General features: G+C 54.0%; 8 protein-coding genes, 1 long non-coding RNA gene and 2 pseudogenes across 21 annotated transcripts in view; 6 read left to right on the top strand and 5 right to left on the bottom strand.

The window, feature by feature from the left end:
* The first annotated feature begins 1,770 nt into the window (after positions 1-1,770).
* On the top strand, positions 1,771-9,654 carry LOC110128943 (olfactory receptor 226-like). The gene is made up of 5 exons (XM_020880012.2): positions 1,771-1,904; positions 5,407-5,550; positions 5,592-5,766; positions 6,064-6,391; positions 8,681-9,654. Exons 1-5 carry the CDS (start codon positions 1,771-1,773, stop codon positions 9,652-9,654), a joined length of 1,755 nt encoding a protein of 584 aa, XP_020735671.2.
* Positions 9,655-19,839: 10,185 nt separating this feature from the next.
* On the bottom strand, positions 19,840-23,916 carry LOC110128960 (uncharacterized). Of its 5 annotated transcripts, none has more exons than XR_002311324.2 (5): positions 23,394-23,632; positions 22,946-23,088; positions 22,021-22,156; positions 20,193-20,414; positions 19,840-19,966 (listed from the first exon to the last, which is right to left on the bottom strand). It is a non-coding gene; the product is annotated as an uncharacterized lncRNA (long non-coding RNA). The 5 variants fall into 5 exon arrangements; XR_002311326.2 differs by having other exon boundaries at positions 20,197-20,414; XR_011488566.1 differs by lacking the exon at positions 19,840-19,966 and adding an exon at positions 23,723-23,916 and having other exon boundaries at positions 19,976-20,414; positions 23,394-23,599.
* Positions 23,917-28,809: 4,893 nt separating this feature from the next.
* Positions 28,810-29,782, bottom strand: LOC110128934 (olfactory receptor 287-like; annotated as a pseudogene).
* A 15,238-nt stretch (positions 29,783-45,020) lies between these two features.
* On the top strand, positions 45,021-46,420 carry LOC110128942 (olfactory receptor 6B1-like; annotated as a pseudogene).
* Positions 46,421-52,816: 6,396 nt separating this feature from the next.
* On the top strand, positions 52,817-56,340 carry SPRN (shadow of prion protein). The gene is made up of 2 exons (XM_070470545.1): positions 52,817-53,081; positions 53,834-56,340. The coding sequence occupies exon 2, from the start codon at positions 53,850-53,852 to the stop codon at positions 54,279-54,281; it is 432 nt and encodes a 143-aa protein (XP_070326646.1). The 5' UTR covers positions 52,817-53,081; positions 53,834-53,849; the 3' UTR covers positions 54,282-56,340.
* A 344-nt stretch (positions 56,341-56,684) lies between these two features.
* Positions 56,685-71,149, bottom strand: MTG1 (mitochondrial ribosome associated GTPase 1). Of its 2 annotated transcripts, none has more exons than XM_070470544.1 (11): positions 70,959-71,149; positions 70,024-70,088; positions 67,239-67,343; positions 65,127-65,207; positions 64,595-64,906; positions 64,302-64,392; positions 63,084-63,145; positions 62,732-62,828; positions 62,435-62,516; positions 57,349-57,461; positions 56,685-57,147 (listed from the first exon to the last, which is right to left on the bottom strand). In XM_070470544.1, exons 1-11 carry the CDS (start codon positions 71,068-71,070, stop codon positions 57,014-57,016), a joined length of 1,254 nt encoding a protein of 417 aa, XP_070326645.1. In that variant the 5' UTR covers positions 71,071-71,149; the 3' UTR covers positions 56,685-57,013. The 2 variants fall into 2 exon arrangements, with proteins under 2 accessions (XP_070326645.1, XP_020735677.2); XM_020880018.2 differs by having other exon boundaries at positions 64,595-64,651; positions 70,959-71,141.
* A 2,175-nt stretch (positions 71,150-73,324) lies between these two features.
* Positions 73,325-81,273, bottom strand: PAOX (polyamine oxidase). 6 transcript variants are annotated; one of them, XM_070470543.1, is made up of 8 exons: positions 80,988-81,273; positions 79,975-80,461; positions 79,134-79,333; positions 77,161-77,413; positions 76,401-76,516; positions 75,816-75,973; positions 75,401-75,440; positions 73,639-73,700 (listed from the first exon to the last, which is right to left on the bottom strand). In XM_070470543.1, exons 1-7 carry the CDS (start codon positions 81,169-81,171, stop codon positions 75,420-75,422), a joined length of 1,419 nt encoding a protein of 472 aa, XP_070326644.1. In that variant the 5' UTR covers positions 81,172-81,273; the 3' UTR covers positions 73,639-73,700; positions 75,401-75,419. The 6 variants fall into 6 exon arrangements, with proteins under 6 accessions (XP_020735674.1, XP_020735675.1, XP_070326644.1 ...); XM_070470542.1 differs by lacking the exon at positions 73,639-73,700 and adding an exon at positions 73,945-74,678; XM_020880015.2 differs by lacking the exon at positions 75,401-75,440 and having other exon boundaries at positions 73,325-73,700; positions 80,988-81,272.
* A 13,542-nt stretch (positions 81,274-94,815) lies between these two features.
* ECHS1 (enoyl-CoA hydratase, short chain 1) lies at positions 94,816-103,112 on the top strand. Its single transcript, XM_070470540.1, has 8 exons — positions 94,816-94,941; positions 96,024-96,221; positions 96,686-96,813; positions 97,635-97,734; positions 98,875-98,979; positions 99,425-99,544; positions 100,586-100,653; positions 102,161-103,112. The coding sequence occupies exons 1-8, from the start codon at positions 94,854-94,856 to the stop codon at positions 102,224-102,226; spliced, it is 873 nt and encodes a 290-aa protein (XP_070326641.1). The 5' UTR covers positions 94,816-94,853; the 3' UTR covers positions 102,227-103,112.
* Positions 103,113-109,401: 6,289 nt separating this feature from the next.
* FUOM (fucose mutarotase) lies at positions 109,402-112,485 on the top strand. The gene is made up of 6 exons (XM_020880027.2): positions 109,402-109,532; positions 110,017-110,085; positions 111,018-111,088; positions 111,256-111,354; positions 111,877-111,950; positions 112,164-112,485. The coding sequence occupies exons 1-6, from the start codon at positions 109,448-109,450 to the stop codon at positions 112,237-112,239; spliced, it is 474 nt and encodes a 157-aa protein (XP_020735686.1). The 5' UTR covers positions 109,402-109,447; the 3' UTR covers positions 112,240-112,485.
* Positions 112,486-118,940: 6,455 nt separating this feature from the next.
* Positions 118,941-122,696, bottom strand: PRAP1 (proline rich acidic protein 1). 2 transcript variants are annotated; one of them, XM_070470538.1, is made up of 5 exons: positions 122,441-122,696; positions 120,552-120,618; positions 119,866-119,915; positions 119,295-119,392; positions 118,941-119,191 (listed from the first exon to the last, which is right to left on the bottom strand). In XM_070470538.1, exons 1-5 carry the CDS (start codon positions 122,446-122,448, stop codon positions 118,980-118,982), a joined length of 435 nt encoding a protein of 144 aa, XP_070326639.1. In that variant the 5' UTR covers positions 122,449-122,696; the 3' UTR covers positions 118,941-118,979. The 2 variants fall into 2 exon arrangements, with proteins under 2 accessions (XP_070326639.1, XP_070326640.1); XM_070470539.1 differs by lacking the exons at positions 120,552-120,618; positions 122,441-122,696 and adding an exon at positions 121,538-121,877.
* A 7,057-nt stretch (positions 122,697-129,753) lies between these two features.
* CALY (calcyon neuron specific vesicular protein) overlaps positions 129,754-137,596 on the top strand; it is a 10,723-nt gene continuing 2,880 nt past the window's right edge. The window contains exons 1-2 of one of the 2 annotated variants that reach the window (XM_070470534.1): positions 129,754-129,863; positions 137,170-137,312. In XM_070470534.1, coding sequence (XP_070326635.1) covers positions 137,190-137,312 — 123 coding nt within the window. In that variant the 5' untranslated portion in view covers positions 129,754-129,863; positions 137,170-137,189. Of the gene's footprint in view, positions 129,864-129,934; positions 129,954-137,169; positions 137,313-137,596 lie in introns of those variants that run through there. The other variant, XM_070470535.1, reaches the window with a different exon arrangement.

Below are 137,596 nucleotides of genomic sequence, written 5' to 3'. Positions count from 1 at the left end.
TAAGAGATACAAAATACTATGTAGATATAAAATAGATAAGCGACAAGCAGAGCTTTATAGCAGAGGGAATCACTATCTTATAACATCTTTTAATTTAGTGTAATCTGTGAAAGTCCTGAATCTCTGTACACCTGAAGCTAATAAAGAAGTGATCAAAACAATAATAAAAAAACTGAAGGAAGTACGCCAGAGGCACACAGGGGCGAACTGAAAGGACTCCCAGAGGCCAAATGCAGAACAGTGTGAGCAACTACATAAATACAGCAACATCAGATCACAACCCAAAGTTGCCGTTGTTCAGTTGCTAAATCCTGTCCGACTCTGCAGCCCCGTGGACACGAGGCTTCCCTGTCCTTCGCCAGCTCCCGGAGTTTACTCAAACTTATGTCCATTGAGTCAGTGATGCCATGCAACCATCTCACCCTCTGTCATCCCCTTCTCCTCCTGCCCTCAATCTTTCCCAGCATCAGGGTCTTTTCCAATGAGTCGGCTCTTCAAATCATGGGGCCAAAGTATTGGAGTTTCAGCCTCAGCATCAGTCCTTCCAATGAATGTTCAGGGTGGATTTCCTTTAGGACTGACTGGTTGGATCTCCTTGCAGTCCAAGGGACTCTCAAGAGTCTTATCCAACACCAGAGTTTGAGAGATCAAGTCTTCAGAGCTCATTCTGCTTTATGGTCCAACTCTCATAACTACTGGAAAAACCATACCTTGGACTTCAGTCAGCAAAGTGATGTCTCTGTTCTTTAGTATGCTGTCTAGGTTTGTCATAGCTTTCCTTCCAAGGAGCAAGCATTTTTTAATTTCATGTCTGCAGTCATCATCTGCAGTGATTTTGGAGCCCAAAAAAAGAAAATCTGTCACTGTTTCCATTTTTTCCCCACCTATTTACCAAGAAGTGATGGGACCAGATGCCATGATCTTAGTTTTTGAACGTTGAGTTTTAAGCCAGTTTTTTCACTCTCCTCTCTCACCATCATCAAGAGTCTCTTTAGTTCCTTGTCACTTTCTGCCATTTGAGTCATATCATCTGCATATCTGAGGTTGTTGATATTTCTCCTGGCAATCTTGAGTTCCAACCTGTGATTCATCCAGCCCAGCATTTTACATGATGCACTCTGCATAGCAGTTAAATAAACAGGGTAACAATATATATAGCCTTGTCTTACTCCTTTCATAATTTTGAACCACTCAGTTGTTCCACTTCCACTTCTAACTGTTGCTTCTGGACCTGCATACAGGTTCCTCAAGAGACATGTAAGGTCGTCTGGTAGTCACATCTCTTTAAGAATTTTCCACAGTTTGTTTTGATCCATACAGTCAAAAGCTTTAATGTAGTCAATGAAGCTGAAGTAGATGTTTTTCTGGAATTCCATTGCTTTCTCTATGATCCAATGGATGTTTGACCTCATACCATAGGCAAAAATTAACACAAAATATATCATAAACTTTAATGTAAAAATCTAACATTATCAAGAAAACATAGGAGAAAATCTTTTTGACCTGAGATTATGCCAATATTTCTTAGATATGACCCAAAAATACAAAATATAAAATAACCATAGATAAATGGACTACATCAAAATTAAAAACCTTTCTTTGAAATAGGATGAAAAGACAAACTACAGATGAGAAGGAAATATTTGAAAATTACACATCTAATAAAGGACTTCTATTCAGAAGATAATAAATTCTCATACTCAAAGATAAGAAAACCACCCAATGGTATAATCAGCAAACTATTTGAACTTCACCAAAGAAGAAACGTAGATGTCAGATGGCTCTCTGGGGAACTGCAGCTTACAGCGGCTCAGCTGCCGCACGGGCCTGTCAGGAGACCGAAGCGCCGCGAGGCCGCCGGAGCTCACAGTCCGCAGCCGCCGGGGAAGGCGGGGCACCCCGCAGTGAGCTACACACACCCCGAGCCGTGATCCCGCCACCCAACTCCTAGATGGCCACCCAGGAGAAATCAGAGCCTGTGCGTACGCAAAGTCTTACGGGGGGGTGTTCACAACTGCACTATTCACAGTGGACAAAACTCAAGCGACCAGAATGGCTGCCAACAGGCAAACATGGCAACTCCATGTGTGTTAGCCACTCAGTCAAGTCTGACTCTTTGTGACCCCGTGGACTGTAGCCCACCAGGCTCCTCCATCCATGGGATTCTCCAGGCAAGAACACTGGAGTGGGTTGCCATTTCCTTCTCCAGGGGATCTTCCCAACCCAGGGATCCAACCCAGGTCTCCTGCGTTGGCAGGCAGACTCTTTATGGCCTGAACCACCGGGGAGGCCCCATAAATACGGTAAGTCTTTGCAAACAAGAAGTAGGAGGGAGTTTTCTCAATGTGACGAGAACTGTCACCAGAACAGAGCTCGCAGCCAGCGTCCTACTTTCTGAGACCAGAAACAGGCTTCTCTCGCTTCTCTGTCTGACTTTGCCCTGGAGTCTTGACCAGTGTGGTGAGTTACGGGAAGAAAACTTGTAAGGGCTGGAAATGAGTGTGAAGCTGTCATTCTCCCAGACAAGGTCCCTGAGAATATAAAAATCCAGAAGAAGCTATGGATAGGTTAGTAGAATTCAGAAGTTTAGCAAGATAACTGGATAACTTGTGTTGACTAAAAAAAGATACACCGTGTGAGAGTTGCAAGTTAAGTTTTATTGGGGGCAAAAGGAGAACTGCAGCCTGGAGACAGCAGCTCAGACAGCATTGAGATTGCTCCAAAGAGGCGGTGGGGGAACGTCAATATATGAGACTTTGGTGAAGTGGGGGAGTTCAAGGCCATCAAGTGCTTGTACTTTATAAAAGTTCCTCTGCTAGTCACGAGGAGTTGATGTCACCATTAAGGAATTTAGTGATTTTCTAGATACGAAGAGATGGAAGGATTGGGACCATAAAATCAGTTCCTGAGAATATCTGACTATCTAAAGACCTGTCCCACCAGAGTCCCTGGAACACAGAGGGCCTCACTCTCCACGCCGAATCCCCCCGGCGGGTACTGAAGTCCGGCACTCAGCGCGGGGCTCCATCCCCCCGAGGCAGACGGCAAACAGCCTCGTTGTTTTTGTTCAGCTGCTGGCAAATGCTCTTGGCGAGTGCCAATTTGTAGTTGACACTTGTCAATAAACAAGTCACTTGATTTTCTACATGTAAGAATAAACAGAAAATTAATTCTTTTAAATGGCTACGGTTTATAAAAGCAACAAAAGTATTAACTATTTAGGAGTAACTACTGAATGAAAAGCTAGCTTAAAACTCCACATTCAAAAAACTAAGATCAAGGCATCTGGTCCCATCACTTCATGGCAAATAGATGGGGAAACAATGGAAACACCGACAGACTTTATTTTCTTGGACTCCAAAATCACTGCAGACAGTGACTGCAGCCATGAAATTAAAAGACGCTTGCCCCTTGGAAGAAAAGCTATGACAAACCTAGATAGCATATTAAAAGGCAGAGACATTAACTTTGCAGACAAAGGAAGGGGACTAAACTTGGCAAAATGATTCTAAATTTTACATGGACCTCCCAGGAGGCACTCATGGTAAAGAACCCGCCTGCTTATCCTGGGGACCTAAGAGAGGCAGGCTCGATTCCTGGGTCAGGAAGATCCCCTGAAGAAAGGAATGGTTACTCACTCCAGTATTCCTACCTGGAGAAGCCCACGGACAGAGGGGCCTGGCAGGCTATAATCCATGGGGTCACATAGAGTCAGACACCACTGAAGCGACTTAGCATGCAGGCACCAAAAAAGCAGAAACAGCTATCCCAGGCAACACAAGCAGCACCGAGCGGCCCCCTTTGGGTGAGTGGTCCGTGTGACTGAGGGTGTCCCACACGGGTTGGCTAGGCAGCGTGGGGCCGAAGAGCAGAGCAGGGGCAGAGAGCGGGGTACAAGAGTGGGTTCCCTCCTCCTGCAGACACGGCAGTCACAGGCCTCCCTGCCCGGCTGGCACTAGCGGGGTATGGAGGGGAGGGTCTGACGACCAAGGGCAGAGGTGGGGGAGACCGGGGGACTGGGAGTTTCCACACTGAGGCTGGAAGTCAGAAGAGAAAGCAGGTGGAGACCCAGGAGTGAAGCCGGGGAGGGTTCTCGGGGTGTGGGGGTTGGGGTGCAGAGCTCAGCACGGTGGGGGAGGCCAGCCCCACTTGCGGGCAGGAGGCCTGGGAAGTCCTGGGGACAGACGAGTTCTCTGTGCGGAGGCAGAAGTCCAGCCCCTACCCTGTGGCTCGTTTTCTGAGCGGGTGGGGGTGTGGAGCTTAGGAAGCTCCAGGGGAGGCAGTTCCTGTGGCAGAGACAGAGAAGGGGCCTCGCAGGGGTGGGAGACTGCACCCTGGAGGCTGCATGTGGGGCGGGGGAGGGTGCTGTGGGAGTGACCCAGGAAACAGGCAAAGCAAGAGGTGTCGGACACGGCGTGACGTGAAGTCGGGGTGTCGGTGGGGGGTCTGACGGCATGGGGCGCAGGGCCCTGGGAAGTGGAGGTTGGGGAACCCTCGACCATGAGCCAAGAGGCTGTCCACAGATGCCGGGGTTCCCAAGAAGAGAATCCCCAACCACACACCAAGGTCTTCAACAGATGGCACGACGTCCCAGGCGCTCTGCAGCCTGAGATACTGCGAGATACTGCGTGCTCACCAAGGCTCCAGGAGAGACACCCGACCTTGACTCAGGGAGGGGGGGTTGGTGCCAGGCCCCGGAGGCTTGAGAGCAAGCCCTGAGCATGTGGGAGTGGGTGCTGCTCAAAAGGCCAGAGCCATGCCCCACGAAGGTTCCAGGGGCCTCTACGCAGGCAGAGCCACAGGGCGCAGCAGACAGGGCCCCGCCAGGCAGGGCAGCCCAGCCCAGAGCCCGCAGCTGCGCCTCTGTGGCCCGCCCAGCAGGAAAGGAGGGTGTCGGATGGAAAGACATGCCACCCACCCCATCAGCAACGTCTCAGTGTCCTCCAGTGTCGTCAGGGTTGGCCACACTCTCCATCACTTAAATTACCCCCTGCATAGGTCGGCTTTAACAGCCTCAGGGCGGTCAGGCCCTCGCCCACGGCAAAGGAAAACCAGCCTCATGGCCAACATCTCCCTCCCCCATCTGCCTGCCCCAGGCTCCGCTCCTGGGCCCTGCCCCCCTCTGAGGGTTGGCTGGCTGTCCCTGTCGCCTGTGGGGCCCCTTCTCTGATCCAGCACAGACACCGACATGCCGGGGTGCCAAGGCCCACTGTGGGGTCCCAGCCCCTCCCCTCACCTCCCCCGGGCTGAGGGTCTCAGTGCCAGCTCCCCTTCCTGCCTCACGGAGAAGTCTCCGTGCACCTCGTGTGACCCCCACAGTGGACCACCGGCGGGGGTGGGGGGGGGCAGGTGGCAGGTGACTGTGAGTCCAGCAGGGGCCCCAACTCCGGCCCCTCTGGGGGGCAGCACGGAGCTCGCCCAGGACAGCAGGTCTGGGCCGTGGCCTGGGCCCTTCCTGCAGCCCCAGCTCTGGCCAATGCTGGGCAGCGGCTCCCGCCCGAGGCCCCTCTGCTGCACCAAGCACCTGCTGGGCAAAGAGAATGTCCACTGGTCCGCACACCCTGCGCCCGTCTCAGCAGCTCTGGCCCCAGGAGGAGCGCGGGGGAGGAAGGTTTCCCTCTGAGGTCTGTTCCCAGCCCCGCGGCTGACAAAGCGGATCACACAGGCGGAGGCCTGGCCTCCCTGGGGGAGTTGCGGCCGCACGGGTCCAGCGCTGGCCCCTGGGAGGAGGGCGGAGAGCCCAGCCCTGTCCCCTCCTCCTCCTGTGTGAGAAGGCGGGGAGTGGGGACCCAGCTCAGCCTCCCACTTAAGGCTCGGCTAGCTCGGCTGTGCCCGGGGAGGGGGCGGTGTGGGCTCCGGGAGCCTGCCCTCAGCCACTCTCCCCACACAGAGAGGACCAGGGCCCCTGAGCTCCCCGAAAGGCCCAGCTCCTACTCCTGTGACGTGGGGACCCTGAGGCGGCACCTGCTTCTGTCTTGGGCATCACCTGCCGTTTCTGACTAGAGGGGCCTCTATACTGCGAAGGGGGTCTCTGCCGCCAGGCTCATCCTTCTGCCTCCTCAGAGCTCTGTCCTGGTAGGGACGCACCCGGATGGGCGTGGGGAACCGGACTGCCCTGGGGGAAGCGGGGTACATCCGCGGGCCAGGCGCCCAGAGCTGAGCCTGGGCACCCGGGACCAGGCAGGGAGCCTCACCGGCAGGGTCCCTACCCCAGAGATCTTCAGGCCCCCCAACAGGCAAACGGGGCCCCGGCAGGGCTGGAGCGCGCCCGGCTCCACCCCGGGGCCCTGCCGTCTCAGCGTGGCTGAGACCACACCGCACATCTGTGCCCACAGCGACCCGGGCTGCCAGCAGCCGGGTCTGTGCCCCGACTGCGCTGGCGTGAAGGGCGGTGTGTCTGTGGCTGGGGGATTACTCGTGTGTCAGAACCAGGTCTGAGCAGGCGGTGTGGGGCAGAGGACGTCTGTCTGTGTGTCCTTGTCTGCCTGGCGGCGTGGGGTCCGCGTGAACGGTGCTCTGCTGGGGCCTGTGGGCTCAGCAATCGTGTCAGGTTTGGGGAGCACTTGTGTTCACTGGTGCATCCTGGTGCAGGACAGGGACCGCAGGTGTCTGTGATGTGTCGTGTGTCTGTGTGACATGTTGTGTGTCTGTGATGTGTCGTGTGTGTGACGTGCTGTGTGTCTGTGACATGACGTGTGTCTATGTGATGTGTGTGTCTGTGTGATGTGCTGTGTGTCTGTGTGATGTGTTTTGTGTGTGACGTGTGTCTGTGTGATGTGTGTGATGTGTGTCTGTGATGTGTTGTGTGTGACGTGTTGTGTGTGTGATGTGTTGTATGTGTGATGTGTTGTGTGTCTATGTGATGTGTGTGTCTGTGTGATGTGTTGTGTGTGATGTGTTGTGTGTCTGTGTGATGTGTTGTGTGTGTGACGTGTTGTGTGTGACGTGTTGTGTGTGACATGTTGTGTGTGTGATGTGCTGTGTGTCTGTGACATGTCGGGTGGCGAGCACCGGGGCTCCCCCTCCCACACCCCCAGGAAGCAGCCTCTTGCTCCATCTTTCAGAGAAATGGGTGCCGGGTGAGGATAGACTTTGTTCCAAGCCCCACAGCCAGTCAGCGGCCTGTCTGAGCAGACGAGGCTGTCAGACCACTAGGGGCCACAGCGGGGCGGGGGCACCAGGGGCAGTCCTGCCCAGGCCCAGCCACAGCAGGCCCAGCACCACCCCCGTGGTCTAGCCAGGCACCTTCCTCCGCCTGCAGTCACTGCCGCCCCCAAGGGCCTCAAGCCACCCCAGGGTCGGTAGCAAGTGCAGGTCCTCAGAGCTCATCCCCACCCCTGGGAGCCCAGCCAGGGTCCTGCCATGACCCCGCAGGACAGTTGAGTGGCCGGAGGCGAGGGGACAGCAGGTGACCCGAGGAGGGCGAAATCTGAACCCAAGCAGACAGTCCTGGAGCCACACCAGGAAGCCTGGGGCTCCACTGGCCCCTGAAATCTCTGTGGAATGAAAACTGGGAGCTCCTGCCGCCTGGAGCACCTGGACACGGGGCAGAGATGAGAGGCTGGGGCTTCTGTTCCCCAGACACTCTCCAGAGGTGACCAGCCTGCAACCGACAGGGTGTGAGTCCAGCATCAAGCCTGGGCCCGCTCGGGGCCATGTTCGAGGCTCTTACAGTGGACACAAAGCTAAAGTCAGCCACGTCACCAATGAGCGGCTGGTCTGTAAATGGGTTTTGGAGGCCTGGAAGCTCACGGGGATATCCAGAGGGCCCAGGACAGAGGAACAGGCTAGCAGGGCGGGTGGGAGCAGCAGGAGAAGAGAGACCCGGCTGCCCAGTCAGGTGGGGTGGGGGCTGACTCCCGCCTGAGGATCCAGCCCTTCCGAGCCCGTGAGAACAATTTCCTGTAACAGGAAGGAAGCCACCGCCAGCCCTGGCAGCCCCTTGACTGTCCCCTGGGTTGGAGGGGCGCAGACCCACACAGAATGGTCCTGCCCCAGAGCACGCCTGCAGGGCCAGGCTCAGACAGAACTGGCAGAACTGGCAGAACTGGCAGAACTGGCAGAACTGGCATGGAATCCCACGGCTGAGGGCTGGAGTCACAGATCACATGTCCAGGGCTATGAGGGGACCCAGGGTGGGGGGACTTGGTCCCTGGGTGCTGCTAACCCTCTGGAGCCTGCTTCTCCTTGGGAACATGTGCCAGCCTTCCTGGGGCCTGCCAAGCGCTGCAGTGTAACCGTGGGTAAACTTGGCAGGGCTGTCGTAGCACGCACAGGGTGCCCTCACCTGGGGAGACAGTGAGCCTGGCTCCAGGCCTGGCCCCACCCAGATGCCCCACTCACTTGCCCACTGTCCCTGACCAGAGGCCCTGGGCCATGGTCCCCCACCCATCCCCGTGAAGCCTGCCGGCTGGTCCCCAGATCAAGCTCTGAGGTGTCCTACAGGCGACCCGTTCCCCCTCCCCACAATAACCGCATCTGTCTGCCGGCGGCCAGGCAGGCTAGCGGCCCCAGGGCAGACATCTGCCCAGCACCCACCAAGCACCCGTAGGAAACTCATGGTGCCGTGGACCAGGCGTGGGCAGCAGTGAGGATGCAGATGAGGGTCAGGACCCCTCCTCACGGGGAGCTGGGCACCACATGGGAGGCGCGACGCCTAATCCGCCACCTCTGCCCCCAGGAAGGGCCATGCGGGCCCCATCTGCGGGGGCCAACCACTCGGAGGTGACCGAGTTCATCCTGGTGGGCTTCCCGGGCTCGCTGGGGCTCCACGTGTGCCTGCTGGTGCTGTTCCTGCTGGTCTACCTGCTGACCATCACCGAGAACCTGCTCATCATTGCCGTGGTCCATGCCAGCCCCGCACTGCACAAGCCCATGTACGTCTTCCTCAGCAACCTGTCCTTCCTGGAGGTGTGGTACGTCTCCGTCACGGTGCCCAGAATGCTGCTCAGCCTGGTGGTGCCCGGGTCCCGCCACATCTCCTTTGCGGGCTGCATGGCTCAGCTGTACTTCTTCCTGGCACTGGCCTGCACCGAGTGCGCCCTCCTGGGCGTCATGGCCTACGACCGCTACGTGGCCATCTGCCACCCCCTGCGCTACCAAGCCATCATGAGTCCCAGCCTCTGCAGCCTCCTGGCCGCCGGCTCCTGGCTCTCAGGCTTCACCATCTCTGTGGGGAAGGTCTTCTTCATCGCGCGGCTGGGCTACTGCGGCCCCAACATCATGAACCACTTCTTCTGCGACGTGTCGCCCCTGCTGAACCTGGCGTGCTCTGACGTGGCCCTGGCCGAGCTGGTGGACTTCCTCCTGGCGCTGCTCATCCTGCTTGGGCCCCTGCTGCTCACTGTCTCCTCCTACACGGCCATCATCAGTGCCGTGCTACGCGTCCCCTCCGCCGCCGGCCGGCACAAGGCCTTCTCCACCTGCGCCGCGCACCTGGCAGTGGTGGTCATCTTCTACTCCGCCTCCCTCTTCATCTACGCCCGGCCTCGTGCCATCTACTCCTTTGACCTCCACAAGCTGGTGTCCGTGGTCTACACGGTGCTCACGCCCCTGCTCAACCCCATCATCTACTGCTTGCGGAACCGGGAGGTCAAGGCGGCCCTGCACAAGGTGGTGCGGAGGGCAGCCCAGGCCCGGGGCGCCGCCTCCTAGGACACGCTCCCCACGCGCCCCGGGACCCCTCTCAGACAGACAGGACTGCCTGCCGGGCCGGGGGACAACGCTGGGCAGCCCGAGGCTCTGCGAGGGAGGCACTCTGCACCATCTACAGCAAAGATGAGGGGAACAGAGCCCCAGCACTGCGGGTGGGGGACCCAGTCCATGCTTTGCCCCCTCACTGAGGCTAGAGCCCACCACGGGGCCTCGCCCTGGGAGAGCTGGCACTGACCACACTATCGCTGCGGCAGGTCCAGGTTCTGAAAGTCCAGCCACTCAGCCGTCATGGCAGATGTCCCCCAAGAGGTGCATAACATCAGAAATTATGGGTATGTCCCTCTTTCAAAATGGGTGTACTTTCAAATCAAATGTCTGTAAAGTCATCATTTCAAAAAGCAGAGTGAAAATACTGGGTCACTGATTTGTTATTTAACTAATAAAGTGAGTATTGCATGCCAGCCTGTTGCCAGGTGCTATGAGGTGCTGCTGAGACCAGGGGGTCAGGGAATCATGCCTGGCTGACACAGTGGAACAGCAGGTGCAATTGGTCAGAGCCACACAGCAGGGCCTCTAAGGTGCTGGGGCCATAGGCCCCGTCCTGAGCCAGCCAGCAGGGCCTGGAGGCTCCAAGGAGGGAGGGCGGGGTCAGTCCCTGCAGGACAGCAGCAGTGACAGTGACAGGAGGCAGAGGGGAGGGCAGACCCCAGGCTAGGCTGAGCTCACATCTGCAAATGCCCAGCAGGCAGTGCACGGCCTGGATCTGGGGCTCCAGATGGAAGGCGCCAGAATAAAAGCCTCAGTGTCACCAGGTACAGTGGGCGCCGAAGTCAGGACCATGCCCGAGGGCAGGATGCAGACCTAGGAGGGAAGAGGCCAGATACCACCCTCACCCTCGGAGAAAGACTGAAGGATGCAGGCGGCGACCTGGACAACAGGACCAGGCGAAACAAGGTGTTTCCACTGGATTCATCGCAGCAGGTCAGACACCAGCGGGGGAGAGCAGGGTCCGGGGCTTGGGGAAGGGGGACGGAGGGACGGCACAGACGTGCTCAGCGCAGGAGGAGCACAGGGGACAGGCGGGTGGCCTCGGCTGGGATGGAGGGCGCCTCCGGGTCAGTGGTCTCAGCCCTCAGCAGGTCCTTTTTTTTAATTGGAGGCTAATTACTTTACAATACTGTAGTGTTTTTTGCCATACATTGACATGAATCAGCCATGGGTGTACAGTGTCCCCACCCTGGACCCCCCTCCCACCTCCCTCCCCATCCCATCCCTCAGGGTCGTCCCAGTGCGCCGGCCCTGAGCGCCCTGGCTCAGGCATCGAACCCGGACTGGCGATTTATTTCACATGTGATACTATACATGTTTCAATGCTATTCTCGCAAATCATCCCACCCTTGCCTTTTCCCACAGAGTCCAAAAGTCTGTTCTTTACATCTGTGTCTCTTTCACTATCTCGCATACAGGGTCATCGTTATCATCTTTCTAAATTCCATATATATGCATTAATATCCTGCATTGGTGTTTTTCTTTCTGACTTACTTCACTCTGTATAATAGGCTCCAGTTTCATCCACCTCATTAGAGCTGATTCAAATGTGTTCTTTTTAACAGCTGAGTAATATTCCATTGTGTACATGTACCACAGCTTTCTTATCATTCGTCTGCCAGTGGACATCCAGGTTGCTTTCGCATCCTGGCTCTTGTCCACAGTGCTCAGCTGCCTCTTATTGAGGCCACGACACCACACAGTTCCAAGCCCCAAGACCCTGGTGGGGCGCCCCCTCCCAGGCTCTGCAGACCTCCTTGTGTGGGCCCCTCGGCTCCAGGCCACACCCTGGGCCCTGGACACTGCCCAGGACCATTCTCAGCCACCCCCAGAGGAGGGTCCCCCAGGCTCAGGCCCACAGCCACCCTCATGCCCTCACTCCACCGCTACTGGCCTCCTCCTCCAGAGGGTGGGCCCAGCCCCAGCACCCTCCTCTGTTCCTCCCACACCACCAGCCTGCAGGGCTCTGCGCCCGCCCTCCTGCACCTTCCCCACGGGGACCTGTGCAGGCCCATCCCGGCTCCCGCCTCCCCCCACCGTCCTCCTCAAACCCCCATTACCCATCAGACAAAGTCCCAAATCCGTACCAGGACGTTGAGATCCAGCGCTCACCAGCCTCCCAGCCTGGTCCCCCAGGGCACCCCGCCTCTCCCCCACCCCTCTTTCTTAGAGACCAGCAGGACTTGCACACAGATGCGCCTAAAACCACCCCAGCGAGTGTCCACACGTGTGTGTCCACCCACTGCGGTCATTTGTTCCACACACACCCCCAACTGAAGGGCAAAGGAAGGCGCCCTGAGGGGTCCACTGTGAGCAGAAAAGCCCAGGGCAGGGCCCAGGGCCAGGCGGGCGGACCTAGGGCAGCAGGGCAGAGGGCGGGCAGGGGGCGGGAAATGCGGGCTGGGGGGCGGACACGAATGAGCCTGCGCCGCCCCACCCTCCACCTCGGCTGGCACCCATTCCAGTTCCCTCGGCCTCTGGAAACTTGTGTCTTCCCAGTGGCTGTGCCTTTCTTTCCACACCATGAAGATGCGGCCACTGCAGCAAAGGAGGCCTGCGCGCCGGGCTTTCCCACTTGCTTGTCGGAACAGCGGCCAGAAACCAGGGGGACTGCCCAGTTCACCCCGCTCCGCCAGGCAACACACCCCATCAGCGGTGGGGAGGCAAGCTGCCCCGGGCCGGCGCTCCGCCAGGATGCCTCCAACTCATGCCGGGACCGCACCCCTCCCCACCCCACCTGCAGGTCTCCTCTGTCCTCTTTCCTCCTCCCAGGACCCCCAGTGGAGACCGGCCTTCAGGCAGAGTGGACTGGGCACCACGTGCTCTCACCTCTGATTCCCCCTGAACGGTGGTAGAGGAACCCTCTCCACCAAGAGGACAACAGCGTCGTTTCAGAAACGGGACAGAGGGTGCTGGCTCAGAGGAGCAGGGACCAAAGAGAAGCCTCCCTGGGGAAGCAGGGAGCAAGGTGTCCACTAGCTCCAGGCTCACATCTTGTTGTTCAGTCGCTCAGTCGTGTCCAACTCTTCGTGGTCCCACAGACTACAGTACGCCAGGCTTCCCTGTCCTTACCGTCTCCCAGAGCTTGCTCAAATTCATGTCCCTTGAGTCAGTGATGCCATCCAGCCATCACATCCTCTGTCGCCCCCTTCTTCTCCTGTTTTCAATCTTTCCCAGCATCAGGGTCTTTTCTAATAAGTCAGTTCTTTGCACCATGTGGCCAAAGAATTGGAGTTTCAGCTTCAGCATCGGTCCTTCCAATGAATAGTCAGAACTGACTTCCTTTAGGATGGACTGGTTGGATCTCTGAAGTCCAAGGGACTCTCAAGAACCCTCTGACACCAGAGTTCGAAAGCAACAATTTTTCAGCACTCAGCCTTTTTTATGGTCCAACTCTCACATCCATGACTACCGGAAAAACCATAGTTTGACCAAACAGACCTTTGTCTGTAAAGTTAATGTCTCTGCCTTTTAATACACTATCTAGGTTTGTTATAGCTTTTCTTCCAAGGAGCAAGCACCTTTTAATTTCATGGCTACAATCACCATCCAGAATGATTTTGGAGCCTTAGAAAATAAAGTCTGTCACTGTTTCCATTGTTTCCCCATCTATTTGCCATTAAGTGATGGGACCAGATGCCATGATCTTAGTTTTTGAATGTTGAGCTTTAAGCAAACTTTTTCACTCTCCTCTTTCACCTTCATCAAGACATTCTTTAGTTCCTCTTTGCTTTCTGCCATAAGGGTGGTGTCATCTGTATATCTGAGGTTACTGACATTTCTCCCAACAATACTGATTCCAGCTTGTGCTTCATCCAGACCAGGCATTTCACATTATATTCTCTGCATATGTTAATAAGCAGAGTGACAATATATAGCTTTGACGTACTCCTTTCCCAATTTGGAACAAGTCCGTTGTTCCATGTCCTATTCTGACTATTGCTTCTTGACCTGCATACAGGTTTCTCAGGAGGCAGGTAAGGTGGTCTGGTATTCCCATCTCTTTATGAATTTTCCATGGTTTGTTATGATCTACACAGTTGAAGGCTTTAGTGTAGCTCACTAGGGGCTGAAAATGGGGGGGTTAGGGAAGGCTGCAAAGCCCAGTGTGACCCTTCAGAACTCCAGAGACAGAGGCCCAGGGAAGACACATCCAGACGTCTGAGGGAAAGAGAGGCCCCAGCTCTGGCCCTGGTCCCTCCAGACAGGAGCTTGGGCAGAACTTCTCTGAGGAGCTATCCTACACATGCCCAGAACCAAGGACACTCACGTGGGGCACAGCAGCCCAAAGACACTTCCCAGAACATGGATCGAGGACTTGGCCGGGAGATCTGATGTCTAAACAAGAGTACCAGAGATTCGGAGGAGACCCAGGCTGGAGAACTGAGCACTTCAAATTACTGCTTTCCTGGAGGACAAGCAGATACGGGGAGTGAACGACGTTTTCATCTCAAAAGCACCAAAGGGACAAGGCTCAGTGAGGAACTGCCAGGCTGGGGGGTTGCAGACCACTGGAGTCTGGCAGGGGAGCCCTGACTCAGCCCTCAGGAACTGAGGCCCCGCAGACCCCACTGACACGGTGACCCTGCAAACCCACAGCCTGCCTGGGAAGGGGCAGCACGCAGGGTATGAGGGTGATTCACACAAGACCCAGCTCCCTGGGGTCCAGGACAATCAGAGCACGAAGCGCAGACTTTGACCTTGGCAGCACGGGACCGTAGACAACCAGCGCCACCATGGGTCGGGAAGAAGTGAAAACCAGCAAAAATCCATCCTGGAGGAAGACAACATCAGAGTGCCAAGCATTCCTTCAAATTTTGCTTCAGCTGTGATCTTCAGCACAAAACCAAAGACGCTACGGGGCGTGAAGAGGTGAAAGGCCACAAGCAACAGCCAGCGCCGGACGTAGGGGAGCCTGGAAACCGCACTCACGAGACATATTCTAGACCATACAATGAGTCTGCACTCAAGAGAATTAAAGGCAATACAAAGTATGTTTCTGATCACAATAGAATTAAAATGAAATTAATAAAAGAGTAAGATATCTGGGAAATCTCCAGCTATTTGGAAACAGCACATTTCTAAATAACCCATTAAACAAGAAATCAGAAGAGTAATAAGAAAATGTTTTAAAATCAATATAAAAACACAACATATCAAAAATTGTGGGATTTCCCTAAAGCAATACTTAGAGAGAAATTCATAGCATCAAACACCTATGTTAGGAAAGAAGAAAGGCCTTAAATCAATGAAATCAGCTTCCATACGAAGAAACCAGAAATATAATAATAAACTAAGCACAAAATAAACAGAATAAAGGAAATGATAAAGATCAGAACAGAAAACAGTGAAAAAAAAAATGGGTTTGGTGGGGGGAAAGAGAAAGAAAGTCAGTGAAACCAAAAACTGCTTCTTTGAGGGCATCAATAAAATTGATATATCTCTACTCAAGCTGATCAGGAAAAATAAGATAAGACACAAATTAAAAATATCAAGAATGAGAGTGGTGACATCACTACATATTCTACAGAGCTTCAAAGTGTAAGAAAATATTACAAACAACTTTGTGCCAATAAACTTAACAGCTTACATTAAATAAACAAACAGCTTGAAAAACACAAGGTACCAAAGCTCACTTAAGAAGAAACAGGGAACCTAAATAGCCCTATATCAGTTAAATTTGCAAATAAAAACTTCGCCATACTCACAAAAAAAACTTCAGGAGAGATGGCTTCACTGGTGAATTACCCAAAGCATTTAAAGAAAATATAATGCATAAAATTCTCCAGAAAATTGACAAGAAGGGAATACTTCCCAGCTCATTGTATAAGGCCAATGTTACCTTGATTCAGAGGCAAAAGAGATATTACCAAAAAAAAGGAAGGCTACAGGCCATATTTCTCATGAATACACACACAGCCTTTCTAAACAAATTTTAACCCATAGAATCCAACCATGTACACAAGGCATAATACATCAGGCCCAAGTGTGGTTGGTCTTAACATTTGAAAATCAATTAATGTGACTTATTACAGATCTTAAAATAACAAAAGACTTTAAAACATCAACAACATAAGAACAGATTTTAAAGGACAAACCATATAATCACCTCAACAGATGCAGAAAGACATATGACAAAATTCATTCCTGAAAACCTTCATCCCTGGAAAAAACTCTCAGCAAACTACTGATAGCTTATCATGAGTGTGATCAGTGCTGCCAGATTCATGGTCTCCGAAGGAGAAGATTTAACTCTGGGACCAAAGACAGTCTCAGTCACTCAGAACTTTGTGTAGATTTTATTTAAAGTGGAAATGACAGAAAAAGCTTCTGACACAGACATCAGAAGGGCACAGTAGAGTACCCACCTCACTAGCTTAAGCAGGGTTCTGTATACTTCTCAACCAGCTGCTGAGACTAGATAAAACATACCTCAAGCCTGTGAGAATTTTGCCCAGACCCTTTCCCATAGCATACATCCTGAGATGATATCAGCACAAGATTAGTCAGAAGGAAGGTTAACCCAGAGCTCAAGGCTGTGAAAGTTTTACCCAGGCCTTCTTCCATAACATTCATCCAAAGTTCAAAAAAGAGGCATGTCCTTCAGCAAGAGATACTGGTGCCTACAAGGCCTACTTGTCTCAGGTGAAAGAACGAAAAAGAATGTTTACCTCCTCCTGAAAGGGGCCTTAGGCTTGGACTCCTTATCAACCTGCCTAAATAGCTCTCTCACCACCAACACGAGAACCCCTCCAGTCTGACAAAGCGAATCTGCAGAGCACCTGCCCAGCGTCAAGAACAAGACGGGGTCTGCCCTCACTGCCCCCAGTCCACGCTATTGCAGCATCAAGAACAAGGCGGGGTCTGCCCTCACTGCCCCCAGTCCAGGCTACTGCAGCATCAAGAACAAGACGGGGTCTGCCCTCACTGCCCCCAGTCCATGCTATTGCAGCATCAAGAACAAGGCGGGGTCTGCCCTCACTGCCCCCAGTCCAGGCTACTGCAGCATCAAGAACAAGGCGGGGTCTGCCCTCACTGCCCCCAGTCCAGGCTACTGCAGCATCAAGAAAAAGGCGGGGTCTGCCCTCACTGCCCCGTCCACAGCTATTGCAGCATCATACACAAGACGGGGTCTGCCCTCACTGCCCCCAGTCCAGGCTACTGCAGCATCAAGAACAAGGCGGGGTCTGCCCTCACTGCCCCCAGTCCACGCTATTGCAGCATCAAGAACAAGGCGGGGTCTGCCCTCACTGCCCCCAGTCCAGGCTACTGCAGCATCAAGAACAAGGCGGGGTCTGCCCTCACTGCCCCCAGTCCAGGCTACTGCAGCATCAAGAAAAAGGCGGGGTCTGCCCTCACTGCCCCGTCCACACTATTGCAGCATCATACACAAGACGGGGTCTGCCCTCACTGCCCCCAGTCCAGGCTACTGCAGCATCAAGAACAAGGCGGGGTCTGCCCTCACTGCCCCCAGTCCACGCTATTGCAGCATCAAGAACAAGGCGGGGTCTGCCCTCACTGCCCCCAGTCCACACTATTGCAGCGTCAAGAACAAGGCGGGGTCTGCCCTCACTGCCCCCAGTCCAGGCTATTGTAGCATCATACACAAGACGGGGTCTGCCCTCACTGCCCCCAGTCCACACTACTGCAGCATCAAGAACAAGGCGGGGTCTGCCCTCACTGCCCCCAGTCCACACTATTGCAGCGTCAAGAACAAGGCGGGGTCTGCCCTCACTGCCCCCAGTCCAGGCTATTGTAGCATCATACACAAGACGGGGTCTGCCCTCACTGCCCCCAGTCCACACTACTGCAGCATCAAGAACAAGGCGGGGTCTGCCCTCACTGCCCCCAGTCCAGGCTATTGTAGCATCATACACAAGACGGGGTCTGCCCTCACTGCCCCCAGTCCAGGCTATTGCAGCATCAAGAACAAGGCGGGGTCTGCCCTCACTGCCCCCAGTCCACGCTACTGCAGCATCAAGAACAAGGCGGGGTCTGCCCTCACTGCCCCCAGTCCACGCTGTTGCAGCATCAAGAACAAGGCGGGGTCTGCCCTCACTGCCCCCAGTCCAGGCTATTGCAGCATCAAGAACAAGGCGGGGTCTGCCCTCACTGCCCCCAGTCCAGGCTATTGCAGCATCAAGAACAAGGCGGGGTCTGCCCTCACTGCCCCCAGTCCAGGCTATTGTAGGGTCTCGCCAACCCAGCACTGTGGGAGAGACATTCAAGGAATCCAGACAGGAAAGGAACAAGTCTTTGTTTCCAGCTAACACATCCAGCAGGAGGGGCAAGGTAATGGAATCCATAAAAAAGTGAGTAATAAGGTTACAGATATAAGATCAATATTCAAAATCAACTCTATTTCTATATACTAGTAATAAGCAATAGGAAACTGAAATATTTTTCAAATATTTCAAAATAGGCCAGTGTAAATCTTACCAAAGATGTGCAAGAGCCATGCACTGAAAACCACAAGATGACGTGGAGAAAATTGAAACCCACTTGATGGAGATCCAAACCACACTGTCTCTCTGAAAGATTCAATAGTGTTAAGATGCCAATCCCCCAGACTCATCTGTGGATTCAGTATTATTGCAGCCAAAATCTAAGCAGGCTTCTCTAGACAGTGCCAAGCTGATTCTAAAATTTATATCAAAAGCAAAGGCCCTAGGATATTCAAAACAACTTTGCAAAAGAGCAACAAAGTTGGAAAAATACAGCCAGATTTCAGGTCTTATTATAAGGCCACAGAGAGCAAGACAGTGAGGTGTCAGCATCAAGACAGACCCAGATTGTGGAGCTGAGCAGAGAGAGGGGGCGGGTGTGGGACCCCATGAGCTGCAGCCGCCAGGCTCCTCTGTCCACGGGATTCTCCAGGCAAGAACCTGGAGCAGGTTGCCATTTCCTACCCCAGAGGATCTTCCTGACCCAGGGATCAAACCCACTGCCTTGGCAGGTGGATTCTTTACCACTGCCCTACCTGGGAAGCCTGTTTGTTACAGGAGAGAGAGGCTAGAAATAGACAAATGATTTTTGGCAAAGATGCAAAGGAGAAAGAAGAGTCTTTAGAATAAACATTGCTGGAAAAATTGGAAATCTGGATTCCTCAAAATGGGCTTTGATCAATAACTCACACAATATAAAAATAAACCGAAAATAGATCATAGACTTAAATATAAAATCTGAAACTCCTAGAAAAAAAAACCTTAACAAAAATCTTGTTTACTTTGGGTTAAGCAAAAATGTCTTTGCTAAGAAAGTAAAACCAAAATCCATTTTAAAAAATGTATCATTGGATTTCATCAAAATTAAAATCTTCTCTTCAAGAGGCACAGGTAAAAGCCAGCCTGACAGAGAAAATGGTGTAAAACCTCAGCAACTTGTATCTGAAGCCCAAGAAAAACACAGAGACCTCAGATGTTTCAACAGGCAAACGGTCCAAACAGACTCAGGGAGAGCACACAGACAAGAAGGCGCAGGGGACATCGGCGGCCGCGGCACCCAGCGGAACTCGTCTCCGCTCAGCCAGGGGCTGAGGCCCGGCTCCCTTCCGGCTGCTCTCCGCTCCAGCAGGCCCCCGACACGAGCCCCTCAGATGGCAGCAGGCTGGCCCAGAAGGCCTCACGTGGCGGGGCTGAGGGTGGGACGGCCCTCGCCGCTGCTCTCAGGGCCTCTGTGATCCTCCGCCTGCAGCTCCTCTGCGCAGACAGCTCTGGCCAACTGCGTACCTAACCCGTCCACTACTTAACCTTGCAAAATCTGCTTTTCAAAATATCTTTATTCATATTACAGAAGGGAATGTAAGGTGAATTCTAACAAAAGTAAACCTTGTGTATTGGTAATGATGAAATTGGTGTTACCAGGAAGAAATTTCATACCATATAAGTGCAAGTTGTAATGTTTTTCTTTAAAATGTTGTCTTTACAAGTGCTCAGGGCTGGTACACTGGGATGACCCAGAGGGATGGGATGTGGAGGGAGGTGGGGGGGGGGGGTGGTGGTTCAGGATGGGAAACATATGTAAATCCATGGCTGATTCATGTCAATGTATGGCAAAAACCACTACAATATTGTAAAGTAATTAGCCTCCAACTAATAAAAGGGAAAAAAAAATGTCTGTAAAGCGTGTTTCTTGCAATACTGGCAACTAAGTCCAGGTTTTATTTTTAACCATGGATCAACTCCTGAGAAACGCTTGGCCTGTGTGCTTCAAGTGGACAGGGTCTGTGTCTCCCACTCCTGTGTGCACACCCAGTACCGTGCGCCTAGGACAGAGCCAGATACACTTGCCCATTAGCTGGACAAGGACCTGGCTCTGGGTGGGCGGGGCAGGGGGGAGGTTCCTGCCCTCTCTCAGGAACCGTGCAGTTTGGGAGCGGGGGCCAGCCCAGGCCACATCACCACCTCGTTCTCCCCTTGTTGGAAATGCAGGTGCAAATACAGTGTTGCTGACTACGAGCACCTTGTGTCCAGCAGGGCTCCAGCACTCACTCACTCGCGCGACAGAGACTTTACAGCCGTCGACACAGACGCCTCTTCCCTCCCGAGCTCCTGGCACCTCCATTCCGCTCTGCTGCTGTGAGTCAGGCTGCTGCTGATGCCTCGAGTGAATGGGACCATGCAGGCTCTGCCCTCTGTGCCCAGCTGACTTCACTAAGCATGATGTCGTCCAGGCTCATCCATGTCGTCACATACAGCAGGTTTATTTCTCTTCTAAGGATGAATAATAGTCCATTGTATGCATAGCAAAGAAAACCATCAAGTAAATGAAAAGACAACCTAGAAAAATATTTTGCAAATGATAGCCACTGTTGGAAAATGTATTGCATTTCCTCAAAAAATTAAAAATAAAACTACCATATGATCCAGAAATTCCACTCCTGAGTATATATCTGAAACAAAAACAGACAATTACACCCTAGTGTTCACAGCAGCACTATTCACAGTAGCCAAGACATGGAAACCCAAACACCCACTGACAGATGACTGGATGAAGAAGATATGGTTCATGTATACAATGGAATACTGCTTGGGCATAAAGACAAAATAATGTCATCTGCAGCAACATGGATAGACCTAGGGATCACCACACTAAGTGAAATAAGTCAGACAGAGAAAAGACAAATATCATATGATATCACTTATATGTGGAGTCTAAAAAATGATACAAATGAACATATTTATAAAACAGAAATAGACCCACAGACATGGAAAATAAATTCATGGTTACCGAAGGGGAAGCAAGGCTGAGGGATAAATTAAGTTTGGGATTAACATACACCCACTACTATAAATAAAACAAATAACAAGGACCTACTGTATGGCACAGGGAACTATATCCAATGTCTTGTAATAACCTGTAATGGGAAACGACCTGAAAAAGAATGTATATACGCATACATATGTATAACTGAATCCCTTTGTTGTACACTTGAAGTGTAAATCAACTATACTTCAACTAAAAATTAACTAACTTTCAAAGAGGAAAAAATAACACGTGTCTACCCGTTGCACTACCTCCTTCCCCACAGGGACCGTGCCTCCCGCCCGGCCGCCTCCCTGCGGCCGGGCCGCGTCCTTTCATTCCTGTGCGAGGAGGCGGTGGACCGAGGCTTAGGCCAGGGTTGCTGCTGTGCCGGTGGTGCAGCCGTGAGGCTCCCCTGCAAGGAGGCTCTACCCCTGCCTCATCCTGCCAGGAGGCCAGCACGCCAAGCGCACGGTGCTTCGGGGGTGGCCTGGTCACACCCACACGGGGACTGAGCACGGTCGCGGAGCCACTGGGAGGGGGAGCAAGACCCCACCCCAGCTCCTGGCAATGGCGGTGTTGCCTCACGTGGTCCCACGAGCAGAGACTGCTGGCGTAAGGCATCACCTGCTCACAGCAATACTATGGCCGTACAGACACATCTGCTTTGAAAGGAGCTTGTTAGCCGAGCACATGTGTTTCAAATGGAGAGGCTGGGGGAGCGTACTGAGGACATGACTGGTCCACCGTCTCCAAGGCGACCCTCAGACCAGGTCAATGCTGAAATGAACATCAGTAGGACTGCCCCAGTGCCATCCTTTGGGCCACTGGGAATGAACAGAAAGCTGTGTTCTGCTCTCCTGAACCCAAGATCAAGGGAGGTCTGACTTATATCCATGGTGAACAAGCAAGCAGACAGACCCACTTCCTTAGTCATCAGGAAGATGCAAAATGAAACCGCAGTATGATACACTCCCTCCACGTTGGTCAAAATGAAGACAGACAGTACTGCTTGTCAGCGAGGATGCAGGACATGCCTGCACCCCTGAAGGGACTGAACACTGAGGCACTCACCGGGGAAGATGGTGCTCTGTGAAGGCAGACACACACTGATCTGGGACCCGGCAGGTTCACTCCCGCATACACGCCCAACAGAACTGCATGAGTCTTCTTCCCAAAGACATTATAAGAATTATCAGAGCAGCATAATCTATAAGAACCGAAAGACGGAGACAACCTCAATGACTGAGTGGATGAACCGTGGTCTGTCTGTGCAGTGGAGGACAACCAGCAGTGAGGACTAGCGAACAACAACCACACATCACTGCGGGAGAGTCTCACACACGTTACCTCAAGGGGAAAAGCCAGGCACAAAAGACCACATTCTGTGTGATCCCACTTATATAAAAATGGAAAGAAAAAAAAGGCAAAATGAATCTGCTAGGTGGTGGACATTGTGGTTGCCCTGGGGGACCCCCAGGGGAATGAGGCGTCGGGATCTGGGGCTCCAGCCTCATCAGGTCCTTGGTCCGGTGTGTACAGGTGGAAGAAGTGTGACCTGCACACACTGAGGTCAGCTGGCTTCCTCCTGGGTGTGCCCTGGGGCCGCCAGCAGACCCGCCAGAAGGACTCCGCAGTGGGATTCCATGGGGACCGGGAGAGCAGGTGGCCGCCAAGGCCTGGACACTCTCCATGCCTCAGTCCCGTGGCCTTGGAGGCGGGAGGAGGAGACAGTCCTTTCCCTCAACCTTCCCCTCCCGCGGCCCTGCCTCCCAGCAGACACCCTCTCTCTCAGGAGGGACATTGCCCGCCTGGGAGGCAATTGCTTGTTTGAAATTAATTGTCTCCTCCGAGCTGAACCCTGGAAGGATGACCTGTCACTGTTAACTGGGAAGATCCTCACCGTCCTCAGCGTGACATACTGGCGTGTCGCCTAGGGCTAATGAGCCAGAAGGCCCCCCACCTGCTAACCCCGGGCCTTCAGCCCCCAGAGTCCCACCTGCCTTCTTTTTAATGACACCCCAGGGCAGGCAGCCCCTTAGCGCGCAGCTCCAAAAACTTCTCCCGTTATTCTGGACCGGAATGCTCATCAGCTGTGAGTTGATTGGGCACCAAGGGGATTCCGAAGGATTCCCCAGCTGTCTGAGGAACACAAACTTTTCTCAGAAACAGAACTCAGAAGAAAAACATTCCCTCGGGTGCAGCAGGTCAGAGAAGAGGCAATTGATAAGCAGCCGCCCCAGGCTGCACAGGCTGCCGAGCTGGGCGGGGGGACCACCTGCCCTCAGCTCTTGGCCCTTGAGCAGGACACCGCTGCTCAGAGAAGCCTGTGGGGACACACACTTTGGACACACATCTACAGGAAGCTGGGGAAACAAGGCTTGAAAATCCAACACAGGCAAAAACCCAGACATGGTCAGAGCCTGCTGCCAGCAAGGAGCTGGTACCTCCTAGCCCAGCAGCTGTCCCCTCAGCAGCTTTCCCCTCTGGAGCTGCCCCCTCGGCAGGCATCCCCTCGGCAGGCATCCCCTCGGCAGCTGTCCCCTCGGCAGGCGTCCCCTCGGCAGCTGTCCCCTCGGCAGGCGTCCCCTCGGCAGCTGTCCCCTCGGCAGGTGTCTCCTGGCCCAGCAGGTGTGTCCTGGTCAGCACCTAGCTGGGGAGAAAGCTGCAGCTGAGTTCTAGTGTGTGGGCTTGAAGCCGCTCGTTCCAAATCCCTCTGAAGGTGGGCACAGGAATCCCATGTCTGTAGGTGTTTCCTGGGGCCCGGGGGAATTACTGCAATTGTCCAGAAGTTTCAGACATCTCTCTCTCAACCTGGTGCAGGGCCTCCACTCTCCTCACAAGCCCCAGCCCCAGCACTTCACCAAACCACTCTGTCTCAGCCATGCGTGCCCCACCGCCTCAGCCAGGCTGAGCGGAGGCAGCGCTGTTGCAGGAAGCACCTCCTCTCTCAGCCCTGTCCATCCCCTCCCTGGGACCACCTCTCCCCACCTCCCAAGCTGCTATTGCCTCACAATCCCAGTCTCTTAGCAACAGGGGCCCAGGCCACTCATCCAAGGTCTCTTTTCTCCGTACCTTTCTGCGGGGTCTCAGTCAGTCCGGTGGTTCTCTCTATGACATTCTCCAATACCCCTGAAGTCCAGAATCATGTCCAGCTGCTCCATCACCATCTCCACTTGGAATATTCAGACATCTGCTGACCTCGTGGACTTGATGTGTCCACATGTATGCTCAGTTATGTCCAACTCTTGTGACCCCATAGACTGTAGCCCACCAGGCTCCTCTGTCCATGGGCTTCTCCAGGAAAGAATACTGCAGTGGGTTGCTATTCCCTTCTGCAGGGGATCTTTCCCCAGGGATCAAACCCTGGTCTCCTGAATTGCAGGCAGATTCTTCACTGTCTAAGAAACTAGGGAAGCCCATCTTAGGAGGAGGTATGCCTCAAGAGTCAGTGGAGCCCTTCAGTCACAGGCTGCCCCCTGGGGAGGCAGTGGGCAGGTCATAAGTATGAGCGACCCTGAGGCTCTGTGGGGGCTTCAGTTGCTCCAAGAATGGATGTGGGGCTCCTGGGAGCACAGGGTGGAGGAGGTCAGCCAAGAGCTGAGGTTTAAAAAAGTAGTGGAGGGAAGGATGTTCCTAAGAGTGGGGCCAGACTGCAAGCAGCTGCATCGTGATACCAGTGTGCGCTGATGTGGCCAAGGTGATGAGAGATACTCATGGCTCCACCGTCCCCTAGACAGTAACCAGAGAGTGTCCCCAGCTCCTCTCTCCACTCCACATCTGGCTGTCATCTGCCCTCAGGTCTCCTCCCCACCTTTGCAGCCACCATCTCATCATGGCCCTGCCTCTTCATACCTCATTCTACAAGGGCAGCATCACCCTAATACCACAATAAGACAAAGATGTCACAAGAAAGGAAAACTATAGATCAATCTCTCTCATGAAGATAGATGCAAAAATCATAAACAATATTAGCAAATCAAACCCAACAATGTCTTTTAAAAAATTATATACCACAACCAAGTGGAATTTATTCCAGGTTGGACATCTGAAAATCAACTAATGTAATCTATCATATAAAGTCTAAAGATGAAAAATCATCTGATTATATTACTAGATGGAATAAAAGAGCATTTGACAAAATCCAACAACCATTCAAATTTTTTTCTAAAAATGCTCAGCAAACTAGGAATGGAAAAGAACCTCCTCAACTTGATAAACAACATCTGCAAAAAAAAAAAAACCTACAGCTAATGTCATACTTCACTATGAAAACCTAAATACCCTCCACCCTGAGACTGGAAAAAAGGCAAAAATGTGCCACTTCATCAATTATAGTCAGTATATATGGGAAGTCCTAGCTAATGTAATAAGACAAGAAAAGGAAATATAAGTATATCGATTGAAAAGAAATAAAATTCTTTTGCAAATAAAATTTAGAAAAATAATTTTAAAGATGTATGTAACTAATAATAACAGCAAGGTTTCAGGATACAAGGTTAATATAATAAGATCAATTGCTTTTATATATGCCTATATAACAGCAATAAACAATTAAAATGTGAAACTAAAAATAATACCATTTACATAAACATAAAAAACTGAAATACTTAAGTATAAATCTAACATAATGTGTGCAAGATGTTTATGAGAGGAAAGTAGAAAGCTCTGATGAATAAAATCAAAGAGAATCTAAATAAATGGAGAGATAGTCTATGTTCATGGATAGAAAGACTCAAGTTGTTAAGATGCCAGTTCTTCTCAGTCTTATTTATAAATTCTGTGTAGTTCTAATCAGAAATCTAGCAAGTTAATTTGTAGATATCAACAAACTGATTCTAAAGTTTAGCATCACAAGAGTAAAGGCAGCAAAGTTGGAGGACTGACACTAGCCAACTTCAAGATTTACTATAAGGCTTCAGAAATCACGATGGTGTGGTATTACTGGTAAAGAAGAGACAAGCAGATTGATGGAACAGAATAGAGAGCCTAGAAATAGGTCCACATAAATGTAGTCAACTGCTCTTTGATACAGGGGCAAAGGAAAGACAGTGAAGCAAAGACAATATCTTCAACAAATGGGCCTGGAACAACAGGGCATCCACATGCAAAAAGTTAAAAAAAAAGAAAAAGGAAAGAATCTAGACAGTGGCCTTACACATTTCAACCAAACAATTAATTCAGAACAGATCTCAGAATTAAATTTAAAATGCAAAACTATGAAACTTCCAGATGGTAACAAGAGAAAATCAAGATGACCTTGAGTTTGGTGGTAACTTTCTAAGATACATCAAAACCACAAGCCATGAAATAAAAAGTTGATATGTCAAACATTATTAAAAATAAAAATTTCTTCCCTGCAAAATACACAGCCAAGAGAGTGGAAAAGACAAGCTACAGACTAGCAAATGTTTTCAAAAGATATCTGACAAAAAAGAAAAGAAAAGAAAAAAACGATAATAAAAAAAGAAAAAAATAGTAAAAAAAAGAAAAGATATCTGACAAAGGGCTTGTATCCAAAATATACAAACTTCAACAATAGGAAAACAACTCAGTTTTTAAATGTGCAAGAGATTTGGACACCCCACCAAAGATGTTATGTAGAAGGCAAATAAACATGCCAAAAGATGCTTATTAAGGACTACCGATTAGAACAACCAGGAGGTACCACTAAACACCTCGCAGAACGTCTAAAACCCAAAACATTGCCCATGTGGTGTGGCCACCACCTCACATGCGGGCAGGATGGGGCTGGGGAGGGAGGCGGCTCCCAGAGAGGCCGGCCCAGGGCCCCCATCCCTGATCCCCAGACCTCATTCCCCGGGAGGGGTATCTCTAAAGCGTTTCCCACTTGCAGACTCTGCGAGAGCAAAGGCATGGTTCTCAGCATCCCTTTCGGCTTTCAAATACCACCTAATTCCCAAACCTGAGAAGATGCCTAGGACGGTGCCTCCAGGACATGCGGGCCCCCCCAGGGACTCCTGGGCCTTCGGGACAAAAGGAGCCAAGCGCTGGGCCTGGCCCCTCCGCTCCTCCACCCAGGAACGTCCTCAGGGGCTGGGAGCATCTGGAGGCTGGGTCAGATCGGGCCCTCCCCAGGCGGGAAGACAGGGGCAGCAGTTGCGTCCTGACCTGCACCAGAAGGGCCGGAGCCCACAGCCCTGAGCAGAGAAATCCTCCAGGACTGGCTGAGAATGAAGGCAAAAGGACAGGGATGGGGCAGAGGGCGGGGCCGTGGGCTGGAGAAGGGGAGGGCAGGAGAAGAACAGACCTTGCTGGGAAGGGTGCCACGCTAACTTGGGGGTGTTCCGGACTTACCTCATCAGCTTAACAAACACCGAAACCAATTACATTGGGACACTTTAACTCATTATTTGGAAAATAACTTCACAAAGCACAAAAACTACAGAAGCATCATTACCCATAGATGACAGACAAATGTGTCCTTCTGCTCTGGCCTCCGGGGAAGGGCCCTCCAGGAACCTTGACTTCTCTTCTGCAGTGGGAGAGCCTCTTCAGCTGGGCAGACGCCACCCACCCCTGCAGGGACCCTCCTGTCGCGGGCCTGGGTCACAGCAAGGGGAAACCATCGGAGCCCGCCACCTGCGCCTTCTTGTCGGGAGAGACCAGGTGAGGGGCAGGGGTGCCTATCGGCGCCCTGAGGCCGGGATGAGTGGCCAGGGGCAGTTTTCAGTTGGTGGAGGGTCTTCAGTGCGCTCCAGAGGTCATGCTCCAGCCAAGACTGAGGGGTCAGAAGACCCACCAGAAAGCCTAGGCCTGGTGCACTCCAGCTGCGGGGGCTCCAGCACCCCAGAGGCCCCTGAGCACGCCAGCGGCACCAGGCAGGCCTGGAGCGCCCTGCACGGGGGCCCTGGGCCCACGCCCGTCCCCGAGGGACCGCTGTGCAGCCCGTGGCCCTGGGCAGCTCAGGGCTGGGGCTCCCTCTCTCCGCCCAGCTGGCAGGAATCCAGCCCTCTCGGGGGGCCCTGCGGCTGGACGGTCAGGGTGGACACTGGTGGGGGGCACCAGTCCGTCATGTGTGTGTGAGTGTGTGTGTGTGTAGTCACTTCAGACGTGTCCGGCTCTGCAACCCCGTGGGTTGCAGCCCACCAGGGTCCTCTTCCCATAGGACTCCCCAGGCGAGAACACTGGAGTGGGTTGCCATTTTCTTCTCCAGGGGATCTTCCCAACCCAGGGATCTAACCCGTCTCTTATGTCTCCCGCATTGGCAGCCAGGCTCTTTACCACCAGAGCCACCGGGGGAGCCCAGTCCATCCGGCTGCCTGAATGAAAAGAAACAACAGCCTCCCTGTCAGGCCCTATTTTCAGCACTGGAGACACACCAACTCCTTCAGTACTCAAAGGGCTCCGTGGGATCACATTCTCACAATCCCCACATAGCGATGAAGACACAGAGGTTCAGAGTGGCCATGTGACCTGCATAAGTCACACTGACAGACAGCTGCATCCAGACTCCCAGCTTCAGAGCCAGCTTTAATTCCACGCATGCTCCCAGGATAAGTCCTGATGAGCTGCAGGGCCAGACCAGTCCCCTCACTGAGCCTCTGGGTGCCTGAGGATCTTCTGTGGCTTATCCACTCAGAGACCTCAGCAAGTCCCCTGCGTCCGAGGCCTGCAGGTTCCATCACCAGGCCCCCAGGAGGATGTGAGACCTGGTGGTGTGCTCTGAGGCTCCCCAAAGTGAGGCACACCCGCACACAGACCCAAACAGACCCCACAGGCTGCCAGGCTTCCCCAGGGAAGCTCCTGAGGCCGGAGTGGGCGCTGCTTCCACGGCCTGCCCAAGGGCTCTGCACACGGTGAGATCGGGTGCCATTTCCAGGGCAGAGAGGCCCCAGGGCCTCAAGTCCCCCGCACCCCGCCCCGCACAGCCTCCTTGACATCCTCGTTCCTCAAGGTGTAGATGAAGGGCTTCAGCACCGGGGTGATGATGGCGTTGAGCACAGTGACGGCCTTGGTCAGGTCCAGCGAGCTCTCCACCGAGGTCCCCACGTGCAGGAAGATGATGGAGCCATACCAGATGAGGACCACCGTGAGGTGTGATGAGCAGGTGGAGAAGGCCCGGAGCCGGGCCTACGCCAAGGGCGTCCTGACGATGGCGACCACGATGTGGGCGTAAGAGACCGGTGTGATGACGCCCAGTGTGATGGCGTAGCAGACCAGCGTGATGACACAGCAGCCCAGCGTGATGACGCAGGAGCCCAGGATGACACAGAAGGCGATGCCGAAAGACGCTAGCACTGCCTACATGTCGCTACAGGACAGCACGATCCAGGGCGCGATGTCACAGAAGAAATGGTTGATGACCCGCGAACTACAGAAGGAGAGGCGGCCGATGAGGGTCGCGGGCACGGCGATGGCCGAGAAGCCGCAGCCAGGGGCCCAGGGCCAGGTGGCCAGAGAGCTCAGGCATCATGATGCTGCCGTAGCGCCACAGCAGGCAGATGGCCAGGTAGCGGTCGTAGGCCATGGCCACCAGCAGGAAGTACTCGATGCAGCCCAGAGAGAAGACGAAGTGCATCTGCACAGCGCAGTCTGAGAAGGAGATGGCTCCGCTGCACAAGGCGAAGACGGCCAGAATCTTGGGCATACAGGCCGTGGTGAAGCAGATCTGCAGGAAAGAGGGGTTGCAGAGGAAAAAGTACACGGGCGTCTGCAGCGCCGGCGTGCTCCAACCAGCAAGAGGATGGCCAGACTCCCGCCACCGTGAACATGCAGGTGCCTGGGAAGAGCCCCACGTGCAGGCCCCACCCGGGAAACCCAGCCGGATGAACGGGCCCCCAGTGGACAGGCTCTGGCTGCAGCCCCAGGCCATGACACCCATCCGGACACAGGTCCCTTGAAGCCAGCAAGAGGGACCGCCAGCCAGAAGCCCTCCGGGGGGCTCAGGAGAAGAGGCCCCCTCCCCACTCTCTGGATCTACTCACCTTGCCCTCTAACCCCAGGGCCCCAGGCCGGCCTGCGACGGTGCGGCGGAAGCACCCACTGCAGTGGAGCGGCCCAGAGAGCTGCGTGGACTCGGATCTGGCCGTTTGTCACCTGGAGTTCTTGTTCTAGACTCCTTGTCACCTGCTGGTGGGGGAGGATCCTTGGTCTAGATTCCTTCCTTGGGGCTGTCCTTATTCTAGACTCCTCATGAGGGTGGGGGGCATTTCCTTATTCTAGACTCAGGAAGCTGCAAAAGGACAGTGTCAACTTTTCACAAATGAAATTATGTATGGCCCAATTTAGGGCATTTTTATCCAACAAAGCGGATTGATTCCTAGTAAAGCATCCCTATCATGGTGTGCCATGAAACCGCCCCCGTCCCCGAGGATGACCACCTCGGAGGCAGCCCAGGGGAGCCATTCTACTCGCCAGGGCAGGGAAGCCAGGATGCAGACAGCTGTCACCAGTGCCCCTCCAGCCGCAGCTGAAGGTCGCCAGGTGGGGCAGGAGGCCCAGTGAAAAGCTCTCAGTCCCTCAGTGCCACCCAGTGCTTCTTGGAACCCTCAGTGGGCCTTGACCCCACCAACAAGAGCCCAGAGTCCAGAACCAGCGGCCGCAGCACAGCAGACAGGGCCAATCAGGTCGAGGTCTACGCGTCCACGTGCTGGACTGCTGAGCACGGGGGCTCCCGAGGTGGTGCCCACCATCCCTGCCCTCTGCCCCCACCCGCCCCCTGCACATCACACATTCGCCCCGCACACACGTGGGCACCGCTTACTCTCCCTGCCTGGACCAGCCTTCTGCCTCTGGAGCACTGGCTCCATTCCTGATGGATTTGGGGTCCCTTGGTGTTTCACAGTGACCGCCCTGCTCACACCGGAGTCTGAGCATAGATCAGGAACTGGTGTAGGAGTCCTGCCCAAGTCCCACTTTAAAATAACCACTAGGAGTTGAGCAGGGGAAGAGTGTCCACACCAGCCACCTTATAAATAGCAGGTTCCGGCTCCCTGCTCTCTACTACTGCTGGTGACCTGGGCAGGAAGACGCTCACGGCCTCTATTCTGGGGTCTGAGAGCAAGAAACCCTGTGCCATGGCCCTGACACGCTTGGCTGCGACCTCCTCCCAGCCCCACAGTGAAGCCAGGGCAGCTGACCTTAATCAGAGCCCAGCAAGATGGCCCACATTCCAGACATGTCCACAGACACGCCCTAGAGACCTGCGGTGATGTCCAGACAAAGGCAAACCTCAGAGGATCTGCATCTGTGTGGACGAGGCCGGCACACCCACCAGGTCCCAGGAGGGGACCCCTTGGGCCATGTCCTGGCAAGACAGTATCCCCGTCCCGGACGCCGACTCCTTAGGGCCAGAGTGCTCCTTGCGGCTGTCCGCTGGACCCCTGGGTGGGCAGGGACCCCCTGTGAGCTGCACCAGGGCCTGGACCCCCTGCACTGTTTGTGAGCCCGGGCCCCACAACACGCAGGAGCACAGAACCGCACAGAGTTGGCAAGCCTGCCCTGTCTGGAGCTCTAAGAATCCTCCAGCCTGAATTTCCGAATGTCCCAGGATTTGTGGGTGGCTACTGCTGTGCCCTGGAGGTGAAGACAGTGGGGCTGCTCTCCGGTGTGTGTGTGTGTGTGTGCACGTGTGCATGCCTGGGAGTGTGCGTGCACACAGTGAGGACGCCCAGAGCCTTCAGAGTCCTCCTCATCTCAAGGATCCCCTGAAGCTGAGAAGATGGGTCTAAATGAGAGTCCCATTCTGAGTCCACCACAGGGGAGGGGGACTAAATGGGGGCCCCACTGTGAGCCCACCATGGGGAGGGGGGACATCTCCCTGCAGGTCAGCTTGTGGGGACACAGCATGCTGAGGGGTCACTCACCTGGGGTCTGAGCAGGCTACAGGACACATCACCCTGAGGCCCCCTGGAGACCAGAGGCTGAGCCCGGGACCCCCCGAGGACCCTGCAGGCGGGCTGCGCCTGGGGGCTACGCCTGCGCCGCTGATGAGGGCCGCGTGTTGGGTGAGCCGCCTGCCTCTGCAGATGTGGCCAGAGGAGTGGCATCACAGGCTGCTCTGGGCACCCAGGGAGCAGCCAAACCATTTATGCTGCCCCAGCAGGTTCATGGCAGTGGCCAGAAGGCGATCTCAGGTGCCAGGGAAGGTGCCCTAACCTGCCACCCACACTGGACCCTCACACCACTGACTCTGGTCACTCAGGTTGGTCAGCACCGGCTCAGCCTCGGGGGAAGGAAGCAGAGGCGCCCCCGCCGTTGTCCTGCTCCTCGGGCTGCCGGACTCGACTCATCGTGGCTGCAGGCACCTGCCGCCCCAGCTCTTCCAGGGCAGCGTCTGCCCTGTGCCCTGCTGGGCATCAGCGGGGCCGCTAGCGCTCCGGCTCACAGCCCGGGCAGCGGAGGCACCTGATTCAAGGCGATAGGAAGGGTGTCCTCCTGGCGCCCTGGCTGCCACCACCAGCAGGAAGAGCCAAGCCAAGAGGCAGCCCTCTTGCTCTCAGATGCTTCTGCCCTCCCTCTGGCCTCCCTGGGGCTCAGGCCGGCAAGGACTCTCTAGCCAATTACGCAGGAGCAAGATCCCCTGGGCGCTGGGGAGGGGCCTGGGGGTGGTCCGCAGCGGCGCCCAGCGTCCTGAGGGGCCTCCTTCCCTTGGGCTCTCCTGGGAGCTGCTTCTTGCCCAGAGCCCCGCTGTGTGTGCTGCAGGGCCCAGCGCCTTGAGGGGCACAGTGGACCCTGGGTGCTCTTGGAAGATACTCCGTATCTCAGTTTCCTCTCTGGAAATGGGTGATGATTCCCCAGAGTTTGATAGGCAACCCACAGATAGCCCCACCTCCACCACTGCCCAAGCCTTCCAGGAATAGCCGCTCCAGCAAGACCCCAGCTGGCGAATATTTGAAGCTCCCCGAGGCGGAGACCCCAGCCCAGCGAGGGCAGGAGGAAACGGTGGCTGGAAGGAGGAGCCGCCGTGGACCAAGTGGGAGAGCCCACCCTGGGGCTCTGCGAGCACGAGTGTTGGGCGCACGTGGGATGTGTGGGGTCGGCTACAGACAGGCTGTGTGCTGTTGGTCACCAGGGGCCTGAGTCCTGGAGGCAGGGACACCACTTCCAGGGGCAGGGGTCTGGGAGGTGGCAGGAATGTGCGCCCACCCCCAGCCTGCCGCCCCCCGCCCTGCCCGTTGGCACTTGGCAGGTGGGCACCAGCCAGAGGGGCTCTGATGGGACCACTGACCTTGGCCACCCATGCTCAGCCTCAAGTGTCATCCGCCCTGGGGACTGCAGCACCACCACCACAGGTGTGCACCTGTCCCTAAGCTCATTCTGGAAGCTCATTGAAAGTTGGTGGCAGGCTCCCCGGGGTGGGAGCCTGGCCTCGTCAACCGGCTCCATGGAGGGCTGCCACTTGTCTGGGGGAACAAGGGGGCCACTTTCTGTTTGCTTCAAAAAACGGATTTTCCCAAATCTAACCACGCTCGAGGAGCTTGAAAGGTGCAGAAGAAAGGCTTTTCAAAGCACAGATGGGTGTGAAGATGTGGTGTGTCACACGTGCCCACTCTTGTGTCTTTGTTCTCCCCCGTCCACTTTCAGGGCTCGTGTTAGAGAAAACTGCTGAGTTCTCGTTTTTTCTTTTTCTTTTTAAATTGAGGTATATGGTTGACAAACAAACAGCTGTACATGTGTAATGGACACATCTTGATGAGTCTGGAGATAACCAGCCATCTGTGAAACATTCTCCATTGCCTCTAAAAGTCCCTGCGCCGTTTTGTTTTATGGGATGAAACATTCGACATATGATGCACCTCCTGCTTCATACCTTACACCACACATGGCCCAGTTTCTCAAGCTCACTGCCCCCTCTTCCCCCAACTACTCCAGGTCTGCAGATTGGACTTCCCATTCTTATTATTATAACTAAAGCCCTTGGAGAGACACGTCGACCAGAAGTATTTGCCTATATTTCTGAATAATTTCCTTATAATAAAGAAGTGCACTTCAAATCCATAATCTCCACTGACAAGACCACTCAAGACGCGACAAGGCCCAGCAGGATTATCTCCAGAAAGGCCGACCCTGATGCCGGGCTGGGTGCCCCCAGGTCCTCTGCAGGTCTGGTCCCCGCTGCCGTCTGATGACCAGTGCCTTCTTCTCCATGATGGGGCCCTGGTCTCTCTCAGCTGCCCCTGCACTGGGGGTGAATGTGAGGAGGTGTGGAAGAAGATGAGGGCCCATGAACGTATCTCATTCTAGTGACCTGTAATAATGCAGAAAAATGCTCCTGCAGAAACGTGTTTAAAAGAAGAGTGAAGACACTGACTTAGTGTTAGAATAGGGCTCATCCTGACCGCATTCCAGCTGTGTCGCTGATGTGATGGAAATCAGACACCACACGAGGCACCAGAAGACACGCGGGTCTTTCACGATGTCAGAACAGGGTCTGGGGTCTGGACCTCACCCAGTGGGGGCTGAGGGGGTGGTAATGGTTAGTAAAGAGCCGAGAGAGGAGGAGTTTGTGCAGACACTCTTCTTTGATGGGAGGAGGGATCTGCCAGTATGGTTGGAACCCTGGAGTGGGGGGCAGGGAGGGTCCTGGAGCAGGGAGCGGGGGGGAGGGGTGGTCTTCTCGAGTTCAGTTGGGAAGGGAGGTGGCAGCTCCTCTGGGCTGATGTAGCCCTTGGGGGCACCAGAACTCCCAAGAAGACACCCCAGGACATCCTGGGGATGTATCGGGGTCCATAGAGGAGCCTGGGAAGACCAGGAAGGGGCCCAAGGGCCTTGTCCCACTGTCTTGTCCCACTGCCAGAACCAAAAGCAGCACACAGCTGGCTCCCAAGAACAGCCCCCCCACATGTCCCTACCCCTCACTGCATCCTGAGTTGAGTAAGAAAAAATCGGATCATGCATAAGTTTCCTATGGCTGCTGCAAAAAACTACAAGTAGCGGTCTAGAGGTAGAGCAGTAGCAAAAAGCTGCCTGCCACAGCAGGAGATGCAAGAGACGCGGGTTCCATCCCTGGGTCGGGAAGATCCCTGCAGGAGGGCATGGCAACCCACTCCAGTATTCCTGCCTGGAGAGTCCCAGGGACAGAGGAGGCTGGTGGGTTACAGTCCACAGGGTCATAAAGAGTCAGACATAACTGAAGTGACTTAGCACATATATACACACAAGTGGCCTAGAACAACACAAATTTGTTATCTTATGCTCTATACCTTAGAAGTTCCAGGCAGGTCTCTCTGGGCCAAATTCCAGGGACCAGAATGTCTGGTTCCCTCTGGAGGCTCTGGGGGAGACCGCTTTCCTCACCTCTTCCCTGAAGGCCGCTGCATTCCTGGGCTTGTGGCCCCTCCTCCCTTTCCAAAGCCAGTCCCTCAGCATCTCTCTGACACTGTTCTAAAGTCATGTGTCCTCCAGCCCCCTCCTCCACCTTTAAGGACCCTGTGATGACACTGGGCTCCCTCAGGCTGTCCAGGGACTCCCAGCTCTAACTGCCCTGTCCAGGTGCTGCAGCACTCTCAGTTTCCAGGAGGACGATGTGGACGCTGTTGGGGAGGGGGTGCACTTCTGTGCTGATCACAGACAGGACATGGGCGGAACGCCCCGCGTGGCTGTCCTGTCCAGACAGTCTGCCTCCCAGGACAGTCTACTCTGCAGCTCAAAGTGATAGGAGGCCTCTCCTTATCTGACAGTCATCAGCAAAGTCAACGATTTGGAAATGTTTCCATCTGAATGCATTTTAAGGAACAGTTGGAAATAAAGGAGAGCCATGTTTTACTTGTGACAGGCAACTGTAATGAAACTCTTTATTTTTAAGCAGTCATCCAAAAAATAATTCTGCTTATAATTGCTATTACATGTTTCCATAATACTGTATGATCATTGGTTTTATTTTTCAAAGTTATACTTAAGTTTGTGCTTTTTAGGGAATTTTAACTGCACAGAAGTATATACAAAGTCTAAGTCCCACTGTACTCCCCAGAAGTCACTGCTTAGAATAGTCTCATGAGGAACTTGCCCAACATTTTCATGGGTGTGTTTTGTTTTATCACGATGTACTCACACCATCTAGGACACGTTTCCAGGCCCTGTTCATAACTTGCCTCTGTCTGCACTCCTGCCCAGGCAAGCGCCCTCCACCTGAATCCCATCAGCGGGTGTGTGGGCTGCTTCCAATTTGTCTGATTGCAAACATGAAGTCCTGTGTGTGTCTCCTTGTAAAGTCATGTAAGACATGGACTCCTGGGTCAAAAATAATGATGCCACCACCTGCCCTTTGAAAGATTCTGCAGAACAGCATTTCTTTCCAATGCTGACATCCTGATAAAGTTGCTGAATAAACCACATTTCAATCAAGCCTGCCTGTTCTGTCAGATTCGCTCTCCTTCTCTAAAAGGAATCACTGCTGAGTGTGCAGTATGACGGCAAAGCCAGACACAGCAGGAAGGGTGATGGGAGAGGCTGACAGTTAGCTGTGACGGCTGTGCCCACTCCCCAGAGATGCGGAACAGTAGATAAAACTGGAAAGTGGCTGTTAAAAAGCTGCCAGAAATAATGTCAGTGCCTAGTGAGTGTACTCACCAGACACATGAACTTTAGCTAGAACTTCCTCCATGGACATGGAAAGTCCCTGAATATGCCCTGAGGTAGGCAAAATGTGAAAACACACAATAGAAGTTTTAAACTCAAAGGTGCTGAAACCATATGTAGCTTGTGACAATATTGCTTTTAACTGTGGCTTTTAGGTTATTAATCATTGGGAATATTGATCACTAGAGTAATTGGTATGAATCTAGTGTGGGCAGATATCATCCACTTGAGTATGTTTGTGTATGTATGCGCTTCAGCTTTAGTTTTAGGGAAATTCATTTTAAGTGAAGTCATTTATGGTGCATTGGGGCAGACCTGCACATGTTGTGTAAGACGGTCCATCCATAACTGCGTCTGGTCCAGCCCGCCCCGACTGCAGGCGGTGTGCATGCATCATGACTGTCTCCACGTGGTACTGGAGTCAGCCGTGTGCGTGTCTGTGTGTGACAGTGCGTGTGCACACCTCGCAGCCTCAGTCGTCTGGGAACCTACCCTTCCCCTGGCTACTCAGGGCCCCGCCAGGAAAGCCCTCTAGTCGGCAGGGTGACACTGTCCATGGTGCTGGCGGCTCTGATGACCAGCGCCAACCGAGCACCTCCCAGCCACCTTCGAGGCCCCACGAGCCCCGCAGGTGCCAGGACGACAAGGCTTCCGTCTCGCCTCTGGGTACAGCTGGGCTCCTGTGGCTCAGCTCACACCTGGGAGCCCACACCACGGTTGTCCCACACCCGATTCCTCCTCGGTTTCTGAGCCTGGTTCTGACAGAGCCAAACTCTGGTCCAGCCCACCTTACTCTGCTGATCTTCTGCCTGAGAACGTCAAATAATTTGAACCTCACTCTATGACCTCCAGCTGCCTAAAGCCAGACATCTCCCTCAAAATGCCGTGTGGCTTAAGCAATGGCCAAGGGTGAGGAGGCCGGGTTTCTTCCAGGCTGGGGGGTCTGGGCCTCCCCTCCCTGAGCCAGCCTCTCCCCTGGGACTTCCAGGCAGGGGTGGGGAGGAAGGGACAGAGGGAGAAGGACAGGAGGGAGGCCCATTGCCTTTGTGGACAGCAGCGTATTAAAGACAAAATCTGGGGTCAGGCAGGCTCCAGCTGGTGAAGATGGAGCCTGGAAACCGCAAGTTTTACAAAGAAGTGAAAGACTCAAAACAGAAACCGATTAGAGCCGGTACTAAGTATACGCCTGGACATAAAGGGCATCCACACCTTAACTACCTATTCACAAGTATGACTTAAACACGGAACCTGGGAAACACAGTCAATCGTTCAGAGAATGCTACATAGAACAGAGGAGCTGCACAGATAATGGAGAACAGAAAGCACTCTTCAAATACTGGAAAACTGGTGTGGGATGACTGCCTACCTCAAACCATGCTCAACGATAAAGTCCAGGTATAAAGTTTTGTGAAAGATGGAAGTTTTGAAAATGAAAACACAGCATATCAGTTTATGGGACGTACAAGAAGCAGTGTGCCTAAAGGGAAATACGTAGGAGTAAACATCTACATTTTTAAAAGAAGAAAAATCTCTAACCAATAAAATTAAAGCAGTAAGGAACCAGAAAAAAAAGAGTAAACCTAACTCAAAGTCAGTGGAAAGGAGAAAATAATGAAACTCAAGCTGATAAGTGAAACAGAGAACAGAAAACAACAGAGAGAATCAATAAAACCAGAAGTCAGTTCTTCAAGAAGATCAACAAACCTTTAAACCTTTCCCTAAAGGGAAAACAGATGCAACCAACTCAATAAGAAATGAGAGTGGGGACATCACTATTGACCCCACAGAAATAAACAGGAAACAAGGGGGTGCTTTGAACAGTGCTGTGCCAGGGGATTAGAGGACCTAGAAGAGAGGGACAAATTCCTGGACACACAAATGCCAACATCAACTCAAAAAGAAATATAAAAAATAAACAGACCTACAACAGGTAAAGAAATGTAATCAGTAATTCAACTCCTCCTAACGGAGAAAAGCGCAGGACTAGACAGATGGCTTCACTAATTCTACCAGACAGCTAACAAATAACCAACACCAATCCTTCTCAAAATTCTCCAAAAATCAGAAAGAGGGACACTTCCTAATATGTTCTGTGAGGCCAGCATGACCATAAGGCAGTCAGACAAAAACACCACAAGAAAACTCCACACCAATACCTACAAATACAGATGCAAAATCCTCAACACAATACAAGAAAACCAAATCCAATGGCATGTTGAAAGGTTACACACTGTGACCAGCGGGATTTATCTCAGGAATGCAAGGGTGATTCAATATAAAAATCAATATTTATACCACATTAATAGAATGAAGGGGTAAGGACACATAACTCAATGCAGGAAAATACTTGACAAAATTCAACATCTTTTCATGATAAAAATACTCAGAAGACTAGGGATAGAAAGGAACTTCCTCAATATGATAAAGTATGAAAAACGCACAGTTGACGTCATCACTGATGGTGAAACACTGCTGGGGGCAGGACCACGTGAGACAGCAGCCTTCTCGATGCAGTTCAGCACCGTGCCGCAAGCTCCAGCCAGAGCAACGAGGCAAGTCAACAGAGAAAGGTGCCCGACCCGGGAGGGAGAACCAACAGTGCCCTTGTTTCCAGACAGCAAGACTCAATATTAGAAAACCCCAGAGTCTATACCCCAAAACTTACTGGAATTAATAACTAAATTCAGCAAAGTTTCGGAGTAAAAAAATCAACATACAGAATCAACTGTGTTCCTGAAATAGCAATGAACAATTCAAAGTGGAAATTAAGAAAACAATTCCATTTATAATAGCATCCAAAAGAATAAACTATCTAGAAATAAATTTAACCAAGGAGGGAAAGGCTTACTGAAGACTACATTGTGAAGAAATATTGTGGAAAAATTAACAAAAATCTAAATAAATGGAAAAACATCCCATGTTCATGGATTAAATGACTTAATATTGTTAACATGGCAACACTACATCAAATGATCTATAGACTCAGTGAAACACCTATCAAAATCTAATGGCCTTTCTCTCAAAATTGGAAAAACTGATTCTAAATTAATATGGAATAGCAATGGGCTCCAAAAGCCAAAACAATCTTGAAAAAGAACAAAATTATATGACTCACACTTCCTGATTTCAAAACTTACAAAGCTATTACCCAAAACTGTGGGATTCACATAAGGACAGACTATAGACCAACAGAATAGACTTGACAGTTGAGAAGTAAACCCACACACCTATGGTCAATTGACTTTTGACAAGGGTATCAAGACCACTTAATGAGAAAAGAGTAGCCTCTCAACAAATCTCCATCTGCAGAAGAACGCAGTCCAACCCCCACCTCTCACAAGATACAAAAATGAATTCAAAATGGATCAAGAATGAAAACAGGAGAGTTAAAACTATAAAACCCTCAAAATAAAACATGAGTAAATCTTTAGGACCTTGGATTTGGCAAACGATTCTTAGATAAAACACCAAAAGCAAGAACAAAAAAAGAAAAAAATAGATGAATTGGAAATAAAAATCAAGAACTCTGTGCATCAAAGAACACTATCAAGAAAGCGAAACATACAAAATGGGATAAATATTGCAAATCATATCCCTAATAAGGGTCTTGTATGTAAACTACATAAAAAGCTGATACAATTCAAAAACTAAAAGACAAACAATCCAATTGAAAATGAGCCAGGACTTGAATAGACATTTCTCCAAAGAAGATGTACAGATGGCCAATGTGGAAAGATGTTTTGTGTCATCAGTCACCAAGGAAATGCAAATCAAAACCACAATGAGATACCACTTCACACCCACTAGGGTGGCTATATATTTTTTAAAAACAGAAAATATCAAGTGTTGGTGAGAATGTAGAGAGTTGGAATGCTTGTACTTTTCCGATAAGAATATAAAATGGTGCAGCCTCTATGGAAAATAATTCCTCATTTCCTCAAAAAGTTAAACATAAAATTCTCACATGACCCAGCAATCGCAGTTATAGATATATATCCAAGAGAACTGAAAACTGTACTCAAGCAAGTATTTGTACACAAATGTCCATAGTAGCACTGCTCACAGTAGCCAAAAGGCACAAACCACCCTAAGAGATGGGCAGAGCACGAGAAGGTGGTACACACTTACAACAGCACACGATTCAGTCATGAAAAGGAGCGAAGCACTGATTCAGGCCGCAACACGGACGACCCTGGAGAGCATCAGGCTGAACGGAAGAATCCAGACACAAAATGCTACATGCCATATTTCAAGCAACAAATAGTCAGAATAGTATCAGATTATAAACCAAAATATGAAATAAATGCCCATGAGTCTATACTGATATAAATGAATGACTGGATAAAGAAAGAAATGAGTAGGAAAGACAAATTTTCCATGCAGAAGAACTGCAAGTAACTTAACTCTATATGTCTCTCAAGGAGGGAGAGTATGGCCCTTAATTGTGGGCTGATGTAATGACCTCCTTCCAGAGAGGACAGTGTGGATGAGGAGGGTGATGTGACAGGAGCGGACTCCTGGCCTCAGCCCCGTGGTCAAGGTCAGCAGCAGTGGCGGTCCTGCTGACGGTGTGGATCTAGACACACGTGATGAGAAGGCACTTTATCTCTGCAGTCTTCCTCCCAAATACCCATAACCTCAGTGTAATCGTGAGAAAAACATGAGACAAGCCCTAATTTGGGGACATCCTATCAAATAGATTGCCAAACTCCTCAAAGTTGTCCAAAAAAGGGGGACATCCTATCAAATAGATTGCCAAACTCCTCAAAGTTGTCCAAAAAGGGGGGACATCCTATCAAATAGATTGCCAAACTCCTCAAAGTTGTCCAAAAAAGTATGAGAAACCCACAGCCAAGTGGAACCTAAGGAAACATGACAACTAAATGTAATGTGATTCTGAATGGGACCCTGGTACAGAAAAAAAGACATTGGGTACAAACTAAGGAAATCCAAATAAAGTATGGACTTTGGTTGATAATAATGTATTATACTGGTTCATAAATTGTAACAAATGTACCCCCACACTAATACAAGATATTAGTATTAGGAGAAACTCTGTATGGAATGTATGGGAACTGTCTTACTATCTTTGCAACTTTTCTATAAATCTAAAACTGTTCTAAAATAATTTTGAAAAATTAAGGACTTCTGTTCATCAAAAGTCATCTTAAAAAAACTGAGAAAAGCTATAAACTGGAAAAAATATATTTGCAAAGCATTATAAAAATAATAACATACTGATGAAAGGAATCAAAGATGAACCAAAGAATAAAGAGATAGATCATGTTCATGGATTGGAAGACTCAATATTGTAAAGGTGTTAATTCTCCCCAAACTGATCTAGATTACATTCAATTCCAATAGAAATTACAACAGGATACTTCATAAAATCAACGAGCTGAATCTAAAATTTATGGAAAGGCTAAGGAACTAAAAGAGCCAAAACTATATTGAAAAACAAGAATAGTCAGAACATTCACACCAGCTGGTTTCAAACCTATAAAGCTGTTGTAATCAAGGCAGTGCAGAATCAGAGAGATGACAAACTTAGAGACAAACGGAACAGAACAGAACCCAGAAATAGACCTGTGAACACAGATAATTCACCAACACAAGCCCATATTCTCAAGCATAAAATGAATCTCACAGGGTTCAGATTTATGCCAAGTGTGCTCTCTGATTACAATGAAGTTAAAGTAAATCAATAACAAAAATATCTCCAGAAAATCTCCAAACATTTTAAAATTTTAAAACACTTCCAGATAACCATGGTCTACCCATATAATAGAACACACATTCTCAAAAACATGCTGACAGAAGTCAGACAAAGAGGGGATATTGGGTGGCTTCATTCTGTTACAGTCTAGAAAATAAGTAATCTGCGAAGGAAAGACTCAGAACAGTGTTGACTCGAAGTGGGGGGTGAAGGGTTGGCTGGGAAGGAGCATGCAGGGTGCTTCTACAGTGAAGGAAGTTTGTATCTTATGAGGTGCATGTTCACACATCTGTGCATTCATCAAAACTCATCAAACTTAGCATCTAAGGTCTGTGCACTTCACTGTGTAAATTACACCTCAATAAAGAAATTTAGAAGAGTGTATAAAGAACGCCTGCAAGTCAATAAGTAAAATGTGGAGGGAAATGGGCAAAAGACACACACACACACACTCATAGGCATCTCACAGAAGCAGAAACGCTCATTGATACTAACCATACCAAGAGCAGCAGAGAAAGACAATTCATAGTGCAACACTATTTTTACCCTCTCCACTGGCAGAGATTAGGAAATCCACCACACCATCTGTTGGAAAGAATGTAGTTCGATTGTAGGAGGGTAAGCCATACAGCCACTCTGAGGAGAGAACTTGGCATTTTCTTGTAAAGTTGCAAGTGAAGTTCACCCCCAGCGCTCCCATTCGTAGGTGTAGCTCCAAGAGAAATTCTGGTGCGTGGCGCTCAGGAGCTGTGCACAAAGGACAAAGCCACCAATTGTGATGCAGAGGCAGACGTGATAGAATATTATTGCTCAGGTGTCAGAATGAATGCAGAACAGCTACCAAGAAGAGAAAGAATCTTAGTACAAAAAAGCAAGACCCTAAAGACCATTACAGTATACTAACACATATATATGGAATTTAGAAAGATGGTAACGATAACCTTATATGCAAAAAAAGAAAAAGAGACTCAGATGTATAGAACAGACTTATGGACTCTGTGGGAGAAGGCGAGGGCGGGATGTTTCAAGAGAACAGCATCGAAACATGTATATCTAGGGTGAAACAGATCACCAGCCCAGGTTGGATGCATGAGACAAGTGCTCAGGCCTGGTGCACTGGGAAGACCCAGAGGGATGGGGTGGAGAGGGAGGTGGGAGGGGGGACCGGGATGGGGAATACATGTAAATCCATGGCTAATTCATTTCAATGTATGACAAAAACCACAAAAAAAAAAAAAAAAGCAAGACCCAGAAGACAGCATGTAGCATAATACCCTTTGTCATAACATTTGAATACAAGAAAAACTAAGCAATATCTATAATTAAAATGCTTTAGGCAGCAGGGGAATCCCATGAATGGTCCCTGGAGAGGGAGGGGGAAGCTGGGGTCACTTAGTAGCCACTGTCTAGGTCTCGAGTTGAGAGTAGGTTTACCATAGTTCCATTATTTTACAACTAAATGAATAAATAAATGCCGTGCATGGGAAGAAAATAAAATGAATGCTATTGTGTAGCATCCACTCCCCTTTGAACCTCAGCTGAGGGCCTTAAGGCTGAGAGCCGGCTCAGGATGGGCCTCACCAGGGCCAGGGCACCTGGAGGGCAGGCAGCAGGCCAGACTCTGCTTGTCCCGAGGGGAAGGCGGGAAGCCCCCACACCTTACCTCATATTCCCTTCTTACATTCCCTCTGGGGACCCTGCAGATTGCTTTGAGAGTCCCACAGGAGTGAGAATTCTCAATGAAAGTCCTCCAGAAAGCCAGGGGGTGGCAAGGCTACTAATGAGCACCATAAAAGCCACCTGGCCATGAGGCAGGGGGACCCAGGGAGACCCGGAGTGCTTCTCCAGGCCCTGGCTGGGGAACTGCAGAGACGTGGAGGAGGCTGGAGGTAATAGCCTGGTCTTGAGGCAAAGGGCCTGGGGGTGCTAGGCAGGCAGATTTTCTGAGTGCCCCCAACACACACCGCCAAGCTGCTCAGCCCAGATAGCAGGGCTCCTGGGGCCCCAGCCCTGATGCCCTGGGTCCAGGCTGGCACCAACCCAGGTTCTGCAGACCCTTTGCAGGCCCAGCCTCTTCTGCCACATCACTGATGGTCTCATGTCCCCAGAGACTGGGGCACAGCCCTCCACCTGCTCTGTTCCCCCCTGCACCCCCGCTAGCCCTGAGCCCTCCTGCAGCCCCCCCCCACAGGGCTCTGTGCAGCACAGGTAAACGTAGGAGGAACAGGCTGAGAGTTTCCCAAGAATTCCACCTGCCTGCAGGAATCCCCTCCACCTCCAGAGGGGTTCTCTGGTCCTGCCAGTGAGGCGAGGGACTAAGGAGGCGTGGAAGCCCCGGAGGCCGGGCCTGCTGCTGGGAACTGGCTCTGCCCCAGCCTGCCACCTCCGGCTGCCCACCTGTCCTTCAGACACCCAGCTCCTGTGTGTCCTGGCCCAAAAGTCCCAAACCACCCGCCCCCTTAAAGGCTCTGAGTGGACTGCTTCCACCATCTCCCAAAGGCCACTTTCAAGCTCAGAAAACACAGGATACAGACCTCAGGGTAGCTCAAGACAGGTCCACGTGGGGAAACCAAAAGTGGGGATGAACCTTCCCCGCAACCCCCAGCCCCAGGCCAACAAATCCGAGGCCCAGATTTCACTCACCCCTGGAGATCCAGCTAACCTTCTGATGGAAGTGGTGTCCTTCCTGAGGATGAGGGGCCCACATGGAGAAGGCCAGGGAAGTGCCTGGACACACAGCTAAGACAGCACACCAAGCATGCAGAACAGGCTTCTCCCCTGAGGTGTGCACACATGGACCTGTGTGTGAGTGTGCATGTACATGGGTGTGTGTGTCCCTGAACGTGTGCACAGGTCCATGCACCTAGGTGTGTGTGTGCGTGTGCATGCACCTGGCGGGGGGTGTGCAGGAGTGCACCTGGGTGTGTGCATGTGCCTGTGCCTGGGTGTGTGTGCACGGGCATGCACACTCCCGCATGTGGCTGTGTGTGCGGTGCTGGGGCAGGGAGCAGTGCACACCTGAGAGCTTCTATGTGAGAGTGGACGTGAGCGGTGTGCTTGTGCTCACTGGTGTGCAGGCAGGCCCCCCGCCAGGGCTTTGTTCAGGGCGAGGTGTGTGCTGGGTTAAGGATATGGGTGTCAGTGCTGCAGCAACTTTGAGAAGGGGTTATGGTCCTCCCACCCAGCTCTCAGGACCCAGTCTCCCGCCCAGCACACATCACACTTGCCTCTCTCCACTGTTCCAAGGAGCTCAGAAGTGACCCCCCTGCCAAGAGGGCTATGAGCAACTCCACGAAGACATCGGTGACAGAGTTCATCCTGCTGGGCTTCCCAGAGCTGTGCCACATGCAGGGGCTGCTGTTCGGGTCATTCCTCACCATCTACATGGTGACCACCCTGGAGAACCTGGTCATTGTGGCGACCATCAGAGCCAGCCGTCAACTGCACACGCCCATGTACTTCTTCCTGGCCAACCTGTCAGTGCTGGAGACCCTCTACACCTCAGTCACCATCCCCAAGCTGCTGGCTGGCCTCTTGGCCTCAGCAAGGACGATCTCCTTCTCAGGCTGCCTCACCCAACTCTTTGTCTTCCTCTCCCTTGGCTCCTCCGAGTGCTGCCTCCTGGCCACCATGGCCTATGACCGGTACCTGGCCATCTGTCGCCCCCTGCACTACCCAGCCATCATGGACTCGAGGCTCTGCCTGCGCCTGGCCCTCGGCGCCTGGCTGGGTGGCTTCCTGGCCTCCTGCGTGTCCACAGCTCTCATCTCCCGCCTCAGGTTCTGCGGCCCCAACGTCCTCAACCACTTTTTCTGTGACATCTCACCCCTGCTGCAGCTCTCCTGCTCTGACACCACCACCATCGAAGTGCTGGACTTCGTGGCAGCCCTAGCTGTGCTCGCCACCTCCCTGCTGGTGATCGTGATCTCCTACACCCACATCGTGGCCACGGTGCTGAGGATCCCAGGAAGGGCTGGCCGCCAGAAGGCCTTCTCCACCTGTGCTTCCCACCTGACCGTGGTGGCCCTCTTCTACAGCACCACCACCTTCATGTACGCCCGGCCTCAGGCCATCCGCTCCTTTGACCTCAACAAACTGGTGTCTGTAGTCTATTCCGTTGTGACCCCACTGCTCAACCCCATCATCTACTGCCTCCGGAACCGTGACATCCACGAGGCCCTGGGCAAACTCCACCGGGCTCCTGGCCTCTCCTAGCACCAGCAGCAGGAGAAGGAACTTCAAACCCTCCCCACCCTGTCATCTGCTCGCCGCCACCAGCCCACGCATCAGGTGGGCCCCGGCCCTCTCCCACAAGCACAGCCAGCGAGCTCCTCTCCTCCCCCCTCCCCCTGAGACACAGTAGCAGCCGCCAAACGCCAAAGGCGCCAGCTGCGGCTCTCAGGGAACTTCAGCACCAGAGTCGGGGACAGCTCCTCAGCCCAGGGTGAGCTGGGCTCGGCTCTCTGACGCATTTTAAAATTGCTCTCTGGTTCTCCTCGCAATTTCCCTCTTCTCCATCACATTCCCGGTCTTGTTTCTCTCCTTGCACGTGTACAGGTCCCTGCATTCTGTCCGTGACCTGCTTTCTACACTGGGCTGTCTTCTGTCTAGACTGCTTTGTCACCATGGTGTCCGCGAGCTTTTATCTGGCACGGTGAATCCCTCTTCTTTGAACTCCTTTTTCAAAATTTGTTTAAATTTGACTTTTATCCTTTTGTATGAGCCCCTGAGTTCCTTAGCTTGCTTGGGCTGCCATAACAAAGCACCACAGGGACGTCTCTGGCAGTCCAATGGTAGGCTCTGTGCTTCAATCCTTGGTTGGGGATCTAAGATTCCACAAGCTATAAGGCACAGGGAAAAAACTACCATGGACAGGCTGGCTTAGACACCAGAAATTCATTTTCTCACAATTCTGGAGCCTGGAATCTGAGATAAGGTGTCAGCAGGGTTGGTTTCCTCTGAGGCCCATGTCCATGGCTCATACCCAGCCATCCTCATGTTGTCATCCCCGGGTGCATGTCTGTGACCCAATCTCCTCTTATCTCCGCTTATAAAGACACAAGTTATGTTGGGTCAGGACCACCCTGATGACTTCATTTAACCTTTTCTCACCTTTATAAAGATCCATCTCCAAATATAATCACATTCTTAGGTGCTGGGGACAGGACTTCAAAATATGAACAGTGGGGCCACAGTTCAGTCAACAGTAGGTTCCTTTAAGAACAGCTAGATTCTTACTGGAATTGCACGGAGTTTAGGGGTGAGAGTGCAGGAGGCCTCTCTCTCTCCCTTGTTCATGCAGGTCTTCCTTTATGTTCCTTAATGATCTGCTTATTTTCGCCATAAAGATCCTTTGCGTTCTGGGAGGTTTTTTATAGAGTGCTTTGTTACTGTGGATGGCATTTTATTTTCTACTATTTCTTGTTTTGGTAGAGACTTTCTGTTTTATCTGCCATCAGACACTCATGCAGCTGCAGTCATAAAATATGAAGGTAGCAATCTCTTGAACCAACGGGGCTAAGGATCCTGGACCCAGAACGCCCCTCCCCACCTTCCACCTACCCTCTGGCCTGCGTGTCCAGCCTGCAGTCCTCAGAGGGCAGCAGCAGCTCCCAGCAGCTCCCAGCACCAAGGCCACAGTCCCGAGTGGGGGAAGGGGAGGGGAGACGCGCAGGCTCTGCTGGCCCCTCCTTGGGGAGCAGAGCCCCGCCCAGCACCCTCAGAGCACACTCTGGTTCCCCAGCTCTGCCCAGTAGAGGATTCCCCAGTTCAAGGCATTGGGGGTGAGCGGTCAACCGCAGAGTCCACAGCTTCTTCAGGGCACGGCTGTCTCCTGGGCTCAGGCCTGTGATCAACAGAAGTGGTGAAGGTAGGAAGCGTTCCTTGCTCATATTTTTTGACAAAACATATTTAAAGGCTCTCCACTAAATATGAAATCTGCTGAGGGTTTATCTGAAATACAGCTTTAATCAAGTTTAAAAAGTCATTTCTATGGCTAGCTTTCTTGGCCTTTTTCCCCACAAATGAATGTTGATGGAAATCAAATCAAATCACATAACAACATGCAAGTGTATCAAATCAACATGTTGGACATCTTAAATTTACAAAATGTTACATGTCAGTTCCACTCAGTTCAATCACTCAGTCATGTCTGACTCTTTACGACCCCATGAACCGCAGCACGCCAGGCTTCCCTGTCCATCACCAACTTCCGGAGTCCACCCAAACCCATGTCCACTGAGTCAGTGATGCCACCCAACCATCTCATCCTCTGTTGTCCCCTTCTCCTCCTGCCCTCAATCTTTCCCAGCATCAGGGTCTTTTCAAATAAATCAACTCTTCACACCAGGTGACCAAAGTACTGGAGTTTCAGCTTCAACATCAGTCCTTCCAATGAACACCCAGGACTGATCTCCTTTAGGATGGACTGGTTGGATCTCCTTGCAGTCCAAGGGACTCTCAAGAGTCTTCTCCAACACCACAGTTCAAAAGCATCAATTCTTCTGCTCTCAGCTTTCTTTATAGTCCAACTCTCACATCCATACATGACCACTGGAAAAACCATAGCCTTGACTAGACGGACCTTTGGTGGCAAAGTAATGTCTCTGCTTTTTAATATGCTGTCTAAGTTGGTCATAACTTTCCTTCCGAAGAGTGTCTTTTAATTTCATGGCTGCAATCACCATCTGCAGTGATTTTGGAGCCCAAAAAAATTAAGTCAGCCACTGTTTCCACTGTTTCCCCCCCCCCCCACCCCCATCTATTTCCCATGAAGTGATGGGACCAAATGCCCTGATCTTAGTTTCCTGAATGTTGAGCTTTAAGCCAATTTTTTCACTCTCCTCTTTCATCAAGAGGCTCTTTAGTTCTTCACTTTTTTATGTGTCAAATATATTTCAATTTTTTAAAAAGACATTTAAAAATTAAGAAAATGCTCTTTTTTGCTCAAGCCTTTGGCACATTTTCATCCTGCTGGGAAGCTCCGAGCCACTGATGAGACCAGAAGGGGCCTGATAAGCAGGACCAGAAAACGCAGGGCGCAGCAGGGGCCGCCCTCACCGAGCTCCTGCTCAAGGGAGCTGCGCTCCAGAAAGCAGGGGCTGAAGTCAAACAGCCAGATTCTGCATTCAGGATGCGTGTCAGGGTTCAGTTAGCAAAGAATCGCAAAAGAACTCAGCTTTTATACTTAATGGTGGTTGTTTGATTTTATTGAGGAAAACGATGAGGGGATGGTTGCTAGATTTCGCCACAAAGGTCATGCTGTTGGTGACATTACTGGAGTCGGCTTGAAGGTCATCAAATAGCCAACATCTCTGTTTTGGCCTTAACTCAACATTCACAGGAGAAGGCGATGGCACCCCACTCCAGTCCTCTTGCCTGGACAATCCCATGGATGGAGGAGCCTGGTGGGCTGCAGTCCATGGGGTCGCTAAGAGTCGGACACAACTGAGCGACTTCACTTTCACTTTTCACTTTAATGCATTGGAGAAGGAAACGGCAACCTACTCCAGAGTTCTTGCCTGGAGAATCCTAGGGACGGCGGACCTGGTGGGCTGCCGTCTATGGGGTCACACAGTCGAACACGACAGAAGCAACTTAGCAGCAGCAGCAACATTCAAAAAACTAAGATCATGGCATCCGGTTCCATCACTTCATGGCAAATAGATGGGGAAACAATGGAAATATTTAGGGACTTTATTTTCTTGGGCTCCAAAATCACTGCAAACAGTGAGTGCAGCCATAAAATTAAAAGATGCCTGCTTCTTGGAAGAAAAGCTATGACAAATCTAGACAGCATATTTTTTTTTCCATGTCTTCAAATAAGGTTTTTTTTCATTTATTTTTATTAGTTGGAGGCTAATTACTTCACAACATTGCAGTGGGTTTTGTCATACATTGACATGAATCAGCCATGGAGTTCCATGTATTCCCCATCCCAATTAGACAGCATATTAAAAAGCAGAAACGTTATTTTGCTGACAAAGGTGCATATAGTCAAAGCTGTTTTTTCCAGTAGTCATGTATGGATGTAAGAGTTGGACTGTAAAGGAAGCTGAGTGCTGAAGAATTGATGCTTTTGAACTGTGGTGTTGGAGAAGACTCCTGAGAGTCCCTTGGACTGCAAAGAGATCAAACCAGTCAATCCTAAAAAAAATCAATCCTGAATATTCATTAGAAGGACTGATGCTGAAGCTCCAATACTTAGGCCACCTGATGCAAAGAACTGACTCACTGGAAAAGACCCTAATGCTGGGAAAGACTGAAGGCAGGAGGAGAAGGGGGCGACCGAGGATGAGATGGTTGAATGGCATCACTGACTCAATGGACATGAGTCTGAACAAGTTCTGGGAGATGATGAAGGACAGGGAGGCCTGGCGTGCTGCAGTCCATGGCGTGGCAGTCACACACGACTGAGCGACTGAACATCAAAAACAAAGGGAAGAAGAAAGGACCAGGATCCTGTGTTGATAGTGAAGGCATGATAGTAATACATTTTCATAGTCAAAAAACCCAAAAAACCAAACATAAGAGAAGTGAAATGTGCTGTCTTCTTTTTCTAAGAAAATCATGAGTGCTTTTCTCCCTTTGTGCAGCAATAGGTAAAGTGTGTCCACAGACAAAACCGCCTGGACCTGAGCAGTAGTGACCTGCTTTTAATGTACTGTTGGGCTCAGTGGCTAATATTTGTTTTTATGTTTTGGTTTTTTGGCCATGAGGCATGTGGGATCCCAGGTCCCAAAATAAGGGTCGAAACTTCACCCCTGCAGTGAAACGCAGTCTTCCCACCAGGGAAGTCCCAGTGGCTAGTATTTTATTTGAATTTTTCATGTTAATATTTAAACATAAAACAGTCTAAATTTTTTCCTGTGCTTCCCTCACATCTCTTAACAGAAAAAGCTTAGGGCCTTGTGAAAGGGTTCATTAGCCTCATTCCACGGCTCCTCTTACAGAGTGCCCTTGACTCTCCTCCGAAGCAGGAGTCCATGAGACTCAGAGTCCAAAACTATGCCCTTTCTCTTATATCTGCGTCTTGTTGCTGTTCATCCAAAAAAAATGTCCTTCACTTTGTAATTCAGTTCTCCTGTTGGCTTTTTACAACCTTGTTTTCTTACTTAGTCTTTCTTAGTCTCGACTTTTGTCACAGCATCCTGTTCTTATACAAACACAGTATCTCCCCGTCTTTCTGAGCCTATGGATTATTTTTGCTTTTTTAGCATTTTCTCTAATTCCTCAAACTTCTTGAGCCTTTCCCCCCTTTCCTCTGCTGTGGTCTTTATTGTGTTGCAGACTTTCCTCAAATGTCTGATAAACGCCGGCTGCCATCTAGGCTTTCACACGACAGCTGTCTGGGAGGTGCCGGGCAGGACCCCTGAGCACGAGGGGGCAGGGATGTCCCTGCGCTGGGGGCCCTCTGAGCGCAGGTGGCAGAGAAGGTGCCCGGTGTCAGCCGCGGCACTGGCCGACGCGGGAGGCCGAGGGTCACGGGCCCCTCACTGCCTCCAGGCCCACTGGCTCGCTGCGCTCCGGGCTCCGTGCAGTGGAGCCATGTGAGCAACTGCTCCAGACTGGCGGTGCCCCAGGAGAGGGGCCAGGCCCGGGCCTGCCCTGGGAAGCAGGTCCCTGCGGCCAGGAAGGCGTGTTTTGCTCCCAGGGCCAGGAGGGGGCAGTCACAGTCAGACCCCAGGGGCGAAAATAAGACAAGGTGGGCTTCCAGGGGACACGCCGGAGCGGGGGAAGGGCGCTGAGAGGCCACAGCAGTGTCCGTCCCCACAGGCCCCACGCGGCATCCTGATCTCGTCGGAGAAGTGCCCTTGTTTCCTGGAGGTGAGCAACTCACAGCGGCTGTTCTGTGCGTGGGACCCGGGAGTCCACCAGAGGATGCGAGCTGTGGACGAGCCCCGCCCCTCCCACCGCATAGCCACAGCAGCCCGAGGCCTGGGGCCAGCAGGCAGCTCTCAGCCGCGGCCCTTCTGGCCCAGGTGGCATTTGAAACCAACAGGACCTGAGCCTGCCCAGGACAGCGTGGGACGCAGCTGAGCCTTCAAGGACCACGAGGATCTGATGGAATGTAGAGAGATGGTGTCACAGAGGCACTCTGCATCCCGGGGGGGGGGGGGGGGGGGGGGGGGGGGGGTGGGCTGTGTGAGAGGGCGGGTGTCCCCAGGGGGAGCGGCTCCGGGGGGCGGAGGCCTAGAGTCTGGGGTTGGGAGCCGGCGGGGAGGAGACTCAAGAACAGACAAACTTTGGGAAGCAAGATGGAGCCAGGCCCAGGGGTCCAATCTGACGGGACCTGGAGGCCCGCTAGCTGGAGCAGTCGGGTTACAGGTGGTGGGGCCGCCTGCAGGGCCCTGGAGGAACCTGAGCAGTAGCCCCTGGAGGCGGGAAGAGGGGTCCCGGCGCCCCTTTCCCAGGCCTGGAAGGGGGCCTGCTAGGGCCGGTGCTGCTCAGGGTCTGGGACGCCCTGGAGCCCTGGCGAGGGAGCCCGTCTGGAGAGGGTGTGGGGGAGAGGGGGCTTGGAGTGGCGGGGGACGGAGTGTGCGAAGTTGGGGGGAGGACGGATGTGGTGGAGCTGGGGGAGCGAGGTGCTGAAGACAGCGGGGCTGACTGGTATCGGGGGACCAGTCAGGATGAGGGTGCGCAAGGGATGGAGGACCGGGCAGCGAGTGAGGGGGTGCTGGGCAGAGGGGGGGCTGCGCCTGCGAAGGCCCGCCCCTATCCCCTCCCGCCCTTCCCGGGGATGAGCCTCCGCGTCTGCCCGCCCCACGCCAAGGGCGGAGCCCGCACGCACATCCCCAATCCGCTCGCGGCGCCCGCCGGGTCTCCGCCACAGCCCCCATCCGCTTGGGCCGCAGGTTCTGCCCGAGGCCCGCGGCTGGTAAGGCCGGGGTCGGGGGGCGGGGGGGGGGGGTTGGGAGGCCAGGAGGCGGGTGGAGCCGCCGCCCAGGGGTCGCCTCTGGTCCCCCGCCCAGCTGCGAGCCAGGCGGTAGCGGGAGGGGTGAGCGCGAGGCAGAGCGGGCGGGAGGGGGCGCCAGACTGGACCCCGCCCGCGGGGTGGGGCTCGCACCCCGTCTCCGGCCCGGAGCCCCGGGAGGGGCCTGGGAGAGCCGACCGAGGCTCCCTGCCGGCCCCTCTCCAGACCCTCACCTGCTTCCTTCGGGCCTCGGACCTGGAAACGCAGCCTCACCCCAGTGGCCGATGGGCCTGCCAGCCCTGGAGGCCCGAGGTGGTCCTTCCGGAGCGGCCCACACATGGAACCCCCTCCCCAGGCCTGAGCGCCCTCAACGGCAGGGGGCTCGCAAGCCCCATTCTCTGCCCCGACTCCACGCCCCAGACAGAATAACCCCGCTGCAGAACCCTCACCCCCAACCGCCCCTTCCCGGCTATTGAACAAGACCCCCATCCCCGCCCCAGGCCCCAGGCCCTCATCCTCAGGCAGGCCTCCCCCCAACCCACTTCCCACTCCTCCAGCAGTCAAGGCCCCCAGGTGCCACCCAATGCCGAGCCCGGCCCTGACCACAGAGCCCCCTGTGCCCAGGCCCCGAACGCCACCCCACCTCCCCAAGTCCGTCCCCAGGTCCTGAGCGCCCCGCCCTCACAGAAGCTGAGGTCCCCTCCTCCGTCCTGCAGGTTCTGCGCCAGGAACATGAACTGGGCGGCCACCGTGTGCTGGGCTCTGCTGCTAGCGGCCACCTTCCTCTGCGACGGCAGTGCAGCCAAGGGTGGCCGCGGTGGGGCCCGTGGCAGCGCCCGGGGTGGGCGCGGGGCCTCGAGGGTGCGTGTGAGGCCAGCGCCCCGCTACGCGGGCTCCTCGATGCGCGTGGCCGCGGGGGCGGCGGCGGGGGCGGCGGCGGGGGCGGCCGCAGGCCTGGCAGCGGGCTCGAGCTGGAGGAGGGCCACGGGGCCGGCGGAGCTCGGCCCAGAGGATGCGGAGGACGGGGCACCTGGTGGCAACGGGACGGAGCGAAACGTCTACAGCTACTGGGCGTGGACCTCGGGCGTGGGGCCCACAGGCCACAGGCACCTCTGCCCGCTGCTGGGCGGAACCCTGGGTGCCCTGCGGCTGCTGCAGCCCTAGGCTGGGCTGGGCGCTTCCGGCCAGAGCTGCCCCCAGCCTGTGCCCTCTTCCCAGGCCCCGCAGCCACCTTAGAGGCTACCCAGCCCTGATCGCCCCTTCCCTCCCCTGCCCACAGCCAGGAACCTAGAGCAGCAGTGTCTGCCCAGAGCTGTGACACCTCCTGCCCGATCCCCTCCCCACCTCACACCCTCCCAGGGGGCCGGCGCCCAGCAGCTCCAGCATACCCTGCCTCCCGGTTGGGGTTAGAGTCCCCCCTGAGCCAGGACGGGAGGTGTCCTGCTTTTCCCGCACTGGTCCACGCTGGCCGGCGCCCACCACTCCACAGGCTGTTCAGGTCACCCCAGCTCCTCTGAGCCCACCCTGGACACTTGAGAGCTGTGGGCGGTGCTGACCACTGGGCAGGGAGGCGGGCCCTCAGGCTGGGCTGGTTCTGCCACAGCCGAGGACATGGTGCCCCCCGTCCCCCCACAGAGGCAGCCCCAGGGACTGAAGGACTTGAGGAAAAGCGCTGGGCACACATCCAGAAAGAAGAGAGGTATGTCTGTGGATCTGTGAGCCCAGCATGGCCCATTCTCTGGACATTCCCAGAACACCTTCACCCAGAGCCTTGCCCTGCCTGTGGCCCCTGGGTCACATTCTTCTCTGGGCAGACACTGCAAGACCCACTGCTGGGGGAACCAGGGGAACATGGCCCACAGCGGCCTCTGAAGATGCAAGGTTTACCTCTGGCTCCCGACGCCCAGGGTGAGGCAGTCGTGCCTCTCAGGTGCCTTTCCCTCCAGCTGCTGACCTGCTCCACAGGCGTGGGCCCAGCTTGGGCCCAGGCTCGCCCGCACGTCCCCTGGCTAGAGGAGCCCCCAGGCCTCGCAGGACGGCTCCAGCCCGGCTCCTGGTTGGTCGGGCACTGCTGCGGGTGTGCCGGGGCCTCGCGCGCCACAGACCTGCCTCCAGAATCTGCCCTCGCCTGCCCCGCGCCGCGAGCCTGTGCTCAGCTGACGGATGCGTGTCCAGACCAGCATCTCCGGGAACCCTGCCGTCTCTGCCTTCCCAGCTGGCCCTCAGCTCTGGTTGCAGTCAGGGTCTCAAATTATCCACGGGGCCTGGACCAAGCATTTCTCTCCAAAGACCCAGGTGCCAAGCTACAGGACACAGCTCCCTGGAGCCTCCTGTGTCCACACTGCCAGCATTCTTGGGTGCGGCGCCCAGATGCCCTCATCCTCACAGACTGAGCTTCGGGCTCCGCAAGACCAGCGGGGGGTGGCTGAGCCCAAGCCAGGGCCGCAGAGGCAATGTCTGAGAGTCTTAAACAGGAGGGCCCATCAGGGCGCTCCTTGGTGACTCAGTTCTCCCCGACGGGCCGGGCTGAGCTGTGCTCAGCCTCAGGCGCCCAGGACACAGACTCCGGCTGGTCCAGACCCTCTCTGCCTCTGCAGCGTGCACCGCCAGCACAGTGGACATGCTGGGAATACCACTCGTGTCAAATGGTCCCACTCCACAGTTCAACTTCAGGAGGGCTTGGCATGTGCAGCCACACATCCCTGAACGCTTCCCACCCCACGGGGCAGGGTTCCAGCAGGAAGCAGGCGGCGCTCAGGGTAGACAGCCTCAGGAGAACTGGTGAGTGTGCTGGGCGGGGGGGGCAGCAGGGCCTAGAGGGCTGAGGGGTGTCGTGGCGGAGGCTCCGGGAAGGTCGCACCACCACTGGACACAGAAGAGCTGGAGCTGTGACCAGATGCACGCCCACGCTCAGCACCCTTCCCTCCCCGCCCTCTTCCAGAAGTGCAGGCTGTGGTGGTGACCTTCCTGCCCCTCAGGCGTGAGCACAGATACACCGGGCGCCATCTCATTAGCTGGAAGGTGCTCAGAGGTGGCAGGAAGGCTTGAGGTCTCCACTGACTGCCCTGGTTTGTGCACAAGCCGGGCTGTGAGCAGATTGGCCCTGGGCACCAAGGGGATGGAGCTGCTGGATTCTGCCAAGGCTTCTCGGGAGTGTGTGTGTGTGTGTGTGTGTGTGTATGCGCGCACGCTTCAGTGGTGAAATAAACTCTGCTGCCAACCAGACCATCCTTATTGCAGGGCCAGGACACTCAGGAAGCTGACGCATGAGCCCCTGGGCGCTGAGAAGTTCGTGTTGTTTTTCTTGGCAAGGGGCCCGCAGGTCTGCACAGTAAGAGGGCCGACCCCGCAGCCTCCTGTGTCCACGCTGCCGGCATTCTTGGGTGCGGCGCCCAGATGCCCTCATCCTCACAGACAGAGCTCCAGGCTCCGCAAGACCAGTGAGGGGTGGCGGAGCCTGAGCCAGGGCCCCAGAGGCAATGTGACGGTTTGAAAGTCTTAAACAGGAAGGCCCAACAGGGCAGCTCCTGGGCAACTCAGTCCTCCCTGACAGCCCCAGCCAAGCTGTGCTCAGAGACGGGCCTTTTAATTTAAAATCTTAAAATTACAGATGATGGTTTCAACTCCTTCTGAGAAAACACCAGCTTCTCCTTAGGAGAGGAGCTGAGAGACACAACATGAGTGAGTGTCCCCCCAGGCCAGGCGCACGGGACGCCCACCGCCCTGACATCCGCACCCAGGCCTGTCCCTTGGGACCAGGGGCCGGCTGTGGGGCAGGAGGGCTCGGCCTCCTTCCTGGAACAGAGACCCAGCGTGGTGACCAGCGTGGGGACTCTGCGAGTCCAACCCCAGCCGCGGAGCCGAGGGCAGGGGCCAGGCCCTCCCGCCAGACCAGTTCACGGCTCCTCTGCGGGGCGGCCCTGCAGGAGGTCACGGTCCAGCATCACAGGGCCCAGCAGCCCGCTGCGGAAGGCCCGCAGGAAGTCTCGGGCAGCTGCAGGGTAGTCGGGCTGGATGACGTTCACGTCCCCTGGGGAGGCAGGAGGCTCCGGTGAGGAGGGAGCCCCACGCGGGGCCCAGCCCACCCCCCTCAGGCCCACGCAGGTGGGCGTCTGCACAGGACATTCGGGAAAAACACCTGAATTCACAAAAATGAGGGCATCGCAGGCTGGAGCTTCCTCCCCTCTGCCCTGAGCCCAACCCCCGCCCGGCCCGGGGCTGCCTGTCTCACCTGTGCCTGTCAGCACCTTCACCTTCTGGGTCTTCCTCAGCTTCACAGCCACCCGCTTTAGCACGCTGGCGATGTCATCACAGGCCTCGCCCAGGCCGTAGTGCTGCACGTACCTGCGTGCGGGCGGCAGTCACTGGCTCTCCGACGACCCCTTCATGGGTGCCAATGACCGCCTTGCAGAGCTGAGGGCCTCACCAACACCCACCTTCCACGTGGCCACAGCCGGCTGCCCCGAGACCCAGCCACATACCGGGACCCTAGGTGCAGCTGCCAGGACAGCTGACCGTTCGAGGGGGTCTCCCTGCAGACCCTAACCAAAAGGACCAGAGTGTTCCTGATGACAGTCCCAGGGCAGGAATACCAGACACCCGCCACCCGAAGGTCAGGGGCAGAGCTGCCAGGCACACACAGTGGGAAAACAGACCAGTTGGGGGAGAAACCCATCAGCTGGAACCTCCCAAGATGCCAGAATCCAGAGAGACTCTGAGTCAGTTATTAGAACTGCATTCCCTGTGGTTACAAAGCAAAGAACCCACAGAGAAGACAATAAAAAGAAATAATCCAAATCTAACATCTAGAAGAAAACACTATGAAACACACACTGAGGAAATTAAAGCAGCTCGAACTCCACAGGGGACAGGGTGAGGGAGCTGGGGACCCAGCGGCACTGAGCCGGCACTCCTGCAGCCAGAGCAGGTGACAGAGCCCTGCACCCATGGTCAAAGCCTGGTGACAGTCCTGAGTGGACAAGGATAGCAGCTGGAATCATCCACACGTGACACAAACTGCACAGCCTCGGGGGTGAGGATCAAGGGCTGAGTACAAGCACAAGAAACAAGAAGAAACCACACCAGCGCCCAGTGTCATAAACTGCCCAGACGCTTGACAGAGAGAAACCTCAGCAGCCAGGGCGTCAGACATGGAGAACAGACCCTCATCAGAAACCGCTACTCTGCAGACAGTCCATCCACTTAGAACTCCACCCACAGGGCAAACTCCCTTCAAAATGGAAGGTGAAATGAACACGTCCTCAGACAGCAGCTGCACGGCCACCAGCATCACAGGAAATCCTCGACAGGGAGACGGCCCCAGAGGGCAGGGGGCCCACACCAGGCGGGACGTGACCTGCGAGGCTCAGGGAAGACCACCAAGACTGAGTCTTCACTTTACGTCCATGTTTTAAGAAAGTGCAGCAGCATGTCTGCCGCAAAGAACAACACGTGTCACCAGACTGGCCCAGAGGCCAGGTCCGCAGACTGGAAAGGCCCTCAGGCCACACGGCGCTAACACCACCCAGACGTCCTGCAAACCCTAGAGCCACCTTCGCCCACGTTCTAGGTCACAAGCTGACAAAAGGGAATCATGAAAAGCGTCTGAGGGACTTCCCTAGTAGTCCAGGGGCTAAGACTCCGCACTCCCGGTGCAGGGTCAATGCCTGGGCAGGGACCAGATCCTGCAAGACACAACTAAGAACAGTTCGCATGCTGTGACTAAAGGTCCTGCAAGCTGCAACTAAGACTTGGCACAGCCAAGTGAATTAAAGAGAAGGCATTTGACTAATCTAAAAAAGGCCGACGAGAGAGACGAAGAGAGGCACGAAGAACAGTTGGGACAAAGGCAAGATGACAGATGTAAACCTAACATCAGTGACCACGTCAGACATGAATGGTCTAAATACCTAAAATAAAAGGAGAAAAGGTCAGACTGGGTGAAGAGCAAGGGACAGCTACATGCAGCAATAAACGTATTTTAAATGTAAAGACACCACAGCTCAAAGTAAAGCGACCAGGGAGAGGAATACATGAGGGAGATTTCAGAGTGGAGACTGTCCTGTCCAGGATAAAGGAGGCCACGTCCTCCAGTCACCAGGAGAACGCAACGACCTCCCCCGGCGCGGAGGCTAGAAACACGTAAGCAGGACCAGCGGCGGGGGAGGGCCCATCTCCCGCCCATAACAGTAACAGGAAGACAATCAGCAACGTGGAAACAAGGGAGGAACACAGACCGGACAGCAATCGACAAAACAAAAACCAGAGATCAGAAAGGGGAAACCAGAAGCCAGTTCTGTGGGGAAAACCAAAACCCTGACCTGACGTCCTCAGGGTCATAAAGGACATCTCCGGGGCCTGCAGGACACACACACTCTCACCATCCTCACTGGTGAGGGCAAACCGACTGGACATCTGCACACTGACCGCCTGCGCTGCCCACTGTGGGAACACGCGTGAACCCAGCGACAGGTGCCCAGCCAGGGGGCCCCTGCCAGGCAGGGAGGCTGCACGCGTGGCTCCACTGTGAGACTCCAGAAGGCGGCAGGAAGCAGGTGGGGCAAGGAGGGGGTTACACAGCAGGACAAGAAACTGGGGGTTTCCTGGACAGTGTAACGGCTTCACATTACTTTGCCAACAAAGGTCTGTCTAGTCAAAGCTATGGTTTCTCCAGTAGTCATGTATGGATGTTTAGAGTTGGACCATAAAGAAGGCTGAGCGCCAAAGAATTGGTGCTTTTGAACTGTGGTGTTGGAGAGGACTCTTGAGATCCCTTGGACTGCAAGGAGATCCAACCAGTCCATCCTAAAGGAGATCAGTCCTGGGTGTTCATTGGAAGGACTGATGCTGAAGCTGAAGCTCCCATACTCTGTCCAGCTGAAGCAAAGAGCTGGCTCATTTGAAAAGACCCTTATGCTGGGAAAGACTGAAGGCAGGAGGAGAAGGGGACGACAGAGGATGAGATGGTTGGATGGCATCACCGACTCAATGGACATGAGTTTGAGTAAACTCCGGGAGTTGGTGATGGACAGGGAGGCCTGGCGTGCTACAGTCCATGGGATCGTAAAGAGTCAGGCACGAAACCCTAAAGACTCTACCAGAAAATTACTAGAGCTAATCAACGAATACAGTAAAGTTGCAGGATATAAAATTAACACACAGAAATCTCTTGCATTCCTATACACTAACAATGAGAAAACAGAAAGAGAAATTAAGGAAACAATACCATTATACCATTCACCATTGCAACAAAAAGAATAAAATACTTAGGAGTATATCTACCTAAAGAAACAAAAGACCTATACATAGAAAACTATAAAACACTGATGAAAGAAATCAAAGAGGACACAAACAGATGGAGAAATATACCGTGTTCATGGATTGGAAGAATCAATATTGTCAAAATGGCTATACTACCCAAAGCAATCTATAGATTCAATGCAATCCCTATCAAACTACCAACGGTATTTTTCACAGAACTAGAACAAATAATTTCACAATTTGTATGGAAATACAAAAAACCTTGAATAGCCAAAGTAACCTTGAGAAAGAAGAATGGAACTGGAGGAATCAACCTGCCTGACTTCAGACTATACTACAAAGCCACAGTCATCAAGACAGTATGGTACTGGCACAAAGACAGAAATATAGATCAATGGAACAGAATAGAAAGCCCAGAGATAAATCCACGAACCTATGGTCACCTTATCTTCGACAAAGGAGGCAAGGATATACAATGGAAAAAAGACAACCTCTTTAACAAGTGGTGCTGGGAAAACTGGTCAACCACCTGTAAAAGAATGAAACTAGAATACTTTCTAACATCATACACAAAAATAAACTCAAAATAGATTAAAGATCTAAATGTAAGACCAGAAACTATAAAACTCCTAGAGGAGAACATAGGCAAAACACTCTCCAACATAAATCACAGCAGGATCCTCTATGACCCACATCCCAGAATTTTAGAAACAAAAGCAAAAATAAACAAATGGGACCTAATGAAACTTAAAAGCTTTTGCACAACGAAGGAAACTATAGGCAAGGTGAAAAGACAGCCCTCAGATTGGGAGAAAATAATAGCAAACGAAGCAACAGACAAAGGATTAATCTCAAAAATATACAAGCAACTCCGCCAGCTCAACTCCAGAAAAATAAATGACCCAATCAAAAAATGGGCCAAAGAACTAAACAGACATTTCTCCAAAGAAGACATACAGATGGCACAAAAACACATGAAAAGATGCTCAGCATCACTCATTATCAGAGAAATGCAAATCAAAACCACAATGAGGTACCATTACACGCCAGTCAGGATGGCTGCTATCCAAAAGTCTACAAGCAATAAATGCTGGAGAGGGTGTGGAGAAAAGGGAACCCTCTTACACTGTTGGTGGGAATGCAAATTAGTACAGCCACTATGGAAAACAGTGTGGAGATTTCTTAAAAAGCTGGAAATAGAACTGCCATATGACCCAGCAATCCCACTTTTGGGCATACACACCGAGGAAACCAGATCTGAAAGAGACACGTGCACCCCAATGTTCATTGCAGCACTGTTTGTAATAGCCAGGACATGGAAGCAACCCAGATGCCCATCAGCAGACGAATGGATGAGGAAGCTGTGGTACATATACACCATGGAATATTACTCAGCCACTAAAAAGAATTCATTTGAATCAGTTCTAATGAGATGGATGAAACTGGAGCCCATTATACAGAGCGAAGTAAGCCAGAAAGATAAAGACCATTACAGTATACTAACACATATATATGGAATTTAGAAAGATGGTAACGATAACCCTATATGCAAAACAGAAAAAGAGACTCAGATGTATAGAACAGACCTGTGGACTCTGGGAGAAGGCGAGGGTGGGATGTTTCAAGAGAACAGCATCGAAACATGTATATTATCTAGGGTGAAACAGATCACCAGCCCAGGTTGGGTGCATGAGACAAGTGCTCGGGCCTGGTGCACTGGGAAGACCCAGAGGGATCGGGTGGAGAGGGAGGTGGGAGGGGGGACTGGGATGGGGAATACATGTAAATCCATGGCTAATTCATTTCAATGTATGACAAAAACCACTGCAATGATGTAAAGTAATTAGCCTCCAACTAATAAAAATAAATGGGAAAGAAAAAAAAAGCCAGACACGACTGAGTGACTGAACTGAACAGATTCACAGGTGTACTCACATGTCACAACGTAGCAGACTGTACACATTAAATGACCACAGACTGTCTACAGCACCTTGACAGTGCTGGCTTTCTAGTTATGTTTGGTGAGGACAGGGAAGAGGGCCTGCCCCTGCACTCACCCCAGGAGCTGGTGCCTGTTGAGAGTGTAGAGGAGGTAGTCAGCCATGGTCTCCTCGCCCACGAGGTGGTCCAGTACGGTTCCTGGGAACAGGCAGCGGAGGGTGAGTGCTCAGCTTGCTCCCTGCCCTCCGCAACCCAGCAGTCAAGTGGGAGGAGGGCGCCCCCTCCAGAGTAGGCCAGGAGGCCCGACGGGCTCAGAGGGTGCCAGGAGTGTCAGCTGTGAGCAGCCAGGCCAAGCACAAGCCGCCCAGACTGGGGGCCTGGGAGCCTGCTGTGGGGGTGGGGGTCGGGCTCACCACACAGGGCCAGTTTCAGGCCTGTCTCCACGCTTGGAATCCGAGGAGCCAGCACCCCGGGGGTGTCGAGCAGGAACATCAGCGGCCGCTCACATACCTGTGGGCAGAGGGTGGTCAGCTGGCCTTCTGCCTGAGGCTCAAGGAGGCCCTGGAACCTGCCCCCCAGAGTCGTCACTGCCACCAAGCTCTCAGCATCCCCACAGGATGCCACTGCTGAGTGGAGAAGGAATAAGGGCAGGAGCCCAGCAGCCACCTCGCCCCAGGAGGACAGGCTCTGCCCTGATCCTGCATGCCCCGGGGATGGGAGACACCTGAGCCCTGGCCCAGGCTTGGTGTGAGGACAAGGCCCTACCTGAATCCTGGACATCACAGCTCTGGTGATCCCAGGCTCGCCACCCACCCTGGCGGCTTTTCCTGCGGGATGAAAGGGAGATGTCAGAGTCTGTCAAACCCCCAGGCAGATAAGCCAGATGAGCAGTGACGCACGGGGGAGCCCAGCAGGGCCCAGCAAGGCCCCTGCAAGGAGAGAACCGCCTCCCAGGCACCGCGACCCGCGGAGGCACGCCCACGACAACTGGCAGGGCTGCCTGTTGGCATCGCCTTCCTCCCTGCAAGGCCGGCGCCGCCCCAGGACCACCCACAACGGCCCATCCCTGGGGCCGCTCCTGACCAGGAAGCCGCCTGTGCTCTCGACACTGGCCGCCCCAGGTCCCAGCTCAGGGCATGACCCTCCCCCTGTGCTGGAGCAACACTCGCATCCATCAGCGCGGACAGGTAAACAAAATGTGCTTCGCCCACATAAAGGAGTGTTACTCAGCCTTAAAAAGGAGGGAAATTATGCCTCATGCTACACCGTTGGACCCCAAAGAGTTAGGTCCATGAAATAAGCCCAGCACAGTTCAGATCCTGTGAGTCCAGGCTCAAGGCACCAGAGGATCAAATTCATACGACAGAAAGTAGACCCGAGGTTCTAGGGGCTCCGAAGGGCAGGCCCACTTGTGTCTGTAGACTGACAGGGTGAGGGTTGCACAGCACTTAAGATACTAACACCAGTGATGGCTTTAAAGACACAATTACAGGAAAATAAGCAATAGCTGACTGTAACAGTGCTCCAACTGGCAGCACAAACAGCCTGAAGTGACATTCCAGCACAGGTCTGTCTGGAAGAGGTTCCCAAAGGACACACTTGTGCAAAACACGAGTCAACACGGCCGTGGCGTCAAACACCAACAGGCATGAGACACAGGCCCAGAGAGCCCTCCCCAGGCCCTGGCCTGATGCCTCACCCGCGTTTCCCACACACCCCGAGCACAGCGGGACAGAAAGACAAAGTAAGAGAAGGACAGAATCGCCCACGTTAGAAATTGCATATGTTAAACATTTAAAGACAGAAAGCGAATGAAGTAAAAATGTATAAGGGAATGGCTGTCTCACCAGCTGACTGCATGCCAAGCTGTCAGCTGGGCCTCCTGGTGCCAACAGTGCCCCCAGCGAGTTGGCGTCTCAGGCTCTGGAGGGTCATCCCAGCATGAGAATCAGTGCCTGCCCCCCCCCCAACTGCAGCAAGTACCTTTCCTGAGGTGCTGCCTCCGCAGGGAGTTGATAAGTGAGGACTTGCCCACGTTGGGGACCCCGATCACCATGATGCAGTATTCCACGTGCTGCAAGCGCAAGGGCAGGGGTTGGGTGCCCACCTAGCCCCACACCCCCACACGCCCGGGGCACCAGCGTGTCCAACAGGGTGAGGCCGCCCCACCCCACCTGCCGAGACCCCGCGGGGGGGCCCCCGGGCTGGGCTCAGCAGCTGGGCCCAGGGTCCCAGCAGAAGGGGCGGGCCCTCGGCCGGGCCAGCCCACCACCAACCTCTCCTCGGTGATAGCGGTAGCTGCTCCCAACCAGCTCCGTGACCAGCGGGATGATCTGCAACCAACAACCACCAGGCACTGTCCTGTGGGAGCCTGGCCTCCCTCGGCCCCTGGAGGCAGACGCTCCCACCGGCGTCCCACCACCGGCCGGCACAGGTCCACACACATCAGTTGCAGGCTGTGCTCTGGGGAGCTGTGAGGGTGGCCGGGGCCCTGCCCTGTCCTTCCCCAGGAACGAGGAGAGCCCGAGGGGGACAGCAGGCACTGCCACGCCTTCCAAAGACACATGACAGCGGCAGAATTCGCAAACCTGACCGGGAAAACAGGCACAGACCGTCCACGGACTCCTCCTACTTGGGACCGAAGGCGGCTCTTGGCCCGACCCTGATGTTCCCACCTAGTCTGCCCGACCCAGGAGGTGACTGTGCCCCAAACCCAACAACACTCTGCTTCCTGCAGAAGCACAGAGAAATCTGTGGTGTTTAACATTTTAAGCAGAAGCCTCAGAGCACAAAACAGAAGAGACCCACCTGCTTGACATTTTCATCCTTCACACAGTTGGTAAAAACAACATGCTTTAGGCCTTCTCTTTCTAAGTGTTGTATAATTTTCTAAAAGAGACAAGACGTTTCCATTTTAAACACTAGATGAAGACATGGACAGCATCATAAGCTAAAGTCTGAGGATCTGCTCATGGGCCAGGGAGGAGGCTAAGCCGCTGGGGCAGGTGGCCTGAGGGCATGTCAGAGGAGGGCAGGTCGGCCATGGGGCACCCTTGCTCTGTGTGAGGACACGGGGCAGGGGCCCCACCAGGTCATCCAAAATCACCTGCAGCCCTGGAGACACAGCGTTGGTCTCCACTCAGTCACATCATCGCTCCTCTCCTCCCAACCAGCTTCCACAAAACAAGCTCCACTTAAACTAAGGTTTGAACCCAACTATGAAGTATATGAATATTGGAATACTTTAAAAGCCCCAAAGTAAACTGAGGTTAATATGAACTTACTGGCCTTAACATGAAGCAAAATCACCGTATGACTCTTATTTTTACAACCAGTACTGCATTGTTTGAGAGTCCCTTGGACTGCAAGGAGATCCAACCAGTCCATCCTAAAGGAAATCAGTCCTGATTATTCACTGGAAGGACTGATGCAGAAGCTGAAGCTCCAATACTTTGGCCACCTGATGCAAAGAACTGACTCACTAGAAAAGACCCTGATGCTGGGAAAGATTGAAGGCAGGAGGAGAAGGGGACGACAGAGGATGAGATGGTTGGATGGCATCACTGACTCGATGGACATGAGCTTGAGCAAGCTCCGGGAGTTGGTGATGGACAGGGAAGCCTGGCGTGCTGCAGTCCATGGGGTCACAAAGTGTCACATGACTGAGTGACTGAACTGAACTACCTTGTTTGATCAGCTACTGATTTACTTAAAGGAACAAAAAAGTCGCTCATAATTTCAGTTAGTTTTACTGATTTATCGTTTGCTGTGATGATGCAGATGAAGGTCAGGCCCACAAAGACTTCGTGAAGTCACACTGCAGGCTGCATACAAATCTGCATGGGACGCCCCCCTCCCAACCTGCAGAGGCAGACACAGCCCCCCCCCCCCGGCTCCCCGCCAAGGGGCTGCTCCCTCCTGTCCTCCCCAGACTCAGTTGCCTCCTGCAGGAAAGATCCGACATCCCCATCAGGCCACCTAATGTGCCCATCACTCCACAAAGATGAGCATTTCGGAGCAGAAGCAATTGCTGGATGCTAAGACCCAAGTCTCAACTAAGAAAAGCAAGTGAAAGCTTGTGATGACAAGTAAGGACAGCTGCCCCTGGAGTGAAAGCTGGGGTTCTGTCCTCGGGGCAGGAGAGATTCAACTAGAAGCCTTTGGGGAGGTGGGTTCATATGGGAAACGCCTTCCCCTCGGGCACTCAATGAACAAAGAGCCCTGGGGCTGGAGTGCCTGGGTTTCCCTGCAAACCTTGAGCTACAGGTCTGTGGGTGAAGTTTAAAGAATTCAATGTACCACAGCCAACTAAGAAACCAGAACTGCTGCTTCAAAAGGAAAAGCTACACACACACAAAAGCTGGCTCGATTTCAAGATTCTGACACCTACTCTTTACATTTCTCTTACTCAGGGACATCACCCCTGGACACTGTGTCCCCGTCCAGCAGGGCTCGGCACCCCCAGTTGCTTTGGGTCTCCCACCTTCCAGATCACTCAGGGGGCAGCAGGCAGCCCACAGCTCAGACCAGGGGTCTGGGAGGCCATGGGCCTGGCCAATGAGGACACTGGGAGCCAACGCTGCCACACCAAGAGGCCTCCGGGTCGGACAGCACTGAGCAGGGTGCTGGTGACCCACCTCAGGAGGCAACTGAAACGTTAGCGAGTGACAGTTCAACAAGATGTAGGCATCCGTACCACAGCTGCAGCCACATGCCATATGCTCCTAGCCTCGAGGGCCCTGCGGCTGCTCTGTGGCAGCGCGGCTCCTCCCCTTGCCCACGGCTGAACCCCTGCTGAAGGGTACAAATTCTTCGGCCTCTCAGATGACAGGTTAGTCAAAGGCTACTTTGCTAAAGCTGGCAGGCCTGGGCAGACGGGCACCACGTCCACCCAGAGATCCGGTCAGATTTGAGCCCTACCTGCTGCTCCTTCAGATCTGCAAGGTCCATTTTGTTGAGGACAAGCAAATGAGGCTTAAGCCCAAGGGTTTCCTGAAACAGAGGGTTTCGGCCTGAAAGTGGGATGTGGCAAAATTAAGGCAAAATTCCATCAACTTGACCAGCCAATTGACATACTTCCCCCTGTCTTGTTATGCAGACTGGACCAGCCTGTAACAGGACACCCTCGGAAGGAAAGGACAGGGTGTAGAAGCCTGTCCAGGAGCAGGAGAGCTCCAGCCAGCCCAACCTCGAGCCCGAGCCCGACCCCAAGTCCTGCATTCACTGACCTCAGGGCCACTGAGCCCCTGCAGGCCCCCCGACACGTCCTGTGGACAAGACGCAGGGCAGCGGCCCTCTCGTGGCTTCTCAAACAGGAACGATGGCAGCAAAAAGAAAGCTCAATGGAAGGTTTTGTGACTAGATCACTGTTTAGTTGCCAAAAGATCTGGTCACTCAGGACAAGTGCCTCCCATGAGTCCTAACCAATGTATCTCATGCCACCACCGCCAGCCCCAGGCGTCCTCATGGAGACCTCCAGTGAGCCCACCTCCTCGCACCAGGGGCAGCCCCTTCCTATCTCCACCAGGGGCCCCCGGCGCTCACTGTGACACCAGCACATCAGGAGGGGAGGTCTGTATCTGCAGGTCGGGAGTGCTCAGCCCTTCCCTGGTGCCTGTCCCAGGAGTCCCGAAGCCTCAGCATGCCCCCGTTCCAGGCACCCAGTTAAGCCGCTGTGTCCCCACCCATACAACACAGGGACAACAAAGACAACAACTTACTTTTTCCATAAACAGCACTCTGCCCTCAGAGGTTAACCAAGCCTGAGCTAATTGAGAACACTGAAAGCCTCCTGACTCCCTCAAGAGGCCGTCCTGGAGAAGTCAGGACATCCAGCGAGCAAAGGAGGACGGAGCAGAGGCGCCTCCCCTCGGCACACGGACAGCAACAGCAGGTTTCCTTGTTTCTCAGTAATCAGACATGCAAGTGCCAGCAAGCCCTTCCGACTGGCACGAGATATTGTATGAACTGAAACATTTAGCCTACGGTAGAGAAACGGGAGAGTTTTCTCAGAAATTCCAACTAGAGACAGTGATGACTTTCAAACCAACACGTGTCTTGCAGGGGGCCTCTAGACACAGCTCAGGTAAATACGGCAAGAACAGAGTATGCAGAGCATGCTCATTACCGAGGGAGCTGTTTCCCTCTTCCAATGCATCCTTCCGTACAGGAAGAAAGCCTGGTTGGCAGCAACTTTCTAATGGAGATTTCATATCCCACCTGGAGCCTGCTACTGCTGTAGTGAGTTGGAAGGCGCGGCTGTGCTAGGCGGAAACCTGAGACAAACAAGCTACCTGTGTGCCAGAGGGGAGCTTCTGGGCTCCACACCAGGGATTCTGACTCACAGGCCTGGAAAGGGGCCTAGACATCAGTATTTTCAAGAGCCTCCCGGGGGAATTCTAATATGTAACAAGGATCGAGAACCACTGCTTTAAATGTCAGTAACTATGACAGGTGACCCTGTTGGCCATTGTGGGGCTGACTGGACCAGAGCAGGGACCAGGGAAGAAGGCAGATGGAAACAAGGTAACAGCCAGGAATGCTTCTCGGGTCGTGTGCACTGCCCGACTCCGGATGGTCTCCCCTGCACTACAGCTCTGCACCCGATCCCAGTGGGGTTAGGGGAGGGGATCCCCTCACCAAGCAGTTCTCACCACCAGCTGGGGTCCTTCTGTTCAGCGCAACTCTGACTCCATCTACCTAAAGACAGCATCAGACCCCACAGTCTGAGCTCAGGAATGCCACCAGCCCTCACTTCAACTAGCAACTGCAGCTGAGGTTTGACAGAAAACAGCAAAATTCTGTAAAGCAATTATCCTTCAATAAAAAGAAATTAATTTTAAAAAATAGCAACTCCAAGTCCAGGTTGTCACCTGTCACTTCTGAACAACAGGCCCAAATCAAGGGTTCCCAAGACCCTTTCCTGGGTTCTAGCAAAACTAGTCTGGACAGTGGCTCAAGAAATTGAGAGAAACATTTTATTTATTACATTATGATCGGGCTTCCCTGGTGGCTCAGGGGTAAAGAATCTGCCTGCAATGTAGGAGATATGTGCAGGACACCCAGGTTCAATCCCTAGGTGGGAAAGATCCCCTGGAGAAGGAAATGGCAACCCACTCCAGTATTCTTGCCTGGAAAATCCCATGGACAGAGAAGTCTGGCAGGCTACAGTCCATGGTGTCACAAAGAGTCAGACATGACTTAAATGACTAAACAACAAAAATGACACAACTCTGGAGTAGCCAAATGGAAGACATGTGCAGGAGGAAGGCTGGGAAAAGACGTGGAGCTTCCCCCCATGCAGGTGCCTCTGCCTGCATCTCCACCCTCTCAGGAAGCTCTCCCCACCCCCACCCCCCAACAGCCTGCGGTTTTATAGCAGCTTCATTACACAGGCAGGACAGAGTGAAACACTGGCCTTTGGTGAGTGAACTCAACCTCCAGGCCCTAAGGTGGGGGTGGCAGGGGTAGGACTGAAAGTTCTAATCCTCCCCATAGCAAGGCTGGTTCCCCCGGCGACCAGCTCCCCCCTTAAGTGACCAGAGGTCTTTCCCAAAATCACCTCATTAGCACAGCAAGAGACACCTTATCACACTCCTCACTTTGGAAACTCCAAGACTTTCAGGAGCTCTGTGTCAGAACCAGGACAAAGACCAGATAGGTACTGCTTATTCTAAGTGAGGACGTCACCACCACTGAAGGATATCCGGGCGTCATGCACCTCGATGATGCAGTCCACCAGCCTCAGGCTGCTCTGCATCTTCTTCAGCCCTGGAAAACAGAAGAGGGACGCTTCAGGGGTGGACGGGGCCCAGGCCTTTATTACTGAAGCACAGTTAGTTGCTTTATGATGTTTTTCGTTTCTCCGGTACAGCAAAGTGAATCAGCTGCACATACACACTGCCCCTCAGCGTCCCCTCACTCAGCCAAGACCAGTCTTTCGGGCACACCCACAAACATCCCTTGTGGCTGGGATCTTTGTGGCTGGATCCCTTGTGGTTCAGACGGTAAAGAGTCTGCCCGCAAAGCGGGAAATGCGGGTTTAACCTGGGCTCGATCCCTGGGTTGGGAAGATCCTTTGGAGAAGGAAATGGCAACCCACTCCAGTGTTCTTGCCTGGAAAACCCCATGGACGGAGGAGCCTGGACGGCTACAGTCCATGGGATTTCAAAGAGTAGGACACTACTGAGCGACTTCACTTTCTTTCTTTCTTTTCCAACAACTCGCCTACGCCGCCTGCTTCCCGCCCGCAGGCGCCCTGTCCCCCTGATTAGGGGCCGAGGAGCTGCGCAGGCCGCGGGCCGCCACCTTCACACCGGGTGGGGCTGGATCTGCAGGCGCTCTCGGAGCCAAATTCTGAGAAAAGTAAGAACCTCAGAGGGTGCAGGCGAGAGACAGCCAGCTCCATCTACGCCTCAAGGTGCTCAGGTAATTAAACAGCCAACTTCAACCTGGAAAGTGCTTTCCTACCCCTGCCTCATTCCGTCCCCAAATAACGTCCAGGAAATTGTGTCCTTTTCCAAGCAAGTGGGGACAGGGGCTTCGAGCCGAGTAACAGGCCCTGCCGGCGTCAGCCCACGAGCCCGCCCCGCGCTGGACCCGCGAGGAGCCGGGGGAGCAGCGCGCCCCGCCGCGCCTCACCCTTTGCCATGTGGCCCGGAAACCAGCGCGCCACGTCGCGACCTTCCAGAGGGAAGCTCTCCCGCCAGGCCGCCCGCCCGGCGGCGCACAGGGTCCGCGGAAACAGCCTCATGGCTCCGCGTCCCAGGCTCCGCGCAGCACTACGGCCCGCTCCGCCCACGGACCTGTCCGCCCGGCCCGCGACCCCGCACAAGGGTTCCGGCGCTCCACGCGGCCGGAGCGGCCCGCGCATGCGCACGGCGCTGCCTCGGCCTGCAGGAGGCGCTTAGCGGGCGGTTACTGGGGCTGGGGACCGGGGACGGGGACGGGACCGGGGACGAGGACGGGGACGGGGACCGGACCGGGGCTGGGGACCGGGGACGGGACCGGGGACGAGGACAGGGACGGGGACCGGACCAGGGCTGGGGACCGGGGACGGGGACGGGACCGGGGACGAGGACGGGGACGGGGACCGGACCGGGGCTGGGGACCGGACCGGGGCAGGGACCGGGGACGGGGACGGGACCGGGGCTGGGGACCGGTGGGTCCCCCGGGAGGGCTTCGGGCCGGGCTACGAGCCAGGGGCACACCCGCGCAGTTCCGGGAGTTCTCAGGGGTCGTCTTCATTAAATTAAAAATCTTGGTTCTTCGTTAACCGTATTCTAAGTGACAAAATTTAGTAGTCCGTTGTCAATTTGGTCCTTTTTACAAACTTGGCTAAAACTTTTCAGATATTTTAAATTTAACTGACAAGTGTAAGATCCTCTTTTTCAAGTACTCTGGATTTTAATATACAAACCCTTTGCAAACACTGCAGTTCTGCTAAATTAAATCTCTGAATACAGTGAGCATGAAATTCTCTTCATTGCACCAATACTCAGTGTAAGTATAGTCAGATTTTAACTTTTTTTTTTTCTTTTTTTCACTGTGCTGCAGGGCTTGCAGGAGCTATTTCATAACCAGGGATTGAACCCAGACCATGGTGGTGAAAACCCAGAATCTTAAACACTAGGCCACAGGGAAGTCCCCAGATTTTAACTTTAAATCAGGAGCTGGGGCTACTGCTAACTGCACTTTTGTTATAAAAGTATGAGGCTAATGGAATTTTTAAAACAAGCTCCTAAAAGTCCAAAAATGCTCAGATTCTCAGCTCAAAACTATCATTACTGTCATCTTGATGGCCTGAAGCCTAATACTCAGGGTGAGCTGTTCTTGGGGCTGAGACCACCTGGGCCCCCTGCCCAACCTCCGAGACCCTCACTGAGCTGCCCTCCCCACTCAGACATCCTCAGTCCTGCACACGGACTCACAAAACCTGAGACAACAACACAGAGCTGTGTGCCTGACAGAAGCTGCCCTTCCACAGCCCTGGGACCAAAGAACTGAAATATAATCCCGCCAAATCCCGGATTTCTCTTCAGCTATCTTACTGGCAGGTGCCCCAAGCAAAGTGACTCCAGGGGCACAAGACAGCAGACAGACCTTTGGGGGCAGAGGTCCCCAGGAGGGCGTTTGACCTGAGATAAGGTAATGAGAAGGTGCCAGGCTGAGGGCACCACGGCTGACAGTCTGGCCACCTGGGGCTGGAAAGGAGCCCAGTGGCGATTCTTCAGGCACGCACATGCTCCTCTAGGGCCCACACACAAAGCAGGACACATCGTGCAGCCCGAGGCTCGAGGAGGATCAGGAGCCACTGACCTGAGGTGGGCGCCAGGCCAGGGGGCCCCAGGCCTGTGGTGCAGAGTCCCAGCCTCTGCAGCTCCCCGCTTCCCTCTGCAGGCCAGCCTCCAGCTGCACCGCCTCTGGGGACAGTCCTGGAAAGATGCCCACAGTCTGCCGTGGCAGCTGTGAGACTGGCTATTGCCAACCCCACCTGAGGCCTCTGACCTTTCCTCAGCTGTGAGATGGGGACCATGCAGCCGCTGCCCTGGGACACTTCGAGGATGCAGTGAAAGGAGATGGGGGCAGCTGAGCATAGCACCCAGGCCCCCACATTCATCCCAACACTGCCCAGGGCACCCCATTCCTCTGTACCCTTCAGGTCTCACTGTTCACTTCCTCCAGAAAACCCTGGGCCCGCGGATCAGAACAGGGTGCCACCAGCCCCTGTGAATCCCGTCTCCCACTCGCTGGCCCTCACCCAACCCACAGGGCAGCCGCTGCCTGGTGAAGGGTCTGTGGACGCACACCGGGGAGGCCCACCAGCTCCGCTGCCACCGCAGTGAGAATGTGGGGACCCGGGAACACACCCAGGGTCCCGGCTGTCTGAGGGAGGCGGGCCATGTGCTGGGGGCACAGGGCCCTACAGTGACCAGGGCCAGAGCAAGACAAGGACAGAGCCGCACAGGCTGCAGCTTGGAGGCATAAGTACAACTCTGGACACAGGCTGTTTTACACACTTTATGTGCCACCAACGGCAGCAGCGGCAGCATCCCACGTCTCCCTCCTCCAGGAAGACTGCGCTCAGCTCAAGCTCAGCCCTGGCCGGAATCCAGCAACTTGAGAAATGAGGGAGCTGACCCCTGGTGACAACATCCCAAGCCCGCCTGAACCTCGTCCGTCACAGGACAGGGTGGGGCCAGCCTCCCCCACCCCAGCACTGGGAGTGCAGGGCTGGGCTCAGAGCCTGGGCTCTGGCCACTGGGCCTGCGGGTCCCACAGCGTCATGAGCCGGTCGGCCTCCCTCCAGCCAGACAGCAGAGCCCCGTGCGTGGTAGAGTAAAACGTCCGGTGTGTGGCTTCACCTGCGAACAGTACCTGGAGCTGGAAAGAAGGGGGGGTCAGCTGGGTGCCAGGCCTTGGCCGCCAGCCCCACACCTGTCCCCTGGCTACAGAAGTGATGGCAAGTATGGCACTTTGCTGCTGCCTTAACCCAGCACCGTGATGCAATTAGGCAAGGACCAGCACCCGGCCGCTGCCACGAGAAGGCGCTACAACAGTGAGGATGCCTCAGAGCTGGCACACCCGGAATCTAGCGCGATCACAGAGTGGAAGACCCGTCAGGTGGTTCTGGGGAAAATCTGAACATAGAGCAAAACACCAGAGAGGGAAATTAGCAGGGAAAAGATAAAATTCTAGGGCCAGCTCAGAAGTACACCATCAACCAGAAATCCAGAAAAAGAAAAAGGGAACAACAGCAACAAAAAAAAACCATGATGAGATAATTCAGGAGAGTCCCAGATGACTGAATACATGCCAGAAGGCAGCACGGCTGGACTCAGCCCCTGCGTGCGGGACCTCTTCTCCTTCCAGCTTCACTGGAGCGAGGCAGCTGCCCTCACAGGAGGCCCTAGAGGACACCAGGCAACCACAGGGCAGCGTGACCATGCCGAGGCTGCCACGCTGTGAGGAAGCCCAAGCCGCTCGGAGAAGTCTCAGGCAGGCGCTCCAGCCAGCGTGCCAGCTGTGCTCAGGGCAGACATGTGACAGAAGCAGCCTCGCGTGACCCAGCCCAGCCCTGAGTCACCCCCAGCTGAGGCCCTGGACATCATGGGCAGAAACAGCTGTCCCACGATGCCCACCTACAGAATTCAGCAGCCCAGGGAAGTGGTTGTTTCCACCAAAAAGGCGGCAGCTCAGGCATGGACAGTGCCCACAGCAAAAAGGTGTGTGCAAATAGCAGTCTGAACAAAATTACTTCATCCCACCTGGGAGGGTGGGGGAGGCCTGAGGGCTGGGTGGGCGGAGGAGTGGAAGAAAGCTCAAACTTTACTGCTGTGGTCAGAATTCCATCAGCGGTTCCTAAAAGTGAAGCATCAAGAAGCAACTTTATCAAAAAGCACTTAGGATGACTTCCCTGGTGGTTAAGACTGCGCTTCCAATGCAGGGGGCCCAGGTTCCATTCCTGGTCTGGGAACTAAGATCCCACATGCTGTGAGGCATGGAGGGAGAGGCACACAGAAAACTGAACAGGGAATAGAAAATTGAACAGGGAATGTTAGATGATGTGTGAATTCCAAGGGGTGATAACAGTGCTGAATGACGTATTTTAAGACATGTCCTCAATCTTTTAGAAATGCACACTGAAACAGCTGCAAATAAAACAACATCACCTGTGGAACATGCTTACTAAAAAGTGAGTTAGGAGGGCAGGGAGACGCCAGGAGCAGGCAGCTGTGAAGCTGGAGACAGGAACCCAAATGTTCTGCCAACCTTTGTAGCGTTGAAAGTTTTCCACAATTCAATGCTTTGTAAAAAGTCAAAGTGTTAGTCACTCAGTTGTGTCTGACTCTTTGTGACCCCATGGACTGTAACCCACCAGGCTCCTCTGTCCATGGGATTCTCCAGACAAAGAATACTGGAGTGCGTGGCTTTTTCCTTCTCCAAGGGATCTTCCTGACCCAGGGACTGAACCCATGTCTCCTGCATTGCAGGTAGATTCTTTACCACTGAGCCACCAGGGAAGCCCCTTTGTAAACAGTGCTAGAACTATAATGGAAAAGAGTCTGAGAAAGAATACATACATATATACACATGGTTGAGTCACTTCGCGGACACCTGAAACTAACACAACATTGTAAATCAACTAAACTTCACTTTTAAAAGGTGGTTTTAAAAAGGCAGTAGCTTAATGTGTTATTTAGCAATCAGAACCAGCCTGAAGTACAGCCTGGGAAGGGTCAACGGTGTGCCCCCCACCAGAAGGCTATGTTTTGTTTTTATTCTATTTTGTTAGCCATCACTATACAATGCTGTGACACTTCAAACTACAGATATATATAATTCTGATTAAAATAACACGTTTCAAAAAGAAAATGGACTCTGAGTCGCAGGGTCCCAGCCCACTGACTGCACCGCAGCCCCAGCCTTCGTGGGGCCCGGACTGGCCCCGGGCCCTCCACAGGACCCTGGTGCCCTTGCCTGGTGGCATCCTCCTACCTGCGCCCCCTTGCCGTCTGAAGGGAGGGGCTGGGCCAGCCGGTCCATGTCGTCTCCAGAGCTGCCCACGGCCACATAGCTGTAGGACCCCCGGGTGTACGGGGCACTGTGCCAGCAGGACCTCAGCACACTCCTGGGCGCGGGGAGCCAGGGGTTCCCTGGGCCAAGAGACGCACATGTCAGCCAGCAGCCCGCCCACCCGTAAAGACCGAGCAGTTAACAGCGAGACCACCGCTGGGAAGCCAAGCCCAGAGAGTGTGAGCAGGGCTCCCCTCAGGAGGCCCCTGAAGCAGCGTCCTGACACGCACCGCTGCTTTCCCGAGCCTCGGCATCTCGCCTGTAAAGCTCTGATTGCAGACATTCACGTCCATCTTGGTGGCAGATTTTTAGAAAAGAGAAGTGGGAAGTGCTTGCAAAGCCATTTCAGTCCCCCAGAGAGGAGAACTCTTAGTGCCAGCTGACATGGGAAGGACTATACCCAGAGACTCAGGGCTGAACCCAGTTCCTCTCTGGGGGGAGGTTTGGTCCCTGTCCCAGACCAGCCACTCCGGTGGGAGGGGGCAGCATGACCCCTGCGGTCAGTACCTGTCACCCTGCGGAGCACCTGCGTCAGAGACCTGAGCACTTCCTCTTCCGACAGTGTCTCCATGAACTCGGACTCAAGGCCCGCGATGAAGCCACAGAGCACGTGGCTGGCCCTGCTAGAGAGAAGCAGAGCTGGACCAGGCCCGCCACACCCAGGCTGGCTCCACCCTGGCCAGCAGCTCCAGCGGTGTGGCCTCGAAGCCCCGGGGTCCCTCAACAACACGGAGTCTGCAAGGTCAGAACTCTCAGGGCACCAAGATGGTTCCTGCTGTCTCCACTGTCAAAGGCTGGTGGGGACAGTTGTCCCTAGCACGGTCGGGGACCCTGTATCAAGTCCTGACCCTTCTACTCCTCTTTATAAAACCCTGCACGGACAAAAAAAAAAAACCCACACGATGGGCTGGAGGGGACCAGGCGCACCATGCGGACCCCAGTTTGGCTGCCAAGGGTGAATACCCCTGGGTCCTCGGCGAACACGTCTCATAAATGAGCAAAGTGTGTCTCTTACAAGGAAAACAACTGCAAGGATTTACTGCACATTCCAGGTCCTGAGAGATACTAACGAGCTGCACAGTGGGCCTCTGTCTGTTCCTGCAGGGAGTGGGCCCAGGGGGTCTGTCTCACCACTTTAGGGTGCCCCTGGTGTCCCCCCCTCATTTCAACCCTCCAGAAACGCCTCAAGGAGAATCGACACAGTGCCGGACCCGCCAGGAGAGCTCACACCCAGGCCTCCTCGGAGAAACCCGCAAAGAAGACGTACTGAAAGGGAGGCAGGACCCAAAAGCCAACAAGCTTCTTGAACCAGGCGTCCTGCAGCTCGGGGGTGGCGTCCTCCAGGGGCGACGTGTCCTCCCACACCACCTGGATGTGCTGGCAGTCTGGCTCCCAGAAGGGCTCCTCAAACTCCAGGAAGATTTTATTGTTGGTCCCAAAGCCTATTTTCCTGATCGCTTCCACCTTCTCAGTGGGCAGTGGCGGCTCAAAGAAGGTGTCCAGATGTTTCTTAAAAAAACCTGAAATTCAAAATTGGACACCTTACACCATGTCAGTCTCTTAAATGGAAACCGACAGCCTCAGGAATGGACCCTGAACCCATGAGAGTCGTCAGAGAAAGGCGTCTGGGAGCCTCGCAGGCTCCCTGCAGGCCAGAGCCCCGACAGCCAGCACTCAGTGGAGGGATAGGCAGACCCCGAGAACAGCTGGCCATGCAGGGTCAGGTGGCCCAGCCCCAGACTGCTCTGCGGGACAGGCCTGAGCCTGCTGCCTCTCGGGCTGCCCAGGGGTAGTTTGCAGAACAGTGAAACACACAGGCTTCACCCAGAAGCCACAGGAAGGCTGATCAGCATTTAGCCTGAAGTCAGACCACAAGGAGAGGAAACATTCGCAGCACAAGCCAACCTCGCTAGTTCACGAGAAAAAGACCAACAGTCTGACAGGAAGCAAGGCGCCAGCCATGAACATCACGGAGGGGAGTCTCCCCACAGCCACTCTCTCACTGTGGAGCTCCAACCCACCAGATCCTGCGGGGCCAGACTTGGTCCTACACACATGCATCCAGAGACACGTGTGTACAACACTGTGTGCAGCAGAACAACGGAAAACTAAATTTGTGTCAGTATTTATCAGTGGTGCCTACTGCTGCTGCTGCTGAGTCGCTTCAGTCGTGTCCAACTCTATGTGACCCTATGGACAGCAGCCCACCAGGCTCCTCTGTCCACAGGATTCTTTAGGCAAGAATACTGGAGTGGGTTGCCATTTCCTTCTCCAAGTTAATGGTACCTACACATGAGAAAATACGGTGTAGCTATAAAGAACAAATGGGACAGGTGCCTGGCCCCTGTGAACAGTGACGACACAGCTATAATGATGCACCTACTGATTGCAGCAGGCTCAGTGAGCCCACACCACAACTGTGCATGAACAAGGCCATCCATGTAAAAGAACAAAGACTGTGACAGACCTGTCTGTACTGATTTGGAAACAGGAGTAGCAGAACACTGTGCTAATAACGTGTGCAGTGGAGTCCACTGTGGGAAAGAGGAGCCGGCACTGAGCAAGCCAATCGACACCCAACCCTCCCCGAGGGGACAGGCAGAATCTGCCGCCACAGCCCACAGGGTGGGGTCGGGGCAGGGGAGACTCTTGCCCTTCACCTTCTGGCCATGCTGGCACCCGTTAGCTTTGTGAACTTGGGCAGTTAAGTGATTTTCTGTTATCATTTGTCAAATAGGGGGTGGGGCCAAGATTTCCCAAGCTGCCAGAGGAGCTGATGAGATAAACAGGCACAGACTGCTTTCACTTATCTCCACCTTTTGCCAGATTGCCAGCTCCTACTGCTAGATCTAAAACATCAGATCTGGAATTAAATAGGATTATGCTCACAACTCCTTCCTCGATTACCACCGGGACAGAAACATAAGACCTGGCTTTCCGCCCTCTCCACCTTGCTAAGAAAGCAGTGTGGTGAGCCTCAGGAGTCTGTCCCAACCTTTCCATGAATGACCTCCAAAAGGGGCAACACACCTGCTGACCTGTGTTTTCTCTTCCTGTGAAACTTTTATTTCAAAGCATACAATTGCTACAAAGCACAGTAGAGTAACTCTATCCCAAACTCAGAATGAAAATGTGAGCTGAGCAGCCAATGAGTATCCCGGAGTGAATGAGGCTGGAGAAAGCCAGAGGCCAGGGCACCTGAACGGGAACTGGAGGAACCGACCAAACAGCGGGCTTTACCTAAGGGCACGGTGACGACCACATGATGGGCTGGGAAGCAGTCTCCATCCTCACATTCCACCAGCACAGGAAATGTCTCCCCAGGAGCAGAAGCTTCCTGGAAGGACCCATTCCAGTGAATGGTCTTCACGGGTTTGTCAAAAACCATCACGTCCTTGGGCAAGGAGGCCACGATGCGGTCTGTGAGTCCTTGGTAGCCCCTGAGGGAAACAGAGGTGTCCCACTGTCAGGACCAGGCCCTGGAGGCGAGGCTCTGCAACAAGCCCTCCAAGCTCAGGCCAGATCAGGGAGCCGCAGGGGGCCCTGGTCCCAGCTCAGACAGAGAGCAGGCAGGGAGGAAGGGGTCTCGGGAGGATTACAGGAGCAGAGTTCCCCAGGTGTTCATGGAGAGCAGGCCTAGGGCTCCCTTCTGGGCTCGTCCCCGTCACAGCGCCCTCCCTGCGCAGGGCAGTCCTGGAGGGTCTCGGGAGGGCCCCGTGAGGGGACAGACACCCCAACACCGAGCAGGCCTGTCTGCCCTACTCTGAGGTCCAAGCCCCCACAGCGCTGACAGGCAGGAGGCCTCCTAAACCTGGGGGGAGCAAGGCATTACAAGATGCATTTCCTCCTTTTAATCACTTTTTCTTGAGAAGACTTCTTTTCTTTTTCATAGTGATCAAAACTATGGAAATAAATGACCAAGCTCCCTAAGACAGGGAAGACAAACAGCCCCTGTCCCTCTCATCCATCCCCTCCCTCCCAAAGCTCGGCCTGAGGGACAGGTAGGGACCCCCGGGGGTGCACGGAGAGGGTCCGGGGAAGCACAGAGGGGTCTGTCTGGGTGAGTGGGGCAGGCACATACTCAGGAAAGGTGCAGTCCAGCCCTGGCAGCACAGTGTACTCCCCAAAAGGCGCGAGGGCCACCAGGTCCATGCTGTGGGTGCCGCTCACGCAGCACTCCACGTTGAACAAGTTCTTCAGGATGGCCAGTTTGAGCTTCTTGGTCTCCTCATCCTCTGTCCAGCTGGCCGTGTGCTGACGGATCTTCTCCTTGAGGTACTCCCCGACACTGGGCGGGGTGGTCTCAGTCGCCTGCAGGAACTCCCGGGTCCGGTCTATGAGACTGTAGAACAGACTGGCCATCTCCGCCACCAGCTCAAGGCTCACACTTACCCCGGAGCTGGCGTAGGACACAGAGGGCAGGCCCACGTGACCCCCGGTCTCAATCAGCTGGTTCTCCTCGGACAGGGCCCTCTCCCCGAGCAGCCCGTATTTGGCAGCCAGCTGGAAGACGGGATTGCCCTGGGAGGGCCCATGGATCCAGTGAGCGCCTACCTCCACCACGCCACCTGGGAGCGGCAGGAGAGGCCACTTGAGGTTCCCTGCCCTGAGCCCCTCCCCTTAGCACACTCAGCCCTGCCCTTCCCAGGGGCCACAGGGTCCCAGAGGACCACAGGCAGGGCCCGTCAGACCCGGCTTAGGGGAACGCCCCCTGAGGGGTGCTGGCCTGCAAATGCCGGGAAGGATATTTGGAGGAAGGCCTGGGGGCAGAAGAGGCACCTAGGAGCAACCTGGAGGCTGGAGGTGGTGGTGTGGGGGGCTACCTGCGGCCGTCAGAACCAGGGCCGCTGTGTAGTCACGGGTTCCCCTCCGCCGCAGCGGCCGACCCTGCTCACTGCGGGCAGCTGAGTTTCGGGGAGCAGTGAACTTCGGTAATTACGTGGAGCCGAGCGGGGATTCGCTCAAGGGGCCGGATAAGGGTTCCGGGACGCCTAACCCTGGACGTAGGCCGAGCCAGGAGACAGCAGGGCTCCGGAAGCACCGGCTGGGCTCCGGGAAGGGGCTCTGGGAAGGGGTTCCGGGAGAGGCTGTTACCGAAGCTGTGCTCCGAGCGGATGCGGCCACCGGCGCGGGCCGTGGCCTCCAAAACCCGAAGGTGCGAGAAGGCCGGGTGGCGGCAGAGCCTCTGCGCCGCCCCCAGCCCCGCGATGCCGCCGCCCACCACCAGCACCCGCGGGCCGCGGCCCGGGGCCTCCGCCTGACGACCACCCGACTGCATCGCCACCGTCCCGGGCGGTTCCCGAGAGTCCCCGCCGCTAGGAGGTTCGTGGAGCCGGGAAGAGATCTGAGGAGGGGCGGGGATAAGGGGTGGGGCAAGGGGCGGGGCAGGGCCAGAGGAGGAAAGGCGAGGGGCGGGGCCGGAGGAAGCACGGAGCGAGGGGCGGGGCCGGAGGTGAAAGGGGGCAAGGGGCGGGGCCAGAGGAGGAAAGGGGGGAGGGATGGGGCCAGAGGAAAGGGGTGAGGGGCGAGGGGCGGGGCCAGAGGTGAAAGGGGCGAGGGGCGGGGCCAGAGGAGGATGGGTGAGGGAGCGGGCGTGGGCCCGGCTCCGCTGCGCGCGCGCCGGGTGAATTAAGACGCGAGGTCTGGCCCACCGCGCGGAAAGGTGGCGGAAGGCCGCCCGGGAGTGCAGCGGCCAACGCGGAGGGGTCGGTGCGTTATCCACCGGTGCCGGCGGTGTGGACGACAGTCCCCACCGAGGGAGAATCGGGGCGGCCGAGTGGCCTGTTCGGGTCGCGTCCTGGTCCTGTGGAGACGTGAGAACAGCGGCCAGGAGGCGGAGGAGGAGCCTCTCTTCTGCCTCCGATGCGCTAGCGAGCGCCTCACCTCCAGAGCCAGTGGTTTCAGGGCGGATAGGGAGAGACGACGATCCTGGTGTGTATCCACAGTTAGGATGCCACACCTGTGAAATACAAAGTGCAAGATAAACAGTGAGTGGAGAACGAGTCCTATCCCCCACCCACCCCCGTCCCCGCCCACCTCTCTGACCCCAGGAGCGGGAAACAAGCTCAAGCCTGCAGGAATTTCAGGAGAATTATTCTGGTTCGGGCAAGTCTTCCCTACAGCCTTGCAGCGATTAGAAAGCGCCTGCTTTCTGCTAAAAAGGCCATCGGGCTGCCCTATAAGCACATCATCCTTCCACCCCCGGTCCTGCGGCTCCCACCGCTGCCCGTGGTGCCTCCGTGAGTGGGGGTGGGCGGGGAGGGAAGTTAGCTCCTGTCTGGGCGGGTGGTCCTTTTGTCTGGCGGCTTCCTCTATCTCCAAGGAGCCACGTCTCCCTGTGTTGCCCTCCTCAGTCATATAGTCTTGTTCTTCTTGCATTCACTCTCCTGTTTTGGTGAAGCCCAGAAGAGGTGTCTGGGAGATCATTCTTTAAAGGACACTGCAAAGCTGAAAATACCTTCACTTTGCCCTCACACTTGATCTGTAGTTTGCCTGGGCATAGAATTCTAGGTCTGAAGCCTCTTCCTTCAGACTCTGAAGGCACTGCTCCCTTTCTCCTCCCTCCAAGGGGTGCTGTGAAGAAATCCATACCATTCTAATTTCTAATCCCTTACAAGCAATGGGGGTATTTTCCTCCCTGTAAGTTTTTTTAAGATGTTCTGGAAACGTCCCTGGTGGTCCAATGGTGAAGAATCCGCCTGCCAAGGCAGGGGACACGGGTTTGATCCCTGGTCCGGGAAGATCTCACGTGCTATGGAGCAACAAAGCTCGTGCGCCACTACTGAGCCCCAGTGCTGCAACTACTGAAGCCCAGGCACCCTAGAGCTATGCTCAACAACAAGAGAACCCACCACACTGAGAATCCCACACACCAAAACAAATAGACCCCGTTTGCTGCAACTAGGAAAAGCGCGTGAGCAGCAACGAAGACCCAGCACAGTCAAAAATAATTAATTAAACAAAGAAGACTCCACGTGTCCAATGCAGGGGGCACGGGTTCAACCTCTGGTTGGGGAACTAAGATTCCCTATGCTGTGCTTCGTGGCCAAAGAAGATTAGAAACTTCAAGAAGAATTAAGATCTGAAGTTTCACAATGTGGTGCTTCCATGTTCCTTGGTTTTTATGTATTGGGTCCCACACTCAGAGGGCCCTCAGTCTGGAAATCCCTGTACTCCAGTCCTAGCAAATGACGTCATTATTTCACCAGTCAGTCATTGCTGATGACTCATCCCTGAGCACGCTCCCTACTGGTTTGCTCTTAGCTCTTCTAAAGTCCTCAGTTTAGGCCGTCAGAGGTTGAACCCGGCCCTTGAATGCTCACGTGTCCTCCTCAATTTAGGCCGTCAGAGGTTGAACCCGGCCCTTGAATGCTCACGTGTCCTCCTCAATTTAGGCCGTCAGAGGTTGAACCCGGCCCTTGAATGCTCACGTGTCCTCTTGTTTCCCATCTTTACTGCTCTGCTTCTGTGGTACTTGAGGCTTTCATTTCTACTATCATAGTGTTCATGTCCAGGAGCCCTTTCTTCTTGTACAGATGTTTCTTTCTAGAGAAAAGAAGGGTCTCTTCATGCTTCATCTTCTCGGGAGACGGGGGATGTGAGTGCTGTGTCCCACTCAGTCGCTCTTTTCTGGGTCCTTCTTCCTGTTTCTTTTGGCTTTCTGAGATGTCAGGTGATGTTTGTCTGTCTCCTGGTGACAGGAATGATAGACCAGATAGCTGTTTATGAGTGGGGCTTGTCAAATTTGAGCTTGACTCTGGGGTGTTCCTTGGGAGGGGCTTTAGTTGGGGAACCCCCATCATCCATGTCTCTTAAGTTCTTCCTCTTGGGTTGGTCAGGCTCCCTGGGAAGGGTCTTCCAGTCTCCTGTCTGGAGCATATAAGCCTTGCTGCCAGTATTATGGGAGCCAAAGAGTGGACAGGAGGGGGAAGGTCAGCCTACTGGATACAGCAGACCCACCTCCAACTATGCATGCTGTTCCCGTGTGCTGTTCCCTCCTGGAATCCTGGTTTGCAGAGAATGCCTCCCAGGCTGTTGCCAGTCACCCAATGCCACTGCCTGGAATGAGGTTTAAGATCTAATTGCTTCTCAAACCTGAAAAGACAGTACCTATACAAGTAATCAAGGTGCTGAGGACTCAATCCTGAGTAAGAGGGACAGAATCCCAGCCCTCATGGGAGACCAGTGGGAGGGAGACAGAAAATAGTCATATAACTATGCAGATGACAGCACCCTTATGACAGAAAATGAAGAACTAAAGAGCCTCTTGATGAAAGTGAAACAGGACAGTGAAAAAGTTGGCTTAAAGCTCAACATTCAGAAAACTAAGTTCCTGGCATCTGGTCCCATCACTTCATGGCAAATAGATGGGGAAACAGTGGCTGACTTTATTTTGGGGGCTCCAAAATCACTACAGATGGTGACTGTAGCCATGAAGTTAAAAGACGCTTACTCTTTGGAAGGAAAGTTATGACCAACCTAGACAGCATATTGAAAAATCAATATGGACTAGTCAAGGTTATTGTTTTTCCAGTAGTCATGTATGGATGTGAGAGTTGGACTATAAAGAAAGCTGAGCACCAAAGAGTTGATGCTTTTGAACTGTGGTGTTGGAGAAGACTCTTGAGAGTCCCTTGGACTGCAAGGAGATCCAACCAGTCCATCCTAAAGGAGATCTGTCCTGGGTGTTCATTGGAAGGACTGATGTTGAAGCTGAAACTCAAATATTTTAGTCATCTGATGCGAAGGGCTGACTCATTTGAAAAGACCCTGATGCTGGGAAAGATTGAGGGCTGGAGGAGAAGGGGACGACAGAGGATGAGATGGTTGGATGGCATCACTGACTCAATGGACATGAGTTTGGGTAAACTCTGGGAGATGGTGATGGACAGGGAGGCCTGGCGTGCTGCAGTTCATGGGGTCGCAAAGAGTCGGACACGACTGAGCGACTGAACTGAACTGAATGTGGTCCTTTCCTCCAGTGAGATGTGCATGCAAGGGATGCGGCTACTGCTGTCTAATTGATAAGCCATGTCATGTCCTACTCTTTGCAACACTATGGACTATAGCCTGACAGACACCTCTGTCCATAGGATTGGGTAGCCATTTCAGTTCAGTTCAGTTCAGTCGCTCAGTCATGTCTGACTCTTTGTGACCCCATGAATCGCAGCATGCCAGGCCCCCGTGTCCATCACCAACTCCCGGAGTTTACCGAAACTCATGCCCATCGAGTTGGTGATGCCATTCAGCCATCTCATCCTCTGTTGTCCCCTTCTCCTCCTGCCCCCAATCACTCCCAGCATCAGGGTCTTTTCCAATGAGTCAACTCTTCGCATGAGGTGGCCATTTACCTGCCTTTTAAAAGAACTATCTAGGAGAGGCGTGAAGCTGAAGCTCCAGTACTTTGGCCACCTGATGTGAAGAGCCAACTCATTGGAAAAGCTCCTCATGCTGGGAAAGATTGAGGGCAGGAGAAGGGGACGACAGAGAATGAGATGGTTGGATGGCATCACCGACTCGATGGACATGAGTTTGCAAGCTCTGGGAGTTGGTGATGAACAGAGAAGCCTGGTGTGCTGCAGTCCATGGGCTCGCAAAGAATGGGACACGACTGAGCAGCTGAACTGAACTGAGGAGCGGTGTCTCTATGAACCGATAGCAAGCTCTGAAAACTCTCCCCCTGTGCTCAGACTACAGGCTGTCTGGCTCCTGATACTGAACAGTTTCTGTGGCTGGTCGTACAGGCTGCCAAGCAGATCAAGGCATGACTGCCAGTAACAGCCCACTGCCCGAGGGCAGGGGTGGCGGGCGTCTCTAGAGAGGCTTGATAACTTGTCTGCTCCGAGTTTGCTGCATGTGTGCATCTTGGGCTCTTCACTCAACACTCTCCACACCCTGCCCTGCCGAGCACCCCCTGCCCTTCCCTCCTCTCTTACATCCCACCTCTCCAAGCCGCTTCGCATCCCTGCACCCCTCCCCTACATGGGACCAAGGGAGCCAGCTGGTGCCCTCCAGGCGAGCACCACACTTGTCCCACAGGGAAAGCGCCCGGTTGAAGAACCCCGCTTGCAGCGAGTGGGGTGGGGGGCCACCGTGCTAGTCCTGGGCGGGGGCTCACCTCGTTTGTCCCTGCAGCGCCACCTTTGGAGGTGGCAGTGACCTCGGAAATCTAGAGGCGGCCCGGGCTCAGCGGTGCCACCTCCTGGCTAAAGCGCCGGGCCTGAGCCCAGCCCATAATGCTGCCCATACCTCTGGCCTGGTCGCTCAGCTTGACATCCTGCAACTAAGGAGGAAAGGGCCAGGTGACCCTGCAAGTCCAATGAAACAGCCCATCTGGGGTGCCCCCACCCTGGCCCTGGTGTGCCTGTCTGCAGGGGGAACTTTACCCCCCATTTTGCTGCCTGAAGAACGGAGCGCCCTCCTGAGGTGTTCCCCCAAGGGTCAGCTAAGCTGAAGCCCAGCAGGGTGAATGGTCCCCAGACCCTGTTTTGGCTGTCGCCACCCAGGGATGGTCAGAGTAGAATCTTCCCACACTGCCCTCATCATCTCCTCCCTCTTCTCTGCCCGTCAGCCTTTCTCTAGTAAAGTTCAGGATGACAAGGGCTTACCTAGGCCTATTTAGAAAATTTGAGATTCAGCCCTGACCATCCCTGGTGGAAACAGCCAGAAGGAGTCTGAGGGGCTTGAACTTAATTCTGGCTCAGCCTCTTGAAGCCTTTTGTTGATTGGCAGGACTCTGCACCATGGAGGCAGGGACTACATGGCTGAGTATCCCCGTGGTGGCCAAGGTGTAAAAATGCCCTCATCCCACTCATACCTGACCTGGACTAAAGGCCTGGTGATAGAACCAAAGGCAGAGTAACAAAACTATGACACTGACTTTATGGCCAGGGAGCAAGGGCAGCACTCTTGACTCCCGGGAAGGGAGCACCTTAGACCCCAGGAGATGCAGGGGTGTGGCATTCATGCCTTTTGTCCCCTTAATGTAGGACTGCCACTTGAACACTATAGTGACTGCAGCCAACCCTCTGACCTGGAGCTCGTCTGTCATTACTGGCCCACCTGCTCATGTGGCCATGGCCAGGCGCTGGATTGTTCTGCTGGCTCTCAGGCGACCAGCAGCAGGTCTGACACACACACACCTCGTTTCAGTCTACCTAGAACAAAGTCACGGGCTTCTTCTGATGCCCAAGGGCCATGCACAACAATAGAGGCCGTAACTACCCAGTGACAGTATCTGTGGCTTAACTAAATCAGGCTGTTCATTTCTATAAACAGTTTTTATGATTATAATTCACATGCCATACACTTCACCCATTTAAAGTGAACAATTCACTGGTTTACAAGACATTTACAGAGTTGTGCAGGCATCACCACATCAAGTTTAGAACATTGTCATCACTGCATAAGGAAACCCCCTGCCCTTTAGCAGTGCCCACCACCCCCTTCTGCAGCTGCTGGCAACCACCAGTCTACTTTCTGCCTCTATGGCTTTGCCCATTCTGGACATTTACTATACATAGAATTTTGCCCATTCATAGATCACAGCTTTGTCATGGTGAAGGGGCTTGTGTAACTCAATAAAGCTGTGAGCCATGCCATGCCAACTCAACCTGGATGGGTCATAGTGGAGAGTTCTGACAAAACATGGCTCACTGGAGGAGGAAATGGCAAACCACTCCTCTATTTTTGTTGTGAGAACCTCATAAACAGTATGAAAGGGGCAAAAAGATATGATTCTGGAAGATGAGCCCCTCAGGTCAGAAGGTGTCCCAATATGCTACTGGGGAAGAGGGGAAGACAATTACTAACAACTCCAGAAAGAATGAAGCAGCTGGGACAATGCAGAAACAATACTCAGTTGTGGCTGTGTCTGGGGATGAAAGTAAAATTTGACGCTGCCAAGAACAGTATTGTATAGGAACCTAGAATATTCCATCCATGAATCAAGGTAAGTGGGACGTGGTCAAGGAGGAGATGGCAAGAATGAACATCGACATCTTAGGAATCAGTGAACTAAAAGAGACAGGAATGGGTGAATTTAGTTCAGTTGACCATTGTATCTACTACTTTGGGCACGATACCTTCAGAAGAAAAGGAGTAGCCCTCATCATCAACAAAAGACTCTGAAATAGAGTGCTTTGGTGCAATCTCAAAAATGACAGCATGATCTCAGTTCATTTCCAAGGCAAACAATTCAGTATCACAGTAATCCAAGTCTATGCCCCAACCAAAGATGCCAAAGAAGCTGAAGTTGACCAGTTCTATGAAGACCTACAAGACCTTCTAACACCACACCAAAAAAAAAAAAAAAAAAAGTCCTTTTCATCATAGGGGATTGGAATGCAAAAGTAGGAAGATAAGAGATACCTGGAGTCACAGGCAAGTTTTGCCTTAGAAGACAAAATGAAGCAGAGCAAAGGTTAAAGGAGTTTTGCCGAGAGAACATACGTCATAGCAAACAACCTCTTCCAACAACACAAGAGACACCTCTACACATGGATATCACCAAATGGACAATACTGAAATCAGACTGACTATTTTCTTTGCAGCTGAAGATTGGAACAGCTCTATACAGTCAGGAAAAGCAAGATCTGGAGCTGACTGGCTCAGATCAGGAGCTCCTTATTGCAAAATTCAGGCTTAAGTTGAAGAAAGTAGGGAAAACTGCTAAGCCATTCAGGTGTGACCTAAATCAAATCCCTTATGATTATACAGTGGAGGTAATGAATAGATTCAAGGGACTAGATCTGGAAGACAGAGTGCCTGAAGAACTATGGACAGACGTTCATAACACTGTACAGGAGGCAGTGACCAAAACCATCTCAAAGAAGAAATGCAAGAAGGCAAAGTGGTTGTCTGAGGAGGTCTTAAAAATAGCTGAGGAAAGAAGCAAAAAGCAAGGGAGAAAGGGGAAGATATACCCAACTGAATGCAGAGTTCCAGAGAATAGCAAAGAGATAAGAAGGTCTTCTTAAAAGGACAATGAAAACAAGTCAGAGGAAAGCAAGAATGGGAAAGACTATAGGTCTCTTCAAGAAAATTGGAGAGATCAAAGGAAACATTTCATGCAAGTATGGGCAAGATAAAGGACAGAAACAGTAAGGACCTAATGGAAGCAGAAGAGATTAAGAAGAACTTTTTTTTTTTTAAGTCTTAATTTCCCAGATAACTATGATGGTGTGGTTACTCACCTAGAGCCAGACAGACTAGAGTGTGAAGTCAAGTGGGCCTTAGGAAGCATTACTGTGAACAAAGCTAGTGGAGGTAATGGAATTCCAGCTGAGCTATTTAAATTCCTAAAAGATGATGCTGTTCAAGTGCTGCACTGAATAGGTCAGCAAATTTGAAAAATTCAGTAGTGGCCACAGGACTGGAAAAGGTCAGTTTCATTCCAATCCCAAAGAAAGGCAATGCCAAAGAATGCTCAAACTACCACACAATTGCATTCATCTCACACACTAGTAAGGTAATGCTCAAAATTCTCCCAAGTTAAGCTTCAGCAATATGTGAACCGAGAACTTCCAGATGTACCAGCTGGGTTTTGAAGAGTCAGAGGAACCAGAGATCAAATTACTAACACTCATTGGATCATTCGATAAGCAAGGGAATTCCAGGAAAACATCTGCTTCGTTAGCTATGCTAAAGCCTTTGACTGTGTGGATCACAACAAACTGTGGGAAATTCTTCAAGAGATGGAGTACCAGACCACTTTACCTGTTTCCTGAGAAAACTGTATGTGGCTCAAGAAGAAACAGTTAGAACCGGACATGGAACAACGGACTGGTTCAAAATTGGGAAAGGAGTAAGATAAGGCTATATTGTCACCCTGATTATTTAACTTATATGCAGAGTAAATCATGTAAAATGCCAGGCTGGATGAATCACAGGCTAGAATCAGGATTGCCAGGAGAAATAACATCAGATATGCAGATGACACCACACTTATGGCAGAAAGCAAAGAGGAACTGAAGAGCCTCTTGATGAAGGTAAAAGAGGAGAGTGAAAACGCTGGCTTAAAACTCAACATTCAAAAAATAAAGATCATGGCATCCAGTCCCCTCACTTCATGGCAAATAGAGAGGGGGAAAATGGAAGCAGTGACATTTCATTTTCTTGGGCTCCAAAATTACTGTGGACAGTGAATGCAGCCAGGAAATTAAAGGATGCTTAGTTCTTGGAAGGAAAGTTATGACAAACCTAGACAGTGTATTCAAGAACAGAGGTATCACTTTGCTGACAAAGGTGTGTATAGTCAAACCTATGGTTTTTCAGTATTCATGTATGGATTGAGAGTTGGACTATAAAAAAAAGGCTGAGTGCAGAAGAACTGATGCTTTTGAACTGTAGTGCTGGAGAAGGCTCTTGAGAGTCCCTTGGACAGTAAGGAGATGAAACTAGTCAATCCTAAAGGAAATCAAACCTGAAAATCTCCATTGGAAGAACTGATGGTGAAGCTGAAGCTCTAATACTCTGGCCACCTGATGCAGAAAGCTACAACACTGGAAAAGACACTGATGCTGAGAAGGACCGAAGGCCAAAGGGGAAGAGGGCAGCAGAGGGTGAGATGATTAGATAGCATCGCCAACTCAGTGGACATGAACTTAAGCAAACTCCAGGAGACAGTGAAAGACAGGGAAGCCTCCAACTAATAAAAATAAATGGAAAAAAGAAAAAACGAAAAAAGAAAGACAGGAAGCCTGGCATTCACGAGGTCACAAGAGTAGGACACAACTTAGCAACTGAACAGCATCCTAACAGACATCTCATGATGCCACTGATTTCGTTTTTCCCTAATGATGGCCTCCCCACTCCAGGATTCTTGGGCTTCCCTTGTGGCTCAGCTGGTAAAGAATCCGCCCGCACTGCGGGAGACCTGGGTTTGATCCCTGGGTTGGGAAGATCCCCTGGAGAAGGGAAAGGCTACCCACTCCAGTATTCTGGCCTGGAGAATTCCATGGACTATACAGTCCATCGGGTCGCAAAGAGTCAGACACGACTGAACGACTTTCACTTCCAGTGACTAGTAGTGTTGAACATTTTTTGTGTGCTCATCGGCCATCTGTGTATTTTTATTGTAGAAATGTCTGTTCAATCCTCTGCTCTTTGTTAACTGTCTTTGTATCACTGAGTTTGTGAACATCAATAAAGGGAAACCATTTAAAATGGAGCTGGAAGGCCAGAAGAGGGAGCTCTCAGACACTTGACTGTCAATTACAAGAACCATTGTCAATTACAGACCCAGAGAGAAGGATCACCAACAGGAAAGAATCCTCCATGACAGGTCCCAACCGGAAAGACATTCATTGCATCTTTTCCAGGAAGGTGAGGACCCTAGCTACTAGGCCAATGAGAACCTGTCACCACCCTGAACTCTAATTTGCCTCCAATTGACTTTTTTTCAGAACTCCTCCCAGCTTCCTCTTTTTCTCTGTAAAATAGGGGAAAATGTTAAGTTCAGTTCAGTTCAGACACTCAGTCATGGCCAACTCTTTGCAACCCCATGGACTGCAGCACACCAGGCCTCCCTGTCCATCGCCAACTCCCGAAGTTTACTCAAACTATGTCCGTGTCCATGAGTCTCATAAAATAGACGAAAATGGTAAAACGACTGTTTTTTGGGATAGCAAGTTGAAAGTATTCTTTATATCTTCTAGACACAAGACCCTTCTCAGATATATGACTTGTGAGACTTTTTCTCATTCTGTGAGATGGCTTTTCACTTTTTTTATGTTTGCCTCTGAAACATGTAAGTTTTTAATTTCGGTGAAGTCTAATTTATATATATATATGTGTGTGTGTGTGTGTGTGTGTGTGTGTATGTTTTCTTTTGTCATTTGTGCTTTTGTCCATAAATTATTTCATGAAGGATAGCAGCCACCTACTTTCAATACTAGCCCTGGAGTGTTAGAAAAAAGTTCTTTCATGTTGGAGCCATTTCCGTTTGGGTGCCTGTCACAGCACCGTAGCCCACACTAGGACAGAGCCTGCTGTGGTAAAGTCTCTTGTTATCTCTTTGTAGGAAAATGCCTTTATTCTATCCTTAGCCTGGAAATAAAGTTTTGCTGAGTATTAAATTCTAATTTGGATTTTATTATTTGCTTGAAAACATCCATTTTGCTTTTCATTTGTAGGTGATTTTTTTTTTCTTTCCTTTTTGGCTGCCCTGTGCAACTTGCAGGGTCATAGTTCTCCTGGTCATAGACCAGGAATGAAACCCAAGCCCCAGCAGTGAAAGGTCTGAGTCCTAACACTGGACCACCAGGTAGTCCCATGTAGGTTATCTTTTTATCTTCACCCTCAAATTTGCAGAATTTGGGCAAGAATACAAATGGAGGCTAATAATAGGTGTCCAAACATTTGAAATTTATAAATCAAAGTAAAGAAATTATTTCATTGTTAAAATTTGCCTGTGTTTGTGCTAAGTTTCTTCAGTCATGTCCGACTCTTTGTGACCCCATGGAAGGCAGCCTGCCAGGCTCCTCTGTCCATGGAATTCTCCAGGCAAGAATACTGGAGTAGGTTGCCATACCCTCCTCTAGGGGAGCTTCCTGATCCAGGGATCAAACTCACATTTCTTATGTCTCCAGCATTGGCAGGCAGATTCTTTACTACTAGCACCACCAATTACATCTTATTTTACAAAAATAAACTACTCACATCTAATGTTCAATAGGTATCTAGTTAGCAATGTAAAGAGTCTGTATTATGCTTCACTCATGTTATATCTAGACCTATAAATACATAAACTTCAGATTGACATGAATTGTTCACAACTGTCGCAAAGCTTCCCTCAGCCACTCAGTGCAGCTGCTGCGACTAATGCCGCACACACTTCACGAGCACCTGTGGCCCGTGAGATGGGAGGGAGAGAAACATGGAGTGTGAGTAGACGTTTGTCACAGTGCTCGGCAGGGGAAAACTCAGTTACGCAATGCCTCTAAAAGGAAGCATTTTGTTAATAAATTATCTTTCCCTCTTCTAAACACATCTGCCTCACAACTCCTCTCCACACTGCAAAACAGTATTAACTCTGAATTCTCCGTGACATTTAAATCAAGTCCCCCTAAAACCAAATCCTCTGAGTTCATGATCAATCTCTCCACCCCAAACCTTCCTTTCTTGTGCCCTCTGACCTTAGTACTGTGCTAACTGAACAGTAACCAGGTAGAGTCAGATGACTAAGATGGATGCTGTCAATAAAAGAGTTAGTGTACTAAAGTTGCTGCTGTAGACCTCATTAATGTACAAACTCAGGTTATTTCTCCAGGGCAAGATGAGCTCACAGACCCCTCAACCGGACCACCAAGCCTGAGAACGTAAATCGGAGACATCCTGACTCCTGAAACTAGATTCAGAAATGTCACAAAATGAATCTCAACCTTTCTTTTTTTAAAAAAAAAATTTTTTTTTAAAAATCCCCTAACTCAAAGACCAAGTTGGTCAGAGGCTTATCAGAGTTGGTCTGAGTGGATCTGAGATTGTCTCTCATCCCTTTGCTTGGCGTGCTGCAAACACCCACTGTCAGGGAGTTTGGCTTTCTGCTCTGGTTACACCTCAACATGGCCCTGAGTGCTGACTTCAGGTCACAGGTAGGGCCGCCCAGCTCCAGGGAGTCCACAGGCAGGTTTGGCTAGAAAGCCACTGCCTCCAGCTCAGAGTCCAGGACCCAGCTGTGGCTCGAGGCCGAGTCACTCAAGAGTGGGTACACCCTGCCTGTCCCGCAGCCTGAGACACAGCAGGAAGGGCCAAAGGTCAAGGGCACGGCTGCGCCTAGAGTAGAGAAGACCGAGGTAGTGTGGGCCGGCAGACAGCTCCACCAAGAGCCCTGCAGGGCAGCACCGTGGACCGGTGGACTGGTGCACTCCAGCGAGCTCCTGGAGGTCCCTCTTGGCGCTCGGGTGTCCCAGCCAGCTGTGCATCATCAGGCCCCAGGCTTGGGGACCGGTGGTGAGCAGGCCACGCAAGCTTCCACCCCCACGGCTCAGCTAGCCCCAGAGCGTCTGGTCTCAGAGCTTCTGTGCTACTTCTGTCAACTGCCAATGGGCACTTGCCAAGAGCATTTGCCAGCGACTGAACAACAAGGGCGTTTGCCACCTGCGTCTGCAGGGATCCAACGTGTGCCACTGTAGTTGCCGGTCTTCATGCAGGGTGGAGAGTGAGGCACTCTGTGCTCCAGGGCAACTGGAGTAAGAGCTCTTTAGACAGATGTTTTCAGAAACTTACTTCGTGACCCCAGTCCTTCCGTCTCTTGGTATCTAGAAAAGCACTAAATCCCTTCACCCTGACATTCACCCTTCACCCTGGCTCCTCATGACTAACAGGAAACCTTTCGTAAAGTAAGCACTTGATTGCAGTGACCTCCCCGTGCACCAAAATCATATATCGACCTTCCCCCACTGCCTCTTTCGGAGAAGGCAATGGCAGCCCACTCCAGTGCTCTTGCCTGGAAAACCCATGGACGGAGGAGCCTGGTGGGCTGCAGCCCACGGGGTCGCGAAGAGTGGGGCACGTCTGAAGCGACTCAGAAGCAGCAGCACCGCCTCTGAACAATTCCTCAGAGCTATCTGAGGGACAGTCTCCCCAGCTGCAGTCCTCATTTCGCCCCAAATAAAACTTAACTTGAAATTCTCACATTGTGCCTTTTGTTAGTCAACAGTTCCTACAGCTTGGGGCAGCACAGGCGGCAGAAGGACCAGAACCTGAACTCCAAACCCTTCGCCCAGCCCCGTGCCGCCTGCGCCCCTCCTCCTGGACCCTCCTTCTGCCCCCTCCTCTCTAAACCGCAGGCCCGTCGCCCCGCCCACTTCCGCCGCCTGGCGTGGTCTCGCGATACCTGCGTGGTCACGCGTCCCGGGCCGGTGGACGGGGCGGGCGCTGACTGGCGCGGCCGGGGGGCGGCTCCGCGGGGCGGGCCCTCCGCTCGGTCGGGCGGAGGGGACAGTCGTCCACGCGAGCGCCATGGCTGCCTTACGTGCCCTGCTGCCCCGCGTCCGCGCCCCGCTGCGGCCCTGGCTCTGCTGCCCGCTGCAGCGCTCCTTCGCCTCGAGTGAGTGCGGGGCCGCGGGGGCGGGCCGTGGTTGGGGTCGCAGGGCCTCTTCCAGGGCCGGGACCCCTGGGTCGCACCGCGCTCCTGCCGGGGAGCGTCCAGCCTGACTCCCCCGCCCAGCACCTCCTTCTTGAGCGCGCGGAGCCCTGGGATCACTAGCGTCTCGACCCCGGGTTCTCGGGGCTGAGTGCCAAGACCTCTGGCCACTTCAGCATTTGGTGTGAAACAGACTAAGAGGACGCGCGGTTCGCGCATCTGCAATTGGAAGGGGTCGCGCGTGCTGTCCTGTGGTGCCTCCTGCCCGGCCTCCCCAGATCCACTGCTTCTCCCTTCAGGTTCTGCCTGCCCCACCCCCAGCCAGCTGGGCACCCCCCTCCCCCCCCCGCCCCCCGCCCCTCCACCACCCCGTATTTCCCAGGAACTCTTGGCCACATCTCTGGGAACGAATCTCTACAGCCTCTTCCTTCACCTGTGTGTCCACTTGGCCGAGCTGTTAACTAGCGTTCATGTTACCTGAGTTCCTTTTGACCACCTGCTCCTACATCCTGGCCTGTACCCAGCAGTCTTTTTTGGTCTTGTATACGGGGTTTGGGGGATGCTGCCTACACATGGGTGATTTCAGTCACTCCCCAGCAAGCCCACCGGATAGGTACCCCGTTCAAGGAAACAGCTGCCTTGGTTAAGCTTTCCCCCCCGCCCCCGAGGTCATTCTGGCTCCCTGAGCAGGCTGCCCCTCCTAGGCAGTTGCCCGTTGCCTGTGTGCACTTCACCCAGTTGGCATCTGTTTAAAGAGGGAGTTTCCTCATTTCTTGTTTCTACAGGATCCCAGGCATCTCCAGCACAGGTTCTGGGAGATGGCAGCCAAGACATTCAGAAGGAAGGCCGCTGGTCATTGCTGGGGCTGTCTTAACTTGAGGAAACATTCCAACATCTGTGAAAGCAGAGAGCCCTGCGGTGTGAGCTGCAGCACCAGGGACTGAGCAGGGCCCTCAGGTGTCGGGGTCACCCTGTCCAGTGACGGAATACATCCCCCAGTTTGGTGCCTCTGTTAGTGGAAATCCCTCTTTGCCTTTTCTTCCCAGGTACAGCCTTTGAGTACATCATCACAGCAAAGAAGGGAAAGAACAGCAACGTGGGGTTGATCCAGCTGAACCGCCCCAAGGCCCTCAATGCTCTCTGCAATGGCCTGATCGCGGAGCTAAACCAGGCGCTGCAGACCTTCGAGGAAGACCCAGCCGTGGGGGCCATTGTCCTCACAGGCGGGGAGAAGGCATTTGCAGGTGAGCTGGGCAGCATGGTGGCCGGCTGCCAGGTATGTGATCACACCTGTGGCATGGCAGGCAGCCTTATACCTTCATGAAGGCATCAGGCAAGTTCTGCAGCTTGGGGATTTATTTACATAGGGTAGACCAAACCCTGAGCTGCTTGGAGGGGCCTCTCTGGTGTTTAGTGTTGAGCACGCTCTGCCAGCAGAATTAACCCACTCACAGGCAGGCAGGTCTCAGGTGAGAGGGACTAGTGAGTGAGCCCAGCTTTCTCTGAGTCCCCTCCTGGTCTGTCCTGTACACACCCCTCTGCGTTACTTCCGTCACCTCGTATCGCACGGTGTTGCACTGTGCCCCCAGCCCAGCCGTGTGTCCATGTGGCCTTTCCCCAAAGGCCCAGTGCTTACCCTTGGGACGCTCAGCAGCTGCCTGTTGATGTGGGACCTCTGGTAACTGGAACATCATTTCCCACCACCCAGCTGGAGCCGACATCAAGGAAATGCAGAGCCACACGTTCCAGGACTGTTACTCTGGAGGGTTTTTGAGCCACTGGGACCGACTCACGCGTGTCAAGAAGCCAATCATAGCTGCTGTCAATGGCTATGCCGTGAGTGTTCCCCCCACACCGCCTGCTTGCACTCAGAGCACCTGAAGGAACTGTATCTGTGCAGTAACACCAGTTTTTATTTGGAGGAAGCTGTGTCTCATTCTCAGTGATGCAAAAGAACCAAGACCTGTAAAGGGCGTTTAGCATCTGCTCTGTGGGAGGGGGTTCAGCTGTTGGCCTTTGGATTCCCCTGTTAGTAAAGCCCCCTAGTCTTCAGCGTGGTCCCTAAGACTCCCCAGGAGCTGCCTTCCCCGTCTGCAAGGTTAAGGGCACATGTGTTGGCTTTCGGTGCAGTTTTGCTGACTTTCCAACCTGCACTGCCTTATAAATTAACTCCTCCTGCTACTGTTGGAAGCTCTGGGTGCCCCGTTTGGTGCGTCCGGGTCTCCTGTAGGCACCTGGAAGGTTCAGAGGTTCTGGGGCTGGCCGTGGCCTGTACAGAAGTGAGAAGGACTTTTCAACTCACAGTTCCTTAGTAAAGCTTCCTTGGGGTGAGCAGGTCAGTGGGCAGAGTGTATTGGAACACAGCGACCTCTTAGTTCTCCCCTCTCTTGGCTGCCTTTGAGCTCCCTCAGCCGAGTGGAGTGGCCACAGCAGACACTGTAGGACATGCAAGGCCAAAAGCATTTGCTGTCTGGCCCTTGCCAGAAAGCTCAGCAGAATCAACTGTGTACGTAATTTATGGAAACAGTTACCTAACTTGCCACCTCTGTGTTGATGTCTACTGTACCCCAGACCGCGTTCCTTTTAATAGAAGATTTAAATGAGCAAATAGAGTGATTTTTAACTGGGGTCCTCTTGCGGTGCCTCTTGTTTTGCAGCTTGGTGGTGGCTGTGAACTTGCTATGATGTGTGACATCATTTATGCTGGAGAGAAAGCCCAGTTTGGGCAGCCGGAGATTCTAATAGGAACCATCCCAGGTAAAGGCTCTAGGGTCAGCTCTTCAAGTAATCGGCCCAGATCTGCCCTCTACCGGGCATCTGGGCTGTCTCAGTGTCAGACAGAAACAGTGAGGCTGTGTGTGAGCCTGGCTGCACTACCGTCCGCGTGGGGCGGGGCATGGGGGCCTGGAGCCCTGCCAGCTCCTCTGGGCAGGCCACACACTGGCTTCCGACCGCAGTGACTCTTGCTGCTGAGCCGCATCCATGGTGGGTCCTTGTAGGCCAGCAGCTCAGAGAAGAAAACATGGTGACCATGGGCCAGCGCTGAGGGCTGCCATTTCAGTGACCAGAGCGAGACCCGTGGCCTCAGCAGGTTCAGAGCAGGGAATCGCATCCGCCACGGGGAGGGTGACGGGAGCAGTGGGCCAACAGCGATGCCTCTGCCCCTCGGCCCACCTGACGAGAGCTACAGGCTGTGTCCCCACAGAGTCTCTACCCGGGTGTAGAGCCTGGAGTCCAGGGTCTCAGCCAGGCCAGGCAGTGAGCCACGTGGGGTCAGCTGGGGGTGACTGCCAGACTCTTCCTGTCCCAGTGCCCAAGGTCCCCACCACGTTGCGGTAGTGCCCGAGTCTGCTGGACCGTGGGTGCCTCCCTCAGGTGGCCGCTTGCCTCACCCTGGCAGCCCTGGGGTTCACTGTGGGCAGGTGAATGGGCAGACCAGTCTTTCCAGTCAGAGGCCGTTGAGTGGGTGGGAAGGGGAGCAGGGCCTGTGGAGGCGAAGTCCACGTGGGGCTAGACACCTGAAGATCCCAGGAGAGAGGAGCACGTCCCCAGGCCCGAGAGGCAGGAGCCTTGCCCACGTCCCAGTCCGGGAGCAGAGCCGATTGTGATAGGAGGCCGCCCCCAGCTGCCCTCCAGGGTGGGTCAGGTCAGGGTCTGCAAGCTCCACACATCCATCCAGAGTCTGACTTCTGCACGAGAGGCGCTGGTACAGGGGGCCCAGGGCACAAGGCAGGGACCTGAGTGTGGGAAGGAGGTTCCCTTGTGGTGTCTGGGTCCCCCAGTTCTGCCCACCCCCCAACCGTGCTGTAGGTCTTCAGGCCGTAGACACTTGCCAGCAGCGTGTCTGTGGCTTCTTGGCCACAGAGCGGCATACCCAGCAGCCCTCTGCCCCTGCAGGTGCAGGCGGCACCCAGAGACTGACCCGTGCCGTCGGAAAGTCACTGGCCATGGAGATGGTCCTCACTGGTGACCGGATCTCGGCCCAGGATGCCAAGCAAGCAGGTACAGGCTGGGGCCGCCCCGTGGAGTTGCCCCCTTGGGAAGCTGAGTGGAGAGGGGAGGGCCTCACCCAGGGACTCCCACAGTGATCAGCACAGAGCTTTCCAGCATCCTACAAGTCCAGGATACTCTCTGCCTGTGTCTGAAATACCACCATGCACAATGGAGTGACTCAAATGTCCTCCTGAATTAAAGACTAACAGTGAAACCATCCCACTTCTCAGAACCAACGTGAACAATGGGGGGTTTCCAAGACCCCCTGCAGGCAGGCCCTCTTCCAGCCCCTCAGTGGCCTTTGACTGTAAGCCCCAAGACCTCCGCAGCAAAGGGGGGCGGCCCCACCAGGGGACACTGTGGATCCTTTCCAGTGTCTCTGTTGGAGGCCCATGCTGTGACAGAGAACTAGAACCAGCTGTTTCCACGTGTTTTTTACCTTTTTGTGTTGTAGGTCTTGTAAGCAAAATTTTTCCTGTTGAGACAGTGGTCGAAGAAGCCATCCAATGTGCAGAAAAAATTGCCAGCAACTCTAAAATTGTAACAGCAATGGCCAAAGAATCAGTGAACGCAGGTAGGGAAGAGGGTGGAGAGGCTGCACAGGAGTAGTTGCGAGGCTTGATAATTTGGGGTCTGAATTGTGCATCTTAATTAATCTGGACAAAAATTGTTAGATTTCTCAGTATTTCGATTTTGGCTCTTCGTAGCATTCTAGTTTCTAGTTGCTTGCTCACAAATTCTGTTGAACTGGTCTGAGCTCCCCTTGGAAGCAGGACCTGAGAACTGGGCCAGCCTGGGGGCCAGTGCTGGCGAGCAGAGGCAGCCCAGGAGGGTCCCCTGCAGAACCTGGGAGGAGGAGGTTCCCCTCTGCCGCAGCCACTCCTGACCGTCCGGGGGTGAGCCGGGGGCGGTTCCGCCCTGCCAGCTGTGGGTCTGGGCTCGGTGGCCACTCTTGGCCAGCAGAGCAGCTCTGACCGCCCCTCTTGAGAACCGCTTGGGTGTTAACATGGCGATTTCGTCTCAGCGTGGAGCGAGGCTGCCCCTTTGCTGGTCCCGCCTGTGAGGGCAGGGAGTGGCCCTGGAGGGCCGTGCTGCCCCGACCCTGCCTCTGCTCCCCGGGCTCAGCCTTCAGTGCGTGGAGTGTGTAGGGCGGGGGTGCGCAGCGAGGCCCGGGGCGCCTGTCATCACCTGGCGCTGGTCACAGGGCCTGGCTGCCGGGGCTGCCGCGGAAGCTTCCACGAGCCTCGCGCCCCCTCGCCTCTGCTGCAGACGTACCTGGGCCTCGCTCCTTTCTGCCCACAGCTCCATTTTCAGTGTCGTCCTTTGTCGTGCTTCTAGAGTCCGCGTTCTGGGCTTCCTCAGCCCCCTCTTGACTGGACAGCTTTTTCCATCCCGCCTTCCACGCCGGTCACGCCGGCCCCCACGCAGGCCCACGGAGCCCGGGAGCAGCTGCTCACTGGGCCGCGGCCGGGGCGACGCCTGGCGAGGGAGGCTGCGCTTCAGTCCCACGACATCGAAGCGCGCGTCGGTCCCTGGGCCGCTTCCTGCCTCTGCAAGAAGTTCCACGCTGCCACGTCTGTGCCTCAGCTCCTCACCACAGGGTCTTCTTTTTCAGCTTTCGAAATGACATTAGCAGAGGGCGTTAAATTGGAGAAGAAGCTCTTCTACTCAACTTTCGCCACCGTGAGTAGCCTCATTCACTTGGGGAATCACAGCCGTGGAAGTTCTGGAATTTGGTTGTAGATTTTATCACCGTTTCTCTCTGGTCAGAACTCATAGCCTCCCTGTAGCTGGGCAGTGATGTTTGCAAATAAATGGGGCTTCCCTGGTGGCTCAGACCGTAAAGAATCCGCCTGCAGTGCGGGAGACCTGACTTCAATCCCTGGGTCGGGAAGATCCCCTGGAGGAGGGCATGGCAACCCACTCCAGCATTCTTGCCTGGAGAATCTCAAGGACAGAGGAGCCTGGCAGGCTATAGTCCACGGGGTCACACAGAGCCAGACACGACTGAGCAAATAGCACACAGCACAGTGTGTGGAAGTTCAAAAGTACAAAACTTTTACAGTTATTTCTTATTACAAAAGATCTTAGGAACTGCACACTTAAATAGCAGTTCCTGTATTTAAAAGGCAATCTATTTACCCATAACTTTCCTAGATCGTTCCAGTTACTTGGAATGGGGATCAAGTGTATTTTAACACTGTAATTTGAAGCCTTGGCACATTATTTTCCAGGGTATCTGCCAGTAACTTGAAGGAAGTCATTCTTGTAATAGTCACTAAAATTCATTTCTTACTATCAGGAAGTCATATATAGGTGTTTCATAAAAGATTAAAATGACTTTGGTTCTTGAGGAAGTGCAGATATGTGTGTGTACATGTGTATGTGCACATGTGAGTGCATGTGTGTGGTATGGGTGCATCTGTGTGTGAGTGCATGCGTGTACTATGAGTGCATTGTGTGCATATGTGCATGAGTACATGCCGGTGTGCACTTATGTGTGAGTGTATGCATGTGGTATGAGTACTCATGTGTTGTGAGTGCATGTGTGTGCTGTGAGTGCATGTGGTGTGAGTACATGCATGTGGTGTGTGTGCATGTGTGAGTACGTGCCTGTGTGCACTTATGTGTGAGTGCATGCATGTGGTATGAGTGTATTCGTGTGTTGTGAGTGCATGCGTGTGGTATGAGTGCATGTGTGAGTATTGCATGTGTACACTTGTGTGTGAATGCGTGCATGTGGTGTGAGTGTTCGTGTGTTGCAAGTACGTATGTGTGTGTGCATGTGTGTCAGTGCGTGTGTGAGGAAGGAGGGCCGAGGTGGAGCCTTTCCTTGTGTCCTGCTTCCTAACCCTCAGGACACCACCTGACACAGGTCACACTAGATCAGGTTATGATTTGGTGAATGAGTACATGCACCTGAGGTTCTCTGTAGATGAGGGTTTATTTCACTCGAAGGTTAGTGGATGACAGAATGACCGTCACCACGGCAGGGCAGGGGTGTTTACTCTGAAAATACCCATTTCCGGGCCCACCCTCGCTGGTCAGGGAGTTGGGTCATTCACCCTTGAGGTGATCCCACCACAGAACCCGTGGGTGTGGACGGCTGAGGGTGGGAGGAGCCAGCAGGCAGTGAGCAGGCCTGGCCTTGGGAAGAGCCTCCGTCCACCGCTGCTTCTCCTCCCCACAGGAAGACCGGAAGGAAGGGATGGCCGCATTTGTGGAGAAGAGAAAGGCCAACTTCAAAGACCAGTGACAGCCGGCCGCCTCTGCCTCGGCCCCCTTTCTAGGAGGACAAGCAGCTTCAGAAGCTGATCAACGCTTCTGTCTCGTGCGCAGTGTCGGTGACACATGGCTTCTCTCGGGGTCTGTGGGGTCTGCAGGGTGGTGTGGGCTCCCAGCCTGCTGGGGGGCAGATGGCCTTCACCCAGTGATCACAGGGCCCCCGCCTGGCCACTGTGTCATTTGCAGCGGTGGATGTGGCCACTCAGAGTGAAGGCCTTGCTGCTGGGTCTCTAAAGGGACATGCTCTTGACTGACAGACTTCAGGTCACATTAGGCATTTTTTTGGTTATTTCTATTCTTGAGAGTTCTATCACTTTTAAACACTTTTGTCTGTCATTCTAAGCAACAACATTCAAACAGAACAAAGTCCGCGAAGTGCTCCCATCCTCGTCCGAGGGTGACTTCTGTTCACAGCTTCATGGCTCTTAGGATTTTCTGTGCCCACGCGCTCAACGTGTGAAACTCGGTTTTCTTTGTATGAAAATGGTTCTCCACATTTCTGCTTCTTTCGCACAGATGCACCCTGTTCTTCATGACTGTGATTCTTTTTCACTGTAGAATAGATAACAGAAAACTTGCTGTTTTATCCACTTTTGGATGTACCTAGCAGCCGTGCCTTCACAGTGTTTTCATCTATCTCCATGCGGTTTCATCGCCCCAGGCAGAAACTACGCTTCAACATTAAGTCCCTACCTGGCCCCCCGCCCCCGGGTCCTGGGGTCCTTTATTCCACTTTCTATCTGTTGCTAAGTTGAATGTAATATTTCCAAAGTCCACCCAGGTTGTAACAGTGACAACTTAACGTGACAACAGCCACTTTTCGTGGCTGAATACGATTCCTACTTGAGTTCTTTTCAGTGGCCCTGAAGTGTTTCATGACGTGTGTGCATTGTGATCTGCTTACTCAAGTGGCTCAGGATGTCGAGAGCATGTCCAAGTTCCTGTGTCAGAGCCGTTGTGACGACAGCGCAACAAACATTCTCTGCGTGAACCCTTGCACTTCAGCTCAAGCGTGTCTGTGAGGGTCGTGTCGTGTAATAGAACCCCTGCCTCCTCTCCGGCCCTCCTCGCAGTACATGCAGCAGGCAGGCTGGCGTGCAGCCTCGTCCCCCTTGGTCGCAGAGCAGCTCTCATGGGGCCTCGCCCCCAGCTGTGCAGATAGGACCAGAGCACCAGGGCGAGTCGTTGAAGGTGCTGGAAAATGGGGTCACCCTCGCGGAGGAAGTGGGTGCAAAGGGACCGTGAGATCAGTCTCCCCTGGGGTCGGAAGGCCGGGCCTGGCCGGGCAGTCCTCACCGTGGCAGATGTGGGCACCCACGTGCTAAAGCTGTGTAACCAGGGTTTGTGCAAGTGACGCACCGTCTAGAATGACCCAACAGAGGTATCTGCAGGGGGTAACCTTCCCACTGAGGAAGGAAATGCATTAGTTTAATTTTCCACACACGGTCAGGGCGCGTCATAATTGATTCCAAGTGGGACTACACTGGTGGTCCAGTGACTGACACTGAGCTTCCAGTGCCGGGGGTCTGAGTTCAGCCCCTGATCGGACAACTAGATCCCACATGCTACAACTGAAATAAAAAGGCTCCAGAGAAGATCCTGCAAGCCATACCTGAGACCCAGCACAGCCAAATAAGTAATCGATTTGATTCAGACTGATGGAACCCTGAGTGCTGGGGGCCAGTTGGAAGGAGCCCGTTTGAGGCCCACAGGCACCCTTGTCCTATGTCCTAGTGGCTCAGCTGGAAGCTGAGGAAGGGCTGGACGTGGAGCCCACACGTTGAGTCTGTCTGTGTCTCAAAGGTCTGCACCCACACAGTTGTTTGGGTTTCAGAACATGGCAGGGATGGGTCTACCCTCAGGCCCAGGAAACAGAACCTTCTCTTTGGGTTGTGTGCTAGCCCTGGGCTTGGGAGTGACGGGACTGACCATGTGTGGCCACGTCTTTGCTGTGGGCAAGAGGGCAGAGGGCAGGGACCCCAAGCCCTGAGAGCCCTCGCTCCCTCTGGAGTTAATTGACCTCCCGCCCCATGCTGGTTTGGGGTTGTGATTGGCTTTTGAAGCTGAGAACTTTCCTTCTCATCTATCCATAAACTTGACTTTTCCCTCCTATATTTCTACTAAAAAAAATAAGCTTCAGGGAATGTTAACTAGTAGTCTCTCCACTCGGACTTTGGAGTACCCTGCTCCTGCCGGGTGCAGTCGGCAGCTGTGGGTGGCTGGTGTGCGGGCCCTGCCGGCCACCTCCCTGGCAGCTGTGACCACCAAGGCTCCCCAGGGACGAGCAGTGGCTGTGGGCCGCCTGTTGGCTTCAGGTCTTGTGCCTCTTTCACATACAGTACTTCCCTGGAACCTGCCATTCCTCTGGACATGTCACCACAGCCAGGGCTGAGGTCCACTGAGGGATGAGGTGGAAGGGGCAGGGTCCCCAGGGGAGAGAGCCTGGCCTGTCCAGGCTCTGAGTTGGACTTTCCTGCAGGGCCAGCAGCAGTAAGTCCTCAAGTGAGCAAGGCAGCCCTGTAAGGAGGGGCCCGAGCATGGAAGGCTGAGAGCTGGCTGGCCTAAGCAAAAGCCAGTCTGCAGGGCAGTGAGGTTAGGTGCTGGGTTCTAAAGCAAGGGTATGACCCAGCTGATACAGGCATGGGCATCTGAACTGGGGTCTGCCCTCTATCCTAAGTGCATGGATTGGGGGCCGGGGGGTGGGTAGGGATGGAGCAGACACAGAGTGGAAGGCCAAGGGTGGTGTAGCAGGACTTTTGTTGACATCTCGGCTGGGCACAGGAGCCACCTACATTAGTTAGCTGCTGCTGCGTAACAAATTATCCCCAAATTTATTTGATTTTAGCACCAAAGCAAGTGTTCTGAAGAGAGAAACCATACTGCCTTTTATGACATGCCCCCAGAAGCCAGGCAGCAGCTTGTAGAGCATATTCTATTGGAGGCAGTCACAGAGGTTCACCTGGTTCAAGAAAGGAGACAGACCCAGTTCTCAGGGGAGGCACGTCACATACGGCATGGTGGTGGTACTGCAATTTGGGGAAGACAATCATAGCTGTCCACTAAAAAGAATGCACAACCTAAAAGTTGAGAATTAGGCTTTATTCAGCAGACTTGCTGAAGACTTCAGCCCTGGATACGGCCTCTCAGAGAGCTCTGAGGGACCTGTTCCACAGAGCTGAGGGGGTGTAAGTAGATCGGGCAGGGGGTCCCCAGAGAAAGAAGCAGGAATGGCTTTCTTGACTGATACCATGTTCAGTTCAGTTCAGTCGCACAGCCGTGTCTGACTCTTTGTGACCCTGTGGCCTGCAGCACACCATGCTTCCCTGTGCACCACCAAACCAAGTTTTCTCAAACTCGTGTCCATTGAGTCGGTGATGCCATCCAACCGTCTCATCCTCTGTCCCCTTCTCCTGCCTTCACTCTTTCCCAGCATCAGGGTCTTTTCCAGGTGGCCAAAGGCTTGGAGCTTCAGTTTCAGCATCAGTCCTTCCAGTGAACATTCAGGACTCATTTCCTTTACGATTGAATAATCTGATCTCCTTGCAGTCCAAGGAACTCTCAAGAGTCTTCTCTAACACCACAGTTCAAAAGCATCAATTCTTCAGTGCTCAGCTTTCTTTATGGTCCAGCTCACATCCATACATGACTACTGAAAAAACCATAGCTTTGACTATAAAGACCTTTGTCAGTAAAGTAATGTCTCTGCTTTTTAATATGCTGTCTAGGTTTGTCATGGTTTTTCTTCCATGTAGTAAGCATCTTTTAATTTCATGGCTGCAGTCAAATCTACAGTGATTTTGGAGCCCAAGAATATGAAGTCTCTCACTGTTTCCATTGTTTCCGCATCTATTTGCCATAAGTGGTGGGATCAGATGCCGTGATCTTCATTTTCTGAATGTTGAGTTTTAAGCTAGATTTTTCACTCTCACTTTCATCAAGAGGCCCTTTAGTTCCTCTTTCTGTCATAAGAGTGGTGTCGTCTGCATATCTGAGGTTATTGATATTTCTCCTGACAGTCTTGATTCCAGCTTGTGCTTCATTCAGCTCTGCATTTCGCCTGATGTACTGTGTGTATAAGTTAAATAAGCTAAATGACAATATATAGCCTTGACATACTCCTTTCCCAATTTGGAACCAGTCTGTTGTTCCCTGTCTGGTTCTAACTGTTGCTTCTTGACCTTCATAAAGATTTCTCAGGAGGCAAGTAAGGTGGTCTGGTATTTCCATCTCTTGAAGAATTTTCCACAGTTTGTTGTGACCTACACAGTCAAAGGTTTTGGTGTAGTCAATAAAGCAGAAGTAGATGTTTTTCTGGAACTTTCTTGCTTTTTCTAAGATCCAATGGATGTTGACAATTAGATCTCTGGTTCCTCTGCCTTTTCTAAATCCAACTTGTACATCTGGAAGTTCTCAGTTCACATAATGTTGAAGCCCAGCTTGGAGGATTTTGAGCATGACCTTGCTAGCATGTAAAATGAGTGCAATTGTGCGGTAGTTTGAACCTTCTTTAGCATTGCCTTTCTTTGGGATTGGAATAAAAACTGACCTTTTCATGTCCTGTGGCCACTACTGAGTTTTCCAAATTTGTTGGCATATTGAGTGCAGCACTTTCACAGCATAAGAGACATTCTTGACATAAGACAACCCATTTTGGTCTAAATCATTTTGTGATCTAAACCTGGTCATGGTGCTTGCCCTTGAACAGGTCTCAGTCAGTAATCAGTGATCTTAAAGGGACAGAGGAATGCAGGGACAAAGCAGAGTCCTAGTTCTTCTCAAGGGATAAACATAATAATACACTTTGAATTCTGCAGGAACTAAGGCTCCCACCCAGGTGGAGGGTGGGCTGATGATGTTGACCCTCCTGACTTAAGACAACAAAGACTTGGACTCTGTCAACCTGATCTTTTCTCCAGTTCTATGTTGAATTCTCTGCTCAAACCCCTCTGGTGGTGCCCTTAGCTTAAAACTTCCCCAGTTTTGCTAGTGGGGAGACAGTGCTTTGGGAAAGATCCCTTTTGTTTTCCTTACTTGCTGTGAGTGATAATTCTTTCTTTTCATCATCTTTGCCAGCTTGGTTGTGTCTTTTGGTTTGACACTCACTGAGAGGCGAACCCAGTTTTCAGGTCACAGGAGGAGCCAGTATATATAAGAGTTTTTGCAAACAAAACAAAAAACCAGGTAGTTGGAACAGCAAAAGATTATTGCTAAGTAAAGAAAACCAGACATCTTAAGTTAATGAATTTAGCGCCTATGTATGGGCAGATGCCAGCGTTTGGGCTCCTTATAATCATGCCTTTAATATGCATCTCAGCTATCTAGGGCCAGGATCATTTTTTCTTCTTCATAGTAAATCCCCTCAGGGTGCAACGCAGGTGCAGCTGCAGTGGCTGAAGGCTTGGTGGCCTCAATATCCTTTGTTTAATGACATGGTGTGCATGCGTGCTAAGTCATTTCAGTCATGTCTGACTGTTTGCACCCCTATGGACTGTACCCCGCCAGCCTCCTCTGTGCCTGGGATTCTCCAGACAAGAATGCTGGAGTGGGTTGCCATGCCCTCCTCCAGGGGATCCTCCCAACCCAGAGATCAAACCCTCGTCTCTTATGTCTTCTGCATTGGCAGGCAGGTTCTTTACCACTAGGGCCACCTGGGAACATGGCAGGGACATTCTCTGTCCACACACAACAGCCAAGATCAGGTCCGAGGACCACAATCCTGACTCAGCCCTGGAGGCTGAGAGGCTCCAGCCTCCCCTTTGGGGTGATGGGCGTCTTCTCCCAGCCTCCGAGTGTGGTGCACAGGAGGTGGTGACACCCTGCACAGGGAAGCGGTGTGGTAGGTGGTCCCAGCTCTGAAGGGCTGAACCCGAAGGTGTTAACCCAGAGCTGGCATCCGGGATTCTGGGCCAAAGGGTGGAGTCCGAGAACTACTCTCCAGAGCTGGGGTGCTGGCCCCAAGCTGGGTCCCAGACGGGTCTCAGCAGGCTGACCTGGGAGACAGGGGAGGGGTGCGCTCTGCACCGCTGCTTGGGAGGAGGTCACCCCCCACCTGCTCTCAGGGTCTTTCCAGTGTGAAGGCGTTGGCTGAAGAAGTCACCCTGTACCGCCACCCACTCCTCCCCACCCCAGGGCATCAGGGAGGTGGGGGCAAGTCAGCAAGGCCTGGGGGCAGAACAGAGGCCTGGAGCAAGGAAGGCACTGGGATCTCCGACCAAAAACACATGGGTTCCCGGTGCTGGATCCAGCGGGGTGCCAAAGCCCTGAAAGCCCGCGGCTGCTGGTGAAGAGGAAAAGCTAAAATTTTACATAACCTCCTGCTCATTCTGCTTCCCTAACTCAGCTTACTCCTTGTAAAGTCTGGATCACCTAGTCTCAAACTGGGGACTCAGAATACTAGGAACTGGAGCTTATCTCACTCACCCTTGTCCTGCTCTTTGCAGTTGCCCAGCCCCTGCGAACCTGCTTAATCATGCCTGTCGGTGTAAAGGTCAGACATCTCCTTCCCTGTCTTAACTCGTGTTCCCTTAGTTTAAACCAGCCTATAACAGCTAGTGTTGACCACTATCAAGTGGGAAAAGAAAAGTGAAAGTCACTCAGTCCTGTCTGACTCTTCGCAAATATACAATCCATGGAATTCTCCAGGCCAGAAAATTGGAGTGGGTAGCTTTTCCCTTTCGCCAGGGGATCTTCCCAACCCAGGGATCGAACCCAGGTCTCCCATATTGCAGGGGGATTCTTCACCAGCTGAGCCACAAGGGAAGCCCAAGAATACTGGAGTGGGTAGCCTATCCCTTCTCCAGCGGATCTTTCCAACCCAGGGATCAACCGGGTTCTCCCGCATTGCAGGTGGATTCTTTACCAACTGAGCTATGAGAGAAGCCCACTATAAGTCCACTAAAGTCTGTCTCTAAAAACTCTGTAACCCCTTTGTTCGGGGATTAGTGCTTGGAGTGCTAACTCCTCTGGGCCCCCTGATAGAATAAATCTGAGTTCTCCAACTCTCCAAGTGTGGTGCTTGCTTTCTCTAGTACTGGTTCCGGCAACACTGGGATGGACTGACGTCCACCTCTCCCCAAACAACCCCGTAATCCCCAGCGCTTGGCTGGGCCCCCGCCCCCCTGTCGCCCCGCCCCTCAGACAGCCCCGCCCCGCGCAGCCACGTCCCCCGGCCGCTAGCCCCCCGCCCACGACCATGGTGGTGCTCAAGGGCGTCCCGGCGCTCCTGTCCCCGGAGCTCCTCTTCGCCCTGGCGAGAATGGGGCACGGAGATGAGATCGGTGAGCGCGGGGTCCGAGCCTCCGGGAGAGCCGGCCCAGCGGGCCGCAGGCGGGCAGGGCGCCGGGCCTGGGCGGGGGTGGGCAGGGGTTCCTTCTCCAGCCCGGCGTCCGGGCTGAGCGGCCCCGCGCACGCCCCGCCGCAGCCCTGCGCGCGGCCCCCGCTTCAGCCCCGTCCCCTGCCGGCCCTCGGGCCCGCACCGCCGGCGCCCGGGCTGGCCTGGGACGTGTGCGTCGGTCTCTCTTCCTGAGACTGCGGCCGCGCGGCCGGAGCCCGCCCAGCCTTCGGCGACCCCTCAGGTTCTCGGGCGCGGGGGCTCCGGTCCCTCGCGCTCACAGACCCGGGCGGGGCGGGGCGAGTCCTCAGGCGTCGGCCCTGCGGCTCCGGGTCTGTGCCGCCCCCCCCCCCCCCCCCCCCCCCCCCGCCACGCGGCGCGAGGGACGTGGGCCGACCCAGCGCTGATGTCTGGCCGTGCTGGCCCTCCAGTTCTTGCAGACGTGAACTTCCCCAGCAGCTCCATCTGCAGAGGCGGCCCGGAGGAGATCCGCGCCGACGGTGAGCCCCGCCTGCAGCAGGGTGGGTGGGAGGGGCCGCTGGGCTCTGCTCCCGCTCCCACCAAGCCCGCAGGCACTGCCCCAGGGACCCAGGAAGTCTCAGCGCCAGTTCCTCCCCTCAGCCCCCGCCCCTAGACGGGACCCTGGGCCTCCTGCGCCATCTCACGCAGCAGTTGGTGGCCTCTTACGTGTGGGAAAACAGGCCAACCGAGCAGTGGTGCCCAGCCCAGGCCAGCCGCTCAGCCTCGGCTCTGCTACAGAATCCCAGCGCTGGTGATCTGGCCCCAAATGTTCCAGGTGTCCTGCTCACACTCACAAGCCTCTAAAGACCTTCTAACCCTCATGGGCGGCGGGTGCGGACGGGTCCCAGGTCCCGGAAGGGGACAGTGGGAGGTGAGGCTGGGGGGCGGGCCCTGGAGCCAGGTCCTGGAGGGGACACCTAAGAGAGAGGTTAGCAGTCCTGAGGGTAACAGCGGTGGGCTGGGCTCGGCTGTGCCTGGCTGCTTCCCACCCCCAGCCATGTTCTGAGGGTGGGATGGTCCTTTCTTTTCATGGGCTTCTGTATTTCCCAGTTTTGTACATGAACACACATTAGTTTAACAATCAGAAACCAACTTTCAGGAGAGCAGGGGGCTTTGGAGCCAAGCGGGGCAGGTCTGAGGGCAGCCAAGAGAGGCCTCTTCCCAGACCCCACTGTCGTCTCAGGGGGTCATCTCCAGGGCCTCCTGGGATCAAGAAGGTGGCCTGGCTGCCCCTCCTGGTGGACACGTGTTTGGGGTCCCCGCCAACGGCCTGTGTGGGAGAGTGGAGGTGGCGTGGGCAGGGCCAGACAGACGGGGGCTGTGGCTCCAGCGGGGAGACTCGGTGTGACCTCGGTAAGTGTCCGCAGGTGGGCAGCTCCAGCCGGTGTCTGAGGCCGCCCTCTGCCCCCAGGCCTGGGCGTCCCCCAGCTCCTGGAGGCTGTGCTGCAGCTGCTGCCCCTGGACACCTACGTGGAGAGCCCGGTAAGGCTGCTCCCCGCCTCGGCTCACCTTCTGCCAGATCATGGGTGACCACTTGCCCTGATGGGGTGGGGAGGACGTGTGTTCCCGAGGTCCTGAACCGACCAGGGGAGCCCTGGGGCGCCCAGGGCAAGGTGGGTGGCCACAGAGCCGAGCCTCTCCATCCCTAGGCTATGGTCATGGAGCTGATGCCCAGCGACAGGAAGAGGGGCCTGCTGACCCCAGTGTGGACGAGCTACCAGTCCATCCTCGCCAAGGCTGGCTATGAGGTGAGCCTGAGATCCCCACCAGGAAAGGGCTCAGGGACCCTCTGTGCCTTGGAGGCCCAGGAAAAGTGAAAGATGGCCCCGAAACTCTGCACCACTGTTATGCGAGTTCCTGCCCTGGCCAACCCCCTCCTTGCCGGGACCCTCATCTGTCTCTGCCTGGGGGTCCTCACACACCCCAGCCTGGGGACAGCAGGGTACCCCTGGCTCCCACCTGTGGCCAGAGGCCGGGCCCGAGGCTGCCTGTCACCCCTGTCCTGCAAAGGGTCGGGCGGGTCTTGGGTGGGACTTTCCTGAAGAGAGGACCCGGGGCTCCTGGTCCATACAGTGGCCCCCAGCCCCACCTACCACCCTGGGTGCAGCTCAGGTGATTCAAGGGCCCCAGGCAGGTGGCCACCACAGCCCCCTGTGTCCCTGCCTGCCCAGCCCGCACAGATCAGAAGGCCAGTGTCCTTGGGGCCCCGGCCTGGAGACTCTCCTGTTGCCGCCAGGCCTGGGCTTCAACCCTCCTGCTTTGCCTTCCAGGGCTCCCTGGGGATGGTGGAGAGGTTTGCGTTTTATGAGCGGGCGAAAAAGGCTTTTGCTGTTGTGGCAACTGGGTGAGTTCTGGCTAGGTCCAGTGGGTCACACTATGTCTGCCGAGCAGGGTCCCTACCCCTCCCCACTCCAGAGCTCTCTCCACCCTCCACGCAGCCCCTGCCCTGGGACTAAGCGGCCCACAGGGAATGAGAGCGCCGAGGGGTTTGCTGGGTATGCCCGGGCAGCCGGGTCCTCTGCATCCCCGCCCGGCACTCAGCCTGCTGCTTGTGCAGGGAGACAGCCCTCTACGGAAACCTCATCCTCAAGAAGGGGGTGCTGGCTCCCGAAGACCTGTGCCAGGCCTGTTGAAGCCCACCGCCCAGAGAGGAATCTACACCCCCGAGCCTGCCGAGGCCACCAGCAGACACGTCCGTCGGTGGCCAGATGAGCCAGCCTGGCCCTCCCCAGCAGCACCCAAAGCTCGCCGCGCCAGGTCCTGCATGGGTCTCTGCTGACCAGGGCCAGGACTGTCCCGTTTATGACAGTGATGCAAAAGTGAGATGGCGGGCCCAACGCTGGGCCCAAAGCTTTAAACAGTAGCTCTTTCCTAACTCACAGTGGCCTGTTTGTTGCTGAGTGCAAGGAGGCTGTTGGCTCCCCAGAGAGCAGAGCCCCACCCGCTCTTGGTGAATCCTCAGGGGGGAGGTAAGGCCTTCCTCCTCCCACTAGGTTTGGGTCACCTGGCTTGGCAAGTCCCTGGATGTGGAACCAGAGTGCACACAGGTCGAGAAAGACCCGTGAGTGGGGGTGAGCACACAGGGGGCCTGGGCCGGGCCCTGGGGGTCTGGGTGGGGGTCCTTGGTCATTCAGCACAGGGCAGGTGGAGGGGGTGCACCAAGCCGCCCGGGCAGCCCTGAGCAGGGTGTGGGCTTGCTCGAGCCCCGCCCCGCTGCAAGCACTGAGGCGGTCCTTGAAGAGGGGGCTGGGGCCATTCCTTCAGCCCCAAAGGCAGGAGGGAAGATGTCAGGGGCTGGCCCGGAAGCTCTGGGGACCGACCAGACCGTCAGCTGGGGGAGGGGCACTGCTGTGTTCCCTCAGGTGGTTAGGCACCTACTGAATGTGTACACACAAGCCTGAGTGCGTCTGGGAATGGCTGGGGTGGTGGTAGAGGACAGGGGGATGCCCCACGCCCAGGTGAAGGGGGCCCGTGAGGCTGCAATGGCATCCTGGTATGTTCTCGAACTGGGTCTCAAACTGCGGTGGGCAGAGGTCCCACTGGCCGCTGCACAGGGCCCCTCCCTGAGGGGTCCCTCCTTCCTCCTTCCTCCTCCAGACTCTACAGGACTGGGTGCGGGAGCTGCGGTGACCAGGGATCCCCAGGGCCCGGGGGAGCCTCCCGTGGTCTGGACCCGGGGCTGGTGGACCTGGAGGGCAAAGAGGCACACTGGGCGGGCCTGGGACTCAGCCTGGGGAAGGGACCATGCTGTGGCCCGCCACTGCTGGGGCTTCATCTCAGACAGCTGACCCCACAGCCGGCCGCTTCCAGCCGAAGAAGGGCCTCCTGAAACAGCCTTATTGAGGTGGAATTCTCAGGCAGTAAGCAGATCACATTTAACATGTTCAGTTAAGCTCGTTTGGGTGTTGGATCAGCACCCCCATCCCTACCCCACAGGTCGGTGTGCACTTTGCAGAATTTGGTTCCCGAGGAAGGCCGTGTGCGCCCAGCACGCTCCTGTAGGGTGCTTGTGTGGAAGGCCGTGTGCGCCCGGCACGCTCCTGTAGGGTGCTTGCGAGGAAGGCCGTGAGCGCCCGGCACGCTCCTGTAGGGTGCTTGCGTGGAAGGCCGTGAGCGCCCGGCACGCTCCTGTAGGGTACTTGCGAGGAAGGCCGTGTGCGCCCGGCACGCTCCTGTAGGGTGCTTGCGAGGAAGGCCGTGAGTGCCCGGCACGCTCCTGTAGGGTGCTTGCGAGGAAGGCCGTGAGCGCCCGGCACGCTCCTGTAGGGTGCTTGCGAGGAAGGCCATGTGTGCCCAGCATGCTCCTGTAGGGTGCTTGCCGTGTGAGTCCGTGATTCCTCTTTGCTGCTGAGTGGGGTTCCACCACTCCCTGGCACCTCTTGGGGGGCTCTGGGTTGCTTCCAGCTCTTGGCTGTTACAGATAAGCTTGCTGTGAATGTGAGCTCTGGGGTAAACACCTCTGTTTAAGGCTTGGCCATAGGGCACACGTGTGTGACTTTGTAAGAAGCTCCCAGACTGTTTCAGGCCGCTGAGCCACTTGACCTCCCCAGCCCCAGGGAATACGCGTTCCAGCCCTGGTCCTCATCCCTCTCTAGCGGGACTGTCCTGATGTCGCCTCCAGTTTTAATTCTCCTTCCCTACTGGTTAATGATGTTGAGTATCTTCTCACAGGTGTGTGTGGCCTTCTGTCTTTTGTCTTTGCTGACATGAACAGTCAGTCTCTTGCCCATTTTGGACCAGAGCCTTTAATGATCCTGGTCCCCAATTCCCCTGGGGGAGAGGGGGACTCCCCCCCGGGCTCCCACCCCCGCCAGGCAGCCCTGCGGCCCCAGCGGATGACCTGCTCTCCAGCTTGCTCCTGGCACCGCCTGCCCGGGGATGCGTCGGATCCCACAGCACTGCCCCAACGACGCCCTTCTCCAGACGTCAGTCCCAAGTGCTTCTGGCAGACTGGCTGTAGATTCGGGGTCCCTACAACCCCTCCTCAGGCTTGATTAATTTCCTAGAGCAGCTCACAGAACTCGGGGAAACAACCACTCCCTGAATCACCGTTTACCCTAAAAGGACAGGATTTGGGAACCGCCAGGTGGGGAGGTCCTGGGGGGGCATCCCTGCCCCCCGGGCACCACTCTCCCCACCTGTGCACATGCTCAGCAACCCCAGAGCGCCCTAGACCAGCCTGGTTTTCTCTGAGGGTTCATGCACTGGCCACTGGCAATTGATCCAACACCCAGCCTCCTCCCCTCCCTCAGGACTGGGTGTGGGGCTGGAAGTTCCAATCCTCAATTCCTGGTGGGTTCCCTGGCAACTGGCCCCATCCTTAGGGACCTTCCCAGAGTCACCTCATTCACACAGTGAAGGATCACACTCATCACAGGAAAGGACCTCTGCCAGGATCAGGGATGAGGACCAAACATGTTTCTGATGACAAATCACAGCATTTTTCACTTAGTCCGAGCTCTTGCTGGGGATCCCCTGTGCCCACCAGAAGGTTCTTGTTCAGCCACTCAGTTGTGTCCAACTCTTTGCAACCCCATGGACTGCAGCACGCCAGGCTTCCCCGTCCTTCACCATCTGGAGCTTCCTCAAATTCACATCCATTGAGTCGGTGATACCATCCAAGCATCTCATCCTCTGTCGTCCCCTTCTCCTTCCTTCCATCTTGCCCAGCATCAGGGTCTTTTCTAATGAGTCAGTTCTTTGAATCAGGTGGCCAAAGTACTGGAGCTTCAAGCTTCAGCATCAGTCCTTCCAATGAACATTCAGGACTGATTTCCTTTAGGATTGGCTGGTTTCATCTACTTGCAGTTAAAGGGACTCTTCAGTCTTCTCCAACACCACGGTTTAAAAGCATCAATTCTTCAGCGCTCAGCCTTCTTTATGTTCCAACTCTCGCATCCATACATGACTGCTGGAAAAACCATAGCTTTGACTAGACAGACTTCTTTTGGCAAAGTAATGTCTCTGCTTTTTAATATGCTGTCTAGGTTGGTCATATCTTTTCTTCCAAGGACCAAGTGTCTTTTAATTTCATGGTTGTAGTCACCACCTGCAGTGATTTTGGAGCCCCCGCAAAAATAAAGTCTGCCACTGTTTCCCTATTTGCCATGAAGTGATGGGACTGAATGTCATGATCGTAGTTTTTTGAATGTTGAGTTTTAAGCCAGCTTTTTCACTCTCCTCTTTCACCTTCACCAAGAGGCTCTTTAGTTCCTCTTCACTTTCTGCCATAAGGGTGGTGTCATCTGCGTATCTGCAATTATTGATATTTCTCCCAGCGGTCTTGATTCTAGCTTGTGCTTTATCCAGCCCAGCATTTCACATGATATACTCTGCATATAAGTTAAATAAGCAAGGTAACAATATACAGCCTTGATGTACTCCTTTCCCAATTTTGAGCCAGTCTGTTGTTCCATGTCCAGTTCTAACTGTTGCTTCCTCCCATCCAAGTACTAACCAGGCCCGACCCTGCTAACTGTTGCTTCCTGACCTGCATACAGATTTCTCAGGCGGCAGGTAAGGTGGTCTGGTGTTCCCATCTCTTTAAGAATTTTCCACAGTTGTGATCCACAGTCAATGGCTTTAGCATAGTCAATGAAGCAGAAGTAGATGTTTTTCTGGAATCTTCTTGCTTTTTCTATGATCCAGCGGATGTTGGCAATTTGATCTCTGGTTCCTCTGCCCTTTGCAAAATCCAGCTTGTACATTGGAAGTTCTCAGTTCATATACTGTTGAAGCCTAGCTTGGAGAATTTTTGAGCATGACCCTTGCTATCATGAGAAGTGAGTGCAATTGTGAGGTAGTTTGAGCATTCTCTGGCATTGCCTTTCTTTGGGATTGGAATGAAAACTGACCTTTTCCAGTCCTGTGGCCACTGCTGAGTTTTCCAAATTTGCTGGCATATTGAGTGCAGCACTTTCACAGCATCATCTTTTAGGATTTGAAATAGCTCAACTGGAATTGCATCACTTCCACTAGCTTTGTTCGTAGTGATGCTTCCTAAGGCCCAAATGACTTCACACTCCAGGATGTCTGGCTCTAGGTAAGTGATCACATCATCATGATTATCTGGGTCATGAAGATCTATTTTGCACAGTTTTCTGTGTATTCTTGCTACCTCTTAATATCTTCTACTTCTGTTAGGTCCATACCATTTCTGTCCATTATTGTGTCCATCTTTGCACGAAATATCCCCTTAGTATCTCTAATTTTCTTGAAGAGATCTCTAGTCTTTCCCATTCTATTTTTTCTTCTATTTCTTTGGATTGATCACTGAGGAAGTCTTTCTTATCTCTCCTTGCTATTCTTTGGAACTCTGCATTCAGATGTTTCTTTTCTCCTTTGCCTTTAGCTTCTTTTCTTTTCTTGGCTATTTGTAAGGCCTCCTCTGACAATCATTTTGCCCTTTTGCATTTCTTTTTCTTGGAGATGGTTTTGGTCACTGCCTCCTGTACAATGTCACGAACCTCTGTTCATAGCTCTTCAGGCTCTCCGTCTATCAGATCTAATCCCTTGAATCCGACTGTCACTTCCACTCTTGGGTTCAACCAAAAGCTCAGAGTCGGGGAAGAGCACAGACCACCCTTTCCAGCCGTGGGAGGAAGGGTCACAGCTGGTCCACTTGGGGCAGCTCAGGCATGTGGCGGTGAGGGTTGGTGGGCACTGCATGGCTAAGAGCCTGTGCCCAGGGCCGTGCATCAGGGCAGAAGGCCGTGGCTTCCGGGTGGGTGGCCTCAGTCATCCCCTCCCTGTCCAGGTGCCTCCCCCACCAGCAGTCACTGCAGATGCGTTGCCTGGTGATGGGGGCAGAGGGAGGGGACCGTGCTCGGAGTCAGAGGACTCAGCGCCTTTGGGCAGCTGAGCAGTGCGAATGCCCCTGGGAGTTTAGGGGGTTGCAGGGGGAACTAGCCAGGCAGGCCTCCCCTAACGCCCTCTACCCCGTCTGCCATGAAGGACCAGAAGGGGCCACGGCTGTTTCAGGTAACAGACCTCCCCAGGATCTCAGTCAGGGGGCTGAGCAGCCCGTGGCCTCCGCCAGTGTCCCCTGCTCACCCTGAGGCCCCCTGGTGCCCACTGCCTCTCTAGCTGGGCCTTCGGTGCAGGAACGGCCCAAGATGACCAGGCTCCAGTGGGGCTGGAGGCAGCTTTGGCCACAAACACCCCCCTGGGCTGCCCAAGGCCGTGCCCAGCGTGGACCTGGGTCTGCCCTCCTCAGGACAGTGGTGCCTGATCACCTGTACTCTCACTCGGAGAGGGCTGTCCCCTCGCTGACAGGGTGATCTGGAGGAGCCGTGAGCCCTCACGGGGGCCGTGTGAGGTTCAGAACAGCCTGAGACCTGGGCGATTCTGGGGCAGGAGCAGGGGACTGAGTCAGCACTGCCCCTGCACTTAGCCAGAGGGTGGTGAGGTGCCTGGTGGGGAGACCAGGACTGCTCCGCCCCAGGTAGGACCGGACCTTGAGCAGGTCTTTCCTAATAGCTCAGTTGGTAAAGAATCCGCCTCCAATGCAGGAGATCTGAGTTTGATTTCTGGGTCGGGAAGATCCCCTGGAGAAAGGAAAGGCTACCCACTCCAGTATTCTGGCCTGGAGAATCCCATGGACAGTCCATGGGGTTGCAAAGAGTCAGACGTGACTGCACGACTTTCGCTTTCTTCCACTGTGAGCAAGTCACTGCCAGGCCTCGGTTTCCTCATCGGTGCCTGGGTGCGAGAGCTCCTGTTGGGCTGGGAGGCTTGTACGCTGCTGAGCAGTGCATCTTGGGGTGAGGCTACCATTTGAATCCTTGAGGAGCTTGAAACTGGGGGGGTGACATACTGGCTCTAGGGCATGTGAGGTCCCCGCTGGGCATCTCATTGTGTCTCAACCCCGAGCGGGCTCCGTCCAGCTGTGGGGAGGGTTCAGGCACCAAACATGTCCCTCTATACCCCGGAACGTGACTGCTGCAGGGAAAACCCTCTGCACCTGCACGCAGATGGCATGCAGTGCTCCAGTGACGTGCGCCCACAACCAACGTCGGGCTTGCCGACCCGCAGGACACAGAGCCTGGGTCCGTCTGCCCCACTCGCCTGTGCACTGTCTGTTTGTGCCTGTCCCCTGAGCCAGCAGTGCCGGGCCCCTCCTCCCAGTCTTCCCGCTCTCCGATCCCGCTCCATCCCCGCCCATCCCAGCACCCGGGGAGGCCGGGGGGAGCAGCTGCTGCCGGGTGCGAGGGCTCTGGGCGGGGGCCTGGGCTCAGCTTGTGCAGCAGGGACCCTGCATGTGTGGGGCCAGCCTGCGGCCCCCTTCTCCCAGACAGCGGGCAGCCCACAATCACTATTCTTGAAGAGACACCGCCACCTCTGCAGGCTTTATTTTTCTCTGGCCGGGGTGGGGTCAGGGCTCCCTGGGGTGGTAGATGTGGTCTCGGTCCTCCTCGGGTCCGTGAAGCACCTGGCGAGGGCGCAGCACCCGAGCCCAGGGCCTTGCCTCCTCCAGGGCCTCCTCGGGCCCGTCGTGGAACAGGCTGTCCCGGTCAGGCTCAGGACCCTCCCTCGGGCCCAGGACGCGGCCCAGGGCATCCTCCGTCTCTGCCGGGGCTTTGGCACCTGGGGACGGACAGAGCGGCTGTGGCCTCCGTCTCCCTCCCAAGGTGTCATCGTCCAAGCCGACCCCATGCCCCCCAGCCCAGTGGGCACTGCCCACCCCCACCTTGCTGCTCCTTGCTGGTGGCCATGAGCTTGGGTGCCATGAGCAGCCAGATGAGCTGGTTGTCCTCCGGAGACTCGACCATGCGGGCATCCCAGGCCCTGTGATTCAGAGCGCCGGTTCACATCCCATGCTCAGCAGGAGGCCCGGCCCTGGCCCAGATCCCCGGGCCAGGGTCCCCACCATATCCCACCTGTGTGTGGGCCCAAGGAGGCCCTGCTGGTGAGGCCTGGAGGAGGCTCCAGGGGCCTGGCCAGAGCAGAGGTCAGCGGAGCCCGGGGCTGCAGACAGGGCTGCATCCCCTGGCCTGGCTGCCCGGCCCGTGCAGCTGTCTGCCTGCTGCCCCCCAGCGGGAGCCAGCCTAGTGGGTGCCCGGGCCCGGGGCGGGCTGCGGGGCCCGATCCTCTGGGTGGGGCAGCAGGGGGCCGCTGACCCCCCCAGGCCCGCACTCTGCTCTGCTCTGCTCAGGCGGTCAGCTCTCAGGGGCTCCCGCACCTCCCCTCCCCAAAGCTGGACACAACCCCCCACCCACCAAGGTCCCCAGGGGGCGTGAAGGACTGCCAGGGGCACTCACTCCAGTGTGTCCTGCTCAGCCCCGACTTTGCCTTTGGTCTGGACGCGGACCTGGGAGAGGGAGGCCGCAGGTGAGGCTCAGCGCAGTGCTCTGAGGGGGTCGGGGGGGAGGCGGGCGGCTGGGAGGGGCTGCACTGAAGCCCCTGACGGCACTGCTGGCTCCATCCTGCCCCGCGTCTCTGACTGGAGGCCTTGTGGTTTCTGGGGAGACTTGAGGACAGCACGGGGCTGCACCTGCTCCACCCACCCCAGCTGGCGGCCTGAGCACAGGGCTGGTTCCTCTGCCTGTCCTTCCTGTAGGGCCGACGGGGACAGGGCAGCAGGTGAAACGGCGACCCACTGCGGTGGCCGGGCCCAGCAGCTGCGGGACAGCCGTGCCCGTCCGCCTGTGTCCCCCTTGACCTGAGCACTCCCAGGCTGTAGGGCGGGGTGGCCTGGACCCGGGGCTGGGGAAGGACACGGTCCCAGCAGGCATGGCCCCCTGGGCAGCCCTGCACACGGAGGGGTCCCAGGCTTCTCAGCACAGGGGAGCCTCACCAGGCCCCCTCCTCCACCCGGCTCACCTGGGGTCATCGAGACTTGTCCCACAGACCCTGCTGAGGGCCCCAGTGCCCACAGGCCCTGCGGTCGCATCCGCTGGTGCCTTTCCAGCCCCAGGGGGCGGCTGGGTGAGGAGCCCACACGTACCTGGTGGGTCCGGGCTGAGCCTGCCTCCAGCAGCAACACAGCCGCCAGGCCGGTGAGCAGCAGGAGCCTGGGGGCAGAGGGGAGACTGAGGCAGGCCGCTCCTGCCCCTCCACCTCCAGGCAGGACGCCTGGCCTGGCCGGCAGTGGTCCAGCTGGGGGAGCCAGGGCCAGGTCCTGCCCAGGTCTGCAGCTAGTTCACTGTCCCCCGCGTCGCAGATCAGAACATGCAGGCCAGGCCCACGCCTGATCCCCATCCTGCAGGCCCCGGTTTCCCGCGGCTTTGCCTGCGGCTCCGGAACCTCTGTCGGCTGTGTGCTAAGGGCCTGGGGCTGAGGGGTAGGTGAGGGGCCCACAGCACTCCGAGGCTACACCCTGTGGCTCCTCAGAGGCAGATGGCACTTCCCTCTGCCCCCGACGTGGGCAGGAAAGACGGGGTGCTCTGCGTGGACACCTGCAGCCTGACCTCCAGGCCAAAGACCGAGCCCGAGCAGGGCTTCTGGGGGCGTGGTCGAGGCCAGGCGGCGGGGGACGCGGGGGCCCGGGGAGGGGCCCGGGGCTGACTGCAGGGGCGTGGGGCGCGCGAGGGTGCACACGTGTGCAGGTGTGTGCTGTGCGCATGCCCTGGCATCTCGGTTATTAAACCACAGGACACTGGGCCCCTGGGGAGCAGCTGCCGCTGCGCGTGCGCGTATTAAGCCGCTCCAGTCGTGTCTGGCCCTGAACTGAGACCTCACTGCGGTCTGGGCCCTCCCGGGACAGAATCTGAAGCAGACAGTCCAGAATCGCCTGGCATCGTGGGGGCGGCAGACTGCAGCCCCTGCCTTCCAGGCCCTGGTGGAGGGCAGCCCGCCGCGCTGGCCGCCCGCAGCTGCTGCGCCGCCGCCCAGCACAGCCTCCCCTTCTGTGTCGCTCGAGCCCCTTCTGTCTGCTGACTGGATGCTGCCTGACTCCAGTGAGGTTTCTCTTAAATAAACAGACCGTCTCACCCGCCAAGCGTGGCTCAGCTGTCCCTGTGCAGGGAGCATTCGCTCCTGGGGAGGGCCTGGGGGCCATGTTTGAGGGGAGGGACCAAGGCTTCCTGCCCGATACCCCAGCTTCGCCTCCAGCCCCACGGAGACCTTTACCCCTCCAGGTGACTCATGGGGTTTCCATGCACACCACGGGGGCAAAGGGCAGGCACCTGCCCTGGACTACAGGGCCCTGGCCTGATCTGGGCACCGAGCCCTAGGCAGAGGCTCTGAACACCAGGAGGCCCCCATGTCACTGATGGGCCCACCTCGTGTCCAAGCTGGGGTGCCTGGAAGAGCCCCCAGGACAGGAGGGCCAGGGGAGCTCGGACGTGAGAAGGGGTTGCGCCCAGCAGGAGCCGCAGGACTTCCCGGCCTCAACCCCAGCTCCCAGGGTGACGACCCCTTGGGTTCTGGCTGCCCCCACCCCCAGGGCCCCCCGGGCCTCCAGCCCTACCTCATCGTCTTGACCCATTTCCATTTTGTCATAGAGCTGCCTCCCCTGACTCTGGTGTCTCCCACCTGCTTCCAGGGCCTCTCCGGTGCTTCTCCTCAGGGCCAAGGTGCCCCAAGAGACAGGGGCTCTCTCTCCGGAGCCACAGGGGTGGCCTTTGGAGATGGAGCCCTGGGGACAATGACCGTTCTGGGGGACTCAGGAGGGAGAGCTCTGTCCCCGGGCCAGAACACCTGGGAGGAGCCAGCGCCTGGGGGGCCAGCCAGACAGAGCCTGGACCGCCGTCCAGAACCAAGCTGGGCTTTGGGCACAGGTGCCCTGAGCCTGGTCCCTGCACTGGGGCTCCGGACCCAAGAAACCGCCCAGCAACGCTGTGATAAGACGGGGTGTTTGAGGGGGGGCCTGGGTTTAAGGGTGCGGCGCATTACCTTCTCATGTCAGGGTCGCCTTCCTGGTGCAGAGGGTGTTCGCGTGGGCCCACAGTTTCAGACCCAGGTAGCCGGCAGCCCAGGTGTCCAGACGCCTGGTCCTGCTCCTCCCGCCCTCGCCTCTCCAGGTTTTATGGCCCCCGTGTGGGCGTGTCTGGACACAGGTCAGGGGCCAGGGATCCTGGCTGTGCTGACAGGGTAACTGGGTCCCCCTCCACCCGTTGGTCACACCCATGACCCTCCCCAGGAGTGGCTCTCAGCCCGCTCCCGAGACCTGGCTCAGCCCTGCCGCCCCATCTCTCCACACGCTGGGATCCGCACTGCCTGCACCTCACCCACCTGTGTTCTGATGCTGCAGGCCTTGCCACCAGGGGTTTCGGACCCCAAGCTGGGCCAACTGTGGCTGGAAGCCAGATGGCATCCCAGCCCGCCCCTCCCACTGGGCCCTTAGCCACAGCTGCTGGACTCCTCTGAAATGTCACGAGTTCACGAAACTCTTTAATAAATCCAATACTCAACCCAAGCAATATCTGACTCTGTCCAATATTGTCATACAGTTATCACACACGAGAGCTTTACCAGTAAAAACACTCCTCCACAGGTTACACCTCTGACTGCACGTGCAGACGTCCCCATGCAGGATCTGCGGTTCCTGTAGCCGCAGCACTCGACTCGCAAGCCTTCAAGCCGCAGAGCAGATCCAGGCCTTTCATCCTCCGAGTGAGGAGCAGTCGTGATAGCTCTGCCCGCTCCTCATGCCCCTCCGTGGGCCTCACCGCACCTTAGCCGTCCTCACCCAGATGCTGTGATGCTGCAGATGGGCTTTGGCCCTTAGAGCTGCTCACAGCCTCACCTCACAAGAAAGGATGCTTCGTTTGCACGCTCAGTCGGGTCTGACTCTGCAACCCCGTGGACTGCAGCCCACCAGGCTCCTCTGTCCATAGGATTTCCCAGGCAAGAATACTGGAGTGGATTGCCGTTCCCTTCTCCAGGGGATCTCCCTGACCCAGGACCCAGGAGACCCTGGGTCTCCTGCATTGCAGGCCGGTTCTTTACTGGCTGAGCCACCAGGGAAAACCTGAAGTACTCACAGCTGAACCGTAACGTTAGCCCAGGGCACAAACATTTCTTCCATTAATGGCAACATGATGACTATTGTTATTGTTCACTCACCAAGTCATGTCTGACTCTTCGTAACCCCACAGGCTGCAGCATGCCAGGCCTCCCTGTCCCTCACCATCTCCCAGAGTTTGCCCAAGCTCAGGTCCATTGAATCAGTGATGCCATCCAACCACCTCATCCTCTGCTGCCCAAGGAGGGAATGGCAAACCACTCCAGTATTCTTGCTGTGAGAACCCCATGAACTGTGTAAAAAGGCAAAAAGATAGTCGACTATTAGCAGCGCTTACAAAGGTAGCCCTGCCCCAACAATCAACTTAATTAGAGAGTTATTCCTAGTAGTGACACTGAGTCCCCCTAAAACTGAGTTCCCTGACTGAGTTCATGATTAATCTCTCCACCCCAAACTTTATCCCTTTCTTGTTCCCTCTGACCTCAACCTGTGCTCGCTGAACACTAATTAATCAGCATCAGGTGACTGATTGCTACTGTTCATAACAGCGTTAATGGACTTAAATTGCTGTCAGAGATTAACCATCCACTCAGGTTGTTTCGCCAGGGCACAGTGAACTCACGGATCCTGGAGCCATGGGCCACCTGGCCTGAGAGTGTAAACCAGAGACATCATGATTCCTGAAACTAGATTCCAAATGTCACAAAAGGATGATTAATCCCAGCCTCTTTCTTTGTGCCCTTTTTAAAAAAATCCCCTAACTCAAAGACCAAGTAGGTCGGAGGCTTCTCTGAGTCAGTCTGCGTAGATCTGAGGGCTGAGTCCCCACCCTCGCCTGCTGTTCGGTCACTCAGTCCTCTCCGACTCTTCGCAACACCCGTGGACCTCAGCACGCCAGGCTTCCCTGTCCTTCACTACCTCTTGGGAGTTTCCTCACACTCATGTCCATTGAGTCGGTGATGCCATCCAACCATCTCATCTTCTGTCGTCCCCTTCTCCTCCTGCCTTCAGTCTTCCCCAGCATCAGGGTCTTTTCCAAAGAGTTGGCTCTTCACATCAGGTGGCCAAAGTATTGGAGCTTCAGCTTCAGCATCAATCCTTCCAATGAATATTCAGGACTGATTTCCTTTAGGATTGACGGGTTTCATCCCCTTGCAGTCCAAAGGACTCTCAAGAGTCTTCTCCAACACCACAGTTCAAAAGCATCACTTCTTTCGCACTCAGCCTTCGTTATGGGCCAACTCTCATATCTGTGCATGACTACTGGAAAAAACATAGCTTTGACTAATGGACCTTCATCAGCAAAGTGATGTCTCTGCTTTTTAATACTCTATCTAGGTTTGTCATAGCTTTTCTTCCAAGTAGCAAGCATCTTTTAATTTCATGGCCGCAGTCACCATCTGCAGTGATTTTGGAGCCAAGATAATGAAGTTTGTCACTGTTTCCACTTTTTCCCCAAGTATTTGCCATGAAGTGATGGGACAGAATGTCATGATCTTTGTTTTTTGAATGTTGAGTTTTAAGCCAGCTTTTTCACTCTCCTCTTTCATCTTCATCAAAAGGCTCTTTAGTTCCTCTTAGATTTCTGCCATAAGGATGGTGTCATCTGCATATCTGAGGTTTTTTCTCTCAGCAATCTTGTTCCAGCTCGTGCTTCATCCAGCCTGGCATTTCACATGATGTACTCCGCATAGAAGTTAAATAAGCAGGGTGACAATACAGCCTTGACATACTCCTTTCCCAATTTGGAACCAGTCCGTTTTTCCATATCCAGTTCTAACTGTTGCTTCTTGACCTGCAATACAGATTTCCTAGGAGGCAGGTAAGGTGGTCTGGTATTCCCACCTCTTGAAGAATTTTCCACAGTTGGTTGTGATCCACACAGTCAAAGACTTTGGCTTAGTCAGTAAAGCAGAATTCGATGTCTTTCTGGAACTCTCTTGCTTTTTCTATGATCCAATGGATGTTGGCAATTTGATCTCTGGATCCTCTGCCTTTTCTAAATCCATTGTAAATATGGAAATTCTTGGTTCATGTACTGTTGAAGCCTAGCTTGGAGAATTTTGAGCATTACTTTGCTAGCATGTGAGATGAGTGCAATTGTGTGGTAGTTTGAACATTCTTTGGTATTGAACTTTCTTTGGTATTGCCTTTCTTTGGGATTGGAATGATAACTGACCTTTTCCATCCCTGTGGCCAGTGCTGAGTTTTTCTGTTAAAAATGACACAATGATCTCTGTTCGTTTCCAAGGCAAACCATTCACTACCACAGTAATCCAAGACTATACCCCAACCATGAATGCCAAAGAAGCTGAAGTTGAACGGTTCTATGATGACCTACAAGACCTTCTAGAACTAACACCCAAAAAAGATGTCCTTTTCATCATAGGAGATTGGAATGCAAAAGTAGGAAGTCAAGAGATACCTGTAGTAACAGGCAAGCTTGGCCTTGGAGTACAAAATGAAGCAGGGCAAAGGGTAACAGAGCGTTGCCACGAGAACACACTGGTGATTGCAAACACCCTCTTCCAACAACAGAAGAGAGGACTCTACATGTGGCCACTGCTGAGTTTTCCAAATTTGCTGGCATATTGAGTGCAGCACTTGAACAGCATCATCTTTCAGGATTTGAAACAGCTCAGCTAGAATTCCATCACCTCCACTAACTTTGTTCCTAATAATTTTTCCTAAGGCCCACTTGACTTCACACTCCAGGATGTCTGACTCTAGATGAGTGATCACACTATTGTGGTTATCTGGGTCATTAAGACCTTTTTTGTATAGTTCTTCTGTGTATTCTTGCCACCTCTTCTTAATTTCTTCTGCATCTGTTAGGCCCATGTCCCTTATTGTGCCCATCTTTGCATGAAATGTTCCCTTGGTATCTCTAATTTTCTTGAAGAGATCTCTAGTCTTTCCCATTCTATTGTTTTCCTCTATTTCTTTGCACTGTTCACTTAAGAAGACTTTCTTATCATTCCTTGCTATTCTCTGGAACTCTGCATTCAGGTGGGAAAACCTGTTGTCAGAACTTGCTTTCTACCTGAGGCAACAGGAGCCCTTGCTGGGCTGCAGTATATCATCTTTTTCAGTAGCTGACAACGCTGTCACCCTAACAGGAGTCAATACATTCCTCACCACCTCAGTGTCTGTACTCCACTCAAATCAACCAGGCCACATGATGCTAACTACCAACAGTAACCAATCAGCTTTGCATGCCGCCAACCTGTACAGTGCAGGCTTCAAAGCCTTTCTCTGTATGTGCTCCACAACTCTTATCTATAGCCTATGGTGACCAAGATATTTGAAAAATGTTGTTGTTGTTTAGTTACTAAGTCACGTCTGACTCTTTGCGACCCCATGGACTGTAGCCGCCAGGCTCCTCTGTCCATGGGATTTCCCAGGCAAGAACACTGGAGAGGATTGCCATTTCCTCCTCTTAGGGATCTTCCTGACCCAGGGGTAGAACCCGCGTCTCCTACAATGCAGGCAGATTATCTACCCCTGAAGCATCAGGGAAGCCTAAGACAATTGGATGTTTATACACACACAAAAAAAGAGAATTTAGACCTATAATTTACAGTGTACACAAAAGTTACCTCAAAATGCATCATAGGCTTAAATGTAAAATTTAAAATTACAAAACCACTGGAAGAAAAAAATGAGAAAATATTCATAGCCTTAGATCAAGGAAACAGTTCTTAAGCACAACACCAAGAGCACAACAGATAACACAGAAAACGGATTTCTGGGACTTCATCAAAATCACAAACTTCACTTTAGAAGAAGCTCAAGAAAGTGGAAAGGTAAGTCACAGACTGGGAGAGACTATCTGCAAATCTTCTGAGGCCAGAATATATGAAGAGTTTTACAACTCAGTAACAAGAAGACAACTCAACAGAAAAAAGTTCAGAACATTTGAGCAAATATTTCACCAAACATATACAGGTGGCAAAGAAACCCATGAAGAGGTGTGTAGTTACTGACAAAATAGAAGTCGTGTTTTGAGGCAGGATGAGACAGGGCATGCGGAACACCCCCTGCCCCGGGCCTGCTCACATGCGTCTGTACCAGCCGTCCAGCAGACCCCTCGAGAGCGAGAGCGTCTGCCTCACCACGGAGCCCAAATCGTTTCCCTTCTTCCTTCTCCTCCTGGTTCTTTAAGGGCCAAGCTGACATGCAGCTCAATTCGTGCATGTATTTTTTAAACACTTATTTATTTACCTTTCCTGTGCCGGGTCTTGGTGCTGCCCATGGGCTTCCTCTGGTTGCAGAGAGGGGGCTCCACTCCGCACTGCGGCGCACAGTCTTCCTGCTGCGGCGGCTCCTCTCGTGGAGCACAGGCCCCAGGCGTAGGGGCTTCAGTAGTTGCAACACATGGGCTCAGTAGTTGTGGAGGACGAGCTTGGCTGCTCCGAGGCATGTGGCATCTTCCCGGGCCAGGGATTGAACCTGTGTCCCGTGCATTGGCAGGCGGATTCTTACCCCCTGGACCACCAGGGAAGTCTCTCAATTCACACATGTGTTGATAGATCTGGAATGCATGTCTTCAGTGAACTTTACATAAAATGTCAGTGTCATTTCGATGAACAATCCCTTGTCTTGAAAATGTATTAATATAGCTGTCCCTTCAAGTTCTAACAAGCAGAACAGCCCTCAGAATTTTCTGAGTGATAAGCCTCAGGTTAGCTTGAATAAAATTCTCTATTTCTTCCTTAGATCCACTGTTGATTAATTTTTATTGTCGTTAGCATCATGAACTATTAAGGATGCAGGCTAGACTCCAGTGAGACATCACTCCCCCTCCTGGTGGGTATGAGGTCAGTGTTATGAGCAAAACTGTGTCCTCTCAAAATTCATATGTAGAAGCCCTAACCCCCTAGGACCTGAGAATGAGACTGTATGCAGAAATATAGTCTTTAAAGAGATAATTAAATTAAAATGGAGTCACATGGGTGGGCCCTAACTCATTCTGAGATTAGGACACAACACACAGAGGAAAGGCCATCTAACGACAAGCGAGAAGCTGGCAAGGCAAGGAGAGAAGCCACAGAGGAAGCCGGCCCTGCCAGCACCTCGGTGTCTGACATCCAGCCTCCAGAGTCACCAGGAGACAAGTCCCGTTGTTTAAGGCACTCAGTCTATGGGACTTAGTGATGATTACAGGCCACAGGATCCAAGGAGTCGGATACAACTGAGCAACTAACGCTTTTACTTCTAGCAACTGAACACAGACGGCCGTGATAAAAAGGAGAGACAGCGCCGGGCCTGGAGGGGAGCCGGGAGCCGAGACGCCCCGTGTCCCTGGCAGAGATGTGCAGTGTGCAGTCGCTTTTGAAAGAAGGTTAACTTTTTCTTAAAAAGCTTCATGGGAACTACCATCCAACCCAGCAGTCCCACTCCTTGATACCTGCCCGAGAGAAATGAAAGTCCACACTAACACTAGCCCAAGAACGTCCACAGCCACGCTGTCAACAGCGGACACACCTGGGAACTACTGTGTGTTCCAGAGTCCAGACTGAGCAGATTAACAGGGCACACACACCGTGGGGCACTTGTCAACAGCAGAATGGCTGACACAGCAGTGGCGTCCCTCGTTGCTCAGCAGCTGTGAGCCTGAACGTGGGACCCCGACCCTGGCTGGGGGCCCCGGGACCACAGTCCTTGCTCACTGGCTCACTCAGCCAACCAGACGGTGCGTCCCCTCTACAGTCGGCCCTGTGCAGTCCCTGGGCCACAACAGCCACCAGGGACCACAGGCTTGCCTTGCAAAGCCAACAGCATAGGGAATTCAGACACTGAGACCTGAGGAGGAGACCCTCTGGGCAGGTGGGGCCCAAACTAGCTGTGTCTGAACCAAGCTGCCCAAAGCAGGCTAGAGGGCAAGTTTGCACCTTCCACCAGGTGGTGCCTGACTGCCTGGACGTCCCGGGGGAAGGAGGCTGGCCAGGGTCTCTGTCCGCACCCCCCAACCCCACCTCCCACCCTGCCTGCAGTGAGAGTGACTGAGGTATTTGTGTGTGCAATGTGTGTAAACGGCGTGTGTGTGATGTGTGTGTGAGGCATATGCATTCATATGTGAGGTGTGTGCATGGCTGGATGTGGGTGTAAGTCTGTGACAGGTTGGGGACGCGCTGCAGGCTCTGACGGGCACGCGCGGGCGGGTTCCGGCTGCTGCAGATCGAGACGCCCCCCTCCCCCAGCCTGCGTCTCCTGGGCAACCGCAGCCTCGGTCTGGGGCCCGGCCCCTCCCCCGCCCCGCCCCAGCGACGAAGCGTCTGGAACCGCATCTTTTCCTCCGCATCCTTGTCCTGCCGCCGCATCCTGCGCAGCTGCCCCTTGGAGCCGCCTGTGAGCCTTTCCTACGTTTCTTGTGGAGCAGGAACTGGGGGTGGGGTGTGGATCCAAGTGTGTGCAGGGGTGTGCAAGTGCGTGGCGCAGGTATGCGTGGTGTGTGTGGGGGGGAGTGGGATCTGTGTGCAGGGGTCGCAGAAATACTGTGTGTGTACGGATGTGCGAGGTGCGTGTGCGCACATGTATGAAGTGCGAGTGTGCGAGGGGCATGTGCGGGGGGCGGGGGCGGGCACTGCGGCGAGCCCGCAGGCAGCTGGCCGAGCAGGGGTCCTCCACTTGGGGGCCCGGCTGACCCCAGGGCAGGATGTTGTCAGGCCTCCGGGAGGATCCGGGAGCCCCCGGGGGCGGAGGCAGGTCCCTGCCCGGACACTCCGGAAGGGTCGTGGGTGTCCGGCACAGACCCGAAGTGCTGCCGGATGCCTCATTAGAGGGGGGCATCTTGGGTGGAGGTAGGACCGCTGGGACAACAGCTCTCCCCCGCTTGGTGACTGCAGCCCCCTCCTGTCAGCCAGCTCCACCTCTGCGGGTCTGAGAGCCAGTGGGAGCCGGGCGTCCGGCGGTGCGGAGGGGGCGCCGGTTCCAAGGCCGGTTCAGCTTTGTCTGGGGCCGGGGATGCAGGAGGGGCTTCGGACCGACCAGGGAACGAAGAGCCGCCAGCAGCGGCACGGGGTGGCGGTGGTGAGGCAGGCTGCGGGCAGGAGGGCGGCGGCCAAGAAGCCGAGGGGCAGTTCTCTGAACCACCTGCCGCAGGCTCGGGGGCCACAGGTGGCGGCTACTTGGGACGCCGAAGCCGGGTGCAGACCGGCTCCGCTCCCCGCCCCGCCTCGCCCAGGCCTCGGGGCCGGACTGGCGCCCGCAGACCCCAGCACTTAAATGGTCGGCCGAGCCCACCACCGGCCTGCAGGCCAGCGGGCGGGAGAGCACCTGGGCCGGGACGGGCGAGGGGCTCCGCGGGGTTCCAGCAGAGCGCGCAGCTCCCGCGGTCCGCCGGCACACGCGCGCCCAGTGCGCACAGGACGCTCGTGCCTGCGCGGTGCGCACCGGCGCGCGCCTCCAGGTGACGCAGCATCCCAGGGTGGCTCGTGTGAGCGAGTCTGTGACGCGGCCTGCAGCCGAGCTGCCTGGGGGCTGGCAGCTCCGGGTCTGTGCCCTTCCACCCACCCACCCGTCGGAGTGCGATCACGGCCTCCCTGCTCATCCTGGGCCCACTCCCCACGTCTCACAGAGGAGACGCGCGCCACAGAGAGCGGGGAGCAGCTGATCCGCTGGAGAAGGCACAGTGACGCCGCAAGGTGGAGGGAGGGGGCGGGTGGGAGCGGAGGGAAGACCCCTCCCGCTCCCCAGAGCTCCGCCTGTCGCGTGAACGCGCCCAGCCAGCCCGCCCAGAGGGTCCACTTGATTCCACCTGGGAAAGGAATGTTGGGGACCCGGCCTTCCCACGTGCCGCCCAGTCCTACCCCAGCATTCTGCCTGGGACCAGGCCCAGAGGGTACATGGATCCCCAAAGCTTTTCTTCGAGAAGACGTGGCCTGCCTGTCTCTGTTGCCGTGGAAACCCCAAATGATGTAACATGACGTCACGCTGATCAAAGGAGTTGGGGCTTACCTTTGGCTGAAAGGGAACCCATGGGCGGATCTCCCCTGGGGAGGGGCCTCTGGTGGGGCGAGGGGGAGACCTTGGCCATCCTCCGCCCAGAGGGCAAGGCTACCGAGGCGTCGGGGCTGCACCTCTGCGGTTCCGTCCACCGTTCCTAAACCGCCGAGCTGGGTGTGAGTCGGGGGCCGTCCGCTGCGTGAAGGCCCGGAGTCCGGCCCCCCTGGATGCTGCCCTTCCCTCCCCCACCACGCTCCCCTCAAGCCCTGGGCGCCCTGTCCTCCCCTCGCACCTCCCTCCCCCGCCGGCCCCGGTTGTCCCCCCCCACCCCACCCCTCCCGCCCCTCTCAGCGCTTCTCATCTCTAAGCACTGGGTGCTCCCTGGTCGTCTCTGCCTCCTGGAGCGTGGAGTCACATAAGCGCTGTCCTGGTGGAGAATGACTGACGGATGGCCCGCCCCCCTGCGGCAGGTGCCCCCACGTCATCCACAGGCCAGCCCTGGCCAGACCTCAACGCACATCAAGAAGAGCACCCACCCCCTGCCTAGGGTGGATGGCAGTGGGGGCGCTTTGCTGGTCTGTACAGGCTTGGGCAAGGCGCTCAGGGAAGGGCCCTGTTTCAAGACCCTAAGAAATACGTCCTCTTCCAGCGCCTGGGGAGTCCACAATGGGGCGACCCCTCTCCCAGTCTGGGCCAGGGGCTCGCCCACCCCACAGTGGCGGCCCCAGCCTCCCGTCCAGTGCGTCCCACATGCCACTCTGCAGGTCTGTCTGTCTGCCGCCAGCAGGGGCTCCGCCACTTCGTTCCTGCCAGTCCCCCAGCACCAGAGCCCACAGCAGGGCCTGGACGGCCGGGTGAGAGCCGACGCCTGTGGCCGGGCAGGCACGGGCGCTGATGGTGCTGTTACCAAGAAGGGTCACGCAGGACACAAGTGTGGGCTTCCGAGGCCGAGCAGTCTTTGTGGGATGCGCCCCGACAGTGGTGAGGGAGAGGCCACGTTCAGAGTTCAGGGTGGACAGCGGCCCTTGGTTGTACCCTTCCCCTCCAAAGGGTCCTTGTGCGGAGGGGACAGCCAGTCGTCAATCCATCCTTTACGGCAACCCGGGGCCCAGTCCTCGAGGAGGGCATGGTGTGGGCACCTCTGCACCAGCCCGCTGTCCCCTGGTTTTGTTTAACTTTTTCTGTTGTGAAACATAACGAACTCAGAAGAGGGTGTGAAACAAAGGTGCAGCCTAATGATCGTAAGTGACCCCCAGGCATCCAGCATCCCAGTGAAGACAGGACACGCCCGCTGGCCCCAGGAGCGAGCTGCGCCCGTGAGCTCCTGAGCGCAGATGGGTTCCTGAACAAGGCGGTGGCTTGCTTATTCTCCGACCTTCCTTAGTGCTTGGCCCCTTTCGGCCAACGCTCTTCTGTGACTCAGGGCTGTTCTGCAGGTTGCACAGGTCCTTCCCTTCACTCTGTCGCAGGAACGCTCTATTTACAGGCCGTCCTGCGGCTAGGGGTGTCCTGATGGGTGTGCGCCCAGGAGGGAGGCCCGGCACAGAGCCAGCACCCTAGACAGAGCATTGCTTCAGCGTTCAGGGCCCTCTGAAATACTCCTTTGTGCATTTTTCTCTTGGGTTACCTGTGTTTCTTGACCGCGTTGAGACGCTCTCTGTATTTTGGATGTCTGAGGCTTACTGGCTTCCTTGGACTGCTGTAACAAATCACCACAGCCCGGCACTCCCTTTCACAGCTCTAGAAGCAGACGTCAAGGTGTTGGCAAGGTGGAGCTCCCTCTCAGGCTCCAGGGGAGGCGCCCCTGTCTCGTCCAGCCCCCCGGGAACCCCAGGGGTCTCTTGGCTTGTGGCCGCCTCCCTCCAATAGCTGCCTCCATCTTCACATGGCCTCCTCCCTGCGTGTCTGTGTCCAGACTTCCCCCTGCTTGTAAGGACACCAGTCACTGGATCAGGGTCCACCGTAACCCAGTATGAGCTCATCTGAACTTGATTAGATCTGCAGAGACCCTGTTTCCAAGATAAGGTCACATTCACATGTGCCCAGAGTAAGGACTTGGACTCATCTTGCCGTTGGACAAACAAGCCTTTGCTCACTTGAGGAGCTGGAGATGTCTGCTCCCGGTCGCAGTCTCTCTCCATCCCTGAAGGCGGTGTTCTGACGGGCAGAGCTCTCTGTAGTTAATCTACGGTGTTGTCTTAGTTTCTGGTGTCCAGCAAAGTGATACACACACATGTATCTATTCTTGTTTGGATTCTTTTCCATTATAGGTTATTACAAGATATTGAGTCGAGTTCCCTGTGCTATACAGTAGGTCCTTGTTGTTTGCATGCATGCATACTCAGTCACTTCAGTTGTGTCTGACTCTTTGAGACCCTATGGACTTAGCCAACCAGGCTCCTCTGTCTGTGGGATTCTTCAGGCTAGAATACTGGAGTGGGTTGCCATGCCCTCCTCTGGGGGAACCTTCCCAACCCAGGGATCAAACCCACGTCTCCTGCATCCTTGCAAATGGATTCTTTACCACTGAGTCACCAGGGAAGCCCCCTTGTTGTTTACCTAGTTTATGTATCAGTTCAGTTCAGTCACTCAGTCGTGTCCGACTCTCTGCGACCCCATGGACTGCAGCACGCCAGGCTTCCCTGTCCATCACCAACTCCTGGCGCTTGCTCAATCTCATGTCCATCAAGTTGGTGATGCCATCCAACCATCTCATCCTCTTTCGTCCCCTTCTCCTCCTACCTTCAATCTTTCCCAGCATCAGGGTCTTCTCCAATGAGTCAGTTCTTTGCATCAGGTGGCCAAAGTTTATAGATAGTAGTGTATATGTTAATCCCAAACTCCTAATTTATCTCCCCCTACCCCTGCTATAAGCAAGTTTGGTAACTATAAGTTTGTTATAAGGAGCTCTTAATTTTCAGTTCAGTTCAGTTGCTCAGTTGTGTCCAACTGTTTGCGACCCCATGGACTGTAGCACGCCAGGCCTCCCTGTCCATCACCAACTCCCAGAGTTTACTCAAACTCATGTCCATTGAGTCAGTGATGCCATCCAGCCATCTTATCCTCTGCTCTTAATTTTAATGTAGTTCTATTATCGATATTTCCTTTTGTGGTTAGTGCTTATTTGTGACACTGAAGGACTTTCCCTCCCTAAGACCAGGCAAGTATTCTGAATTATCTCCATGATGCTTTTCCATCTTGGCTCTTCCACCTGGAGTAGATTTTCTGTGGTTGCCAGGTGGGGCTTGGGTCCACCATTTGCCACGCGGACACTGTTTATTGAAAGGTGGCTGTGGCCTTGCGTTGCAGGGACACCTGCTGACCCGTGTGTGGGATGTGTCTGCGGGCCTTCATGTACCATGCAGCGACACCACACAGCCGCGTGATGAGCTGGGCGCCCGGCAGACCAGACCCCGTCGGTCCTTCCCAAGATGCCATGAGTGTCTTTGTCCCTCTGCCTTCCATATAAAATCACAAAGCTTGTCGAATTCACACACACAAAAACTCATCTTGGACTTTTGATTCGGATTTATTGACTCTATACACTTTGAGGGGAAATGACATTTTTAAACATGGAACCTTCCAAAATCCATGTCCATGTCTTTCCCATTTAAGGAATTTAGGAGTTATTTGGTCCTAGTCAATAATATTTTGATGAAGGTTTCCTCTGTTTTTCCACAGGGAGGTCCTTCTAATGCCTTCTTATACCTACTCGTGAACACCTAATTATTTCTGATACTGTTTCAATGGAATCTTTCAACAAGTCATATTCTAATTTTTTTTGTCACTGATATATAAAAACAAAATTGATTTCTGAATATCTTAAACTCATCAACTCTGCTCAACTCACTTTTAATCCGTATAACTTTCCTGCAGATTCTTTTGGATTTTCTACACACACAAGATGCTTTTTCTGTGACTAATGAGAGTATTACCTAGTCTCCTCCAGGCCTTGTACTTCTTATTTCTTTTTCCTACCCTACTGCTTGGATAGGACTTCTACCAGCATGATTTATATAACTGATAATAAAGGGCCTTGTATCTCCCTCCCAATTTTTTTTAATCTTGTTTTGTTTTTTGGCTGCTTTGTTTCCTGACCAGAAATTGGATTCCTGCCATGGAAGCATGGCATCTTAACCACTGGACGCAACCAGTGATCCAGAGAAGTCCCCAACTCAATTTTAAAAGCAGAGCTTTCTCTGATCACATTCAGTAAGGTTTGCTGTAGGGTTTTTGTGAATAATCTTGATCAGATTAAGGAAGTTTTCTTTTCCTGGTAGTGTGCTAATAGACTTTTTTTTCCCCACACTGCTTGTGGGATCTTAGGGCTCTTAGTTCCCCGACCAGGAATTGAACCCAGGTCAGTGAGAGCACAAAGTCCCTAACCACTGGACCACAGGGAATTCCAATAGATTTTTTAAAAATAGTAAACAAATGTTGAATCTTATCAAATACTTTTTCAGCTACTGTTGAAATTGATCAGATGAATTTTCTTTTTTATTCTGTTCATGTGGTGAAATTATTGATTGCTTTTCAGGTGCTAAATTCCATAATACACCCAGCCTTTGTATGTCTTACCAGATCCCCGGTGCTTGCATTTTATGTGGGACCTTGGAAATGGCATTGGTGGGTGGCACAGCCTTCAGTCTCCTCTCTCATGTCGTTGCCAAATGCTGAGATCAAGGTTGTTGGCCTCACAAGCTGGAGTGGGTGCCCTTGTTTCCTCTGAATGAGTTCCATATGAAATTTGCATTATTTCCTCCTAAAGTGATTGGAAGAATTCAGGAGTGATGCTCCTTGTGCCTGGTGTTGTGTGTCAGAAAATTTTAAAACAAATTTAATTTTTAGTGGACATGGGACCATCTCTTTCTTCTTTGATTGACAGAGTATGTTTTTGTGTTTCTCTTTTTTCAGTTGGAAGTCATTTGTTGTGTTCCTTTTCTCTTAGCGGTCAGCCTAGAGGTGGAACTGTCTTGACCTCCTCAGGGGAGTTTGCCCTCTTATCCTCTCTGCCACGCCCCCCACCTGCTCCTTTTGGGAGTCCCAGCTCCCCAGATGGTCCACTCCCATGTACCCTGTGACTCCCATGCTCTGTGTAGATAGAGCTTGGGTTTATTCACCAGCAGCCTCTTTCTGTAGCTCTTTGTTACTTCCTGCATCTCCAGTAGGGTTGCCAGATAAAATAGAGGATGCTCAGTTAAATTTGAATTTCAGAAAGACAACGAATAACTTTTTAGTATAAGTGTGTCCTGTACTGCATATTACATGAATATGCTACGAAAAGCAAAAGCATCCGCTGCTCATCTGAAATTCAGATCTGACCTGGTGTCCTGTACTTTTATTTGCTACGTCTCGCCACCTGACTCACCAGGCTTCTGTCTGGGATTGCTTTCCATTGGTTGCTACTCTTAGAATGTCTCCTGGAGCCGTGGGCCAGTGGAAGACTGCAGTGTGCGTGTCTGGGCAGTCACCAGTCAGAGGCATTACCACCTGCATGGCTGTGAGGCTCAGAGGGGGTCCGCTGGGCAGGAAGGGACTACAGTCTTGTGGCTGGACTCACCCGGTTTGTCCTGAGGAGGTTGGCCTGGTCGCCCGCGGCCTGTCCCAGCTCTGGTGTGAGGAGCATCAGGGATAACCTGGGCCCTCTCAATGTCCAGCTGATGTGGGCATCTGTTAGGTGGCCAGTGACTCTGTGTCTGCCTCTGGACAGGACAAGGAGCGCCGTCCACCATGGTGAAGCTGAACTGCAGCTTCTCCGGAAAGACAGGCTCTGGGGATGGGGGTACCATGGACAGCGTCCCTCTGATCAGCCCCCTGGATGTCAGCCAGCTCCAGCCATCGTTCGCTGACCAGGTGAGGGGCCCTTCCCAGCCTGCCCTTGAAATAAAGGACAGTGGGATGTCTGTCCTTTAGGTGTGGCCTCCTCCAAGACAGCGCGCCCAGCAGAGGAAGGGCCGGGCTGAGCCCGCGACCTGGTTAGCTCCCCTAGCACCCAGAACTGCCCTTTCCTTGAATGGGCTCTGTCCATGGTCTGTCCAGGTCCTGGGCTGCCTCAGCCCCAGCAGACTTCCAGCACCTCCCTCTCTTTGGCCTCAGCTGGTAGCCCCTAGAGCCCTGCCTCTAGCACCCACACTGCA

The sequence above is a fragment of the Odocoileus virginianus genome, chromosome 7 (genome assembly GCF_023699985.2).
Source record: "Odocoileus virginianus isolate 20LAN1187 ecotype Illinois chromosome 7, Ovbor_1.2, whole genome shotgun sequence".
Classification (NCBI taxonomy): Eukaryota; Metazoa; Chordata; class Mammalia; order Artiodactyla; family Cervidae; genus Odocoileus; species Odocoileus virginianus.
Note: the sequence above shows the minus strand (reverse complement) of the source record. Positions and strands in the feature narration are given on the sequence as shown.

What these genes read in the sequence shown, in the direction of transcription:
- LOC110128943 (XM_020880012.2), top strand. Translation starts at nt 1,771, where the DNA reads ATGTCAGATGGCTCTCTGGGGAACTGCAGCTTACAGCGGCTCAGCTGC. An exon ending in GGCAAAGAGAATGTCCACTG is followed by an intron (nt 5,551 to 5,591) that starts GTCCGCACACCC and finishes CTCTGGCCCCAG; the next exon opens with GAGGAGCGCGGGGGAGGAAG. An exon ending in CTGTCCCCTCCTCCTCCTGT is followed by an intron (nt 5,767 to 6,063) that starts GTGAGAAGGCGG and finishes CTGCCTCCTCAG; the next exon opens with AGCTCTGTCCTGGTAGGGAC.
- SPRN (XM_070470545.1), top strand. Translation starts at nt 53,850, where the DNA reads ATGAACTGGGCGGCCACCGTGTGCTGGGCTCTGCTGCTAGCGGCCACC.
- MTG1 (XM_070470544.1), bottom strand. Translation starts at nt 71,070, where the DNA reads ATGAGGCTGTTTCCGCGGACCCTGTGCGCCGCCGGGCGGGCGGCCTGG. An exon ending in TCCGGGCCACATGGCAAAGG is followed by an intron (nt 70,089 to 70,958) that starts GTGAGGCGCGGC and finishes TCTGTTTTCCAG; the next exon opens with GGCTGAAGAAGATGCAGAGC. An exon ending in AGGATGAAAATGTCAAGCAG is followed by an intron (nt 64,907 to 65,126) that starts GTGGGTCTCTTC and finishes TTTCCCGGTCAG; the next exon opens with GTTTGCGAATTCTGCCGCTG.
- PAOX (XM_020880015.2), bottom strand. Translation starts at nt 81,171, where the DNA reads ATGCAGTCGGGTGGTCGTCAGGCGGAGGCCCCGGGCCGCGGCCCGCGG. An exon ending in TGGGTCCTGCCTCCCTTTCA is followed by an intron (nt 76,517 to 77,160) that starts GTACGTCTTCTT and finishes GCTTCTCTCTAG; the next exon opens with CAGGGCCAGCCACGTGCTCT. An exon ending in CAGACGGCAAGGGGGCGCAG is followed by an intron (nt 73,701 to 75,815) that starts GTAGGAGGATGC and finishes CCTTCTTTCCAG; the next exon opens with CTCCAGGTACTGTTCGCAGG.
- ECHS1 (XM_070470540.1), top strand. Translation starts at nt 94,854, where the DNA reads ATGGCTGCCTTACGTGCCCTGCTGCCCCGCGTCCGCGCCCCGCTGCGG. An exon ending in CCAGGATGCCAAGCAAGCAG is followed by an intron (nt 98,980 to 99,424) that starts GTACAGGCTGGG and finishes TTTGTGTTGTAG; the next exon opens with GTCTTGTAAGCAAAATTTTT. An exon ending in TCTACTCAACTTTCGCCACC is followed by an intron (nt 100,654 to 102,160) that starts GTGAGTAGCCTC and finishes TCCTCCCCACAG; the next exon opens with GAAGACCGGAAGGAAGGGAT.
- FUOM (XM_020880027.2), top strand. Translation starts at nt 109,448, where the DNA reads ATGGTGGTGCTCAAGGGCGTCCCGGCGCTCCTGTCCCCGGAGCTCCTC. An exon ending in GGAGGAGATCCGCGCCGACG is followed by an intron (nt 110,086 to 111,017) that starts GTGAGCCCCGCC and finishes CTCTGCCCCCAG; the next exon opens with GCCTGGGCGTCCCCCAGCTC. An exon ending in TTTGCTGTTGTGGCAACTGG is followed by an intron (nt 111,951 to 112,163) that starts GTGAGTTCTGGC and finishes CTGCTTGTGCAG; the next exon opens with GGAGACAGCCCTCTACGGAA.
- PRAP1 (XM_070470538.1), bottom strand. An exon ending in GCTCAGCCCGGACCCACCAG is followed by an intron (nt 119,916 to 120,551) that starts GTACGTGTGGGC and finishes TCCCTCTCCCAG; the next exon opens with GTCCGCGTCCAGACCAAAGG. An exon ending in CACCAGCAAGGAGCAGCAAG is followed by an intron (nt 119,192 to 119,294) that starts GTGGGGGTGGGC and finishes GTCCGTCCCCAG; the next exon opens with GTGCCAAAGCCCCGGCAGAG.